The sequence below is a fragment of the Bufo gargarizans genome, chromosome 2 (assembly GCF_014858855.1).
Source record: "Bufo gargarizans isolate SCDJY-AF-19 chromosome 2, ASM1485885v1, whole genome shotgun sequence".
NCBI classification, from domain to species: Eukaryota; Metazoa; Chordata; class Amphibia; order Anura; family Bufonidae; genus Bufo; species Bufo gargarizans.
Window position 1 is genome coordinate 614,381,201 of NC_058081.1, and position 144,179 is coordinate 614,525,379.

General features: G+C 46.9%; 4 protein-coding genes across 8 annotated transcripts; 2 read left to right on the forward strand and 2 right to left on the reverse strand.

The window, feature by feature from the left end:
- Positions 1-9,699: 9,699 nt before the first annotated feature.
- Positions 9,700-30,276, forward strand: LOC122928827 (F-box only protein 44-like). 3 transcript variants are annotated; one of them, XM_044282088.1, is made up of 6 exons: positions 9,700-9,832; positions 11,314-11,573; positions 18,690-18,816; positions 19,412-19,507; positions 19,581-19,716; positions 29,328-30,276. In XM_044282088.1, the coding sequence occupies exons 1-6, from the start codon at positions 9,792-9,794 to the stop codon at positions 29,475-29,477; spliced, it is 810 nt and encodes a 269-aa protein (XP_044138023.1). In that variant the 5' UTR covers positions 9,700-9,791; the 3' UTR covers positions 29,478-30,276. The 3 variants fall into 3 exon arrangements, with proteins under 3 accessions (XP_044138023.1, XP_044138024.1, XP_044138025.1); XM_044282089.1 differs by having other exon boundaries at positions 9,808-9,937; XM_044282090.1 differs by lacking the exon at positions 9,700-9,832 and adding an exon at positions 10,671-11,049.
- Positions 22,577-25,953, reverse strand: LOC122928828. Its single transcript, XM_044282091.1, has 2 exons — positions 25,196-25,953; positions 22,577-22,840 (listed from the first exon to the last, which is right to left on the reverse strand). The coding sequence occupies exons 1-2, from the start codon at positions 25,946-25,948 to the stop codon at positions 22,823-22,825; spliced, it is 771 nt and encodes a 256-aa protein (XP_044138026.1). The 5' UTR covers positions 25,949-25,953; the 3' UTR covers positions 22,577-22,822.
- A 7,175-nt stretch (positions 30,277-37,451) lies between the features above and the next one.
- On the reverse strand, positions 37,452-53,984 carry LOC122928829 (F-box only protein 6-like). Its single transcript, XM_044282092.1, has 6 exons — positions 53,935-53,984; positions 43,774-44,040; positions 43,193-43,319; positions 41,272-41,367; positions 40,695-40,830; positions 37,452-38,857 (listed from the first exon to the last, which is right to left on the reverse strand). The coding sequence occupies exons 2-6, from the start codon at positions 44,030-44,032 to the stop codon at positions 38,708-38,710; spliced, it is 768 nt and encodes a 255-aa protein (XP_044138027.1). The 5' UTR covers positions 44,033-44,040; positions 53,935-53,984; the 3' UTR covers positions 37,452-38,707.
- Positions 53,985-56,220: 2,236 nt separating this feature from the next.
- LOC122928830 (F-box only protein 2-like) lies at positions 56,221-86,357 on the forward strand. Of its 3 annotated transcripts, none has more exons than XM_044282095.1 (6): positions 56,221-56,271; positions 79,010-79,082; positions 82,579-82,705; positions 84,471-84,563; positions 84,878-85,016; positions 86,147-86,357. In XM_044282095.1, the coding sequence occupies exons 2-6, from the start codon at positions 79,046-79,048 to the stop codon at positions 86,279-86,281; spliced, it is 531 nt and encodes a 176-aa protein (XP_044138030.1). In that variant the 5' UTR covers positions 56,221-56,271; positions 79,010-79,045; the 3' UTR covers positions 86,282-86,357. The 3 variants fall into 3 exon arrangements, with proteins under 3 accessions (XP_044138030.1, XP_044138028.1, XP_044138029.1); XM_044282093.1 differs by lacking the exon at positions 56,221-56,271 and adding an exon at positions 71,460-71,588; XM_044282094.1 differs by lacking the exon at positions 56,221-56,271 and adding an exon at positions 71,506-71,584.
- Positions 86,358-144,179: the final 57,822 nt, after the last annotated feature.

Genomic DNA, 144,179 nt, shown 5'->3' on the forward strand with positions numbered 1-144,179 from the left:
CTAATCGCTTTTAATAGATCGTTTATATCGTCGGATTAAAATAAGTAATTTTTAAAATCGCCATCAGAGTCAGAATTACTACTACTCTCATCGCTATCCGAAGAAACATCGGAAGAAGAAGATGTACGATTAAGGGCGATTTTTTCCTGGACCCCTGTTTTGATGTTGATGGTACGCTAGCGGCTGCTGAAAAATCTGAAAAAGCAAACTTTATTTGTTGCTTAAACAGACCCTGCTGATGATGAGAAAGGCCTATTAGCAGCATGTGCAAGCAGCATTCCATACTCACAACCTGGATGTCTCTCACTGCTACAGGTTGTTCCATAGCTTCCTCCGGATCCATGTGTGTGGATGGCCGAGGCTGCAGTAATGCTTGCAACTTCTTTGGTCAGAGGGCGACATACGTCTTGACCAGGGCGCCAGTTTTTAAATCCGTATGGCCGGAAGTCTCCCCAGGACCTCCGACGTCATCCAGGCCGGCATCCTCAAGCCACCCCTTTTAGGCCCCGGGATGACTTCACCCACCGGAGCCGAGAATCTCGGGCAGAGGACGGCCTAGAACCCGGAAGTGCTTGAGTTTCCAGGTGCCGCAGCCTGCCACTACTCGCTGACGCTAGCGAGTTTTAACAAAAAGACCGCGGCAGGCACTCCATAGAACGGACTTACTTGCCCAAGGTAAGCCCGTAGCTGGCGCAATGCACCCACCATCATGCGCATAGCTCCCGATCGGAGCGCAGAGATAGCTCCTATCCTCCATCTGGCAGGGCCTTGAAGACACTGAAGATAAGTGAGGAGGTGGGCCCTTTTGAACCTTCCTGTCCCTGCCTGGCTGGAGGAGGAGGATAATCTCAAAGTAAGGTGCCGTCATGGAGGGGAGGGGAAAAGTAGTCTTTAACACATAATACAGGAGGCGGGTGCCGGCAGCAGAATTGCATTGCCAGCACCCTGCCCCTGACAGGGAGCTGCGATCAGCGGCAGTTAACCACTCAGGTGCGGCACCTGAGGGGTAACTGCCGCTGATCTGCCAGTACCCGCCTCCTGTATTAAGAGGTAGTTATCATTGGTGGCGCAGTGCGCCCCCCCCCCCCCCACCCTATTAAAATCATTGGTGGCACAGTGCACCGGCCCCTCTCAACCCCCCCAGTATTAAAATCATTGGTGGCAGTGGCCACAGGGTCCTCTCCCCTCCCCCTCATTGGTGGTGCAGTGGCAGCTTCTGAGGGGAGCCCCAGCTGTGTAATCCTGGGTCTCCGATCGGTTACCATGGCAGCCAGGACACTACTGAAGCCCTGGCACAGAGCACAGAGCAGCAGGGACAGTGTGAAGTACTTTTCACCCTGCTAGAGCTCTATCAGGCTGAATAGGACAAGGGATGAAAAAAATCCAGGTTCTAGCCCCTAAGGGGGGGGAAATAGTTATTAAATAAAAAGTGTAAAAAAAAAAAAAACCAAAATATTAAGTATAAATCACCCCCCTTTCCCAATTTCACATATAAAATGTATAAATAATAAACATATTACATATCGCCACGTCAGAAAAGTCCAAACTATGAAAATATAAAATAAATCTATGCGGTGAACGCCGGAACAGAAAAAATAAATAAAAACTGCATGATTCACAATTTTTTAAAACAGAAAAATAAAAACTGCATGATTCACAATTTTTTAAAATGCGGAATGCACGTGGCTTTTTTGGTTTATTTTTTTCGCATGGTATCGAATGGATTCGAGTATCGCAATACTATTTCATGGTATCGAAACCGAATCAAACATTTGCTATCACAACAACTCTAGACTGAAGACTACAGTGGTGATCGGCGGGGGAGGGAACTATGGGGGGGGGGTTGGGGCAAGAAATAACCTAGCGACACCTATGCTGTAGACACATCATCAATGACTTTGCCTCTGAGGTTGGTATTCTGTTCATTCTTCTGGACCTTGCGCTCTAGACATGATGTCAGCAATGATGTTGTGTCTTATGGTGGGGTTTTTCCAACAGGGGTTCAAGCAGGCTTGGATCTGTAACGTTCAAGCTGGGAGGGGAAGGAGAGACAGAGACCTGATGTTACAGGGTACAGATCAAAAGTACGCCGGAGGAGTCAAAATGCTCTCAGTGCTTAGCACTTCATCATCTGACGCAGTGAGTAACCTGAAAACCCCCTAGGCTGCGCCGCTTTGAGCCTTCTTTGTCTTCTTCACTATGAGGTATCGATGGCAATCTCTGGCGAACATTACTCCTGGAGAGGCCACGCTCAGCAGCAGTTGGCCCGGATATGGGTATAGAAGTCTATAGTCTTTGTTTGTGAAGCCAATTGCAGCGTGCGCAGGGTACTAACACAGGGCCCTTTAACCACCTCCGGACCGCCTAACGCACATGTGCGTTCCGGAGGTGGCAGGCTGGCGCACAGTCACGCATATACGCGTCATCTCGCGATACGCGAGATTTCCTGTGAACGCGCGCACACAGGCGCGCGCGCTCACAGGAACGGAAGGTAAGCGAGTGGATCTCCAGCATGCCAGCGGCGATCGTTCGCTGGCAGGCTGGAGATCCGAATTTTTTAACCCCTAACAGGTATATTAGACGCTGTTTTCATAACAGCGTCTAATATACCTCCTACCTGGTCCTCTGGTGGTCCCTTTTGTTAGGATCGACCACCAGAGGACTCAGGTAGGTCAGTACAGTCGCACCAAACACCACACTACACTACACCCCCCCCCGTCACTTATTAACCCCTTATAAACCCCTGATCACCCATGATCACCCCATATAAACTCCCTGATCACCCCCCTGTCATTGATCACCGCCCTGTCATTGATCACCCCCCTGTCATTGATCACCCCCCTGTCATTGATCACCCCCCTGTCAGGCTCCGTTCAGACGTCCGTATGATTTTTACGGATCCACGGATACATGGATCGGATCCGCAAAACGCATACGGACGTCTAAATGGAGCCTTACAGGGGGGTGATCAATGACAGGCGGGTGATCACCCATATACACTCCCTGATCACCCCCTGTCATTGATCACCCCCCTGTCATTGATCACCCCCCTGTAAGGCTCCATTCAGACGTCCGCATGATTTTTACGGATCCATGGATACATGGATCGGATCCGCAAAACACATGCGGACGTCTGAATGGAGCCTTACAGGGGGTGATCAATGACAGGCGGGTGATCACCCATATACACTCCCTGATCACCCCCCTGTCATTGATCACCCCCCTGTAAGGCTCCATTCAGACGTCCGCATGTTTTTTGTGGATCCGATCCATGTATCCATGGATCCGTAAAAAATCATGCGGATGTCTGAATGGAGCCTTACAGGGGGGGTGATCAGTGACAGGGGGGTGATCACCCCCTGTCATTGATAACCCCCCTGTAAGGCTCCATTCAGACGTCCGCATGTTTTTTGTGGATCCGATCCATGTATCCATGGATCCGTAAAAAATCATGCGGATGTCTGAATGGAGCCTTACAGGGGGGGTGATCAGTGACAGGGGGGTGATCACCCTGATCACCCTGATCACCCCCCTGTAAGGCTCCATTCAGACGTCCGCATGTTTTTTGTGGATCCGTTCCATGTATCCATGGATCCGTAAAAAATCATGCGGATGTCTGAATGGAGCCTTACAGGTGGGGTTCTCCGTGACCGGGGGGTGATCACCCTGATCACCCCCTGTCATTGATCACCCCCCTGTAAGGCTCAATTCAGACGTCCGCATGTTTTTTGTGGATCCGATCCATGTATCCATGGATCCGTAAAAAATCATGCGGATGTCTGAATGGAGCCTTACAGGGGGGGTGATCAGTGACAGGGGGGTGATCACCCTGATTACCCTGATCACCCCCTGTCATTGATAACCCCCCTGTAAGGCTCCATTCAGACGTCCGCATGTTTTTTGTGGATCCGATCCATGTATCCGTAAAAAATCATGCGGATGTCTGAATGGAACCTTACAGGGGGGGTGATCAGTGACAGGGGGGTGATCACCCCCTGTCATTGATCACCCCCCTGTAAGGCTCCATTCAGACGTCCGCATGTTTTTTGTGGATCCGATCCATGTATCCATGGATCCGTAAAAAATCATGCGGATGTCTGAATGGAGCCTTACAGGGGGGGTGATCAGTGACAGGGGGGTGATCACCCTGATCACCCTGATCACCCCCTGTCATTGATAACCCCCCTGTAAGGCTTCATTCAGACGTCCGCATGTTTTTTGTGGATCCGATCCATGTATCCATGGATCCGTAAAAAATCATGCGGATGTCTGAATGGAGCCTTACAGGGGGGGTGATCAGTGACAGGGGGGTGATCACCCCCTGTCATTGATAACCCCCCTGTAAGGCTCCATTCAGACGTCTGCATGTTTTTTGTGGATCCGATCCATGTATCCATGGATCCGTAAAAAATCATGCGGATGTCTGAATGGAACCTTACAGGGGGGGTGATCAGTGACAGGGGGGTGATCACCCCCTGTCATTGATCACCCCCCTGTAAGGCTCCATTCAGACGTCCGCATGTTTTTTGTGGATCCGATCCATGTATCCATGGATCCGTAAAAAATCATGCGGATGTCTGAATGGAGCCTTACAGGGGGGGTGATCAGTGACAGGGGGGTGATCACCCTGATCACCCCCTGTCATTGATAACCCCCCTGTAAGGCTCCATTCAGACGTCCGCATGTTTTTTGTGGATCCGATCCATGTATCCATGGATCCGTAAAAAATCATGCGGATGTCTGAATGGAGCCTTACAGGGGGGGTGATCAGTGACAGGGGGGTGATCACCCTGATCACCCCCTGTCATTGATAACCCCCCTGTAAGGCTCCATTCAGACGTCCGCATGTGTTTTGCGGATCCGATCCATGGATCCGTAAAAATTATACGGACGTCTGAATGGAGCCTTACCAGGGGGGTGATCAATGACAGGGGGGTGATCCGGGAGTCTATATGGGTGATTACCCCCCTGTCATTGATCACCCCCCTGTCATTGATCACCCCCCCTGTCATTGATCACCCCCCCCTGTAAGGCTCCATTCAGACATTTTTTTTGGCACAAGTTAGCGGAAATTTTTTTTTTGTTTTTGTTTTTTCTTACTAAGTCTCATATTCTACTAACTTGTGTCAAAAAATAAAATCTCACATGAACTCGCCATACCCCTCACGGAATCCAAATGCGTAAACATTTTTAGACATTTATATTCCAGACTTCTTCTCACGCTTTAGGGCCCCTAAAAAGCCAGGGCAGTATAAATACCCCACATGTGACCCCATTTCGGAAAGAAGACACCCCAAGGTATTCGCTGAGGGGCATATTGAGTCCATGAAAGATTGAAATTTTTGTCCTAAGTTAGCGGAAAGTGAGACTTTGTGAGAAAAAAAACAAAAAAATCAATTTCCGCTAACTTATGCAAAAAATAAAAAATTTCTAGGAACTCGCCAGGCCCCTCATTGAATACCTTGGGGTGTCTTCTTTCCAAAGTGGGGTCACATGTGGGGTATTTATACTGCCCTGGCTTTTTAGGGGCCCGAAAGTGTGAGAAGAAGTCTGGGATCCAAATGTCTAAAAATGCCCTCCTAAAAGGAATTTGGGCCCCTTTGCGCATCTAGGCTGCAAAAAAGTGTCACACATCTGGTATCGCCGTACTCAGGAGAAGCTGGGGAATGTGTTTTGGGGTGTCATTTTACATATACCCATGCTGGGTGAGAGAAATATCTTGGTCAAATGCCAACTTTGTATAAAAAAATAGGAAAAGTTGTCTTTTGCCAAGATATTTCTCTCACCCAGCATGGTTATATGTAAAATGGCACCCCAAAACACATTCCCCAACTTCTCCTGAGTACGGCGATACCAGATGTGTGACACTTTTTTGCAGCCAAGGTGGGCAAAGGGGCACACATTCCAAAGTGCACCTTTCGGATTTCACAGGCCATTTTTTACAGATTTTGATTGCAAGTTACTTCTTACACATTTGGGCCCCTAAATTGCCAGGGCAGTATAACTACGCCACAAGTGACCCCATTTTGAAAAGAAGACACCCCAAGGTATTCCGTGAGGGGCACGGCGAGTTCCTAGAATTTTTTATTTTTTGTCACAAGTTAGCGGAAAATGATGATTTTTCTTTTTTTTTCTTTTTTCCTTACAAAGTCTCATATTCCACTAACTTGCGACAAAAAAAAAAAATTCTAGGAACTCGCCATGCCCCTCACAGAATACCTTGGGGTGTCTTCTTTCCAAAATGGGGTCACTTGTGGCGTTGTTATACTGCCCTGGCAATTTAGGGTCCCAAATGTGTGAGAAGAACTTTGCAATCAAAATGTGTAAAAAATGGCCTGCGAAATCCGAAAGGTGCACTTTGGAATATGTGCCCCTTTGTCCACCTTGGCTGCAAAAAAGTGTCACACATCTGGTATCGCCGTACTCAGGAGAAGTTGGGGAATGTGTTTTGGGGTGTCATTTTACATATACCCATGCTGGGTGAGAAAAATATCTTGGTCAAATGCCAACTTTGTATAAAAAAATGGGAAAAGTTGTCTTTTGCCAAGATATTTCTCTCATCCAGCATGGGTATATGTAAAATGACACCCCAAAACACATTCCCCAACTTCTCCTGAGTACGGCGATACCAGATGTGTCACACTTTTTTGCTGCCAAGGTGGGCAAAGGGGCACATATTCCAAAGTGCACCTTTCAGATTTTGCAGGCCATTTTTTACAGATTTTGATTGCAAAGTTCTTCTCACACATTTGGGCCCCTAAATTGCCAGGGCAGTATAACTACGCCACAAGTGACCCCATTTTGGAAAGAAGACACCCCAAGGTATTCCGTGAGGGGCATGGCGAGTTCCTAGAATTTTTTATTTTTTGTCGCAAGTTAGTGAAATATGAGACTTTGTAAGGAAAAAAGAGAAAAAAAAAAAAATCATCATTTTCCGCTAACTTGTGACAAAAAATAAAAAATTCTAGGAACTCGCCATGCCCCTCACGGAATACCTTGGGGTGTCTTCTTTCCAAAATGGGGTCACTTGTGGCGTTGTTATACTGCCCTGGCAATTTAGGGTCCCAAATGTGTGAGAAGAACTTTGCAATCAAAATGTGTAAAAAATGGCCTGCGAAATCCGAAAGGTGCACTTTGGAATATGTGCCCCTTTGTCCACCTTGGCTGCAAAAAAGTGTCACACATCTGGTATCGCCGTACTCAGGAGAAGTTGGGGAATGTGTTTTGAGGTGTCATTTTACATATACCCATGCTGGGTGAGAAAAATATCTTGGCAAATGCCAACTTTGTATAAAAAAAATTGAAAAGTTGTCTTTTGCCAAGATATTTCTCTCATCCAGCATGGGTATATGTAAAATGACACCCCAAAACACATTCCCCAACTTCTCCTGAGTACGGCGATACCAGATGTGTGACACTTTTTCGCAGCCAAGGTGGGCAAAGGGGCACATATTCCAAAGAGCACCTTTCGGATTTCGCAGGCCATTTTTTACACATTTTGATTGCAAAGTTCTTCTCACACATTTGGGCCCCTAAATTGCCAGGGCAGTATAACTACGCCACAAGTGACCCCATTTTGGAAAGAAGACACCCCAAGGTATTCCGTGAGGGGCATGGCGAGTTCCTAGAATTTTTTATTTTTTGTCGCAAGTTAGTGGAATATGAGACTTTGTAAGAAAAATAAAAAAAATAAAAATCATCATCATTTTCCGCTAACTTGTGACAAAAAATAAAAAGTTCTATGAACTCACTATGCCCATCAGCGAATACCTTAGGGTGTCTACTTTCCGAAATGGGGTCATTTGTGGGGGTTTTCTACTGTTTGGGCATTGTAGAACCTCAGGAATCATGACAGGTGCTCAGAAAGTCAGAGCTGTTTCAAAAAGCGGAAATTCACATTTTTGTACCATAGTTTGTAAATGCTATAACTTTTACCCAAACCATTTTTTTTTTTTGCCCAAACATTTTTTTTTTATCAAAGACATGTAGAACAATAAATTTGGCGAAAAATTTATATATGGATGTCGTTTTTTTTGCAAAATTTTTACAGCTGAAAGTGAAAAATGTCATTTTTTTGCAAAAAAATCGTTACATTTTGATTAATAACAAAAAAAGTAAAAATGTCAGCAGCAATAAAATACCACCAAATGAAAGCTCCATTAGTGAGAAGAAAAGGAGGTAAAATTCATTTGGGTGGTAAGTTGCATGACCGAGCGATAAACGGTGAAAGGAGTGTAGTGCCGAAGTGTAAAAAGTGCTCTGGTCATGAAGGGGGTTTCACCTAGCGGGGCTGAAGTGGTTAAGATGTTGTAACTCACGTACCAGGTTAGGAATGCCAGAGTGGGGTAATGTCTCTTTATGGTAGTGGGTATAGTGTCAACGGTGTCTCCTACCTTAGTACGGCTGGACTCCTGGATTGTGGCTTACTTGCAATAAATAGAGTGTGTTGCTAGTAGGAGTAATTGAGGAATTTGGTAGCAGTAATAATTGAGATCCAGACTTGGAATACAGTTCAAACTGGTCTTTACTTGATGTAGCAGTAATCCACATGAGATACAGCAATAGTCTGAAGTCCCAGCAGGTACTGGCAATGTATGGCAGGAATCTATCTTCTGCTTCTACAGTATCATGTGAATGGAGCTCTCTTGCAGGATAAGTCGTCTGCTTGTGACTCTGTAATATGGCAGGAATTACTATCTTCTGCACTTACTATCTTCTGCTGTATTGGGGACTGACTAGCTGAGGAGGAATTTGGCTTCTCCTGGTCTCTGGATGGTACTCACAGTTGTGCTCACAGGGTATGCTTCTTCCTGGAATACTGGAGATGGTTGCTTGCTTGTCACCAGCTGAGGCTGAAGGACTCAGGCTGGGAATGATGATCTTTGGTCTCAGCCGAGACAAGATCCTGGCTTGGGATCCCTAGAACTGGGAGCTCCTACCAGCACAGCATTCCCCTAGCCGGGGTGGCTGGAACACTAACTCTAACTTCCTTCTCCACCCATGAGGCAGGATGTGGGAACATTCCACATCTCCTCACAGAGGGGGAGCTAAACTAGAATGTACTATTCCAGTCTAGATATACTAAACTGACTCTAAGTCCCTTCTAAACACATTGCTGCCACCTGCTGGTGAACATGAAAATTACAGCAAAATACATTTAACAAGGGTTTCAATGCCCATTTGTGAGAATGTGATGTTAAATTATACAGGATGACAATGCAGATACACTTCACAGGTTGTAGGTGGGTAAAAGAGTTTCGTAATATAACTCTTGGATGTTACACATTCTCCTCTGCTGAGTACCCCTTTGTCTTTTGGGGCACACCACTTGCTGTTTTAGTTTTGCACATTGTCTGTGCTCTAAAACTCGATTAACACATAAGGGAAAGCCTACATGATGGCCCACATATGCTCAGACCCTTTTTCTATTTCTGGACAACCTCTTGGGAAACCTAAGGTTTTCATTCTTTCCAATGCAGTTTCACAGAGAGGGATATGAATATTATATATAATGTGGACAATGATGTCTATGGAGGATACCAAAACATTCATGTCCTCTCTGAACTTCTAGTGCGGTCATGGGAGCATTATGGTATTCTCTCCTAAAAGCATTGTTCTGCTTCCTCCTATACGGTACCTCCTCTCTACACTGGGTGGACAGTCTTGTTTTGACTGACTGGAACACACCCCTCTAGTGGTGAAGTGCAGACCCAGCCTCTCTGTGCAGGAACTTCACACAGTCACATACTGCTGAGCATTAACCTCTTGTTTGCATGAACAAAAAAGCTTGAATGAGTGTGAACATGGGGACGCGCCACAGCAAGTTCCAGAGGTGAGTTCTGCATTGTGCCAGGCGTGCTTCCAAGCAGTGACATCATGGGGCAGGGGGGTCTGCTCTCATGTCAACATTATGGGGTCCTGAAAAACAGCCAGGGAGGTAAGTCTGAGTGTTGGGGCGAAGTAGTAGAGAGGCCGAGGAGAAGTAAATCAAGACCCTAAAACAGATCCCATGTATTAAAAGTTTACAGGCAGAGGAATAGTCTGTCAAAAAGTACCACAGCGTGCAGACAAGAAGTACCACCAGATACTGTATGTCTTCAGGAGGTTGGCAGAGGCCCAGGAGTTGTTATTTTTTTTTTTGTTCTTTTGCCCTACTATAATCCCACCGTGAAAGCCATCTCAGCTCCATGTTAAATGTACTGTACATCCTGATTCACAGCCAGCAGTGTTAGAAGAAGAGCGTTGTATCTGCAGGCCCTGCCACCGCAAGAATAATCTGTGCTAACTAAAGGGCTTGGGGGATGGGTTCTCTGAGGGTATCTGATCTCGGTTCTCTGTTTTCAGTTTTACTGGTGGGTGGTATCTGATAGCATTTACAGGAATACAGCTCCAGACTCTGACAGCGTTTACAGGAATACAGCTCCAGAATCTGACAGTGTTTGCAGAAATACAGCTCCAGAATCTGACAGTGTTTGCAGAAATACAGCTCCAGAATCTGACAGTGTTTGCAGAAATACAGCTCCAGAATCTGACAGTGTTTACAGGAATACAGCTCCAGAATCTGACAGTGTTTGCAGAAATACAGCTCCAGAATCTGACAGTGTTTACAGGAATACAGCTCCAGACTCTGACAGCGTTTACAGGAATACAGCTCCAGAATCTGACAGTGTTTGCAGAAATACAGCTCCAGAATCTGACAGTGTTTACAGGAATACAGCTCCAGACTCTGACAGTGTTTGCAGAAATACAGCTCCAGAATCTGACAGTGTTTACAGGAATACAGCTCCAGAATCTGACAGTGTTTACAGGAATACAACTCCAGACTCTGACAGCGTTTACAGGAATACAGCTCCAGAATCTGACAGTGTTTGCAGAAATACAGCTCCAGAATCTGACAGTGTTTACAGGAATACAGCTCCAGACTCTGACAGCGTTTACAGGAATACAACTCTGGAATCCAACAGAGTTTATAGGAATACAGCTCCAGAATACACAAAATCATCATGTGTGATACTGTTCACTGAGCTGCCCTGTCTGAGCCTATTAAGTGTAATACTGTCTGCTGAGTTCTGTATCTAAGCATATCATGTGTGATACTGTCTACTGAGCTATGTATCTAAGCATATCACATGTGATACTGTATGTTGAGCCAAGTGTCAAAGCTTGTGATGTGTGATAGTATCTTCTGGGCTTGTGTATCTAAGCCTGTCATGTGTGATTCTGTCTCATGAACTGATGTATTGAAGCTTATCATGTTTGATACTATCTGCTGGGCGGTGTATCTAAGCTCCACTATTTTTTTGTCTCACACAGTATGTCGGACTCTACCCTTCTTCCGGAGGAAGTTCTACTGCAGATCTTGTCCTTGGTGCCAGCTGCAGACTTGATCTGTCACTGCACATTGGTCTGTACCCTGTGGAGGGACATTATCAACTCACCAACACTGTGGAAAATAAAATGTCAGAATGTGGGGTACATCTCTAAGGAGTGCGTGAGAACCCCTAAAGACTGGAAGCAGTTTTACTATTTATCCAGCAAGAAACGGAATTTACTGAGGAATCCCTGTGCAATGGGTGAGAAATGCAGTTACAGCACCAGTCAAAGGAATGTCACTTGTCCAGAATATGGGCCGACTTACAGGGGTTACTATTATTGAAGCCCAGCAGCTTAGGGACCCCACTCCACCATGGGTGATAATGTATTCTGAGTGGGGCCCTATTTTACATTTAGCTTTGGGGCCCCAATGTTACTGTTTTCATCCCTGTCCTGGGATCCACAGGTAAGGCCTCTTTCACATGTCAATTAATCATGAAGGTACACAGTCCATGGTCTCCACGGGCGGCTCGCGTATCCATTGACTTTAATGTGTGCATTCATGCATCAGTGGTTTTCCATGGACTGCCCTATTTGATGGGGTTCTGTGCCTCAGTTCCGCACCGCACCTTCCAGATTGTGGACCCATTCAAGTGAATGGATGCGCATATTGCGGACCCACTGTTTGCGGAGCGCATTACGGGAATGGCTGGGCAACGGCCGTGTGCATGAACTCTATCCCTCACACACATTATAGTCTATGGGTTGGTGAAGACCACACACACAGCATGGATGTTATCTGTGTTTGGTCCCTGGTTTTCAAGTACCAGTGGTAGGAGATGCTCTGGAAATTAATTTTCAGCCTAGTAATGTCTGTAGGAAACGGATGACACATGGACGGAAAACAATAAAACCATGGACCAAACACGGATCCTTCACAAACATAAACCGCTGACCCTCTTGTCACGTGTGCCATCACAATGTGCGACGTGACAGAACCGCAGGGGCGACACGTGAGGTTCACGGTGGGCCGATGAGGGGGAGTAGTAATGCAATTCATCGGTTTACTCGCGGTTAGCAGAAAGCCTCCCTAGGCCAGCAGCACAGTGATGAGGAAGACAGCACAAAACCTTCTGGCGCACACTCTGTGGTAGGGGAGCACCAGCTTAGATGGAGGTTGAGGTGCCCTTGATGATGGCGGTGTTTAGGGTGCTTGTGGCGGCTGGGTCCCTTGGTGGTATTTGTCGTGACGCCAGTACCGTTTATGGTGGTACAACCAGTTGTAGTGGTAGTATTGAAGAATGAGGTAGACAGTGGTAGGATACAACTCACAACTTTTAGTTGCAGCATAAACATCCAGACAGAATACAGTCTCTGGGTATATAGAGGAATTCTGTTGATCCACTGTTAATAGGTTTTGGCTAGGTCCTGACTCAGGCTGTGGTTCAGTAGTGCTCTTTTCGGGTATGCTTAGTCCTATAATTTCTGTATCTTCCAAACTCTTGAACAGGTAGCTAATCTGTCCTTGAAGGTTCTCATTTATCCAGGTCATGGTATATATCTGTAAAGAATAAATCAAGGCAACTGGACGTACTGTAGATTTCTTGAAAACGTTTCACCTCAGAATTGAGAAAGCTCGTTGGAAGAACGAGTGAAACGTTTTCAAGAAATCTACAGTACGTCCAGTTGCCTTGATTTATTCTTTACAGATAGGTAGCTAATCTGTCTTCTATACTTTATGGTGAGGCTGCCTGTAGCTAGATTGTCCTCCACCATGTGCAAAGGTGCCCGTTAAGCCTTAGGTAGTGACTGTTATCACCAATGTCTCTCTGCTTGGATTTCTTCCAGGGACGAAACTCTATCCTCTGGTTGTAGGATGAAAAGAACTAAGAGGACCAAAGGAGGAAAACGCTCTCCTGCTCCTCATACCTTGGCACTACCACATAGTCGCTTCTGACTCCACTCACTACTCTGTGATGTGTAGTCTTAACTGAATTGAATAACTCCCACCAACAACAACCCACACTAGGCCTGACTAAGGTATTTATATAGACTGAGTGCTACCCCCATCTAGTGGTGGGATGTATAAAACACACCTAACCAGCCTATGAACAGGTATACAACAGGTGATGTAATGCAGAATGACATGCAACACAGTAATACAGTTTACAGTTATTTTGCAGTTCCCACGTGTCCTGAGTGGGACGCTACATATGTGTGAAAAAGGCCTAAGACTGGAGGCTTAGACCTCATGTCTACGACCGTAGTTTTGGTCTGCATTTTTTGTGGATTGGATGCTGACCCATTCATTTCTGTGGGACCCCAAAAGATGCGGACAGTGTGCTGTTCGCAACTATATTTCCATTATGTGGCCAAGCAAAAAAAACACATTTTACTGACAAGAATAAGCAATTCTGGAACGCACATGGCTGGTATCTGTGATTTGCAGACTTAAAAAACAGATACCGTCATGTGCAGCAGGCTTTAGAGTAGGGCTAAAGGGCGATCTTGGACCTAAGTATCGCAGTGCAGCAGGCCAACCATAGAAAATAATGGGGTTGCAACCAGTGTTCCCTCTAAGCCTTGGCAGCTGCTGAGCGGGGTCAGCTCAGAGCTGGGCACAGCGCCATCAAAGGTGGGCGATAGGAAAACCTAAGATAATTGTCACATTGAAGAGCATACAGTGTAACTCCTGCACCATCCCGAACAATACAGTATAATTTATAATAATAAAAGATAAAAATATACATACAATAACAATGCAGTAAAACAGATAAAATAAAAGGGGTAAAATACTGAATATTGGCTTACTGAGATGAAGCAGTTATATTCCGGCTGTGGGGACAGCTGAAGATGTGGGCAGACACTCCAAACGATGTGGATCCCCAAAATGGCTGACAATTACCTGTTCCCAAACACCCATTTTTATCCCCCCTCAGCCGAGGTGTGGGCTGTGAGGGAACCTCCCTCCTTTCCGTCCGGCCTTCTGGGACGTCTGATATTATTCAGGTTTCTGCCCCACCTTCCCAGAAGACTGAGGTGGCAATATGAATCATGGCGATTCCTCGCTGTATGACAGGGGCTGAGGGTACAGGTACGGTCCCCTAATCTGAGTCACTTCGTCCCGGTCATACAGACACCAAATATGATTGAGTTATTATTTCCAGAAGGCCAGATCCTGAATACCGAGAAATGAATTCTGTCCAGTATGGGGTGCATAGACTCTGCCCGAAGCCCATGTCAGGCTGAACACAATTTTTAGGGTTCTGAGGCTGTGGGTGCCATGAGGTCGGAGTTATGGCTTCTGATATTATTTCATTCATCTACTGAATGGGTTAGACCACACGCTGGTCTAGCAGCCAACATGTCTAGGGTGGCTGTGCATTTTAAGTATCCCCCTCCCAGGTCTTCATTAGGATGTCCAAATGGTTTGCAATTAGCCGGCCTGTGCTAAATGGGGCTTCCTCTAAGAATGTGGAGTTTCTCACCTAGTCTTCAGATGGGCTGGCATCTAGAGGTACCATGTGCATTTGCTTAATAGATCAATTAGCCACTGCTATACAATTAGCTATTGATAATGTAAGTTGAGGAGAATATGAGATCTATCTATCTGTCTATTCACCTCAGATTTTGTTACACCTCCCCCTTCAAGACATGGCATGGGATCATTGATTTAGCAATCAATATCACAAGCCATGCTCAGCCGCCTCTCCCTGACGTGATAACCCATCTGCGTTGCCATGCTCACTGCCTTTTTTGTGCTGGATAGTAAAGTCATAGTGTTGAAGTGGGCCACACTTCATCTCTTGTAAAGTCTGTCAAGGGTTTTGCTAGGGTGCTATAGTTGGGGACAAATTTCCTATAGTACCCCGCTGTCCCTAAGAAGGACATAACCTGCTTCTTAGTCTTAGGGGTAGGCCAAATGGAGATGGCATCTGCTTTCCCTGGCTCAGGCTTAAGCGTCCCTCCACCTACCTGGTGCCCCAGGTACTGCACATCAGACATGCCTATCTGGCACTTTACAGGCTTGATGGTCAGTCCTGCATCCTGGATTCGCTTGAGCACCTGTGACAGGTGGGTCAAGTGATCCTCCCAGGTCTGACCGAACACAGCGATGTCATCTAGGTAAGCAACGGCAAACCCTTCAAACTTGTCCAACAGCTGGTATATGGCAGGGGCATTCTTCATGCCAAAGGGCATTACCTTGAACTCATAGAGCCCAAAAGGAGTGATAAAGGCGGATCTCTACTGGGCCCCAGCGGACATGGGAATCTGCCAATACCCCCTACTCAAGTCTATAATGGTTATGTACTGGGCACGGGCTAGCTGGTCCAACAGCTCATCTATGCGGGGCATTGGGTACACATCAAAAACGGTGATGGTATTCGGCAGATGATCCCCAGTGTCCACGTGGTGAGTGGCCAGGGGAGTCCTTCCAGGTCTCCCTGTAAAAGTGTCAATAAAGGGGTTAAGAACCCCCCATAGCTGGGATCTCTGATACCTCCTGTGCTGCAGCCACTAAATCCAGCAGGGTGTCACTTTCCCCCTTCTCTGGTAAACTGCAGACAGGCAGGAGGGACATATCCCTGTCATAATGCGCCTTGATCATATTCACTTGAAAGACTTTGTGCTTCTTGCAAACATGATCGATCGTGACTACATAGTCCATGTCATTTAAGCGTTCATGAATGGGATACGGGTCCTCCAATGCCGCCTGGAGTTTGTTCGGGGTCATAGGGACCAGAACCCATATTTTCTTGTAAATTTTTTATTTTGTGAATATTTTTTTTCTTGTAAATTTTTTATTTTGTGAATATAGAACCCATATTTTCTGACCCACCTCGAACAACCTCTCCCTGGCATTTCTATCGTACCACCTCTTTTGATTCACCTGTGCCTGAACCATGTGCCATGTTCTCATGTACAATACCGGTCAATTCCTGCATTCTTTCCCAGAATTTTAGGACATATGGTAGTCGATTACAGAGACTTCAGGTGAAACCAATACTCCCTCCCATGATTGACCACCTACTAAGCATTCTGTATTCAGAATGCTATTATTTTCCCTTATAACCATGTTATAAGGGAAAATAATACAGTGAATAGACTTTCACCCTAGCAACCATGCATGAAAATTGCACCGCATCCGCACTTGCTTGCGGATGCTTGCGATTTTCACTCAGCCCCATTCACCTCTATGGGGCCTGTCCTGCGTTAAAAACGCACAATATAGAGCATGCTGCGATTTTCAAGCATTGCAGAAGTGATGCGTGAAAAAAAACGCTCATGTACACAGCCCCATTGAAATGAATGGTGCCGGATTCAGTGCGGGTGCTATGCGTTCACCTCCCGCATTGCACCCGTGCGAAAATCTCGCCCGTGTGAACTCTTAAAAATGCCTGATCAGTCAGAAAAATGCATTGAAGTGCTGGATCCGTCTTTCCAGTGTCATCCGGCAAAACGGATTCGGCATTTATTTTTTTTCACCTTTTTTTCTGTCTGAGCATGCGCAGACCGGAAGGACGGATCCGTCATTCTGGTGTTTTGAATGCCGGATCTGGCACTAATACATTTCTATGGAAAAAACAGCTGGATCCGGCATTCAGGCAAGTGTTCCGTTTTTCTGGCCAGAGATAAAACCGTAGCATTCTGCGGTTTTATCTTTGTCCTGATTAGTCAAAAAGACTGAACTTAAGACATCCTGATACATCCTGAATGGATTACTCTCCATTCAGAATGAGTGGGGATGAAACTGATCAGTTCTTTTCCGGCATTGAGCCCTTTTGACGGTACTCAGTGCCGGAAAAGAGAAACGCAAGTGTAAGAGTACCCTTAGAAGGGTTCCATGCTGGGGACCAAGAAAGATGGTGCCATCTTGAGCAGGGAAAGGGAACGATCACCATGGGGACTGAGAAAGAAAGACGCCACCTATGGTTATGTGTGTGGACTGGGGGGACCTGTGCAGAGTAGCACAGCTGTTTTATTAGCCTAGTCTGGGCCTGGTTCTGTGCGATAAGCACAAACAAAATGATGATTTTGGGGTCATTCATCATTATTTCTGTATATCTTTTTATAACAGCTAGCAACTGTGCAACGGGAAAGGAGAGCCCTGGTATGATAGTATGATAATATTATTTAATAAGGCCTAGCATACACTGAGTCTGGGAGATTGTATTAACCAGACCACCATGATTATCTTTAGGCCTCACAAAGTTTATATGAATGTGGAGTCACATGATTTAGTGGGGTAAGGTGATTGGTGCAGGATAATGGGGGACTGCCCCCCCCCCCCTTTTGGGGTATAAGTAGTCACAATGTCGGCTTGCAAGGTGGAGCCTCATCTTCTTTGCCCCCTGGAGCACCCCTGACTGCGGACCACTGCATGGAGAGATTCACAGGACCGGGGTGCTCCAGTAATTTAGTTTTTTTCATCTTTGGACCTAAACTATGAGTCCTTCTTTGAACCGTTGCTATGTAGCCGCTTGATCATAGCAGAAACATATGTGTCTCTTTTATGGTCTCCTGATGAACCACATCATTAAGGGGAAACGCGTCGAGACTGAGACTTTATTTACAGTATCATAATCATTCTTGTTAAACTGTGGGATTCAGATATTTTGCTGGATCTTTTTTTGAAGACGTTATATTTCCTTAATCAACATGGTTAGACCCGATTCACAGTATTATAATTATCTTTATTAACTGTGGCTTGTTGTGGATAGACCGAGAGATCTGTTCGGTTTTTCCATCAAGGTGTAATATTTTGTTTATTCATTGAGACTGACCTTATTCACAGTATCATAATTATCCTTGTTAAACTGTGGGATTCAGATATTTTGCTGGATCTTTTTTTTGAAGCCGTTATATTTCACTAATTTACATGGTTAGATCCGATTCACAGTATTATAATCATCTTCATTAACTGTGGCTTGTTGTGGATAGACCAAGAGATCTGTTCGGTTTTTCCATCAAGGTGTAATATTTTGTTTATTGATTGTTGTTGTATGACCCGGACATCCATATGGGTCTATGTGCTATAAGGGCTTTTTAAGGACAGACAGGCTAGGTACGGGGACGGAGTGCTCCCACCACCAGGGTGCATCTCTGGGCTGAGATAAGGTCAGGGACACCATAGGGACACAATAGGGACCCATATGGTTGTCTCCCGGATGTACCACCACTTTTAGACACCCTGTCTGTTCCTTTAAACTGGCTCTGAGCGTCTGTCTGTAATTGTCGTATGTCCATCAGTCCCCATGTGAGGGACCTCTGTGTGTAATTTTTAACAATTTCCAATAAAAGTTATATTTTAGGTAGTAGGCCTCAGTGACATTATATATCATAACTCGTCTGATTTTATGTTCCTCTGCTTTTAGAAGGGTTTAAATTCTGGAACATTGAGCAAAATGGAGGAGATCTGTGGGCAACAGAAGATTTACCAGGGACCCATGGACAAGACTTCCCAAATGACGAAGTTACCAAATATTTTGTTACTTCTTATGAGTAAGATCCCCAAGTTACCAAATTTATCCGACACTTCCTGGTTTTGTCTGTAAACAGTAAGGCAGAAATGTGTCAGGTGATGTGATCATATTGTCATTACGATCTAGCACCCAAGGGATCACAACATTCCCAGTTACAAGTCATCTCCCGAAAAAGAAATGTTAATCACACAGCAGCACAGAGTATTTCAGGGGAAAGGGTACTTATGTTGTGCAGTTAGTGAACTGTCTTCTTATGTGATTATGTTAGTGAAGACAGGGCTGAATATGACAGGGACACATAAATACATAGTGTAAGGAAGCAGCAGCACAAAGTATTTCAGGAGACAGTTGTTCTGATATTATAGGAGGCAGTGACCTCTCTACTCCAGTAATGTGAGTGAGGACAGGGCTGCATGTGACAGAATCAGCTTCAAAACATGAAGAGTCTGACAGAGATAAGTGGAAGGTTATTGGTTGGAAACTTCATGGACCTAAGCAGCACAGAGTATTTCAGGTGATCATTGCACTTATTCTGCTGTTGACAGTGACCTGTTCATTTATCAGAGGGACACAGAGCTCACATTCAATAGTAATAAGATTATTCCTCTTTCCAGGCCCTGCAAGAAATCTCAGCTCATCAACCTCAAGAAAATAGGATATGATGAGAAACTTATGGACCTTGTACAACCAGATATCGTGATCAGAGACTGGTCAGTAGGATTCCACATACACACTGTACGTGGTGATATATTCAGTCATGGAGCATTCCCTCCTTCTGTACAGGTATGCAGCTAGGCATGACTGCGGCTGTCAGTATGAAGTTCTCATTAAGCTACTGTCAGAAAAAAAGAAACCTGTGAAGGTGTTTAACCCCGACCCAGTGATGATCGAGCAGTGGAGTGACGCCCAGTGGCACCAGGTATTGTAACTAGACACAGCTATAGAACATGGATTCTTCTGTAACTGCTCTTTGCTGCTGGGGACCCCACCCATAACTATATACCTCACCCTATGTCATTAGAGGCATTCTTGTATTCATTCCGTCAGATTGGAAGTCTACGGGCTGCATAACGGATCCGTCCTGTTTCCGTTATGCAGGAGAGGATAGACTTCTATTATGACAGAATGAATAACGGAATGCCTCTAAAGGCATTCCGTTATGCATTCCATCATAGAATTGTGTTATGATCCGTGGTAACGGAATCCATAACGCAATTCACCTTTTACCACCAAATAAAGTGTGAACGAATTTCATAAGTGGAAATTCGCTCATCTCTAAATATAATTACTATAATACTGCCCTCCATGTACAAGACAATTATTACTATAATAGTGCCCTTTATGTACAAGTAAATACCTATTATAATACTGTCCTCTATTTCCTACACTATAACTATTGTGTAATACTGTCCACTATGTACAAGAATAGAACTACTGTAATACTGTCCACTGTGTACAAGAATATAACTACTATAATACTGCATCCTATGTACAAGACTATAGCTACTATAATATCACTCCTATGTACAAGATTATGACTACTATAATACTGTAATTTATGTACAAGAAAAAAACTGCCCTCTGTGGTAAAGAATATAACTATTATAATAGTGCCCCTTATGTACAGGAATATAACTACTATAATACTGTCCTCTATGTACAAGAATATAACTACTCTAATACTGCCCCCTATTTACAAGAATATAACTACTATAATACAGCCCCTATGTACAAGAATATAACTATTATAATACGGCCCTATGTGTACAAGTATATAACTAATGTAATGCTGCCCCGATATACAAGACTATAAATACTATAATACTGCTTCTATCTACAAGAATATAACTATAATACTGCCCCCTATGTACAATAATATAACTACTATAATACTGTCCTCTGTCTGCAAGAATATAACTACTATAATACTGCTCCTATATACAATATAATTACTATAATACTGCCTCCTGTGTACAAGAATATAACTACTGTAAGGGTGCCTTCACACATGGCAAATTTTGTTACAAAAATGTTCTGCCACAAAAAATCTGTTCACATGAATAAGGCTGGCAGAAATCCATATGCAGTTGAATGGAACTGATTTTCACTTGCTGAAAATTTCTGCAACAAAATCTGCCGCATGTGAAGGTACCCTAATACTGACCCCATGTATAAGAATATAACTACTATTGAGGCGGAGCCTGACCGCCATCCTGACCGGCCGCATGTGAGAGGGCTCTCCTCTCCACAACTCTGCAAAGTGGTTTATCTCGCACCCTAACTGCAGAAACATGGGGAAAATTGGCAAATATTTGCCTAAAGACAAACCTGAACCCCACAAACAAGACCGGGGAGCCTCCGATATGGAGAAATACTTCAACAAGAAAGCGGCAGCTCCGGCATATGAACAAACCAAGATGGCGCCGCTGGACCCTGATGAGTGGACAGAAGACACTGATAGAGCCGACAGCCCGCTGACTGAGGGCTCACTGGGATCGCAAAGTGATACCCTAGAACCTATTGTTAAGAGGTTCCTACAGCAAGCTTTGTCTTCAGCTTTGATTCCGGTTCTACAAGAGCTCACAGAGATAAAGAGTGACATTAAACAAATCAGACATAGAGTTGAGAGGCTTGAAAACACGCAAGGGGCCATATTGGACTACGCTCCCACAGTTGGTGATAATTGCTCCGCATACCTCTCCTCTTTGGACCATGCATACGCCCTGATTGAGGATCAGTAGAACCGGAGCAGGCGTAAGAACATTCGCCTCAGAGGCTTACCGGAAACCGTGCTCCATGAGGAGCTGCCTGAGGTGGCATCCACCATCTTCACCACCCTATTGGGAACGGACAGGGCATCGGCCATCACTATTGAGTGCATTCACCACTCCTTACACCCTAAACCAAAAGACGACGACCCCCGGCGAGACGTGGTTTTCCGGACTGCTAAGATATATCGATACTGCAGCACTCTTCAAAGTGGCTAGAAATCATGGGGACTTGCACCACGGCGGGGCAAAGATATTAATGTTCCAAGATTTGGCACCCTCAACAAGAGAAGGGTTTTACGTCCTCTCACGGAACTGTTGCGCCTAAACAAAACCCCTTTCAAGTGGCTGTTTCCATTCGGCCTCACGTTCACAAGAGAGGGCAAAAGATGCACGATCCGGACCCCCAACGACTTACCAGCTGCTTGGGAGCTCCTGAACGCAATCCCACAGGACATTCCATCATGGCTGCCCTCGGCTGAGACTGGCATCCTGCTCCCGGAACTCCCAGAGATCTCCAGATGGTTCCACCAAGAAAGAAGCATGTGTCTAAACCTAGAAACACCTGAACATTCTCCACAGGTTGTATGCACTTTCTTGAAAAATGGGCCCCCAATGGGACCTGCAACTAACTGGATCTTCAGAGGGATCTATTGTGGTCACCCACACTTTTCGGAAGGATACGGCAGGCAATACCACACTCTTTGCGACATCCTGCCATCCTCGCCATGTCATTCAGAACATACCTAAAGGTTAATTTATCCGAGCGAGACGTAATTGTTCCGATGATACAGCATGTCGCAGGGAGATGGATTTAATTGCCAACCGCCTATCTGAACGCAAATTCTCCGGCCATGTTTTAAAGTCAGCCAGAGAATTTGCCCTCAGTAAATCCCGTCCCGACTTAGTCTTCCCTGTAAACAATAAGGTAAAGGATCCCAGCAGACGTGTCTTGAGCTTATGCAGGTTTATTTGTCAAAATAACATTTGTCAAAGGACGCGTTTCGGCTATATTGCAGCCTTTTTCCAACAGAATATCCATCATGCAGCACAGGTTTATATACACCCAAAATGCCAGGGATAGGGTACCGCCCCGTGACATCAGCCCCAAAAGGGGGTGGTACATAGGAGGTAACCAAAGAGTAACAAAAAAATATACATTTTGTATTCAACAAAAGAAAACCATGTATAACGGCAACACTACGTGTTATTTTTACATACAAAACAATATAGATACCATCTTAGCTGAGAGATTCTTCAATGAGTAGATGATGTCTAAAATAATAATAATAATAATAATATATATTAGATCACCGGATTAGACAGTAAAAGTGTATTGATTAGCATGGGATCCTAAATATGTGTAATTTCATAATCCCTATTTAAACCTCTAGGATATAGGGTGTCAAGGGTATGGATCCAATAGGCCTCTCGGCGTAACAATAGCTTCTTCACATCACCTCCCCTTCGTGGTCTCACTACCCGTTCTATCACCTGAAATTTTAATTGAGCAACAGTGTGTTTACATTTTTCAAAGTGGGAGGGAATCGGAAGCAATAGGTTCTTGGTCCTAATAGTGGACTTGTGCTTCCCAATGCGGTCTCTAATAGTTTGCATGGTCTCACCAATATATAAAAGCCCACAGGGACATTTAATTAAGTACACTACATTAGTAGACTCACAAGTGAAAAATCCATTCACTGGGTATATACGTCCAGTATGTGGGTGGTAAATATTAGATCCCTTGATTATATTTGAGCACTGAAAACAGTGCAGACAGGGGAACGTGCCCTTCCGCTGTGTAGCTAGTACGCTCTGCTTGAGTATGCCTCTGGGGCTCCCCACATCAGCGCGCACTAACTTATCTTTATAGCTCGGGTTTTTCTTATTGCAAATAAGCGGGGGATTTTTGAATTCTTCAATCTGGGGGTATGCTCTCCCCAACAGAGACCAGTGCTTCCTCACAACATTGTCCAATTTATAATTAAAAGGGTGGTATTTATGGACCAGGGCCACTCGCGGGGTATCTGTTTTGTCAGGTCTAGGTTTGTCTAAATCACTCATAGTTTTTTTCAAGGTTAATGGGGGATAACCTCTCTCCTCAAACCTCCTAGTCATTTCCTCAAACCTGAGACCCCGTATAGAGGGGTCTGAGACAATACGTCTCACTCTCTGGTACTGGGACTTAGGGATTGCCCTTTTCAGGGAGTGAGGATGAGCACTGGAAAAGTGGAGGATACTGTTCCTGTCTGTCTCTTTTCTAAATATGTCTGTAGAGAGATTACCATTAGGATCCTTAATTACCCTTGTGTCTAGAAAACTCACAGTTTGGCTATCACACGTAAGTATGAATTGTAAACCAGCACATGCATGGTTCAGATGTGAAAGGAAGAGGTCAAGGGTCTCACGTGGCCCCGCCCATATGCAAAAAACATCGTCAATAAATCTTTTCCATAATAAAATGTGGTTATGATACCACTCAGTGTTGTATACAAATGTATCTTCGAATTTTGACATATATGCATTTGCATAGGGCGGAGCCACGTTCGACCCCATCGCGGTCCCCCGCCTCTGCAGATAATAGGTATCTTCAAACAAAAAATAATTTTCATACAGGACGAGATGAAGGAGTTGTACAAAAAAAATCACATTCGATAGGAGAGTAATTACTCTTTTCTAAGAACGACTGTACAGCCTGTATACCCCCACTGTGTTCAATAGAGGTATACAGGCTGACCACGTCAATGGTCACCAACAAACTCTCGGGTGGAATAGGTCCTAATTGTGCTATAGTGCTGAGAAAATGTTGTGTATCTGCCAAAAAGGATGGAATATCCTTTATTAAAGGTGTAAGAATCTTCTCCAGCACTATAGCCAATGGTGATAAGACAGATCCCACCGAGGCCACAATGGGGCGTCCAGGGGGGTCAATTAAAGTTTTGTGGACCTTTGGGAGCACATAGAAAACCGGTGTTATTGGTGTATGGTTGATCAAAAAGGTGTACATATTTTTATCAAAAATGCCCAATTTGGCAAAATGGTCAACAGTCCTCATGATTTTCTCTTTGATATGGAGAACCGGATCCCCATTCAAGGGTTCATATGTGTTAGAGTCCGCAAGCTGCCGCTTAATCTCTGCAACATATCTTGTTTTATCCATGAGGACAATAGCGCCCCCTTTGTCCGCTGGTTTCAAAATTAAGTTCTTATCATCCACCAAAGAGTTAATGGCTGCCCTTTCTTCAGATGTCACATTCTGTGTGAAATGTAAATTGCCCCTCTTCATCTCGTCCATATATTTATTAATGTCTCTAGTCACTAATTGGACATAGGTTTCAATAGGGTGGTAAAGTTTAGGAGGCATATATTTACTAACGTTCTTCAAACCTAAATCTGCCAAGCGTAAGCCGCATGATCCCTCCCCATCATCCGAACCTACAGTCCTATTTCCGGGATCACCAAAATGGGCTTTAAGTCGCAACTTGCGAAAAAATTGATTTATATCAATGTCATATTGAAATGAGTCAAAATTTGTAGATGGACTGAATGAAAGTCCTTTCTGGAGGGCAGACATTTGTGTGGGGCTCAGAATTTTAGAAGACAAGTTAATCACCAACGATGTGTTCTTACCTGCGAACGGGTCTGAATTGTTTGGCTCGATCCGGGCCTTGCTGTAAGGTTTGTGGTGCTTGCGTCCTGCACGCCTCCTCCACCGCCGCGTGGGCGCCTGCCTCTCCGTAAAAAAGGACGGGAATCTTGCGGTCCAGTGGATTCGTTTCCGGAACTGGAGGTAAAGGATCCGGGTCTTGGCGATCTTCTGTAACCTGGTTTCTGGCGCCATGTCGGGTCTTGCCATCTGTATACACGGTTCAGGTGGTAATCTTCGCTATCGCGCAAAAACTTGGACCTTTTCTTCTCCTCTGTGTCTCTTTTATAAGTAGCAATATAAGTGTCCACGGACTCTTTAAGTTTCCCAAATTCCTCAGAGGTTAGAGAATCTCTCAGCTGCTGTTCGGTTGCCAAGATCTGTGTCTGGAGTTCCGTCACCGCCGTTTGTATGCGATTGATCGTCAGTAAGATCAGGTCATAAGAGCATTTGTTTATAATCTTTTCAAAGTCTCTGCTATAATCAGGATCATTGGGAAAAAAGGTCGGGCGTAAATGTACCCTCAGACCTCTAGGGATCCTTTTGACCTTATAGTACTCAGCCAAAGTAATCGCATGTAATTCATATGCGGTGAGTCGTCTGCGTTCACGCTCCCAGTGCCGCTTCTGGAATTCGCTTGTTGGGATATTTAAGAAGTCGGATGTCGATGTCACTTGAGACAGTATCCTCTCGGCATCGGTGTCCGCAAAACTTAATGTAATAGTATCTGAAGTCATCTGGAAATAGCGGTGCACGTTCCTTCAGTCAATTAGTGGAAGTAGCTGGTCAGCACTCGCTTGTTTGCACGCCGCGCGGGATCTGGATCAATCTCCACATGCGATAAGGTAAAGGATCCCAGCAGACGTGTCTTGAGCTTATGCAGGTTTATTTGTCAAAATAACATTTGTCAAAGGACGCGTTTCGGCTATATTGCAGCCTTTTTCCAACAGAATATCCATCATGCAGCACAGGTTTATATACACCCAAAATGCCAGGGATAGGGTACCGCCCCGTGACATCAGCCCCAAAAGGGGGTGGTACATAGGAGGTAACCAAAGAGTAACAAAAAAATATACATTTTGTATTCAACAAAAGAAAACCATGTATAACGGCAACACTACGTGTTATTTTTACATACAAAACAATATAGATACCATCTTAGCTGAGAGATTCTTCAATGAGTAGATGATGTCTAAAAAAATAATAATAATAATATATATTAGATCACCGGATTAGACAGTAAAAGTATTATTATTATTTTTTTAGACATCATCTACTCATTGAAGAATCTCTCAGCTAAGATGGTATCTATATTGTTTTGTATGTAAAAATAACACGTAGTGTTGCCGTTATACATGGTTTTCTTTTGTTGAATACAAAATGTATATTTTTTTGTTACTCTTTGGTTACCTCCTATGTACCACCCCCTTTTGGGGCTGATGTCACGGGGCGGTACCCTATCCCTGGCATTTTGGGTGTATATAAACCTGTGCTGCATGATGGATATTCTGTTGGAAAAAGGCTGCAATATAGCCGAAACGCGTCCTTTGACAAATGTTATTTTGACAAATAAACCTGCATAAGCTCAAGACACGTCTGCTGGGATCCTTTACCTTATCGCATGTGGAGATTGATCCAGATCCCGCGCGGCGTGCAAACAAGCGAGTGCTGACCAGCTACTTCCACTAATTCCCTGTAAACAAGTCCCAGAGAAATACTAATTTATCAGTTCCGGTTTTCTCCACTAGCTACAGCCAGGAATACTCACGCATCTGTCAGTACCAGCGCATGGGTAAGTTAAAATTACAGTGAGCGTTGACTCATGGACACGCGCACGGACACCGTGCGTTCGCTCTCAGGGGTAAGGAGATCTGACGGCCTTTTGTCTTGTTAAATCTCCTTACCCTCACACTGGACACGCGCGGATTGTAAAATCTCCTTACCCTCACTGAACAGCGCGCTTCAGCTTCATTGCTGACTGGCTTCAATCTGCTTGTGTGCAGTGTGAGGGTAAGGAGATTTAACAAGACAAAAGACCGTCAGATCTCCTTACCCCCGAGAGCGCACGCGTGGTTGGGCGCGTCGCGCGTCCAAGAGTCAACGCTCACTGTAATTTTAACTTACCCACGCCCTGGTACTGCACTTGCGTTGAGGTGCCGTGCCGTGGTACTGTGCTTGCGCGGAGGCAAACAACCCCGGAAGTCACGTGGGGTAAGGGAATCTGCCGATTTAAGGTTTTCTGACAGAACACCGGCATTAAATGTGTAGCCCGTTGGGCACCTACATTGGCACAAATAGTGAGTCCTTCCCTTTTTTCTGATGTGAAATGGGATCAACCTACTTTCTTTAAAACATAAGGGCACCTTTAAATGTGGTCATCGTGTTTGCACTTGCTGCAAAACAATCAGCACAGGGTGTCACATTGCTTCTGTTGCCAACCAAAAGGTGTTTCTGTTAAAACAATACATTAAGGCCTCATGCACACGACCGTTCCATTTTTTGCAGTCCGCAAACCACGGATCCACAAAAAACGGAAGCTGTCCGTGTGCCTTCCGCAATTTGCATAAATTGCACTACTTTAAAGAGACGTTTGGGCCTATTATCTAGCTGTGCAGCCATAAAACCTGTAACATTCTGCCAAGAGCTCATGCACACGACTGTATGTATTTTACGGTCCTCAAAACAGATCCGCAAAAAATACAGATGGCGCCATTGTAGAAATGCCTTGTCTTGTTTGCAAAATGGACAAGAATAGGACATGTTCTATTTTTTTTTGCAGGGCCACGGAACGGAGCAACGGATGCGGACAGCACACGGAGTGCTGTCCGCATCTTTTGCGGCCCCATTGAAGTAAATGGGTCCGCATCCGAGCTGCCAAAACGACGGCTCGGATGCGGACCCAAACAACGGCTGTGGGCTGTGTGCATGAGGCCTAACTGCAACACTAGTTTTGTAGTTTATTGTATTACATGCTCTTTGTGTGGCCTCCAATACGTAGGTTGTACCACAAACAGCCTAAAAACCAGCCACATTTCTGACATTCCAAGGTGAGGAACGTGTCTGCGGTCAGTTTACATTATGTGGCTGTTCATGGAGGCGATATCACAGGCATGCATGTTCAGGGTCTGGAGAGAGTTAACCCTCCAGCAAGGGGAGGTGATCACAGAAGGAAATTCACAGGGAATCCTTCTGGATTCACATATCCCTAAAGGTCTCAATCGTAGGCATGATCTGATTTTACACTACTGACTCTATGCACTACAATGGTTTTAGATTTGTTTGCTTGTGGTTTTATCCAAACACTGAAACATGTATACGTGTATTTTATTTGCATGAAGGTGTGGCCTGGTTTTATTGTGATTACCTTTTTTTTTTATTTATTTTTTTATTATTATTTCTTTGGTGAGACACTATATAAATCTATGCCAGTGTACCTTTTCTCTGTTATGAGTAAGGATCAGCACTACAAGATCCGAAATGCATAGACATGAATACCCTGTTTGGTTTTTAATGCACTATTTCCAATAAAAGCTGCCCCTTTTTTTGTACTGGAAGCTGGATCTCTGTTTCTTTGGATGCTCGCAATATACAAGAATATAATTACTACAATACTGCCTCCAATGTACAAGAATGTAGCTGCTATAATACTTCCTTCTATATACAAAAATGTACCTACTATAATACTGCTCCTATGTACAGGAATATAGCTATTATAATACTGCCTTCTATGTACAAGAATACAACTATTATAATACTGCTCACAATGTACAAGAATATAAGTGTTATAATACTACTCCTTATGTACAACAAAATAACTACAGTACTATAATACTGCTCCCTATGTACAATAATATCACTACTATAATACTGCCTCCTATGTACAAGAATAAAACTGTTATAATACTGCACACAATATACAAAAATATAACTACTATAATACTATCCCCTATGTACAAGAATATAAATATTATAATATGTACTGCTCCCTATGTACAAGAATATAACTTATAATGCTGCTCCCCATGTTCAAGAATAGAACTACTATCATACTGCCCTTATACGATATGAATGTGTAGAACTGAGCTGTCCTGTAATTGACTTGCCCTCTGTTTGTAGATGACACACACCTTCAGTAACTATGGACCAGGGGTGCGGTACGTTTATTTCCAGCATGGTGGACAAGACACACAGTTCTGGGCCGGTTGGTATGGAGTCAGAGTGACCAACAGCAGCATCACCATCGAGCCTGAAAATCTCAGGGCCTGAATCCTGCTTTATACGTGATGTATACAAATGGACTTCTATATAATGACACCGAGACCATGATTGCAACAGCGTCCATGACAAATTAACTGGGTGCACTGTGTTAACCCCTGTTTGTCTGTGCAGGATGACAGTGCCTAGAAACACTTATGCTGTATCATGAATCTCATTAAGAAGGGTATTAATGTCTATGGCAGAGGTGGGCAAACTTTTTGACTCGTGTGCCACAATGGGTTCATATATTGGACCTGGGGGCCGGACCAAGAGTGGATGGATAAGGCGTTTGTCTGAATTAATATAAATTAAATTTCGTAACATTAAAGGTTTAGTTTAATTCAAGGTAGAAAAGCATAAAAAGAGTTATTGTACAAAACTATTATGCAATGTATTTCTTTCATAACATAATCTGTATAACTCACCTTCGATTTTAGTGGGAACAGTGTTGCTGGTCTCCCTTTTTTGCTAAGGCATCAAAGTCTGGAGTTAGACTTGTTGTTGCAATTTGCAGAATAGATACTGTGCCAGTATACAGGGCCCCCATAATGTGCCAGTATACAGGGCCCTCATAGTTCTTCCTCTTCTCCATAGTGCCCCCCATATTATGCCAGTATATAGGGCCCCCATAGTGCTTCCCCTCTTCTCCATAGTGCCCCCATACTGTACCAATATATAGGGCAACCCATAGTGCTTCCCCTTTTCTCCATAGTGCTTCCCCTTCTTCTCCATAGTGCCCCCCATATTTTGGCAGTTTATAGGGTCCCCATAGTGCTTCCCCTCTTCTCCATAGTGCCCCCCCCTCTTCTCCATAGTACCAATCCATATTGTGCCAATATATAGGGCCCCCACCCCCCTTCTTGTCACAGTATACTAGTAATAATAAAAACAATAAACACATATACTTACCTTATGCTGCTGTCAGTGATGCGATGCAGGCCTCTCTCCAGGCTGTAACTCCCCTGCCCTAACTCCGCCTCTATGCAGTCTAATTGACACCCGACTCAGTAGCCGGGACCGCGCTTGTACAGGCGGCGCATGCGCCGTCGGCCTCAGTAGCAGCGCGATCCCGTCTATCGCGCGGACTCAAGCGCTATCCTGTAACTGAATTACAGGATCACGCTTGAGTCCACGCCATAGAAGGGATCGCGCTGCTACTGAGGCCGACGGCGCATGCGCCGCCTGTACAAGCGCGGTCCCGGCGACTGAGCCGGGTGTCAATTAGACCGCATAGAGGCGGGGTTAGGGCAGGGGAGTTACAGCCTGGAGTGAGGGAAGGGCTACCCCCTTGACTTCTATCGTGACTTGTGGAGCTGGAGAAGAGTACTTTATAAGGCGATTATTTCATGCATATACATGGCAGAAAAGTGGGACAAGACTGTATGATAACACAATGAGGATGATCTATAAGGTACTTTAGATAGTTTATTAAGTGAAATGCAGGTGAAAGGTTCGCTTTAAGCACTTTCCAGGGATTGCACTCATTGGTCAACCCTTTAATGACCAGACCTGAAAAGTCCTTAAAGGATGGGGGGTGGGGGAGAGCGACATCCAGGACTTCCCCCCTCGCCAATCAGCTGTTAGAAGAGGTCGGGCACTCGGTGAGCTCTGTGGCCTCTTCCCAGGCCATATGCAACGTACATTGGTCACATTGCCTAGTTGCAGGTAATTGACATGGAAGTGAATGGGGCTGAGCTGCAATACCAAGCACAGCCACTATACTATGTACAGCACTGTGCTTGGTGAGCTGCTGGGAGTTCACATCACTCACCAGAGCTGCGGTGAGCACGGCAGCTCTCTAAAGCATGTTATGAGGATAGGTTATCATTAGAATTTCTTGAGTTTTAGAGTTTAGAGTTTTTGGGATTTAGCGTATATTATGGTTTAACGGTTGTAACTTTTTTTTTTTATAGTGGACTAGAAAATAATTTTGCAACTTTTTTTTTTTAAGTGACAACTAGGGCTTTAGGCTATATCTTTTTTTATATCCTTTTTTTTTCGTTTTATTTGGGGAAAGCTGTGCAAAACATTTTTTGAAAAGTCATATTTTTTCAAACTACTGCTCCTTATTCATTAAATATGTAAGCTGACACCAAAATAAATTATTACAATGAGTTCCCTATTTGTCTTTTTGATATAATAATATGTACATGTGAACTGGCAATAATGGCAACGGCTATGGTTGGGCGCTTAAATCAAGGCTAAGACCCAGCAGCTCTGCTCTACCCCCAAAACACCCACTGATAATGTGATCGCCTGGTTCAGTAGAGGAAGTGGTATAGCTGCTTCCTTTGGTCACTGCATAGCACGATGCATTTATCTGAGGAGAAGGACGAAGCGGTAATAAGCCACTTCTGTCTTGTCCTCGGGTCCTTGGCCGTTACTGACGGCAGGGGACCTGACCTGCTCCTGCTTGCAGGAGCAGGACCTTTAGCCTACTAGATTGCACAGGCAAGTGTGTTTCTGTCCAGCAGGATGGGGGCCGCGGGCTGTGCACCACTGGTCTATATTTCAGGAAAGCTGCACCAAAGGGAGTTGTAGTTGGTGGAATAAGTTGAGTCCAGACTTGGTGAAGCTTAAGGCTGGGTTCACACCTGAGCGTTTTACAGCGCGCTCCTACGCGCTGTAAAACGCTCAACAGGCAAAAACCAATGCTTCCCTATGGGCATGGTTCTCACCTGTCACCACCAGACATCTGAGAAGCTCTGACAGATGCCTTTCAGAACCTCCTCCTTGAGCTTCCTTTGTTTTGGTTTTCAGTTCCTCATCTCGTTAGCCTCTCTCAGCTGTCATGTAGTTGGACTGATTGCATCCCTTTAAATTCCTCCCCATAATGCATTAGTGTGCGGTTTATACAACTTCCTGGAGTGTGTGTGCATGCTGATCTTATTTCCCAGTCTTCTATAAGATAAGTGTTGTACATTCATTTTCTGTTTGCTGGATCCCAGGTGACCCTGACTCCCTCCGTGTCTAGTGTAGGGAGCCGGTGGTCGTGTCCCCTCACTATTATAGGGTGTTCAGGTGTTATACAGTCGAGGTACGAGGATATGCTTTCATCTACCATTGGGATTTTCGCATAGGCTGAGCAGTCAGGGAGAGTGCCAGGTCTGATGCAGGGGTCTCCCTTTTTGTTCCTTAGTTTTGGATCCAGTGAGTCATATGTTAATTTTGTGTTGTCTTGTTTCCTGTACACCTTCTGTGACATCACCTGAGCGTTTTACAGCGCGTACGAACGCGCTGTAAAACGCCCTACGCCCCAAGAAGTACAGGAGCTTTTTTGGGGCGTATTGTCGCGCATTCCCGCACATAGACCTAGCGGGAACGCGCGACAATGGCCGTTCGATTGTTTCCTCCGCACGTATGTAAACGCTTGATAAGCACGCTTGTAAACAGCGCTTATCGGGTACGCTTATGTGTGAACCCGGCCTAAAGGATAACTGTCACACTTTGACCCTAATTTCAATTTTCATATATGTAGTTACTAATAACATGATATTCCAGATTCAGTTACTATTAGACTGACTCACCCTATATTTAATAAGATTCAGCCCTTAGCAACCAGTCTGCATAAAACTGCAATTTCACTATTCAGTTAAGATGGCCACCACTGCCCTCACCCTGAGGCTAATCCCACCTGCCCTCACTAGCCAGTAACAATAGCCCCCCAAAAGTGTCAGTAACCAGAGCCCTCCCCCCTACAGGGTTAATCTCCTGCAGCACAAAGGGGTCCTCTTACCACATGTTGCTTTCATTTATACACTGAGCAGATGGCAGATCTCCCTTCCCTGGTCTGCGCTGCTTCCACTCTGCATTCTCCAGCTCTGCTGAGTAAGGGAGCGTCTGCCAAGCGCAGGGACAGGGAGAAGTGCACACAGCCCAGGCACTATTATCAGCTGCTGGGGAGGACCTGGCTTTAATCATTTACTTACAGTCCCTGGCTGTCGGTAATGTGACCTTGCACGCAGCGTGCTCCGTCCTTCAACAGATAGACGGACCATGCCTAGCAACCTGATTTTTAGCACAGGTAAAAGTAGGCAGTACAGGGAACAAAAATGTGGAATTAAGGGGTAATTGAATACACAGTGAAAAGTTGAAATAGGGTCACCAAGGTGATATTAAATCACCACAATCCAATACTCCCAAAAAATAAAAATACAACAGTTATACTTAAACAGTTTTTACTTGAGTAAACTTGCAATAACCTTGTGGCATCCAAACAATGCTTGATCTTTCTCTTGGCCCCAGCAGGCTAAGGGTAAACTGGCAGGTGAACTTGAATACTTTGCTTTCTCTTTCTCTGCTGTGCTAATCTCTGCTGTCAATCTGGTTACTGGACTTTCTAGCAGTTCTGGTATTTTTGACTGGGGTGCCTTTGGTCGTTGACCCAGTCTATGAACTGCAATGAGTTCTGGTGCTCTACAAGCTGCTACCTGGAGCTCCTGCAGAAGGAGTGGGGAACGCACCCCTCACTGCCCCATATCTCTTCTCCTTCCAACTCTCAACTCAACCCTAGCTTCAAGGCAACCTACCCCTTTGGTAGGAAGTAGGACTAGCCCACTTCTGCCCAAAAGGGGGAGAATGAAATAGTAAATTCCATTCTATCTAAAGATCTCTCTCTCTGCCAGATACACTGCCACCTGCTGGACAACCAGACACAGTGCATACTAATAAATAAGTTACATAGCAATATTGCTAAGGTACAGTATAAAAGGACCTGGAAATAAATACACAGATGACATTATTTGTTAGACATTAGAGACAGTAGCTAGGTGTAGAAATGGTAGTGCCCGCTCTGGGGTATTACATTTGCATCCTCTGATCCCATATAGTTGCATAACTAGGCAGATCTTCCACTTAAGATTCTGGGAAAACTGGGAATCAATCACAGCAGCTATGGTTCGGTCTAAAAGTATTTGGACAGCGACAGCCTCTGTACACCAGCACAACGGATCTGAAACAAAGCCATCAATGTAATATAACATTTTCAGGATTAATAAACAGGGTTTTCTGAAAAATATTTTCTTTATTTTACTTATATAGTGCAAACATATTCTGCAGCTCTTTACAGACATTATCATTGCTTGCTGTCCCCAATGGGGCTCATAATCTAAGTTCCCTATCAGTATGTCTTTGGAATGTGGAAGGAAACCGGAGGAAACCCACACAAACACGGGGAGAACATACAAACTCCATGCAGATTTTTTAAAGGATTTTTCCATTAACAACTTTTATCACCTCTCCACACTATAGATGATAATTTCATGATAGCTGGTGGTTTGACAGCTGGGTTAAAAATGTGCTTGCTTTAAAACGTATATTGTTTGTATTTGCACAAGGTACTAATAGGCCATATTCTCAGCCACCACTAGATGGAGCTTGTGTAGAATATATAGAATAGAACAGATGCAAAAATGTAGTGCTAACACAACAGCCCATCCTGGATTTAGATACCCACCAGGACAGGACCATGACAAGATGTAAGGAGGTGTAGTAAAAGCACAGTAGAGATAACCTGCCTAAAAGGATGTATTGGGTCTACAACACACGTGTCCAGCAGTTTGCCTCTTGTGCCCGATTAAGCATTCAAGCAGACTGATCACTTGCGTTAGAATCTCCACATACCACAGTGGATTTTGTGGATGTACTGTAAGTACATCAACCTGTTCAAAAAACAAACAGGTAGTTTGCCTGCCATTAGGAGGAACTGCCCTAGTGGTTGCATTGGATTGCCAAAAGTAAAGTGTTGCACCCCGTGCCTGGACACATATGTGTAAAAATCAGCAAGTGAAGTGCAGCATAAATTGCACTACTTTAAAGAGACGTTTGGGCCTATTATCTAGCTGTGCAGCCATAAAACCTGTAACATTCTGCCAAGAGCTCATGCACATGACTGTATGTATTTTACGGTCCTCAAAACAGATCCGCCAAAAATACAGATGATGTCAGTGTGCAGTCCGTATTTTGCGGAACGGAACAGCTGGCCCCTAATAGAACAGTCCTATCCTTGTCCGTAATGCGGACAATAATAGGAGATGTTCCATTTTTTTGCGGAATGGACATACGGAGATCCGAAAATGGAATGCATACGGAGTAACTTCCGTTTTTTTTGCGGACCCATTGAAATGAATGGTTCTGCATATGGTCCACAAAAAAAAACAAAAAAAAAACAGAATGGACACGGACATAAAATACATTCGTGTGCATGAGGCCTTTGCTAGCCCCACAGCACATTAGGGTGTATTTATTTATTATGAAGGCATTTTTTGAAGTCTTTAGGTTTTTTGGTGTCCCTGCCTTCTAGATCGCTATATACACAGCGCTCAACAAGCGGTGTGTATACAGATCAGGAAGCGCTTCCATTAACTCATTTATAGTCGGCATTGCACCACTTTTATTTAGAATGACCCCCATTTCTTAGCTCTATTGTTTGTATGTATAATGGTGTGCAGCCATCTTGTTTTTTATAAAAAATGCAACCGGCTGACATCACTGCTTCCCATGTGACTACAGCTAAGAACTCATCACAACCCAAAGAACTTATATACCTGGTAAACTGACCTTTTTGTTCAGCTTAAGCCTGTTTGTACATCGCCATCTGTATTTGTAACCTCAGACCACTGTATATTTTCTTTGTGTGCATTTTCTAGTGAGCCCTTAAAGGGACACTGACAGGCCCAATAACCATAATTAGCTGTACATATCCATGCACAGGTCTTCTAATGTGCATTAAAAACATATAAGTATCCCCCCTGTCCACATTATGAATACAGTTAACTCACGTTTTATAACCTGAACTAATTGCTTTTCTTTCTGCCCAAGGGGCGGGGTTTCAGCTCCACTGATGCTGGCTGGGCACAAGTGGAGCTGAAACCCCGCCCCTTGGGCAGAAAGAACAGCGATTACTTCAGGTTATAAAACGTGAGTTTACTGTATTCATAATGTGGGCAGGGGGGGATACTTATATGTTTTTAATGCACATTAGAAGACCTGTACATATGTACCGCTAATTATGGTTATTGGGCCTGTCAGTGTCCCTTTAAGGCGATTAAATATATAATTTAATCTTGTGTTGTCTTGTATCTCGATCAGGAATCCCTGCATCCGTGTTTCGACCTAGTAATACGCTACCGCGGGTTAGTTTCTTACCATATATAATGCTGTTAGCAGACCGGGCTTATATCAAACAAGAAACTGGTGGCAGTGAAAAGGCTCCCTCAGCTTGTTGTCTCTCTGTGCCCATGTGGATAGGAGGAGTCTGTGAACATTGTACCAAGCTGACCTTACCTGCTCCTCAAGGACAGCGTAACGTCACGCCTTGGTAACCAGTGACCATACCGTATCTCGCTGGCTCTACGTAGTTGACATCCGGCAGCAGCGAGGTGCAATATTCGTCACATGAATATTTTATCACTATCTGTCTTAAAAGACGAGAGATTCAAATTTAAAAATCAGTGAATTTTTTCAAATTTTCATAAACTTTTGGATTTTTTATAAATAAAGGTAACACCTATTGACTCAAATATTCCATTAACATGAAGTACAATGTGCCGCGAGAAAACAATCTCTGAATGGCTTGGATAAGTAAAAGCGTTCCAAAGGTATTACCACATAAATTGACACATATCAGATTAGCAAAATTAGGCCTGGTCAAGAAGGGGATAAATGGCCTGGTCTGGAAGTGGTTAAAATAGAGAAACCGCATAACCCCCCGCAGACACTTACATGTTTCAAGTTGCAAAAGGTATAAGCCCTGGACTGCGACTTGAAACATGTAGGCATCTGAAGGGGGGGGTGGGAGGGGAGGGTTTGTCGTGCGGTTTCTCTATTTTACCATGCTTCAATAAATAGTATTTTTTATATTTTTTACTGGAAGAGTGCTGGATAATTTTTTCCCCTTGTAAAGCTGATATGGCTTGCCAGCTTGACCAGCCATAGATATAAACAATAGCTGAATAGAATCTTTACCAATTTGACAGAAGACAGTTCATAATCACTGCAGATTTTTATTATATTTTAGGGAAAAAATTGGTCACAATACACCACTCACAAAAAGTTTGGGATATTTGGCTTTTGGGTGAAATTTCAGGATGAACCTAAAATGCACTCTAACCTTTACAGGTGAACTTAATGTGACCTTCTCTAAACCTTTGAATACAAATGTCCAACTGTTCAGTGTTTCCGTACTTGGCTCAAATTTATGATCCCTTAATAAAAAAAACTGGCGTAGAAAATGATGAATGAGATGGGCCTACCGGCCTCTTCCCTTCCCTGCCCACGCAACGCCCACTTTTTTAGACCTGTCGTGAGCAGAGAAAAGTCGCAGATTGCAGCGCAAATAACCTTTGCATCACAATTTGCACCAGAAATACGCCTAATATAGGCGTATTTCTGATAGTAACTGACCCCCTAAGACTTGTCTGATTTGCTTTTTTTTAAAAAAAATTGTTCAAATGACTAGAAAAAAAGCAGCAACTCTATCTCTTTCAATTCAAAAAATTGCGCAAGTTCCTCCTCAAAACTGTTGGGAAAATAAGCCTGGTCAGGAGGGAAGAAGAAATAAGACTGTTTATGCACATAATTTAGCTGTACAGAGATAAATACATGGGAAATAAGGCGCAAAACAAAGACAACTCCAAAATTAGACTTAAAATAAGAATTAGACGAACAAGGAGCAAATACCCCCTAAACAGGCGCAAAATCAGTTGGTAAGTGAGACTAGAAATATCAAGACAGTCCGAAACAGACACTATAGTAAATGTGCCCCTAAGTGCATAAAAAAACTAGGTAGAATATTTAAGCTACTACCCAGATTATTATTACAGACATGGTAATGTGGCTGAGCTGATGTACAGGTATAGAGGCAGGACAGACAGTGTCCTCCTTTCTGATAGACCTGCCTTCTCAAAGTAGCCACAGGGACCCCATAATCCATCATCTTGTAGTATCTTGCTGTTGTGTGAGCAGGTAATATTCTGATGTATTCATATGGTGGGCCCCCAAAATAAATTTTAATGGTGGGGCCTAGACAGCCCAGTCCGGCACTACTGGAGGGCCCTGAGCACTGTGCTGCCTGAAAGCTTATTCTGTTGGAGGATGTGACAACTCTTCAACATCAACATTTGGTGACAGATTCCCTTTAAGCCAGTTGTATCGTATTAGTCTGATTCAGGTAAGTGAAGCTGTATTTCTTTTCTGGAACTGGATGAAGAAACTGAAGCTTCCAGTAGATGTCCACAGACTTATGTGCTGAGGTCTCCGGGATCAATGGTCACGCTGCTGTTTGTCACCCGTATACCATACCATCCAGCCCAAAACTGGGTGTCTTTTCCACCATGTTCAAAATATATGTAGCGTACACCAGGGCCGTATTTTCTGAACGTGTGTTCAATCTGTGAGGAATAATGAGAGGAGAAACAATTTAAAGGGGTATTCCCATCTCAGAGATTAAGGACATAGACACAGGATGTGACATAAAGGTCTGATAGATGTGGGACCTGCGGCTGTGTCTAGAATGGGGTTGTGTCTGGTATGGATGTGGTGACAAGATGTAGTTGAAACTACGTAACAGACGGGTGGGTCGTGTTGTGCGGTTTCCATAATTCCTATACAAGTCATTGGCAGTTACAGATAATGACGTAAGCAGTGAGCTGAGCCATTTCTGAGATAGGAATACACCTTTAATGTCCCTTGAATCCCATCCATATCGAATCAATCCCTACATCCCATCACATTCAGCCCACATCACATCTGCTTCAAATCAATAGTCTCCCTTCATCGCAACCGTATCACATCCATCTGAATATCCCATCACACCCTACATCGCATTTGAATTTGCCATCACCACACGCATCCCCTCATCTATTTTTACTACATCCCATCACCACACATACATCCCATCACTTTTATCTCCAAACATCCATCCCTACAATCCCTCCCCATTATACTAATCTCTACATCTCATCACATCCATTCGCACATCACCATCCATCCAACCTATATCACATCACATCCATTCCCACATCACATTAGTTCCCACCTCCCATCCTATTGAAGCCTTTATCTCTAAGAACATAAGTGCGACTGTTCTTTCATGAGCAGTCACACTGCGAGAGTCACTTGCCAGGCTATCAGGAGCGCACTACGCCACTGGGTGACGTCGGGTCACAGTGTAGAGCATGCTGTATGAAGAGTGGAGGCGCCCGTAGGAGTAGAAGAGAGGGGAGTATCTTTTTTTTTTTGGTCTGGTCTAAGGTCCGCATTAAGGGGACCAAGATGGGGGAAGGAGGTCATTCAAAAATTTTCTGTGAGGCCCAGTCAGTTCTAGTTACACCAACGCTCAGTACCAGGCAGAGCCGCAGTGGTACATGTTGCACTACAACTGGATAGAGGATGAAGGGGGTGTATGTTGTTTGCTGCAATGCTGCTCAGCAGGGTGCTGAGAGTTGGACCTCCACACATTGATGGTCTATCTAATGGCCGGCTGAAGGTCACACAATTAGAACATATATTGTTCAGTTCCTTTTTTCTTGGAGCCAAAGAGGAAGGAAGGGGGGGGGGGGGGTTGATTAAAACTAGAGTGGAGGAAAAGCGTTGCAGTTGTCCATAACAACCAATCAGATTGCAGCTCTCATTTCCCAGAGGCTCCTTCAAAAAATAGATTTATTTAGAATGACCCCCATTTCTTAGCTCTATTGTTTGTATGTATAATAGTGTGCAGCCATTTGTTTTTTTTTTATAATTATGTTTGCCTCATGGATATGCACCTGTGATTCTGAAGGTTCTTGTCTAAATTCTCTTGCAGCATATATTGAGGGTAGCGCCTCTTTTAGACTGAACACGCCCATCTACCTGGGACTTCTGAGCAGAGTACGTATGTAGCTGGTCTCTACACTGCTCTGAATATTGTAGGCTTAGGTAAGTCCAAAGAGAGGCAGTATTAGTGTTAGGGACCCATCTGCGGAAGCCACCTTGACGCCTGGTAGATGGGCCCGACACATGTTTGAGCAAATATGTGCGCTAAGAGCCTCCATTAACTAATTTATAGTCGGTATTGTACCACTTTTATTTAAAATGACCCCCAGTTCTTAGCTCTATTGTTTGTATGTATAATGGTGTGCAGCCATCTTGTTTTTTATAAAAAAAATAGAAGCAGCAAGCTGATTGGTTGCTTTGGGCAACTGCTTCACTTTTTCATCTGCCCAGCTGTCTCCTACATAATATGAATACCTGGGACCACTCTGCATTACTCCACTGCTCTATAATAACAGGCTCCGGCTGAAACTCCGCCATTACAGTCTTGTCTTGTGACAGCAGTTGTACAAGGATCTGGTACTTGCACCCACAGTCATTTCTCGCTGCGTACCTGGGTGGACAAGGCGAGAGTCATTCATTAAAGTGCATTTCCTCACCAAACCCCAATAAATACAATTTGTTTAATTGCCTTATTCTTGATTATCATCTAGTCAAAAACTTTTCCAGATTCCTGAATGGCAACTTTGCTTATCCCCAATATTGTATTGCTGCATAACTAGACATATTTGTGGCCTGGGAAAGTATGTGACAACAAGGCAGCCATGATTAAAACTCCAAAAGGGTCTACCACCAAGTTTCCCAGACCCATGGAGGGCATATCTGTGCAGCCATTCAGGAATAGGTAGCTCGGCATGACCTCACAGCAGTTCAGGAGTCTGGGAAAGCTGAGTGACAGCTGGAATGGTAGCCATCAGTTGCCACCCAGCTTTCCCAGAAAACAGATGGACTGATTTTTTTTCAAGTTGAGGGAACTGAAAACCTATAGACTTGCCAGTCCTTGATGACTATATCGGGTTGAACTATATCCATGAACTCATTGGGATATCCTTCCTTCTTCAAGTTGATAGTCTGAGACTTCAAACACAACCTGGAAAACATAGATAAGATCCTATAGTCAAAGCAGCTAAAATGGGAGGAGCCAGAAAAAGATTGGGCGGAGCAAGAAGTAGGTATTTCTAGGAAGCCTGGGTGACTGGCTAAATGATAGCTTCATATCTGCAAAAGATGGCTTCTACCACTGCTTGGTCTGAGAAAAAAAGAAAACATATGCACACGACAGAAAAAAAAAACGTCCGTTAAAAATGGATAAACTGTCAATTTTTAATAGACTTTTTTTCGCTGATGCCTTTCTGAGAAATTCAGATTGTATGGGAGCAGTCGGTCATTGGAAAACGGACAAGCTCGGATATGTTCTATCTTTTGACATCCGTTATTCTCTGGACGTAAAAAAAACTGCTGTGTGAATAACTGCATAGACTACCATTGGTCTTAAAACGGACATGCGATGGCCGTTAAAAAAAAGTTTTGGGGAAAAAAGCTGTCATGTTTCTCTAATCCTAGACAATCCCTGGGTTAATACTGTATCCAGACCAGGCCGTGGGTGGGGAAATTACTTATGTATGCTAAAGGACGGAGGTGCCTTTGGCACTATATGATGCCCTATCAAGGCTTAAGACTTCTGGTCATTATCATTCCTGTTAATTAGCCCGGAAAAGTGCCAGCCAGGGGAGCCCCACCTGCTTGACTCTTTAGAATAAAGGTCTCTTCCTGCTTTACAGGAGTCAGAATCGCTAGTATGGTGACAGGGACTCTTCTTGACTTCTTAAAGGGGTTGGCTCATATCAGACATTGATGGCATATAGCTGGGATATGCTATCAATGTCAACTAGGGTCAGGTCCCTCTTATGAGACCTGTACAGTATCTCTTTGCAGGATGGTCCCCCGAAAGTAAAGCACTTTTTGCTATGGAAGTTTCGAAAGTAGCCAAGCTCAGCTATTTTCAGAAGTGGAGAATTGTTAGCGCTCCTTGCAACAGCTGCCACCTTTCCATTCATTGCTATGGGGCTGTTGAAAATAACAGAGCTCTGGCTCGGCTATCTCCATAACTCCCATATCGATGAATGAAGGGTGGTCGCATATGCGTTGCTGCTCTCCATTCAGTTTAGGGGCCTCATTCTGAAAATAGGAGTGGGTCCTGCACCTATCTGACATTGATGGCATATCAGGATTCTAGAAAGGTAATATTATAGAGCAAGAGATAGTAGGCGGAGATTTCAGTCACTAAGTTATGGTAGGCGGAGTCTGCCCATGTTCTGCTCTAGCGCTGGCCAATCGCAGCGCAGAGCTCACAGCCTGGGAGGTTATTTTCTCCCAGGCTGTGAGCTCTGCAATGCGATTGGCCAGCACTCGAGCAGAACATGGGCAGACTCCGCCTACTATAACTTAGTGAGCGGAGATACCGGAGGGCATAGCAGGAGAACAGAGCGGCGCCCAGGGATAATAGTAAGTGCAGTGAGATCCCCGGGCGCCGCTCTCCATGTCTGTATACTTAGTTCACAATGTCAGGATCGGTGAAAGGTCCTCTTTAAAACATAATTATTAATCATACATTTAATCTAATATAAAAGAAAACATTGCACACCATTTTTCAATATTTGTGTGGTTTTTTTTCTTATTTTTTTTACTAATGGATGTTTAAAACGTATGTTTTAATTGCTCCATGATACTACCTTTCTAGAATCTTTATTTGAAACATACCTAGGTAGTTTGTGCTGGGTGTGTTACCTTACACCCTTGTACGCTTTGCAGTACTTATTTATATTAGTTATTGATGGCATATCCTACTGTCTGAGATGGGGATAGCACTTTAATTAACAGGTCAAGACAGAACAAAGGTGGCCCTAGAAACATACCCAAAAGAGGTGACAAAGTATTCCTTTACTTTTTCATCTGGGAAAGGCCGGCCATGGTTTCCTGGGAGGGTCTCCACCTTCCACTGGTGTCCTCCATTTTCATTTTTATGCCAGTACTTGAATTGTTCTGCAAAAATGTAGCAATACCACATTTTTTTTTAAACAAAATAATACCGAAATACAGAATACAGAAATGTTGCCAAACTACTTCAATTCTTCAGTCTTTGTCACTGAAGAAGTTATTCAGGAAAACTACCTATAGGGGTTGTCATATAATAGTGATATGGAATCAAGAAATACCAGATCTTCAGATAGTGATATTGAATCAAGAAATACCAGATCTTCAGATAGTGATATTGAATCAAGAAATACCAGATCTTCAGATGACTGAAGGGAAATTAACTCTGCCCCGTTCCACCCAACTGTGAAACACGACGTAAAACCGGACTTGTCACTATTTTATTGACTAAATAAACAAGCCACGTTGTCTCTAAGGTGCAACCACTGAAAGGCAATTACTGTGATCTTTTACATGGAGACTGAAACCAACAACTTCCTTCCCCAGAAAAATAAAATCTAACCTGCAGCAATTGGGTTTTTTAGTAAATTCCTTTTCCGTAGATGCAGAAAATAGAACATCTTCCAGTCCGGTGGGTTCCGTTTGCAGCGATTTGATACAAATCCGTCCTGCTGACATTTTGTCTTCCATAAAGCGGGTGAGTCAACAATATCTCTCCAGAGGGTACAGACAGGTCGGCAGCGGTGGATTAGATCGGGCGCAGGAACAGCAGACAGGATTTCCAGCAGGACGCCTTCGGGAACTTTGTTCATGCGGCTCATCTCACATACTGGGAATGACAAAATATCACATCATGGGTGACTGTGGGAGTGGTAGATCCTCTTCTCTCCAGCTATTGAAAGGTTTACTCTTGGCTATGTCTGTTTCTGGATAAGTTTGGGGACTGCCATTAACATACCCTGCTCTGCCAAAAGATGCGCCTAATTTATTATGATGTGCACGCCTTATCATAAATTAGGCGCATCCTCCAGTCAGTGCGCCTATTGTGAAAAACCGCTCCATTCCCTGAGTAGAGTAGTTTTTCACCAAAATTTACTCCTGCTTCCAGGTGTAAATTTTTGTGAAATTGCTCAGCTCCTCCTGCCCTAAAACATGCTTCCTGCACATTAGGGCTCATTCACACGACAGTTTGTGCCCCGTGCCGCGGACTGCATATTGCATGGGCACAGGCCGTGTGAATCCCGTAATGCTGCACAAACCCACTGACCTGAATGGGTCCGCAATCCACAATATACGGCAAAACATAGAACATGCCTTATGCAATGCAGAGGTATGGACCTGAAAGGAAACGCTTCGTAGTGCTTCTGATCTGTGCGTCCGTTCTGCACCACGCCGTTTCTTCAAGCTGTTTGTCATCCTTCAATACCGGCCTGGGTGGCCTACGGTTATTTCCATCAGTGATTGTGAGACAAAACCAGTAGTGAAGCCTACTCAGAGATAAGGTGTAATGATGTGACTTTCACCTTTTCTGAGTTTTTGACCCACACCTGGTTTTGGCTCATTAACCAATTAAAATAACTGACCAAATAACTAAAGTGTGAACTCAGCCTAAGGCCTCATGCACACGACTGTTGTGTGCATCTATGGCCGTTGTTCCGTTTTCCGTGATTTTCTGCAGACCCATTGACTTTCAATGGGTCCGTTGAAAACTCGGAAAATGCACCGTTGTTCATCAGCGGCCATGATCAGTGTTTCCTGTCCGTCAAAAAAATTTGACCTGTCCTATTTTTTTGACGGACAATGGTTCACGGACCCATTCAAGTCAATGGGTCCGTGAAAAAACACGGATGCACACAAGATTGGTATCCGCGTCCGTGGCAGTAGGCTACTTTCATACAGACGGATCCGAAGATCCGTCTGCATAAAAGCTTTTTCAGATCTAAGTTTTCACTTACTCAGATCCGACAGTATATTCTAACACAGAGGCGTTCCCATAGTGATGGGGACGCCTCAAGTTAGAATATACTAAGAACTGTGTACATGACTGCAACCTGCTGCCTGGCAGCATCCGATCTCTTACAGGGGGCTGTGATCAGCACAATTAACCCCTCAGATGCCGCACCTGAGGGGTTAATTGTGCGTATCATAGCCCCTGTAAGAGATCAGGTGCTGGCAGGCAGCAGACCCCCCTCCCTCCCCAGTTTTAATTTCATTGGTGGCCAGTGCGGCCCCCCCTCCCTCCCTCTACTGTATAAATTTCATTGGTGGCCAGTGCGGCCCCCCCTCCCTCCCTCTACTGTATTAATTTAATTGGTGGCCAGTGCGGCCCCCCCCCTTCCCTCCCTCTACTGTATTAATTTCATTGGTGGCCAGTGCGGCCTCCCCTCTCCCCCCATCATTGGTGGCAGCGGAGAGTTCCGCAACTCAGAGAGCGGGTGAAGGGAGCGGAGGAGAGGATCTCAGAATTGGAGGATCTCACTCGTCCCATACCGGCCAAGATCCATGCCCTAGAAGATTCGGTCTCCTTATGGAGGCAAAAGTGTGATCATTTGGAAAACAGGGCCAGGAGGAATAATGTGCACATTTTGGGCCTACCGGAGCGAACAGAAGGGCCAGATCCTCCCACTTTCCTAGAAACCTGGTTCAAATCTACCTTTCCAGAGGCAGCCTTTTCCATGGCCTATGCAGTGGAGAGAGCCCACAGGGTTCCAGTTCGTCCACCGCCACCTGGAGCTCCACCTAGGCCGCTGCTAGAACGCATGTTAAATTGGAAGGATCGTGACCTTATCCTTACACAGGCGAGGAGGAAGCAGACCATCATGCACGAAAATGCCAAAGTGTCCTTGTTTCCTGATTTCTTCGCCGAGCTTCAGAAGAAAAGGGCGACCTTTGTTTATGTCAAGAGAAGGCTTCGGGACATGAACTTACCATATTCCATGGCATACCCCGCCAGGCTGCGGGTGGTAGATGGAGAAAAATCGCTCTTCTTCACTGACCCCAAGGAGGCAGATGATTGGGTCGTCAGGAAATAGCGCAGGGTAGCGCCATCTTGAGAAGCGGTATGGCATTAATACCTTGTTTTTTTTACTTGGGGACTCTATCAACGGGACTTACTGTTATCTGGTGGTGGAGAATAGCTACTTACACTATGCGAAAATGTTCCGTTTTTGACTTTGTAATGATTACGAACTGCCACCTCAGAGTGAGTTTCACTGTTATGTATGTACGCCATTAGTTATATGTCAGTATGCTATACAATATTCGTGGGAGCTGATCAGATACCTGCATAGTTTATCTACTACCTTGCAACATGCAGGTCCCTGATGCTGTAGCCACAGGGAAGTCACTTTCCCACATTGGGCAATATGCACTTTATTGCAGTATTCGTTTATGGCATGTTTTGTTTTGCCTCAAGCTTGTATACTCTGTTCGGGCATTATGTGGTAGATCATTAACTGCAGGCAGAACTGTGAATGTGTGGGGGCGATTCGATGGAAGGAAGCTATTCGATATTGCAGCAGAAGTGTCGATTTGCATTGAGATATGAGGTACGAATGCTATGGCCACCTTAGTTTTAATCTCCTGGAATGTGAGAGGGCTAGGAGACACGGGTAAAAGAATGTCTGTTTTTACACATGTCCGCAGGTATGCTCCTCACATACTCAGTTTGCAGGAGACTCACTCAACAACTGATACAGCCGGTAGACTCCAGAAGTCATGGGTTCAATGTGCATATCACTCGTACGGTACCTCACATTCCAGGGGAGTGTCTCTGCTAATCAACCGCTCTGTCAGATGGGAGCTACATACGATTGAGAGTGATCCAGAGGGAAGATACGGTACGTTTTTGTTTATGCACACGTGAATGGTACTCCGTTTGTGATCCTGAACATTTACTGCCCCCCTCCTGTTGATCTGACAATTCTGCAAACTGCAACCATATTTGCAGCTCAATACCCACACGCAAAACTTCTATGTGTAGGGGACATTAATATGGTCATGGACTCACAGCTTTTGTGCCCATCCGGCATCCCCGGCTCACAGCCCTCCTACTTTGTTGGCGGCTTGGGCTGGAGAGGTGGGATGGTTAGATTTCTGGAGGGAAAAACACCCAGATGTAATAGAATACTCTTGCAGCTTTGTCCAGGAATGACTACATATTTGGGTCCCCTGATGCTTACTTGGAACTGTCCACTGTCTCTCATGGCCCACAAAGTGTATCTGACCATGCACCCCTAATTGCACAGTTCAATGTCTTACAAGGGTTAAACCCTTGTTTGAAAACGAGAATCCATCCATTTTGGCTTACCCTATTAAAAGAACAAGATAGAGTCCCGGACCAATTACAGGTTTTTCTTGAGGTGCATGACGCCGACACGAATGCTCTCCTTATATGGGAAACGTCAGGATTGGGCCGACATCATACCTTTATGGGATAACCCTTTATTCCCCCATTTACAAGGGATAGAGGGAACACACGTTTGGGCTGCATCCGGGATTGTAACTCTGCGGGATTTATATAATGAAGGCGTCTTACGCTCCTTCTCTCAAATCCAAGAACGATATGGAATAGCACGCACCCAACTTTTAAAATACCTACAGATCAGGCATGCCCTTCAGGAACAATTTAGGGACGGAAATAAGGCCATCTCCTCTTATCCCATTATTAGAGTCATTAAATCACAGGGACCTAGAGGCATAGTATCTGTACTCTACACTCATCTTTTGGAGAATCACATGTCAGCACAGCCCATATTAGCTGAGGCCAGATGGAGAGGGAACATTCCACATCTCTCAGCGGAGGATTGGACAGAGGCGTTAGAAGCGGTCACTAATGTATCTCCCTCGATTAACAACAGGTTAATCCAGCTATTTATGTTACACCGCAGCTATTTAACCACTTCAGCCCCGCTAGGTGAAACCCCCTTCATGACCAGGCCACTTTTTACACTTCGGCACTACACTCCTTTCACCGTTTATCGCTCGGTCATGCAACTTACCACCCAAATGAATTTTACCTCCTTTTCTTCTCACTAATAGAGCTTTCATTTGGTGGTATTTTATTGCTGCTGACATTTTTACTTTTTTTGTTATTAATCAAAATGTAACGATTTTTTTGCAAAAAAATGACATTTTTCACTTTCAGCTGTGAAATTTTGCAAAAAAAACGACATCCATATATAAATTTTTCGCTAAATTTATAGTTCTACATGTCTTTGATAAAAAAAAATGTTTGGGCAAAAAAAAAATGGTTTGGGTAAAAGTTATAGCATTTACAAACTATGGTACAAAAATGTGAATTTCCGCTTTTTGAAACGGCTCTGATTTTCTGAGCACCTGTCATGTTTCCTGAGGTTCTACAATGCCCAGACAGTAGAAAACCCCCACAAATGACCCCATTTCGGAAAGTAGACACCCTAAGGTATTCGCTGATGGGCATAGTGAGTTCATAGAACTTTTTATTTTTTGTCACAAGTTAGCGGAAAATGATGATGATTTTTTTTTTTTTTTTTTTCTTACAAAGTCTCATATTCCACTAACTTGCGACAAAAAATAAAAAATTCTAGGAACTCACCATGCCCCTCACAGAATACCTTGGGGTGTCTTCTTTCCAAAATGGGGTCACTTGTGGGGTAGTTATACTGCCCTGGCAATTTAGGGGCCCAAATGTGTGAGAAGAACTTTGCAATCAAAATGTGTAAGAAATGACCGGTGAAATCCGAAAGGTGCACTTTGGAATATGTGCCCCTTTGCCCACCTTGGCAGCAAAAAAGTGTGACACATCTGGTATCGCCGTACTCAGGAGAAGTTGGGGAATGTGTTTTGGGGGGTCATTTTACATATACCCATGCTGGGTGAGAGAAATATCTTGGCAAACGACAACTTTTCAAATTTTTTTATACAAAGTTGGCATTTGACCAAGATATTTTTCTCACCCAGCATGGGTATATGTAAAATGACCCCCCAAAACACATTCCCCAACTTTTCCTGAGTACGGCGATACCAGATGTGTCACACTTTTTTGCTGCCAAGGTGGGCAAAGGGGCACATATTCCAAAGTGCACCTTTCGGATTTTGCAGGGCATTTTTTACACATTTTGATTGCAAGGTACTTCTCACACATTTGGGCCCCTAAATTGCCAGGGCAGTATAACTACGCCACAAGTGACCCCATTTTGGAAAGAAGACACCCCAAGGTATTCCGTGGGGGGCACGGCGAGTTCCTAGAATTTTTTATTTTTTGTCACAAGTTAGCGGAAAATGATGATTTTTCTTTTTTCTCTTTTTTCCTTACAAAGTCTCATATTCCACTAACTTGCGACAAAAAATAAAAAATTCTAGGAACTCGCCATGCCCCTCACGGAATACCTTGGGGTGTCTTCTTTCCAAAATGGGGTCACTTGTGGGGTAGTTATACTGCCCTGGCAATTTAGGGGCCCAAATGTGTGAGAAGAACTTTGCAATCAAAATCTGTAAAAAATGACCGGTGAAATCCGAAAGGTGCACTTTGGAATATGTGCCCCTTTGCCCACCTTGGCATCAAAAAAGCGTCACACATCTGGTATCGCCGTACTCAGGAGAAGTTGGGGAATGTGTTTTGGGCTGTCATTTTACATATACCCATGCTGGGTGAGAGAAATATCTTGGCAAAAGACAACTTTTCCAATTTTTTTATACAAAGTTGGCATTTGACCAAGATATTTTTCTCACCCAGCATGGGTATATGTAAAATGACACCCCAAAACACATTGCCCAACTTCTCCTGAGTACGGCGATACCAGATGTGTCACACTTTTTTGCTGCCAAGGTGGGCAAAGGGGCACATATTCCAAAGTGCACCTTTCGGATTTTGCAGGGCATTTTTTACACATTTTGATTGCAAAGTTCTTCTCACACATTTGGGCCCCTAAATTGCCAGGGCAGTATAACTACGCCACAAGTGACCCCATTTTGGAAAGAAGACACCCCAAGGTATTCCGTGAGGGGCATGGCGAGTTCCTAGAATTTTTTATTTTTTGTCGCAAGTTAGTGGAATATGAGACTTTGTAAGGAAAAAAGAAAAAAAAAGAAAAATCATAATTTTCCGCTAACTTGTGACAAAAAATAAAAAATTCTAGGAACTCGCCGTGCCCCCCACGGAATACCTTGGGGTGTCTTCTTTCCAAAATGGGGTCACTTGTGGCGTAGTTATACTGCCCTGGCAATTTAGGGGCCCAAATGTGTAAGAAGTACCTTGAAATCAAAATGTGTAAAAAATGGCCTGCGAAATCCGAAAGGTGCCCCTTTGCCCACCTTGGCTGCAAAAAAGTGTCACACATCTGGTATCACCGTACTCAGGAGAAGTTGGGGAATGTGTTTTGGGCTGTCATTTTACATATACCCATGCTGGGTGAGAGAAATATCTTGGCAAAAGACAACTTTTCCAATTTTTTTTATACAAAGTTGGCATTTGACCAAGATATTTTTCTCACCCAGCATGGGTATATGTAAAATGACCCCCCAAAACACATTGCCCAACTTCTCCTGAGTACGGCGATACCACATGTGTGACACTTTTTTGCAGCCTAGATGCGCAAAGGGGCCCAAATTCCTTTTAGGAGGGCATTTTTAGACATTTGGATCCCAGACTTCTTCTCACACTTTCGGGCCCCTAAAAAGCCAGGGCAGTATAAATACCCCACATGTGACCCCACTTTGGAAAGAAGACACCCCAAGGTATTCAATGAGGGGCATGGCGAGTTCCTAGAATTTTTTTTTTTTTTTGCATAAGTTAGCGGATATTGATTTTTTTAGTTTTTTTTCTCACAAAGTCTCACTTTCCGCTAACTTAGGACAAAAATTTCAATCTTTCATGGACTCAATATGCCCCTCACGGAATACCTTGGGGTGTCTTCTTTCCGAAATGGGGTCACATGTGGGGTATTTATACTGTCCTGGCTTTTTAGGGGCCCTAAAGCGTGAGAAGAAGTCTGGAATATAAATGTCTAAAAATGTTTACGCATTTGGATTCCGTGAGGGGTACGGCGAGTTCATGGGAGATTTTATTTTTTGACACAAGTTAGTGGAATATGAGACTTTGTAAGAAAAAACAAAAACAAAAACAAACAAAAAATGTCCGCTAACTTGTGCCAAAAAAATGGCTGAATGGAGCCTTACCAGGGGGGGGGTGATCAATGACAGGGGGGTGATCACCCATATAGACTCCCTGATCACCCCCCTGTCATTGATCACCCCCCCTGTAAGGCTTCATTCAGACATCCGCATGATTTTTTATGGATACATGGATCGGATCCACAAAACGCATGCGGACGTCTGAATGGAGCCTTACAGGGGGGTTATCAATGACAGGGGGTGATCAGGGTAATCAGGGTGATCACCCCCCTGTCACTGATCACCCCCTGTCATTGATAACCCCCCTGTAAGGCTCCATTCAGACGTCCGCATGCGTTCTGTGGATCCGATCCATGTATCCATGGATCCGTAAAAAATCATGCGGATGTCTGAATGGAGCCTTACAGGGGGGTTATCAATGACAGGGGGTGATCAGGGTAATCAGGGTGATCACCCCCCTGTCACTGATCACCCCCCCTGTAAGGCTCCATTCAGACATCCGCATGATTTTTTACGGATCCATGGATACATGGATCGGATCCACAGAACACATGCGGACGTCTGAATGGAGCCTTACAGGGGGGTTATCAATGACAGGGGGTGATCAGGGTGATCACCCCCCTGTCACTGATCACCCCCCCTGTAAGGCTCCATTCAGACGTCCGCATGATTTTTACGGATCCATGGATACATGGATCGGATCCGTAAAAATCATGCGGACGTCTGAATGGAGCCTGACAGGGGGGTGATCAATGACAGGGGGGTGATCAATGACAGGGGGGTGATCAGGGAGTGTATATGGGTGATCACCCGCCTGTCATTGATCACCCCCCTGTAAGGCTCCATTCAGACGTCCGCATGATTTTTACGGATCCATGGATCGGATCCGTAAAAATCATGCGGACGTCTGAATGGAGCCTGACAGGGCGGTGATCAATGACAGGGGGTGATCAGGGAGTGTATATGGGTGATCACCCGCCTGTCATTGATCACCCCCCTGTAAGGCTCCATTCAGACTTCCGCATGATTTTTACGGATCCATGGAGACATGGATCGGATCCGTAAAAATCATGCGGACGTCTGAACGGAGCCTGATAGGGGGGTGATCAATGACAGGGCGGTGATCAATGACAGGGGGGTGATCAGGGAGTTTATATGGGGTGATCAGGGGTTTATAAGGGGTTAATAAGTGACCGGGGGGGGGGGGGGGGTGTAGTGTAGTGTAGTGTTTGGTGGGACTGTACTGACCTACCTGAGTCCTCTGGTGGTCGATCCTAACAAAAGGGACCACCAGAGGACCAGGTAGGAGGTATATTAGACGCTGTTATGAAAACAGCGTCTAATATACCTGTTAGGGGTTAAAAAATTCGGATCTCCAGCCTGCCAGCGAGCGATCGCCGCTGGCAGGCTGGAGATCCACTCGCTTACCTTCTGTTCCTGTGAGCGCGCGCGCCTGTGCGCGTTCACAGGAAATCTCGCGTCTCGCGAGAGGATGCGTATATGCGTCCAGGAGGAGTAAAACAACCACCTCCCGGACGCATATACGCGTACGGCGGTCGGGAGGTGGTTAACCCCCACCAGGCTACACAAGATTGGGAGAATTCCCCAACCCAACTGTTTGAGATGCTCTCATAGTAATGCAGTACTTGGGGTACTTTCATCATTGGGCTTAGGCCCTATTCCATTATGCCCTGAAAAAAAACGGACAGCACAATGTCAGATTTTTTTCAGGACCCATTGAAAATGAATGGGTCCAGATCTGGTCAGCAAAAAACGGAACAGATCAGGAAAGTAACAACGGACGTGTGAATGGACCCTAACAAGATATTGCTAAGCAAAACTTTATTTTTAGCCCGCAAAGTTATTGCTCTCAAATGGATGCCGGAAGATCTACCAACATTGGGGTTATGGAAAAGGCTGGTCAACCAGGTAATTCCCTTTGAAAAGGTGATATATGTGAATAGAAAATGTCCTGATAAATTCCAGAAAGTATGGGGTCTATGGTGCGAATCACATTCAACAACTTCAGTGGGATCAGCAGTTTCTATTCGCACTTGATAGGATTGAAACATTTAAAGTCTCACGCAATACTTTTATACTACTCAGTTTATTGTATTTTCAATGTATATGCAGTGAAAATCATGTACCTTCTCTTCATTGAATTACTTGAGTATGTATTATCCTCATTCTATATGATCTGATCTGTAGTGTAACACTGTATTATGTTTACATGAATGTGCCACAAACATGCCTTGTTACTCTTTTTCAATAAAACAAGTAAAAAAAATAAGAATAGGACATGATCTATAATTTTTGCGGGGCCATGGAACGGAGCAACGAATGCGGAAAGCACACAGATTGCTGTCTGCATTTTTGCGGCCCCATTGGAGTGAATGGGTCCGCACCCGAGCAGCAAAAATATTATCTCCATCCTGAACAGTCAAAAAGACTGAACTGAAGACATCCTGAACAGATTGCTCTCCATTCAGAATGCATTAGGATAAAACTGATCAGTTCTTTTCCGGTATTGAGTCCCTAGGCCGGAACTCAATGCCGGAAAAGAATAATGCTAGTGTGAAAGTACCCTTACCCTCAACAACAACCTACTTACCGTGCACTAGACCCCTGCTCTGCACGGATTACTTCCTGCTTATACATGACATCATGTGGTCTCCTGAAAGCTCCAGCCACCCCCTCTTAAAGGGAAAGCGACACATTCCAAGCCGTTTGCAAAATTTCTGCTAACTGAATGAATGGAAACATTCTCCTTACATCCAGAGTATGAACACCCTCTATACATTTCACAGCTGAGGATTTGTTACATTTCTATCCAGTCTATTTTCTGTGACTGCAACAGCCTAGTGTCCAGATTAATACATTTTATCTGCTCTGATACATTGTAAGGTCGGCCATCCCCATGCTGCAGACCGCAAATTGCAAATTTGCAATACACGGGCACCGATAATGTGCCCATCGACTGCAGACGCCGACACATTCACTTGAATGGGCTCCGCAATCCGCATCCGACGGTCTGCACTGCAAAAAAGTTGTGCATGCACTATTTTTTTGCTGTGCGGAGGCACGGACAGAAAACCCATGGAAGCTCTCTGTAGTGCTTCCGTGGGATTCCAATCCGTGCCTGTGTTTTGCACCACACCGTATCTCCCGGATTGCGTACCCATTCAAGTGAATGGGTCATCATCCGTGATAGGGTGCGCACACGGCTGGTGGCCGTATATTGCGGACCCACTGTTTGCGGGCTGCAATATGGGTATGGCCGGCACATTGTCGTGTGCATGAGGCCTAACAGTACAGGAGAGAGATTTGTGCTACTGATGTGGTTAGCTCAAAGAGGATGGTTTAGACTGGGACTGCAAGGACTTCTCACACCTTTGACCATGTATAATCGCTCACCACACCAAATAAATAAAGACCCAACACCAACTTAGTGGCAGTAAAGGGAGAGGCCACAGCTCTATTTACATGATCATTTCTTTTAAACACACGATTCGCCAACTCTGAAAGGTTGCTTAGAGCTCATGACGTCTCAACATCTACCTATCCTGTATGCTGGAGACCCTGAACCAAGCACATATATAGGATACCACCGCATATTTCAGAGCCATCCCTGCCACGGAGAGCACCAGACCGCCTTACCGACCACTCCCAACCAAGACCTCCAAAGCCTTCTCCACCCAATCCTTCAAGTCCAACAAAAATATGTCTAAACCAATCGGGTTGAGATGGACTCCGTCTGCCAATAATAAATCCCCATTGTGTCCCTCAAGTGCAGCGCCTGGCGCCCTAGGGATGTGAGTGTAAGGCTACATGTGCACGACCGTGTGCCCCCCGTGGCCATTTTGCAGCCCGCATACAGCGGATCCACAATACATGGGCACCGGCCGTGTGCATTCTGCATCACGGATCTTGGACCCATTCACTTGAGTGGGTCACCAATCACGGAGATACGGAACGGAGGCACGGACCGGAACCCCACGGAAGCACTACAGAGTGCTTCCGTGGTGTTTCTGGCCGTGCCTCTGCACCGCAAAAAAGTAGCGCATGCACTACTTTTTTTGCGGTGCGGACTGTCGGATGCGGATGGCTGACCCCATTCAAGTGAATCGGTCCGCAAGATCCGCATTAGGCTGCCCCACAGTCTGTGCCTGTGCATTGCAGACCGCAATTAGGGCACGGAGCCCTAATGTTCATGTGCATGTAGCCTAAAGGTGGCGATGTGCTGAGTGAGGGTAATAGTACTAACAGTTCAGTTGTCCCCTGAGCCGGCCTGCAGTGGAGGGGAAGACAGCACTAAATCCTCCGGGGCACTCTCTATTGCAGGGAACACCAGCCTGATGGTGGTTGAGGCGCCCTTGATAGTAATGGATATTTAAAGTGTAACTGCCATTTTACTAATAAAAATAAAATTCCTAACATATGTGAAGCTAAAGGGAATATATTCATGAAGCTGCAGCTAATTTTACCTTTCTGATGTCTGTATTCAGCCCTTAGCAACCAGATTTCTCTGTGCCTCTATTTCAGCTACTTCCTAAAATGGCCTCTGCTGCACTTCCTGTGGTGATCTTTGCCGTTTCTTGAGGCCTTCCTGTACTTCCCTCACTTCCCATAACCCCCTGCTCTCCTCACATTCACTAGCACACAAGGATCATATTTTTGCAGCCAGGTGCTCCCTATACCTTAGTAACACAGCCAAATACTCACCTAGTTCCTCCTAGCAAGCTCCAACACAGCTCTCCCCTCCAGCAGCGCCATGTACACTTACACATTGCGCTGCTGTGAAAGAAGACAAGGGCAGCCCTGACTCCTTGCAGGCATGAAGGCTGGGAGGAGGAGCCTGTGAACGAGCTCCTCCTCCCAGAGCTGATCCCTCTTAGATAGAGAAGACAGACTGCACATGGCAACGCACTGAGGAGAGGGCTGCACAATGGTAAAGTGGCACACATTTGTGGGAGTTTTTATCATATAAAACAGAAAATGATTACATTTTAAAACACAAATGCACATATACCGTAGGGTACACTATACCATTACAGTGTAAAAAAATGAAACGGCAGTTACACTTTAAGGTGCTTTGGTGGCTGGGCCCCTGTGTTGTTCATGACGCCAGCACCGTGAGGTGCAATTAGGAGACGGAGTAGAATGATGAGAGAGGAAGTAGTTGAACAGGAATTTTACTTGTAAATTGAAGTCTTGCAATAAGTATCACCCATTAGCAGCACTTTGTCATAAATACAGATGGTAAAGCTGTAAATCCCGATAACAGGCTCAGTGAGGTGGTGTATGTAGGTTCCAGCTCCACTGTGTAGAACTGATGATCTTACTTGTACTTGGTTCCTATTCTTGCTCTGGTTACTCAGCCTTTCAATCAGGGGCGGACACAGACATTAGAAGGCCCCTGTGCAAAGAATGTGCCTGGGCCCCCAAACCTCCCCCCCACCCCTTCCCCAAGCCAAATTCTCAACCTAACCTGATCCGTCCTAAAATTACTTATAGCAATATAAAACATAAAACATACAGAATGCGGCAACTTTCACACCTGTGGCACTACGCTCTGGCCACCTGATCCGGCAGAGAATGCAAGGAATTGGCCGGACACAAACTCAGGCATGCAGCGGTTTGTGTCTGCGTTTTTGCCAGATTGTGGCTGGATCTCTGCCAGACGTCATTATAGTTAATGCTGGGGCATTCTGGCAGGCTGTTCTCTGCTGGAAGAGCCTGCCAGAATCACTAACTCAGATATGAAGGTAGCCTAATACAGGCCCACATACCTATTACATCAAGTGATGTTTCCACATGTAGATGTTCTCTGTCCTCATCTTCTACTTTCAGACCACACCGCCATGATGATTTCTTTCAGCCATCTCTTCTCTCTGCAGAGTTTGACAGACAGACATCTTAGTTTCCTAGTCTTCCATCATCCTTCCACCTTCTGAACACCCCATCCTGCCTCCACCAATACTGTTCCCGCTGTGCTTCCTATACTAGGGATAGTTCCCCTTCAATAATTATTGGCACACAGCAGGGGCGTACATAAAAAATCACTGGGCCCCATAGCAAGAATCTAAATTGGGCCCCCTAACCCCGCCCACCTCCTGGCCCATCCCACCTCCTGTCCTGGCTCCACCCCCATTTGCCAATAAAGAAATGTATACATACGTTCGTACGTATTCGTACTGACCCAGAGAATGAAGGGCACAGGTCAGTTTTGTCGCAAAGGGAATGCCGTAGGAACAAAACCCTGTGGTATCCGAATCTATGGGACTCCTGTGGATATTCCATACAAGTTTTATCTGCAGTCCTATGTAACATTGCAAATAACACAGTGATAACTCTCCGAGTACAGAAAATGTAGTAGATTTCACCTGTAGTCCTATGTAACACCACAAATAACACAGTGATAGCTCTCTGAATACAGATAACACAGTGATAACTCTCTGATTACCGAAAATGTAGTAGTGTTACCTGCAGTCCTATGTAAAACCACAGATAACACTAGTGCTGATAATGTGGTAGTGTTACCTGTGTCCTTAGTGTGCCTCCCTGTGTGTCTCTCCCATGGACTGTATGCTGGCGGCGCTGCCTCCTCTTCCATCTTCTTCTTCTTGCCCCACTCAGAACGTCCAGAAAGGAGTTAGAGGGGTTATCCAACCCCTAATGCCCCCAAAAATGCCCGGGAGGAGTAGAAGAGCACACTGTCCACTATGAGCCCCCCAAACCCTTAATGCCCCCCAAAATGCTCAGGACAGTGTGCTTTCCTTCTACTCCCCCCCCCCCCCCTGGACATTTTGGGGGGCATTAGGGGTTGGGGGCTCATAGAGGACTCGGGGGGGGGGGGGGGGGGGTTCATAGAGGACAGTGTGCTTGTCTCCTACTCCAGCCCCCCTCTGCATTTTGGGGTAATGGGGTAATGGGGGCATTAGAGGGGGTTCATAGAGGATTCAGAGGGGGAGGCTCATACAGGACAGAGTAGGAGGAAAGCAGACTGTCCTCTATGAGCCCCCCTCCCTGAGTTCTCTAGCTGCCTGGCAATCCCTTCCCTTACCATACACAACAAACCACAGTCCACACCAACCAATCAATAGACCACCGTCCTGGACTCCGTGTCCGGCGGTCAGTCCTTCAGTCTGGGGCTGGGTACAGGGTGCAGAAGGGTGCGCAGCCTACTTCACTCGCTCATGTCACGCTCTGGTATGAGTATGTATGAGCGACGCCCGCTGCCTGCAAACACTGGCCAATCAGCAGCTGCCTCTTTGTGCTGCTGACTTGCGCTGATTGGGATTGGCCAGTGTGAAGACTAGAAAACACCCTCAGCCTGGCCGGGAGAGTCAAGTTCCTAAAGTGACTAGTGAGGTTGGTGAATAGGGGGGCGGGCGCGAGGGGGGGTGTCCGCGCCCATCAAAGGCGCCACAGTGTGTACTGCCTAAAATAAATGGAGGGGGCAGGGCCTTCCGTGCACTCCGGGCCCCCCTGCGCTCCGGACCCCATAGCAACGGCGTGGTCTGCCTATATGGGCGGTACGCCACTGGCACACAATGTCATAAAAATACCTGTCCCTGACACCAATAGTGTAAACATAATGTTCCCCAAAAATAATTGTACTAAGCTGATGCCCCGCCAGATGCCCCGACAGTAATAGTGCTCCCCACAGTCCCACCAATAGAAATAATTATCTACCAGACAACATGTAGTAGTAATAGTGCCCCTACAGTAATAATGTCTCCACTGTGTCCCAGAAGTAATAATGCTCCCAAAGTGATCATACTAGTATTCATGAAATATCTCCTCTTAGTGCCCCCTGTAGAGCCAATGTCCCCATAGTGCCCTCATAATGTGTGCCAATGCCCCCTACTGTGTGCCCAAAAAACTCTTAGTGCCCCCAGTTGAGCCAAGGTCCCCATAGTGCCCTATAATTTGCGCCACTATAAAATACTTCTATATTGTGCCCCAATCGTGTGCCTCCCCTTTTCCCCATGGTGCCTGACAATGTGGCAGTATAAAATGCCCCCATAATGTGTGCTAGTATAATTCCTCTATATAATGACCCTAATAGTGCTCCTATCCCCCATTCTCCATAGTGGCCCCATGTGTGACAGTATATAAGATAAGGCCCCCATAGTGCCCCCCATGTGTGCCAGTATATAAGATAGGCTCCCCAGTAGATGCCCCTATAGTACTCCCCCCTTTCTCCATAGTGCCGCCCATTTGTGCTAGTATATAAGATAGGGCCCCATACTGCTCCTCTCCCTCCATTGTACCCTCCATGTCTGCCAGTATATAAGATAGGGCCCCAGAAGATGCCCCCATAGTGCTCCTCTTCTCCTTCTCCATAGTGCCCCCCATGTGTGTCAGTATATAAGATAGGGTCCCCATAGTGCTCCTCCCACTCCATAGTGCCCTGCATGTGTTCCAGTATATAAGATAGGGGCCCCATAGTGCTCCTCCCCCTCCATAGTGCCACTATATAAGATAGGGCCCCTATTGCTCCTCCCCCTCTATAATGCCCCCCATGTGTGCCAGTATACAAGATAGGGCCCCCTAAGTGCTCCTCCCCCTCTATGTGTGCCAGTATATAAGATAGGGCCCGCATAGTGCTCCTCCCCCTCCATAGTGCCCCCCATGTGTGTCAGTATACAAGATAGGGCCCCCTAAGTGCTCCTCCCCCTCTATGTGTGCCAGTATATAAGATAAGGCCCGCATAGTGCTCCTCCCCCTCCATAGTGCACCCCATGTGTGCCAGTATACAAGATAGGGCCCTCTAAGTGCTCCTCCCCTTCCATGTGTGCCAGTATATAAAATAGGGTGCCCCATAGTGCTCCTCCCCCTCCATTGTGCCCCCTATTCCTGCCAGTATATAAAATAGAGCCCCAATAGTACTCCTCCCCCTCCATAGTGCCCCCCATGTGTGTCAGTATTTAAAATAGGGCCCCCAGTAGATGCCCCCATGAGTGCCAGATAGGGCCCCTTGCAAAGCGTAAATAATAAAAAAAATAAACATATATACTTAACTCCTTGACGCTTTCAGCGATGCGGGCCTCTTCTGGCCTGTGTCCAGCGCTGTACAGCTCAGGCGGCACGATGATATCATCGCGCCGCCTGCACCGGCCTTTCATAGGCTACAGGCCTATGAGAGGACTGAGGAAGGGAGACGCCTCTCCCGTGCCCCGCCGCAGCATCCATCTGTATCGCTGTCCTGAGGACAGCGATACAGATGAATATAGAGAGATGAGCGCTTCCACAATGGAAACGCTCATCTCCCCCTGCCGTCGGTAAGGGCTTACCGTCTCCCCGGACTCTACTCTCTTCCTCACCGGCACCTTCATCTAGCTGTTTCTCCAAGCGGTTTGCTGTAAAGTATGGCTGACTAGAAGGTGATCAGCCATCTCTGCCAGGATTCAAGCTGAGGATCCAAGCTTCCTGACGCGATTGCTGGCTGGCCTGCAGGGGCCCCCTCCTGCTCCTCCAGCATCTCCCTCAGTGGGTGGCCGGCAGACACCCGCCCACCATGCCGCCTCAGCCCCAGCCAACCCCCTCCCTCCTCCCTGAAGAAAGTTGCCAGGTCTTCTAAGCTGTATAGCCCGGGACTCACATTGCCCTTCCGGCTGCGCATTATGTGGCTCTGCCCCCCGCTCCTGCTGCGTGTGCTTCTTTTCCTGCACGCTCTGCAGTGCCTGCGCTCACTTTACTGGGGCTTGGGGTTCGGCTTCTATGAGGCAGCAGTTAGTTTCTGCCCTTAAGGCCTTGCTATCTCAATTGGATCTTGCCCTCCCGTCTCTCACAGCAACATGGGCAACAACCCCAATGCCTCCTCCTCTGCTGAGGAGCCTCCTGTGCCCCAGCCTGCTTCTGTGCAGCCTGGGGATGCACTGGCCACCAATGTATTAAATAACCCCCCTCCCCCCTCCTTCTGCCCTCATTATTACAGCCCCTTTGCACCATGAGGATGCCCTGCACATGGTTGCAGGCTTGCAATAGCCCAATAGCCTGGACATGCACAGCTCCCAGGCTCAGCCCGGCCAGTCATCAAATCCCTGAGCGCCACTCCGACTGCCGAGCTAGGCGCAGGTCGGGATTTCATCGTCATGGCTGTTCCCGCCACCGGTCAAGGTCCTCCCGGCGATCCCAGAAATGTCTGCTCCAGGTCCGCATGCTGGCGGTCCCCATCCGGGTATCTACTCACTCGGCAAGAAGGTCGTCTTGAGGGCCAGTCGGGTCAGCACGGTCCAGGAGCCTCTGTCGACTTCTGCTAGTGGTGAGTTTAACTTTACTGGGGCTTGGGGTTCGGCTTCTATGGGGCAGCAGTTAGTTTCGGCCCTTAAGGCCTTGCTATCTCAATTGGATCTGGGTGCTTCCCTTCCACCTCCTAAGCCCACTGGTTCAGGAATCCTGCCGCCTAGGGCCAGCGATCATAAAGAGTCTCTATTTTGTGGCCTTTCCCCTCTGGGAGCACATTTAGATAATGACACAAAAGCAAAAATCTGGAACAACTAGTGTGTGGACATCTGGTCCTTGATTACCGTCAACCAGCACACGGTGGACAAAGAACACAGGCCCAACTAAGACAGATTTATTGATCGCAGGCAGAAGGTGGCTCACACCATGGGTAATTGGTTACAGGCTTTCTCAGTGTTGGGCTATATTATGGGACAGCAGCATCCAGAACGCTGTTCAGAGTTATTTGCTTATATGGACTCTATTTACAGCGCCTACAATCCCATGGGGTGTCTGCTTGGTGGCGGTATGATGAAGAATTTTGCAGACGCTTGGCTCTTAGCCCAGATATTGGTTGGGGGTGTTAAAGCTACAGACCTCTGGTTATGTCTAATGATGTCCCAGAGAAACCATCCCTTTCCTGCCGCAGCCCCTGCCTCCGCTAGCGGCCAAGGGCCAGCGGCCGTTCGCAGGCCGGGAGCTTGTTGGCTCTATAACGAGGGCCATTGCAAATTCTTTGCATAAATGCTCCGTATGTGGAGGAACACACGCGGCCATCCGCTGTTCCTGACAGACAGCCCCCAGCGTCCTTTAGTGGAAAAGACCCTAGTGAACGTACTCGTGATGTCCCTGTACCTCGACCTGTATCCCAATAAAAGTGCCGCCGCCCAACTTCGCAGCGGTTTTACTTTTAGTTTTTTCATCCCCTTTTAGTTTTCCAGTTCCCCCACTCGAGCTAAAAATTTACCCTCCGCCAAGCACCACCCAGAGGTTTTGCGTGCAAAAATTTGTAAGGAGGTTGAATTGGGCAGAATTGCTGGCCTGTTTAAGTTGCCCCCTTTTTCGAACATCCGGGTCTCCCCGTTGGGTATTGTTCCCAAACCGGAAACCAGGAAGTTTCGCCTAATTCACAATATCTCCTTCCCAAAGGGTGCCTCAGTAAACGACGGCATTTCAAAAGATAATGCATCCGTTTCCTATGTGTCTTTTGACAGGGCGGTCACTTTAGTCAGGGTAGCAGGCAAAGGGGCTTTGATGGCAAAGTCGGACATAGAATCTGCCCTCAGGCTCCTTCCGGTGCACCCAGATTGTTATCATCTACTGGGTTGCATTATGGACGGGTATTATTATTATGACACCTGCCTCCACATGGGTTGCTCCATTTCATGTAATTTTTTTTGTTATTTAGCTCCTTTTTGGAATGGGTAATTCGCTACGAAACCGGCTCCCTCTTCATCATTTGTTACCTAGATGATTTCCTGTTCGTCTCCCCTGGTGATTCTTCTCAGTGCCAATTCCTTTTGAACTCCTTTTGTTTTTTCATGTCCCATTTTGGCGCTCCCCTTTTTGCAGAGAAAACGTTAGGTCCGGCCACCTCCATTACCTTTCTAGGAATCGAGATCGACTCCTCCCTGATGGTTTTCCGACTTCCCCAGGATAAGCTATGAAAACTCCTAGGCCTTATTGGCGTTTTTTTGTGCAGTTAAATCCATTACACTAAAAGAGCTCCAGTCACTTCTGGGTTTATTGTTTTTTGCGTGTCGGGTAATGCCAATGGGCAGGTTTTTTTCCAGGCGTCTATCTTTGGCCACGCAAGGTGTTTCAAAACCCCATCACCACGTTCGTTTAACCCTGCAGTTAAAACGTGACCTTACGGTATGGTGTGATTTTCTGCAAAGTTATAACGGTTACACATGCTGGCAGCTTCCGGAGATTACTACTCCTGACCTCTCCCTTTTCACTGACGCTGCGGGATCCACGAGTTTTGGTGCAGAATGGTGTGCTGCTCCCTGGCCGTCCCAGTGGCACACAGCTGTTTTTTTTCCAACATTACCCTGTTAGAATTGTTTCCCATCATAGTCGCCATTGAATTGTGGGGTTCCCGGCTGAAAAACAGGCAGGTCTGTTTTTGGACGGACAATATGGCGGTGGTTTATTGTATCAACAAATTGACATCTTCCTCCCCTCCAGTTTTGTCCGTATTATGTCAGCTTGTTCTTCGCTGTCTGGAATTAAACATCTATTTCAGGGCTTCTCACGTCCCAGAGGTTATCAATGTGGCTGCTGATTCTCTCTTACGTTTTTGTTTGCAGGAATTTCGGGAACTTGTTCCGGACGCTGCGCTAGAGAGTCTTCCATGCCCTTCTCAGCTTTGGGAAATACCGTTGAAGGGCTGATGCTGAAAAAATAGGAAATCCGGCACTCAGAATTGCTGATGTCGTTGGTTCCTTTATTTGGTCATGTGATATATCAGGTACAGAGGTACATAACAATTCATAACCAGTGATTTTTTTCGTGACTTTTAGGATCTACAAACTTCTTCCCCAGTCCAGACACCGGTCGGGTGGCCTTGCTCCCTCTGACGTTTCTATTTCAGATACATCTGTCCGCATTTGTCTTCGGCGCTCAAAAACTGACGTTTTTGCCGTCGGGTCCTGGGTCCCTTTGTACTGCATTGACGGCCCGGTTTGCCCCTCTTTCTTATGCTATTGCTCCGGTTTCCCCCTTTCCGTTTTCAGTTTTACTCCCTTCATCGGCGATGCCTCGCTACCATCGGCCTACCTCCCTCTGACTACGGCTCTCATTAGTTTAGGATCGGGGCGGCCACGGAGGCTGCTAGAGCGGGGTTACCTGATTCTGAAGTACAGCGCATTGGCTGGTGGAAGTCTGCCTGTTTTGCTTCTTATGTTCGACCCGAGCTGTTTTTTTTCAGACCCCCCTCGCCCCACGGTGTGTTTTCTGGGACACTCGTATATTCTTTGGGCCGGCAGAGAGCAGAGTTCAGGCCGGGTGGTTGAAGCCTGGGTTTCAGTAACGTGGAGGTTGTGTGGCGTGGTATTCACAGACTCCGCTGGTCGCAGGCCCTCCCGGAGGCTGTCAAGCTCAGTAAGGTGGTACAACCCTGGTCATTCTTGTGGTACACGCTGGAGGGAATGATTTATGTATGTTCAAGGTCGCGGAGCTCATTACCCTCATCAGAGCCGACATGGAGAGGATCCTGTCCGTTTTTTCAGAGGTCGGAGATTGTTAATGCCAGAATTTCTCATTTTGTTCGCTCCAGGGGGGGCCTTGTGGTACGTCATCATCAACTTGAGGGGGGATAATCACTGCCTTATGGGTCGAGACGGGGTGCATTTAAATGAGATTGGCCTTGATATTTTTCTTTCTGGCCTTCAGGATGCGGTGGAACAGGCCTTGTTTTTGTTGGGTGGGGGTCGGAGCGCTATGTAGTTTTACACGGGCTCCTCTGTGGAGGTCGGTTCTAAGAATATACTAAGAAGGAGGAGAAGGTGGACTTGCCCACTGGGGTGCAGTGGTGGCATATCGCCTTCTCGCACTCCTGAAGTGGTTGTGGTTTTGGAGAAAAGTTTTGTAATTGCAGCGTCCTATTCAGGACACGTGGGAACTGCAAAATCACTATAAAACTGCATTATTGCATTGCATGTTATTTGCATTATATCACCTGTTGTATCCCTGTTCATAGGCTGGCTAGGTGTAATTTATACATCCCACCTCTAGATGGGGATAGCACTACTCTGGGATATCCAGCTCAGGTCTTATCAGTGGGCAATCTGTTGTTAAGTTTGAGAGAGTGCAGATCAAGCACCAAACTGCTCAGGTAAAAGTCTAGTCCAGGAAGGGACAAAGAAAGGAAAGACTAAAAACCAAAGGATAAAAGCCACTAACCAGGCATCAAATACCTTTGGGAATCCAGGTGAAGGATACTTTAGCCACAGGCAACCTCACCAAATTATACTGGTTTAAAAGGGACCTTGAACCTGAGTTAAAACCCAGCGAAACCTATTAACAGTGGATCAACAGAATTCCTCTAAAGAACAAAAGACTGTATTCTGTCTGGATGTACAGTCATGTGAAAAAATTAGGACACCCTTTGAAAGCATGTGGTTTTTTGTAACATTTTTAATAAAAGGTTATTTCATCTCCGTTTCAACAATACAGAGAGATTAAAGTAATCCGACTAAACAAAGAAAACTGAAGAAAAGTCTTTTCAAGATCTTCTGTAAATGTCATTCTACAAAAATGCCTATTCTAACTGAGGAAAAAGATAGGACACCCTTGCCCCTAATAGCGAGTGTTACCTCCTTTGGCTGAAATAACTGCAGTGAGACGGTTCTTGTAGCCATCTACCAGTCTTCGACATCGGTCTGAGGAAATTTTACCCCACTCCTCAATGCAGAACTTTTTCAGCTGTGAGATGTTTGAGGGGTTTCTTGCACGTACAGCCCTTTTCAAGTCACCCCACAGCATCTCAATGGGATTCAAATCTGGACTTTGACTTGGCCATTCCAGGACTCTCCATTTCTTCTTTTTCAGCCAATCTTTGGTTGATTTACTAGTATGTTTTGGGTCATTGTCATGTTGCATGGTCCAGTTCCGCTTCAGCTTTAATTTTCTAACTGATGGTCTCACATGTTCTTCAAGCACCTTATGATACACAGTAGAATTCATCGTGGATTCTATGATGGTGAGCTGACCAGGTCCTGCTGCAGCAAAGCAGCCCCAAACCATGACACTTCCACCTCCATGCTTCACAGTTGGTATGAGGTTCTTTTCTTGGAATGCTGTGTTTGGTTTACGCCAAACATGTCCTCTGCTGTTGTGTCCAAATAATTCAATTTTGGACTCATCTGTCCAAAGAACATTATTCCAGAAGTCCTGGTCTTTGTCAACTTTATCTCTGGCAAATGTCAGTCTGGCCTCGATGTTTCTCTTGGAAAGCAAAGTTTCCTCCTTGCACACCTCCCATGCAAGTTAAACTTGTACAGTCTCTTTCTGATTGTAGAGGCATGTACTTCTACATCAACAGTAGCCAGAGCCTGCTGTAGTTCTCGAGATGACACTTTAGGGTTTTTGGAGACCTCTTTTAGCATCTTGCGGTCTGCTCTTGGGGTGAACTTGCTGGGGCGACCAGTCCTGGGCATGTTGGCAGTTGTTTTGAAAGCCCTCCACTTGTAGACTATCTTCCGGACAGTGGAATGGCTGATTTCAAAATCTTTTGAGATCTTTTTAAATCCCTTCCCAGACTCATAGGCTGCTACAATCTTTTTTCTGAAGTCCTCTGACAGCTCTTTTGCTCTCACCATGGTGCTCACTCTCACTTCAACAGTCAGGAGCACACCAAACTAAATGTCTGAGGTTTAAATAGGGCAAGCCTCATTCAACATGCAGAGTAACGATCTACTAATTATGTGCACCTGGTGTGATATACCTGTGTGAGATCTGAGCCAATTTAAGAGGGAATACATGTGAGGGTGTCCTATCTTTTTCCTCAGTTAGAATAGGCATTTTTGTAGAATGACATTTACAGAAGATCTTCAAAAGACTTTTCTTCAGTTTTCTTTGTTTAGTTGGATTACTTTAATCTCTCTGTATTGTTGAAACGGAGATGAAATAACCTTTTATTAAAAATGTTACAAAAAACCACATGCTTTCAAAGGGTGTCCTAATTTTTTCACATGACTGTATATGCCGCAACTGGAACCAACTTCAGTAAAAGTTGTGAGTTGTATCCTACCACTGTCTACTTCATTCTTCAATTTAATCACAACTGGTTGTACCACCATTAACGGTACTGGTGTCACGACAAAGACCACCAAGGGACCCATCCGCCACAAGCACCCTAAACACCACTGCCATCAAGGGCACCTCAACCTCCATCTAGGCTGGTGCTTCCCTACCACAGAGTGTGCCCCGGAGGATTTCGTGCTGTCTTCCTCATCACTGTGCTGCCGGCCCAGGGAGGCTTTCTGCTAACCGTGAGTAAACCGATGAACTGTATTATTGTCGGCCCCTCATCGGCCCCCCGTGCACTTCACGTGTAGCCCCTGCGGTTCTGGCACGCTACATAATTAGCAAAATTGAAGAAGGAAAATATAATAAGAATTTTAATAAAGCTGTGACCGACCCTCATTCCAACAAAAAATTGTTGTTCTGGTGTGGTTATTTGTTTGTGGGGGAAGACATGTGGTTAGGTGGTTGGGTGCAGTTCTTGGCAGTCTAGTTAACGCCACAGCGCATAGCGAGGGTGTTTTTGACTACAGAGACTGGGAGTTAGAGTCCTAGGGGTTAATTTCCATTTTTTCTGCCTGCAGCTCGTGGTTCGTTCCGCAAAGGGAGGTGTTTGTCTATGGTTGCTCCCCCTGGCTGGTTATGTCACTCCCTTTTCTCTCCCCTCCCCCCCTTGGGATATTCATTATTGTCCTGGTCGTCCCTCCCCTAGAGTTATTAAATAGGAGGGCTTACCTTCTCCCCGGTCTCTTCCTCCCCGGCACCTTCATCTAGCTGTTAACCACCCTCCCGCCCTGGTTGTGCTGTTTGCTTACATATTTGTCTTTTGCAGTTACCGTTTAAGTCACAGCTAGAGGTCGGTTCTAAGAATATACTAAGAGGGAGGAGAAGGCGGACTTGCACACTGGAGTGCAGTGGTGGCATATCGCTTCTCACACTCCTGAAGTGGTTGTGGTTTTGGAGAAAAGTTTTGTCATTTGCAAAATTAAAGAAGTAAAATATAATAGGAAGTTAAATAAAGCTGTGACCGACCCTCATTCCAACAAAAAAACGTTGTTCTGGTGTGGTTATTTGTTTGCGGGGGAAGACATGTGGATGGGTCCCTAAGGGGGGTATTACAGTAAAGGATCAATAAGTCCTAGTCCTGACTACAAAGGTTGAAGTAGCTTCACTCCCTGGGCAAGGCCCAGGAGGACAGAGCCAAGTCTGGTTCCTCTCCTCCTCCCTCTAACTTCCTGTAGCTGACCTATAAAATGGTGTGAAAGTGACACCTAGTGTTGGATGTATGTAATGCATCCACCAGCCTTAAATATAAATTTATACAATAAATACAATATTTATACAATAAATGGAGCAAAATGACATAGGATGGCACAGACAATTTTAGAGTGTTCCCATCCATCTGGAGTGGGACACTACACAAGCATATGAGGGAGACACCTTGCAATGCGTGAACATAGGCAGAAATTTGAATGTTTGAATGTTCAGCAGCTTTTAAGACCTTTCCAACTAGGGTGGCCACTTGCAGAACATCAAAAAGGAGGACATCGTACCGGGAACAGTGGCGCACAATAGTTCAATACTACAGCATGCAAGATAATACATAATACATACATATACAGATACTATTATGCACAGAATGGAAACATTAAATAAAACAAGAAATCCACTTTCGATATTTTAGTCCTTTTCTCGTAGCCTCCAAAAGTTTGCCATTGGCCAAGAATTTCTTATACATTTCTGTACATTCTCTTACAAGGTTCACGCAGATCTGAAGCTCTGCATCATAGAAAACACACGCTCTGTGTGAGTATTACTGGTATAACCTGGGTATCTCCTGTATATGATTCTATATGTACAGCTGGTATATGTTATACATCCCCTTGTATATAGTGATATGGACCATGCTGGTATAGACTGGGTATCTCCTGTATATGATTCTATAAGTACAGCTGGTATATGTTATACATCTTCTTGTATATAGTGATATGGACCATGCTGGTATAACCTGGGCATCTCCTGTATAGAATTATACTGTATATGTACAGCTGGTATACGTTATACATCTTCTGATATATTATACATATACAATTATATACATGAGATGCCCAGGTTATACCAGCATATACAGAAAGATAACTGTATGTATATACCAGAAGAATCCAGATGGTAAATAGTAAGTACCTGTGCCTAATGCGTAGTGGACTGTCTCAGGCTGACTAGTAGGGTGGCCAGACGTCCGGTTTTAGACCGGACAGTCCGTCCTGTTTTTAGACTCTTGGTCCTCCGTCTGGCGCAAGGCTAGGACGGCCGGCCAGAAGTCCTCCTTTTTTGTAGTAATGGGTGATGGGTCAGGCAATCCAGTCATAGTCCCTTTAAGTATCCCCATGGCAGGGGGCAGGACCAAACAGTGCACTGTATGACGTGACTTCACACCGTCATCAGCGCTGCGGCGTGATGTGCCGGCCCAATTTCTGAACCGTTGTGGCGGGAACGGAGCACGGGTGCCACTGCCCACTCTACTCCCTGGTCATCCACGATCCCACCACCACGACGTTCCAGACAGCACTTAAAACCACCTCGCCCTCGCTTTCTCTCTCTGACTGTCAGGCATAGTCACTGTCATCAGCCATCGTTCAGCACTAGTCAGTAGGGTGACCACTTGCAGAACCCCAAAGAGGAGGACATCACACCCCGAAAGGGAGGGCATCGTATCGGGGATTATACCAACTGTACATATATAAATATATATAGATACCCAGGTTATACCAGCATGGTCCATGTCATTATATACAAGAAGATGTATAACTTATACCAGGCCAACTCATATGTAACAATGTACAGAAGATACCAAGATGGTAACTAGTACATGGGCCTAGGCCCTAGTGGGCTAGCTGGCTCAGGCTTAAAGCTGCTGAATCGACTTGATGAAAGTGGCAAGCCTGAACGCTGAAGGCTGGCTGGGCTCAGTGTGGGCTCTGGCTGGCGGAACTGTCCGGCAGAGAGAGAGAGCGAGGGCGGGAGGTGGGGCGAGTGACTGTAGCGTAGAGTCAGACTACTGGGCACTAGGCAAGTTGGCAGTGGCAGACTAGCAGTGGCACCCATGGTCCTATACTCCTCTGTTCCCGACTTCCTGCCTGCACAAACCAGAATTGGCCAGTGCAGGTGCAGCGCTGAGAACGTTGTGACGTCACATAAGTGCGCAGTGTGATCCAGACGTGCTGCCAGACCCTGCCTCCTGCCATTGGTACTCAAAGTGTCCATGCCTAAATCGGATCCGCCGTCACTTCACCCATAACAACAAAAAAGGTGGACTTCTGGCCTTTCGGCGGATGGAGCACCAGGAGTCTAAAAAAAGGACGTCTGGTCACCCTAACGACACCACTGCCTCCACCCAATTCCGGCTTGGAGCTCTATAGGATAGCAATACTTGCAATATGGAGCAGGGTTAGCACTCCAGCTCTAAACTCAAATTTCTTAACTCATCACGTTATCTTGAGACAAAAGCCATTGAAAAGCAATTGAAGGTGTTTGCTTAGATTAAATAACACAACTCAGAAATCTCAGAAAACAGGAGCGTTAACTCTTGCATTGTGCATGAAGACAGATAATAAAAAGCTTTTGACCAGAAAAGAAATGATGATCATGTAAATAAAGCAGTGGTCACCCCCTTGACTACCACGTCGTTTTATTTATTGGACTGAGCGACTTGCAGTTTCTTACAGATCTTACATGTTAGTCACTGGAGCCCCGCGGCCACTGACTGCCCCTATTTTTTGCTATCTCATAGATGTAATCCATACCTCCCAACTTTTTGAACAGTCTAAGAGGGACACCTATGGTTCATTGTGTGAAAGATCCATTTCTCCTGCATGATTAGGCACTTTTTCTCGATACAGAAATTTCTAAAATCATTGAATCAAATAATGAAATAATATACAATGCGGGCTCTAATATACAGAGAGGAGCCAGAAAAACACTTTCTGGATCAATATGGTAAATGTATTAATGGAAACCTATACCTCAGATCAAAAAGAGGGACAGAGGGGCATGGGTTAAAAGTAGGGACTGTCCCTCCAAAAGAGGGACAATTAGGAGGTCTGGTAATCCATAGTATGCAGTCCAGGGCCTCGCCCATGCAGATGTATTGCTGCAGGGCAAAGCAGGGAGGAGATTTTCAGTGTCACATTAAGGTTGTGCTGCCAGACGGTGCAGTATAAAGTAACAGTTCTGTGTAGACAGCGCAGGGAGCGAGTCCTAACATCCTTCGTCTCGACCCTTGAGTGAGTGAGTATACCTTGCAGCTTGGATAAGATTGCCAATTGTGATGACTGCTAATTCATTGTATGCACTGATATACAGTATCAGAGATGAGTTTGGTATTGCATTTTTTTTCTGTGTGTCATATGCAGTAAGTCTACCTGCAGTCCTATGTAAAGCCACAGCTCATAAGCCTCACATTATATTCTGGCATCTTGTCTGAAGTGACATACTCATCACAGCTGTGTTTACCTCGACTACATCTGCTGTAATGAGCAGTTTGTCCTCCGGTACATCTGATGTGTCATCAGGAGTGGATCATAAAAGGAGAGAAAATATAAAGAACAGATATGACTTCTTCTTTTTTTCAATTCACTCCTGGTTTTGGTTTCTAAAACTATCAGGAAACCTGACCATGTGGCCGTACCCTTACATGGGACTGCGGGTTGCTTAACTGAACTTTACCAGAAAGTTATTTATCAGAATGCACAATCTACAGAAAAGTTTTAAGACAATTTCAGCTCTGTTTACTACCTTTCATGGCTTAATTCTGGAGGTGTGGCAATTCTTCATTTGAAGAATGCTGGGACAGAGATACATGTACAGGTGAAACTCGAAAAATTAGAATATTGTGCAAAGTTCATTTATTTCAGTAATGCAACTTAAAAGGTGAAACTAATATATGAGATAGACTCATTACATGCAAAGTGAGATATTTCAAGCCTTTATTTGTTGATTATGGCTCACAGCTTATGAAACCCCAAAGTCACAATTGTGAGGTACCCTTTGCTCAGGGGGTATGGATTAATTAGCTGACTAGAGTGTGACACTTTGAGCCTAGAATATTGAACCTTTTCACCAAATTCAAATTTTAAGCTGCATTAATGCAATTCCTTTCAATTTGCATTACTGAAATAAATGAACTTTTGCACGATATTCTAATTTTTCGAGTTTTACCTGTATATATGCGCTTAGTGTTAAAGCAGATGTTGGGACGGGTATGTTGCTTATCATCCCAGCTGTTGTTTGCTGTCAGGGAATGGAAACATCCTTGTTCATATCCAAATATAAAAACCTGGCTTCTAAGATCGAGTTCACACTTCAGTTACCAGATGTGGGTCAAAAATATTGAATAGCAGAAGATCTTTCCATTCTACCTTATCTCTCAGTAGGCTTCACTACAGGTTTTGGCTCACAATAACTGATGGAAATAACTGACCAAATAACTGAAGAGTAAATCAGGCCTATGGTCCCTTTCAGACGAGCGAGTTCCATGCAGCAGCTCCTGTCCTAACCCCTCAGCACTGACAGGGTCTCATAGCATTGTATTGATTTATTATGCTATGTAACCCTTACAGTTCTGGAATGTACTGGATAACACTGACAAAATGTCAGTGTCCTCCAATACATTTCAGAACTCTAAGGGTTAGGCTACTTTCACATTAGCGTTTTTTGCGTATCCGGCATGGATCTGCAAAAACGCTTCCGTTTCTTCTGTAATATATTTACCCCATTCCCTGCGTCGCTCCCGATCCCTGCACCGCTGCTGATGCTTCTCCCTGTACACGGATGAAAACATCCGGTGTGGGTGGGAAGCAGCCAATGGCAGACGGGGACGAGGATGAGCCTCCCTACCATCACCAACGATGCTAGGGAGGCTCGTCCCCATCTGCCATTGGTTGCTCTCCCCCAACACCGGATGTTTTCATCCTTGTACAGGGAGAAGCAGCAGTGCAGGGACCAGGAGCAGCATGGGGAGCGAGGTAAGTATATTACCTGTGAGGGGCCCCGGCACATGGGGGGGGGGGCTTTTTGAGATATTGGATAACCCTTTAAGATTCCTGAAGGGGTGTGTTAGTGTGTGGACCAGCTGCAGAGACCAGTGAAGAGAGAGTTAGTAGGTTGTGATGGTGGTGGGGGAAAAGCGATAGGGAGCAGAGGCGGGTAAAGATAAGATCCAGAGCGTGACCACCTCTGTGGGTGGGAGTGGAGGACCACTGCAAGAGGCTGAAGGAGGAAGAGAGTGCTGGAAGCTTAGAGGTGGCTGAGTGGCAAGAGTAAATAGGGATGTTGAAGTCACCCATGATGATAGTGGGGATGTCAGAAGAAAGAAAGTGTAGGAGCTAGGTGTTGAAGTGGTCAATAAAGATGGTGGTTGGGCCTGGGTGTTGGTAAATGACAACTACTTGGAGGCTGGAGGAGGGTAGATGCGAATAGAGTGTACTTCAAATGAAGGGAGCATAATTAAAGGTGGTAGTGCAGTTGGGCTATAGGAGCAGTTGTCTGATAGGAGAAGACCAACTCCTCCATCATGTTTTCTGCCAGGGCGGCGGGTGTGAGTGAAATGAAATCTGCTATAAGAGAGTGCAGCAGGTGAGCAGGTGTCAGAGTGTGTCAGCCATGTTTCTGTTAGACCCAGAAAGGAAAATTTGCGAGAAATAAAGAGGTCATGAATATAGGAGAGTTTATTGCAGACAGAGTGAGCGTTCCATAATGCTCCTGCAAGAGGGTCCAAGGGAGCAGGGGTCAGAGGAATGGTTATCAGGTGTAACCGGGGGTTGCAGAAATTTGTAAAAGGAGATCGGTAGTGGGAGGTAGATGTGATAGTGGGGATTTGCTCAGGGGGACCTGAATTTTGAGAGATATCACCAGCAATAAGCAGAAGCAGAGAAACTGTTGGTAGGAGTAGGAGAGGGCATGAAGTATCTCTGTGTTTCTGGAAAGGAAGTGTTTTATGTTGCCAAACAGGTTTGTGTAACCGGTCAGATGAGTAGGTAGCATGGAGGGAACGATAAAAAGGTCCTTGCATCATAATTAAAGGGCTTCTGTCACCCCACTAAATTTTTTTTTTTGTGTACTTATAATCCCTATGCTGCGATATTGCCATACATTATGTTATTAATAATTTTCGTTCAGTAGATTTAGCAAAAAACGTACTTTAATGATATGCTAATTACCTGTCTACCAGCAAGTCGGACGTCTACTTGCTGGTAGCAGCCGCAGAAAACCGACCCCTCCTTCTGTTGATTGACAGGGCCAGCCGCGATCTCCTCCTCCGGCCGGCCCTGTCAGCATTTCAAAAATTGCACGCCTGTGTTGATTCGGCACAGGCGCTCTGAGATAAGGAGGCTCGCCGCCTCATCACTCCCTCAGTGCGCCTGCGCCGATGACATCTTCTCTTTCGGTGACATCATCGGCGCAGGCGCACTGAGGGAGTGCTGGGGAGGCGAGCCTCCTTATCTCAGAGCGCCTGCGCCGAATCAACACAGGCGCGCGATTTTTGAAATGCTGACAGGGCCGGCCGGAGGAGGAGATCGCGGCTGGCCTGTCAATCAACAGAGGGAGGGGGCGGTTTTCTGCGGCTGCTACCAGCAAGTAGACGCCCTACTTGCTGGTAGACAGGTAATTAGCATATCATAAAAGTAAGTTTTTTGCTAAATCTACTGAACGAAAATTATTAATAACATAATGTATGGCAATATGGCAGGATAGGGATTATAAGTACACAAAAAAAATAAAAATGAGTTTAGTGGGGTGACAATATATCAATATAATGCTATGTGACCCCGTCAGTGCTGGAAGGTCAGGACGGGAGCTGCTTCATACTCACGATGTGAGTCTGATGTGTGGAACCCTCTCATCTGAAAGGGGCTTTACAGTTGATTGTGTGCTACAATGTATCTAGTCTATCAAATCCTCTGTGAGCAAACTATATCACCAGCACATATCTCTCTACTGCCCCAGACTTCGGACTGATAGCTCTTAGGGCTCAAGCACACAACACATCTACCATGGAGGCTTCATTCAGAGCTTCTGTTGCAGATTCCGTCAAAAAGACAAGATGAAAAAGTGCTGCATGGACTTTCTTGTCCGGTAAAAAAAAAAACACGATTCCGAAAGGAAACTGGACAGACTCCATTGTAGTCAGTGGAGTGTGTTCAGCAATGTCCGGGTGAGTAATGTGCATGATCCAGCACTTCTGCTATGTCCGTTGTTCTGTTTTCGCACCTGAATGGAACAACGGAAAAAATAGCAGTGATGTGAACACAGCAGTGAGATTTGTGAGCTGTATTAGTTTTGTACAGATTTGTAACCACTGGTTGTAAACAAGAATCTTCCTAGTATGACAGCAAGCAGAGATGCGGCAAATTATTAAGATCAAAACATTTGATGCAACTATTTGGTAACAGAAAAGGAAATCTATGCCATCTATATAATGTGAACACACCATTGCTTGATTTGGCTCTTAAGAATTATGCTGCCACATGTGGAGTGATGTCATGTGACCCATCGGCATCTCTTTATATGGGGTTGTCCTACCATATATATTGGTGACCTCCCCCCGCCGATCAGCTGTTTGAAGAGGAGGCAACTCTCCATGTAGATTTGCCATCTATAAGGATGCCTTCACGCGCCACAGATTTTGTTGCAGGAATTTCTGTGACTGAAAATCTGTTCTGTTCACCTAAATGGGGCTTGCTGAAATCTATGTGCTTGCCGCCCCATTGAAATGAATAGAACTGATTTTCAGTCGCGGATGTTTTTGCAACAAAATCTGCAGCGTGTGAAGGCACCCTAAGGTGGGGTACATTTATATTATAATTCATATTCATGTGCCAGTACGTTCACTCATTAAACCTTCCCCAGCCAAAGGCTGAGGGTCCCTGGATTATGTCTAGCTTCGGGGGGCAATTTTTAAAAATTATTTTATTGTACTCATTTTGGGCTAGAAATCGTTTTCTCTGTTAGAATTTATTTAAAATATTCAGCGTTCTGTTAGAATAGTTTAACTAATTGTCTATCTGTGTGAATCGTACTTTCACTTTGTGCCAGCCATCTAATACCCATTTTCATTAAATTACCAAAAGGTCATAAACATTTATCTTAGGCTACCTTCACATCTGGGTATTTAATTCTCGCAGGCTGTTTCATCAGATAACGTGCCCCCCCCCCCCCCCCCCCCCCGCAGACATCTGTCCTGCCCATAGGCTCTCCTAGTGTCTCCAGTTCTGTGTTGCCATTATCTGCAGTTCCATTATTAGAGACTGTCCAGACTGCTGGATTGTGATTGTGGTGTTGTTTGCCTAGATCCTGGATCCCAGCCATCTGGTCAAGTTTCCTATGCTAGAGTTCTGCCCAAAAAAACATAATCAGTATAAGGCCTCATGCACACGACCGTTGTGTGCATCCGTGGCCGTTGTGCCGTTTTCCTTTTTTTTTCGCGGACCCATTGACTTTCAATGGGTCCGTGGAAAAATCGAAAAATGCACCGTTTTGCAGCCGAGACCGTGATCCGTGGTGTATCCTGTCCGTCAAAAAAATATGACCTGTCCTATTTTTTTGACGGACAACGGTTCACGGACCCATTCAAGTCAATGGGTCCGTGAAAGAACACGGATGCACACAAGATTGGCATCCGTGATCCGTGGCCGTAGGTTACTTTCATACAGACGGATCCGAAGATCCGTCTGCATAAAAGCTTTTTCAGAGCTGAGTCAGATCCGACAGTATATTCTAACACAGAGGCGTTCCCATGGTGATGGGGACGCTTCTAGTTAGAATATACAACGAACTGTGTACATGACTGCCCCCTGCTAGCACCCGATCTCTTACAGGGGGCCGTGATCTGTACAATTAACCCCTCAGGTGCTGCACCTGAAGGGGTTAATTGTGTGTATTATGTGTATTATAGCCCCCTGTAAGAGATCCGGGGCTGCCAGGCAGCAGGGGGCAGACCCCCCTCCCTCCCCAGTTTAAATTTCATTGGTGGCCAGTGCCGCACTGGCCACCAATGATATTCAAACTGGGGAGGGGGGGTCTTCCCCCTGCTGCCTGGCAGCCCCGGATCTCTTACAGGGGGCTATAATTTATTTGTCTTGCATTGCTGAACAAAAGTATTTGAACACCTGAGAAAATCAGTGTTAATATTTGGTACAGAAGCCTTTGTTTGCAATTACAGAGGTTAAATGTTTCCTGTAGTTCTTGACCAGGTTTGCACACACTGCAACAGGGATTTTGGCCCACTCCTCCACACAGATCTCCTCTAGATCTGTCAGGTTTTGGGGCTGTCGCTGAGCAACATGGAGTTTCAGCTCCCTCCAAAGATATTCTATTAGATTTTGGGTCTGGAGACTGGCTAGGCCACTCCAGAACTTTGATATGCTTCTTACGGAGCCACTCCTTGGTTATCCTGGCTGTGTGCTTCGGGTCGTTGTCATGTTGGAAGACCCAGCCACGGCCCATCTTCAATGCTCTGACTGAGGGAAGGAGGTTATTGCTCAAAATCTCACAATAAATGGTCCCATTCATCCTCTCCTTAATATAGTGCAGTCGTCCTGTCCCCTTCACAGAAAAGCACCCCCAAAGCATGATGTTACCACCCTCATGCTTCACTGTAGGGATGGTTTTCTTGGGATGCAACTTATCCTTCTTTTTCCTCCAAACACGACGAGTGAAGTTTAGACCAAAAAGTTCTACTTTGGTCTCATCTGACCACATAACTTTCTCCCATGCCTCCTCTGGATCATCCAGATGGTTATGGGCAAACTTCAGACGGGCCTGGACATGTAATGACTTGAGCAGGGGAACCTTCTGTGCAATGCATGATTTGAAACCATAACGGCGTAGTCTTCTACCGACAGTGACCTTTGAAACTGTGGTCCCAGCTCTCTTCAGGTCATTGACCAGCTCCTCCCTTGTAGTTCTGGGATGATTCCTCACCTTTCTTATCATCAGTGATACACCACGAGGTGAGATCTTGCAAGGAGCCCCAGTCTGAGAGAGACTGACAGTCGTCTTTAGCATCTTCCATTTTCTAACAATTGTTCCAACAGTTGATCTATTTTCACCAAGCTGCTTGGCAATTGCCCCATAGCCCTTTCCAGCCTTGTGGAGGTCCACAATTTTGTCTCAGGTGTCTTTTGACATCTCTTTGGTCTTGCCCATGGTAGTAGTTGGCTACTGACTGACTGTGGGGTTGACAGGACTTTGAGAGCCAGAATACTTGCTATTTCTCAGGTGTTCAAATACTTATGTTCAGCAGTGCAAGACAAATAAATTCTTTAAAAATCATACAATTTGATTTCCTGATTTTTATTTTTAATTTTGTCTCTCAGAGTGGGAATGCACCTAACGATGTGAATTTCAGACCCCTTCATGATTTCTAAGTGGGAGAACTTGCAAAACCGCAGGGTGTTCAAATACTTCTGTTCCTCACTGTATGGCCATTATAGCCTATGGGAGTGCATGAAAAATGGAGATATAAATCCTGATGAAATATGGAAGCATGATGTTAGTGATGGTATATCATCTGGAATCAGCGCCTATTCTGGAGCCAGAATATGGATGGAGTTTAATTTGCTTGAGTAAAAGAGGCCTAAAGGACGAACTTCTTCTATCCCACCCCTCAGATGTTACGTCACTAACTGTTTCCTCTTCCCTTCTGACAGAGTGTTAGCAGACGTTGTACCTACGAATATTGAAAGATGGCGAGAAATCTCATCAAAAACCCCTGTGGAGAAGGTAAATACAGAACAAAAGTGAAATTACCGGTATATACAAACAAAACATCTTCATAACCTGAAAATCCAGCTGGTACTTTCAGTTTCCCATCCCCAACTCCTGTGCCACACTAAGGCCTCAAGCACATGACCGTATGTATTTTGCAGTCCGGATGATGTGATGTTCGTATTGCATCCAATTTTTTTGCGGATCCATTGTCTTCAATGAGCTTGTGGTTTGCATTTTGCGGCCAAGAATAGGACATGTTCTATCTTTTTTGAGGAAGGGACATACGGATGCAGAAAGCACACGGATCATCATGGGGTCTTGCGACTTTTTTATGACAAAAAGTGGCATGGCGCTCCTAGTAAATGACCCCCAATATATGAACTAAGTATCCTGACATATACAGCAGCGCCCAGGGATCTCACTGCACTTACTATTATCCCTGGGCGCCGCTCTGTTCTCCCGCTATGTCCTCTGGTATCTTCGCTCAGTAGGTTATAGTAGGCGGAGACTTCGGACTCTTGGTTATAGTAGGCGGAGTCTGCCCTTGTTCTGCTGGGCGTCTCCTCCTCCTAGGCTGTAGCGCTGGCCAATCGCAGCGCAGAGCTTACAGCCTGGGAGGTTTTTTTCTCCCAGGCTGTGAGCTTTGTGCTGCGATTGGCCAGCGCTGCAGCCTAGGAGGAGGAGACGCCCAGCAGAACAAGGGCAGTCTCCTCCTACTATAACCAAGTCCCTGAACATACCGGAGGGCATAACGTTGTTCTACCTCATCCAAGTTCTTCATCCTAGGGTGGGGCAAATAGGAGCGCTGCACAGAAACTTCCTGACACTGGGTAATGTCAGGACGCTGTGGGCAGTATGGTGGGTGCCTGTTCTGAGCCCACCACAACAATCCACACAGTGAAAATGGTGTGCATTGCCAGGATGGGCTTTATGAAACAGGCACACACCATTACATGAAGTCCATGCTGCGGCAGTGAGTGAGCCTGCAGAGGCCCTGAGTGGAGGCAGTAAGTAAGCTACGCATCCTTGCCCCCGCGCAGCTTACAGGGAACACTGCCCCCCGGCCCCCCCCCACACTATGTCACGGCCAGCAGAGGGGCAATGAATAACCTAGGGTGGGCAATTGCCCCCCCTTGCCCCCCTGTAGCGACGCCTATGGGGATACCCCAGGCCCTGGCCCCAGCCGTTGCACTTCTTCCTCCTCCTCACAGGAGTTCAGGAGGCGTTCCCACCATAGTTCACATAGACGCCAGTACTGTCACTGGTCCAGGGATTCCAGGAGAAGTTGGCGCTCCAGATCCTCCAGATGGCGCTCACCGTCGTCTTCTCGGGTCGTTGGGCTTAACGGAGGAGTCCAGTCTATCCAAACGCAAGAGGCTGGTGCCTGGTCATTCCTCCAGGGCCCCCAGCCTGGTTTCTGCTACCACGACCCAGTTTTGAATACCTTGAGGGGTGTAGTTTCTAAAATGGGGCTATTTATGGGTGGCTTCTATTATGTAAACCCCACAAAGTGACTTCAGAACTGAACTGGTCCTTACAAATTGAGTTTTGGAAATGTTCTTAAAAATTTTAAGATTTGCTTCTAAACTTCAAAGCCTTCTAACGTCTCAAAAAAAAGAAAATGTAATTTACAAAATGATTCAAACATGAAGGAGACATTTGGGAAATGTAAAGTAATAACTATTTTATGAGGTATCACTATCTGTGTAAAAGCAGAGAAATAGAAACTTTGAAAATTACAAATTTTCCAAATTCTTGGTAAATTTGGTATTTTTTATAAATAAAAATTTTATATTTTGACTCAAATTTACCACTGTCATGAAGTACAATATGTGACGAGAAAAAATCTCAGAATAGCTTGGATAAGTAAAAGCGTTTTAAAGTTATCACCACATAAATTTGCAAAAAATGGCCTAGTCCTTAAGGTGAAAAATGGCAGGGTCCTGAAGGGGTTAATATAGAAGCTGTGGCCGATTACCACCCAGCAATGAAGAGAAAAAATGTGTCTGTGTCCTTCTTTGTAGTGGTTTATAAGGGGTTGGTGGCTGAAGGGGGGCTAAGAGGTTCCCCTACTCTCTACTAGCAGTCTACAAAATATGCGGATCGGACATGGACCAAAAATATGGTCAATTGGTCATGTGTATGAGGCCTTACCCATATCTCTTAATGAGCAGATGAAGCTTCCTTTCAACTGGGACTGTTATCTTCCTGCTAACAATGGGTTTTTAAGTGCTCATTTACACAACCGTATGAATGAGCCCACATCCGTTCCACCAGAGTACCAGAAGATCCTCTGGTGGGCCTAGGTTCTGATGCAATAGTGGTCCCCAAAGGTCCATGAGAAAAAAAACATCTGGAGCTGCCTTTGGAGTCACTTGACACTAGGGTCTATTCATTTCATTCAAAACTTATTGATGATAAGGGGGCTGAGCCCTGAATAATAACTTTCTCTGGTAGGCCCAAGGACACTGGACTTAAAGGGGCTATCCTAGACTAACCTTTTTTAAAATACCTATTTTAAAAGACCTATTCAGAGCGGCTGGACCTGCGGTGAGGTTCATCCTTACCTGGTCACATGTCGCACGGGTAACAAGTCACCGCTACGGTGCTCACGTGACACCCGTCAACAGGATGTTGATTCCCAAAGACCTGGGACCTGCAGAGGCTTGGATAAACCCTTTAAAGGGGACGTGCAGCAAAATATATTGATGATCTATCCCCGGGATAGGTCATCAATAGCTGATTGGCGGGGGTCCAACACCAGGCATCAGCTGTCTGAAGAGGAGGCAGCGCTCCATGCGAGTACTGTTTTTTCTTAATTACACTGCTCATCGTCTCAGAAGTGCAATATAATTACAAGTACTCACTCCATTGACTTGAATGGAGAGAGTGCTTGTAATTACACTGCATCACCACTACAGGGGAGACGAAGCGTAGTGGAAAGAAGAGGAAGTAGCGCATGCATAGAGCACTGCCGCCTCTTCAGACAGCTGATTGGCAGGGGTGCCAGGTGTCAAACTCCACCGTTATGCCACATCATAATATAAAATACTACCTGGATAAGAAGATGCTCACTCAAGCTCCACCTCTACCAAATCTACATTCATCAAGGTCCACCGAGCTTAACTTAACTGCCTGCTCCCGGTGACTGCATTTGTTTCAGACGGGCTTGTGCACAGGCACAGGTAAGGACTTACCTGTGCATCGCCGGACTTGTGAGTTAGGATGGTAGCCCGCATGTGTTCGCGGGCGAACACGGCAAACTGGCCATCACTGGTGAGGAGCTGCTTGGTGGAAAGATCACATTGTTGAGCTGCTTTAGCTGTGACACAGGGACAGGAAACCTTTTAGCAGTTTCAGCTGGAGTGCGGAGTCGTAATCATAGTCAGCAATCGTATCTCAGCTTCCTGGGCCCTGTGAGTGTGGCCCTTGATTTTGAGGTACTGGGTGGAATTATCCTTGACATGTTGTAATCACTGTACTGTATGTTGTGTATCTTTTGGTATAGAGGAGCTAGAATATTGGGAAGATATTCTGAATGGAGGAGACGGGTGGAAAGTAGAGGCAATCCCAGGAGACTGTGGAGCTGATATTCCCTGTGACGGGGTCTCCAAGTATTTTGCTTCATCTTTTGAGTAAGTGTCTGTATTATCATGACATCACAAGTTTGGGAAAAAACTGACTTAACACGAGAGTTTACTAAACTATGATGAAAGATATAGACGCACAAATATATATAAAGATAAGTAACAGTCATCAGAAGTCATGGGACGGATGGGCGGGCTCCAGGTCGACCAGCGAACAACATGGCACTCAGCTGATGCCCATATGATACAAAGAGAGGTGATGGTAGCAAGACATCTTAGGCCTCATGCACACAACAGTAGTTATAGTCCGCATCCGAACTCGGATGCGGACCCATTCACTTCAATGGGGACGCAAAAGATGCGGACAGCACTCCGTGTGCTGTCCACATCCATTGCTCCGTTCCGAAGTCCCACCCCAAAAATATAGCATGTCCTATTCTTGTCCGTTTGGCGGACAAGAATAGGCATGTCTACAATGGGCCGCCCGTTCTGTAAATTGCGGTAGGCACACGGATGGCTTCCGTTTTTATGCGGATCCACGGTTTTCGGACCGCAAAAAACGGCACGGTCGTGTGCATGAGGCCTTACCCTGATGATGTCTTGAGTGGAGCTGAGCTCTCTGTTCCAACACTCAGGCTGGGTTCACACCTGAGCGTTTTACAGCGCGTTCCTACGCGCTGTAAAACGCTCAACAAGGAGAAACCAATGCTTCCCTATCGGCATGGTTCTCACCTGGGTGTTTTACAGCGCGTACGATCGCACTGTAAAACGCCCGACGCCCCAAGAAGTACATGAGCTTCTTTGGGGCGTCTTGTCGAGCGTTTCCGTACATAGACTTTCGGGAACACGCGACAATGGGCGTTCACTTGTCTCTGTATGCGCGATTGCAAACGCCGGTACAATCTCGCATACAGAGCGCTCCTTTCAGAACGCTCAGGTCTGAACCCAGCGTAAGGGAAGGGGGGGGGGGGGGATTTATCAAAACTGGTGTAAAGCAAAACTGACTTAGTTGCCCACAGCAACCAATCAGATTCCACCTTTCATTTTTCAGAGCTCTTTTGGAAAATAAAAAATGGAATCTGATTAATTGCTATGGGCAACTAAGTCAGTTTTCCTTCGCACCAGTTTTGATAAATTTCCCCCAGTGTTTTCTACCCTCCTAGCCCCTCCTAAATGTTAGTACGCATGAATAGTTACCTCTTATTGCAGAAATGCGGCCAGGTATAGACATCACTAAATAACTTCATTATTTTAAAGGGAAAGACCCAATTAAAAACCTTTCTTTACAGTGTCTTAACGAGAAATAGAATAGATCATGATTATCATGACTGAGGCAGATCACAGTGCAGTGCATTAGTAGTCACTAGTAATAAGCCTAGGGTATCATGAAACAGCAGACACATACTATTACAAATTACCCCTATAAGGTAAGACTAGCAGCGATGCAGTCATCACAAAGTGCAACAATCACAACATTGCAAATCACTATAGAGGTCAGGTCTCGTTCAAGAATTAAAGGCGTTGTAGAGAAACAGGTTCCAAGAACACTTCCACACATACATGATCTTCTCGTTGTAGAGGAAAAGGCTCCAAGAACACTGCCACACCTGTCCACAGGTCGTGTCTGGTATTGCAGCTGCATGGAACTAATTAGCACTGAGCTGCAATGCCACACACAGCCTGTGGAGAGGTGTGGCGCTGTTTCTAAAAGAAAGCTGCTATGTTTTTTTAATCCTGGCCAACCACTTTGATCGAGGTGGGCAGAGGAACAATAGTGCACAGAAAATTCACAAACATGATCTTCTCTTCTCAGATGCTGCAGTAAAACCCAAGTGATTGATCTCCTTAATGAAGGATATACTGAGGAAGTGCTGGATGCCCAACCCAGCATCGTGGTCAGCGACTGGTGAGATGAAATGTGTCAATATTGTATCCATCAAAGGGGTTTTCTGAAAATACTCCGGTCATGAACGGAAGATAGGCGCAATAAAGGTAGAAGAAATAGATTACAAACTTACAGCTACCTTCATAAATTGTTATGGTGCAAACTGGAAACCCCCTTTAAGCTCTTACAGGCAGTTGTCACGCAGTGGAATGTATCAGCCTAGCTATTTGTGAGGAACATTTTGCTGTATTTACCATTCAACAGTTGGGGGAAATCTGGTGCTTTTTGGGTGGTCATGGTAGACATATACTGTATCTGTGCACTTTTGGTTGCAGGTATTCAGCTCGGACTGACAGTAAGGGTGGTATATATGAGCTTAAAGTGCAGCTGTTATCTGGTAGCCGTGATGTCATCAAGGAGTACAACAGCGAGAGCATCACCATTCCTGAAGATACAGACGGCGCCTGGACCCAGGTGAGAACAGCGCTGACTGTACTGGAGGAGTAGGAGAGGCTGACGTGTTATGTTCTGTTTGGATCTCAGCTTTTGTGGAATCTTGTCATTTAGAAAGGGTTGTGCCATCAAACAATTACCTTAAATACACAGATTTAGCAGCACAAGATGGGGAGCGTAGTACTCTCTTGTTCTGTAAGACCATATCAGACATGAGCTTAGATACTTTAGGATTAGATACACTATATACTATGCACACCTGAAGTCTTGGACATGTTGCTCTTTGCCCACTTGCAGGGCACTCAGACCTGGACTGCTACAGCCAAATAATTAATGGCGGGCTATCAGGAACTGAGGAGGGATGGAGCAGAAGAGACGAGCTTGGACAGGAGGATCTGGAGCAGCATCCTGCATAGATTAATACAATATTCATGCCCTGTTCATTATTTATGGTGGTGTTCCATGACTGTGGAGTCTTTGCTATATCAGAAGAGCAGTTCCCAGCAAATCAAATAGTAGAGCCTTCGGTAGTCTTGATGGCAGCACCGGCAGTCTTCATACAACCCACTAAATACTGTCAGCAAGTGGAGATTTTGAAAATGTTAAGGAATTGAAACACAAAGTATATTAGAAATGTTTTATTATAATAATGCTTAAAGGGGGTGTACAGGATTAGAAAACCACGACTGCTTTCTTCCACAAACTGCACCACACATGTCCATGGGTTGTGTCTGCAATAACAATACCTCTCAACACTTGTGGTCAGATATGGCGCTGTTTTTGCAATAGGGATGCCATGTTTTTCTAATTCCAGTATAACCTCAGTAGAGCTTTACTATATGAAACTTTGTGATACATGTTTTAGGGGACAGTGGCATCTTCTTCACCTTTCCATTTAGTCAGGATCTCTCTGTTCACAAATCTCCAAACGTAAATTAATCTAGAGTAAAATAGTAAATTCCATACACTGAATATAATGAGAGGAAAGGGGTGCAAATGCAGTTTCCTTGTCTGTGAAATGCATGCTGTGGGAGGGGAGCAGCAGCTGCAGGAAGGAGACATCTATTTGATGGGGTCCTTATATTCTAGGGCTGCTTTCACTCTCTCTGAACATGTACTAACAATGTGGTTATTGATTGATTATCCTGCAGCTTACTTATACCTTCTCGGAATATGGTCCAGGAGTGCGTTTCATCCAGTTCACACACTGCGGACAAGACTCAGTTTACTGGAAGGGCTGGTATGGAGTTCGGGTGACCAACAGCAGCGTGATAGTCGAAGCCTAGAAATAACAGACGTGTTATGCTTATGTCACATGATTGCCTTCTGTTTCATTGCTGATCAATAAACTGAATAGTATGATGCTGGGACTACGTGAGTGATTTATTGGCTTAAAGATGCTATATATGTGCCTTGTGCCAGAACCCCAAGTTTCAAATTATCCTTATTCTATGACTCCACTGTAGTTTCCATTGGTTTTGGGCCTTGAACTTCTTGTCATTGACAAAAGCATCAAGGTTTGGTCCAAAAAGTCGGAGACCTCGAAGTATCATCCTGAAAACCGTGTGTTTGTCAATATACAATTGTTTTAGAACTCAAATTATCAAGATGTGACTGTAATGTACCACTGCACCATTTTTCTAGCACCCCTAAGGCCTCTTTCACACGGACGTCATGTTTTTGAGCTGGATAAGATGCGGGTGCGTTGCGGGAAAATGTGCGATTTTTTCCGTGCAAGTGCAAAACATTTTAATGTGTTTTGCATGCGCGTGAGAAAAATCGGCATGTTTGGTAGCCAAACCCGAACTTTTTCACAAAAGTTCAGTTTTGGGTTAGGTGTTGTGTAGATTATATTATTTTCCCTTAAAACATGGTTATAAGGGAAAATAATAGCATTCTTAATACAGAATGCATAGTACAACAGGGCCGGAGGGGTTAAAAGATAAAAATAAAAATTTAACTCGCCTTAATCCACTTGTTCGCGCAGAATGCATAGTACAATAGGGCTGGAGGGGTATTCATCTTTGCTGTGCAGTAGGAATAGGACCTTTGATAATGTCACCACAGGTCCTTTTCCTACTGCACAGCAAAGATGAAGACCCCTCCAGCCCTATTGTACTATGCATTCTGTATTAAGAATGCTATTTTCCCTTATAACCATGTTATATGAAAATAATAATTATTGGGTTCCCATCCCGATCGTCTCCAAGCACTTGCTTGCAATTTTCACGCAGCCCCATTCACTTCTATGGGACCTGCGTTGCGTGAAAAACGCGCAAAATAGAGCATGCTGCGATTTTCACGCAACGCACAAGTGATATGTGCACAGCCCCATAGAAATGAATGGGTCTGGATTCAGTGCGGGTTCAATGCTTGAGGTGAACGTGCAGAAATCTCGCGTGAAAGGGGCCTAAGTGTCACAATTCTGCAGCCTCATACACTATTCTTCTGGATTTTGTCTTTTGGGCAATAATAGTAATTTTTCTGACTGTCCTTCTTGGTGTTCTGAGACTCCGTGTAAAGGTTCTTGACGGAGATACTGGTTAATACCACTCGACCCCCATATTCATACCTCCACCCCACCTCAAACAATCTGCCTCCCTCAACCCTCTCTACCCCAATAAAGACACTGACACTGCTTCTTTGGATTAATTTGGCCACAGCAGCCGATTTATTACAAACATACATATAATATTATAACACTGGTAACCTCATAAATGCCAACCAAAAACACATTAACCTGTATGTCCCTTTTTTCCGAGGGCGAGGTCCTTGAAGCCCTAAAACCCAAAACAACCGTGCCAAGGTAAGCCGACTTACCCCCAGCCGTTGACCACTAGCTCGGAGGCACCCCTGATGGCTCACCCTGACAGTTCCGCCACATCCACCCAACAATCCTGGGAGTCCAGCCCCACCTGTAGGGCCCTCCCATCCTCATTACCCTCAAATCACACCGACTCCAAGGAGCTCCCACCGCCGTACTGCCGTGACAATCTTCCCCTGCCCACTGGCTTCCCCCACTTCTCAACGTCCCCCTTTAACCACCCCTGTTATACCTCCTCAACAGGGCGGGTGGGCGCTTGCTTAACAAAATGGCCCCTGACCGGCTGCTGCTCACCTCATTTAACTCCTTAGCCACCCCCACTAAATTAAACCCACCAATCCCTACACCGGGGGGGTCTCGCTAACCCCCCCCCCCCCGTGATGGTCGCCTCTCCTAAAGGCTCCAGCCCCCCCAGTCCGGCTCTACTTGATGGAGGTACTGGTTAATACCACTCGACCCCCATATTCATACCTCCACCCCACCTCAAACAATATGCCTCCCTCAACCCTCTCTACCCCAATGAAGACACTGACACTGCTTCTTTGGATTAATTTGGCCACAGCAGCCGATTTATTACAAACCTACTGTTACAATCCTACAGGCTCACCTGAGTCAGGGGACAGCTGGCTGGAGGTGGGAGCCCAGTGGCAAGGACCACAGGCAGGTTGTAGTTGCAGTTAGTCAGGCAGAGGCGTAATCGGTTGGCAGGCGGTGGGTCAGGGGTGAGCGTGGTCAGACAATCCGGATCGGGTACGGTAGTAACAGTTCAGTTGGTAGGGACAAGCAGAAGAGTAGTCGGGACAATTCCGAGGTCGGCAGCAGTCGAGTTGGTAGCAGTAGCAACAGAGGAACAGCAGTAGATGCAGCAGGATCAAGTCCAGAAGAACAATAACCAGCAGGGATCTGGTGCAAGAGGCTGGGCTTATAAAGAGGAAGTAGCAGGTGCAAGGAATCACAGAGATTAACAAGGCAAGGCTGGAACAAGGTAGAAAGAGTTCAGTAGAAGGAAAAGTTCAGAAGGGTTGGTAGTCTAGTGGCTAGAGCTACCGCCTGGGACATGGCTGGTCATGGGTTCAAATCCCCCCCCTCCAAGGTGACCTCTGGGCACCGCAGATGATGGTTTATCGGGATGTCTTTGGTGGAAAGCTTTTACCAGTCTGCGGGCATGGACATTTTCCTCCGGCTCCCAGGAGTTATCCTCGGGGGAATAGCCCTTCCACCCAACTAGATATTGCAGCCTTCCATGGTGGAGTCTGGAGTCAAGGATCTTGGCCACAATGTATTCCTCCTGGTCTTGTACTCTTACCGGAGGAGGAGGAGGAGGAGGAGGGGGGTGGCGGCCTGGGAAAGTGTTCTCAACATGTGGTTTCAGGAGAGAGCAGTAGAAAACCGGGTGCACTCGGATGGAGTCGGAAAGGTCGAGTCGGAAGGTGACTTCGTTGATTCAAGCCGTGATCTGGAAAGGACCCATGTATTTTTGGCCCAACTTCCGGGAGGGAACCTTTGGGCTTAGGTTTCTGGTGGAGAGCCACACCTTGTCTCCTACCTGGAATTCCGGAGCGGGTTTGCGGTGTTTATCCGTTGCCTGCTTGAAGCGGCTCTGGGCTCGTTGTAAATTGTCCCGAATATTTTCCTGTGCCTGTTGTAGACTTGCAAGACGTTCAGCCACAGCTGGGACTGTGGTGGAAATGGGCAAATGAGGGATGAAGGTTGGGTGTAGGCCGGTGTTAGCGTAGAACGGGCTGTATTGGGTAGAACTGTGCTCCGCATTGTTATAGGCGAACTCGGCCGTGGAGAGGTGGTCCAGCCAGTCGTCCTGCAGATGGGTGACAAAACAGCGCAAATACTGCTCGAGGATTTGATTTGTTCTCTCGGTCTGCCCATTGGATTGGGGGTGGAACGCAGAAGACAGGTTCACCTTGATCCCAAGGGCTTGACAGAAGTTTCTCCAGAACCTGGAAGTGAACTGTACTCCCCGATCCGAAACTACATCGGCCGAGGCCCCATGTAGCCTAAAAACCTCTCGGAGTACCAGATCGGCCGTCTGTTTGGCGGTAGGTAGGCCCTTGCAGGGGATGAAGTGGGCCATTTTGGTGAGACGGTCGACGACGACCAGAACGGTGTTCATACCCTTGGAGGGAAGAAGGTCCACAATAAAGTCCATGGAGATTGAACCCCAGGGGTGGGAGGGAACAGGGAGTGGACATAGCAAGCCCACGGGGGAGGAGTGCGGGGCCTTGTTGCGGGCACACGTCGTGCATGAGGAGACAAACCTCTCGGTATCTTTTCTGTAAGTTGGCCACCAGAAGAAACGGGAGAGGAGCTCCTGGGTCCTTCTGATACCCAGATGGCCGGCCGGTTTGGAATCGTGGTTGAGTTTAAGTACGTCAAGTCGTGCAGATTCTGGTACGTACAACTGCTGATCCCGGTACAACCAGTAGCCACCCTTGAGAGTAAGGTTTACAGCTCCAGGTGGGTAGGTGAGGAGGTGATCATTCTCATACCCTTCCTTGAGGGAACCCAGGAGTTCCCTCAAGTAGGTGGCTCCTAGGATGCTTCTGTCAGGAAGGATACCGGCCGGAGCCTCATTAATCTGAGAGGGTTCAGAGAACATCCTTGAGAGAGCATCCGCTTTGCCGTTCTTCGACCCAGGGCGATAGGAGATAATAAAATTGAATCTGGAGAAAAACAGACTCCACCTGGCCTGTCTGGCGGTGAGTCTCTTGGCGCTGCGGATAAACTCTAGGTTCCGGTGGTCGGTGTATACAGAGATGGGATTTTGGGCCCCCTCCAGCAAGTGTCTCCACTCTGTGAAAGCGTCCTTGATTGCCAGCAGTTCCTTATTCCCGATGTCGTAATTCCGTTCAGCGGGGGACATCTGGCGGGAGAAGAAAGCGCAAGGGTGTAGGAGCATCTTTTCCCCTGAACGTTGAGACAGAATTGCGCCCACCACAGTGTCTGAGGCGTCCACCTCAACCGTAAATGGTAACTCAGGGTTTGGGGCAGAGGTGAAGAGGGACTTCAGTTTAGCAAAGGCCTCCTGTGCCTCCGGAGTCCACATGAAGGGGACAGTCTTTTTTGTTAGTTGAGTGATTGGGGCGATGATTTTCGAAAAGTTCCTGATGAATTTCCGATAAAAGTTTGCGAAACCTATAAATCTCTGGACCTCCTTTTCGTTCTTCGGGGCGGGCCACTCAGTCACGGCCTGGATCTTCCGGGGATCCATACTTAAGCCCTCCGGGGAAATAATATAGCCGAGGAATTGGGTGGAAGTCTGTTCAAACTCACACTTCTCCAGTTTAATATAGAGAGACTGTTCACGGAGTTTCTTTAGAACCCTGCGGACATGCCCACCATGTTGTTCAGGGTCTTCTGAGAAAATCAAAACATCGTCCAGATATGCTACCACAAATTGGTCAAGCATGTCCCTGAGGACGTCGTTGATAAAATGTTGGAAGGTAGCAGGGGCATTGCAGAGGCCAAAAGGCATGACCAGATACTCGAAGTGACCGTAGCGGGTTCGGAAGGCGGTTTTCCACTCGTCCCCCGGGCGAATTCGGACCAGGTTGTAGGCTCCTCGGAGATCGAGCTTAGTAAGGACTTTTGCCGCCTGAAGTCTCTCAAGGAGTTCAGAAATCAGGGGGAGAGGGTACCGGTTCTTCACAGTAACGTTGTTGAGCTTTCGATAATCTATGCAAGGGCATAGAGAAGAGTCATTTTTCTCCACGAAGAAGAAAGGGGCCCCTGCAGGAGATGTGGAAGGTCGGATAAAACCTTTTTTTAGATTTTCGTCAAGGTACTCCTTCAGGGCCTTGAGTTCCGGCTCGGAGAGGGAGTATATACTGCCGAAGGGTATTTCGGCTCCAGGTAGCAGCTCAATCGGGCAGTCATAAGGCCGATGCGGGGGCAGTTTGTCTGCATTTCTTTTGTCACAGACATCCTGGAACTCCCGATATTGAGGGGGTAAAAGCTCCTTGGTGGATAGTCCGAATATGGTAGGTTCTTCGAGCGGAGGAGGGACGGATTCACGTAAACAGTTCTGAGAACAAAAGTCAGAGCGAAACCGTATGCAGCGGGCGTCCCAGTCCACCAAGGGGTTGTGGGTTTCCAACCAAGGGATGCCTAGGATCACCGGAAACTTAGGGGAGGTGATCAGGGAGAAGTGAATGGTTTCCTGATGATCGGGTTTGACGAGGAGTTGAAGATCAGCGGTATGGTGCGTAACCGGCCCAGAAGAGAGCGGGGTCCCATCAACGGTTTCCAGATCGATGGGGGCTGCCCTGGTTACCAGTGGTATGTTGTTCTCATGGGCGAAGGTCAGGTCCATGAAATTTCCGCCGGCCCCCTAGTCAAGCATTGCAGAGCAGGGAAGCTGTCGTTCCCCAATGGTGATAAGGATAGGTACAATGAAGTGGGACCCGGTACCTGTAATGTCCATGGTTTCCGAGGCCAAGGGTGAGATTGTGGCTTGTTGTAATTCCCGTAATTTAGTGACAGCGATGGTTCGGCGAGTCTTATTGGGGCACTTAATAGCGAAGTGCCCTGGCTCGCCACAGTAAAGGCAGAGGCCTGCGGCCAGTCGTCTCTCCTTTTCAGCAGCCGATAGAGTCTTGCACAGTGTGTCAACCTGCATCGGTTCGGTGGAGGGTTGGTGAGCCGGCTGAGTCGTTGGAGTGAAAGGCTACGCGGGCCTGTTATCTAAGGACCAGAGTCTTTCTCTCCTTCTTTCCGCAAGTCTCCGGTTAATTCGGATGCACAGTTGGACGAAGTCATCCAGATCGTCTGGGGCGTCTACCCTGGCGAGCTCATCCTTTATAAGTTCGGAGAGTCTGCGGCGAAATTGACTTTTCTGAGCAGCGGGGTTCCAGGTGGTATCCGTGACCCAGCGGCGGAACTCGGAGGTATACTCGGCTACAGAGCGTCTTCCCTGCCGTAGACTGTGCAGCCTAGCCTCGGCAGTCGCGCAGCGGTTAGGGTCGTCGAAGACTTGGCTCATGGCTGCGGTGAAGTTGTCTAGGTTATTTAATAAGGGACTGTGGGATTCCACATATGGGGATGCCCATGCCAGGGCCTCGTCAGTTAGAAGGTTAATGATGAACAGGATCTGAAAGTAGATACTGTACTGGTTGAGGAACCCCCAAACTGGCGCGATCGCCGTTAAACTTTGACGGGAGAGGCATGCGGGTGTCTGTGACCGCGCCGCGTACGTCCAGTAGTTGACGCTGCAAGTCAATAATTTCCCTCTGTTGGCTCTGGATTGCGCCTTGAAGTTGAGCCATTTCCTTTTAGGCAGAGGTGCCAAACTCCTGAAGTTCGGAGACTTGTTTGCGCAGGGTGGCCATCGCGGATTCCATTTTTAGGCTGGTTATTCTGTTACAATCTTACAGGCTCACCTGAGTCAGAGGACAGCTGGCTGGAGGTGGGAGCCCAGTGCCAAAGACCGCAGGCAGGTTGTAGTTGCAGGAAGTCAGGCAGAGGCGTAATCGGTTGGCAGGCGGTGGGTCAGGGCAGTTGGCAGTGAGCGTGGTCAGACAATCCGGATCGGGTACGGTAGTAACAGTTCAGTTGGTAGGGACAAGCAGAAGAGTAGTCGGGGACAATTCCGAGGTCAGCAGCAGTCGAGTTGGTAGCAGTACCAACAGAGGAACAGCAGTAGATGCAGCAGGATCAAGTCCAGAAGAACAATAACCAGCAGGGATCTGGTGCAAGAGGCTGGGCTTATAAAGAGGAAGTAGCAGGTGCAAGGAATCACAGAGATTAACAAGGCAAGGCTGGAACAAGGTAGATCAAAGAGTTCAGTAGAAGGAAAAGTCCAGAAGGGTTGGTAGTCTAGTGGCTAGAGCTACCGCCTGGGACATGGCTGGTCATGGGTTTGAATCCTGACACATATAATATTATAACACTGGTAACCTCATAAATGCCAACCCAAAACACATTAACCTGTATGTCCCTTTTTTCCGAGGGGGAGGTCCTTGAAGCCCTAAAACCCAAAACAACCGTGCCGAGATGAGCCGACTTACCCCCAGCCGTTGACCACTAGCTCGGAGGCACCCCTGATGGCTCACCCTGACAGTTCCGCCACATCCACCCAACAATCCTAGGAGTCCAGCCCCATCCTCATTACCCTCAAATCACACCGACTCCAAGGACCTCCCACCGCCACAAACGCACAGGCTTGATTTCCCTCAAGCCTGTGCGTTCCTCCACACCTGTACCGCAATCTTCATGCCCTCCTGTATTGCCAAGCTCCACATATCCAAACCCAGGAAGTTGAGGTGCACCCCGTCACTACGCCAGAACCCCCCAACACCCCCTCCAGATCCCTATGCCTCACCGCTAACCCCCCATTCCTCACCATAAACCTCCCAATAGCCCTATTAACCTTTACCCGGGCCTTGTTCAAACTCTCCACCGACCGAGCTCCCCGCCAAACCATTCGCAGCACAATGTCTGACCATACCATTATCATTCCCGGATATAACGCCCATAACCTCAACAAATCGAATTTTACATCTCTCACCAACTCCCTAAAGGGCCTAGCCCCCAAATCATTCCCCCCTACATGTAGCACCAAAACATCAGGTGCCCTGTCCTGCCTAACAAATCTGTTAAACTCCGGAAGAACCCCACTCCACATCATCCCCCGCCTGCCAATCCACCTTACCACCACCACTTCACGAGCCAACCCGAGCTGTAAACCGTCTGGCCTAACCGCATCCCTGGCAGCTCCCCACCACACATACGAGTGACCCAACAGCCAAACCAACGCTGGGTCCGAACCTGCAACGACAAAGGAAACAAAAGAAAACAAGAAGCAACCATGCCACCACTACAGAACACCTTTTCCCCCTTTCCCTCACCCAATCACACCCTCTGGTCTTACATATGACCTAAACCATATCGATTCCCACCTACCTATCCTCTTTATGACGTCGTCACCTAACCCCCATCTAGCTGCCTCCGTCGCCGCCCTCATTCTAAACGAGTGGCTGGAAAAACCTAACTCCCCCACACCCAACCTAGCCAAACACCGCCGCAAACTGGAATCGAGAAAGAAAAGAACCATCATCGTGAACCAATAACGGATTGCACCCGTCTCCCACCCTGTCCCCCATGAAATTCTGCGCGCAACGCACCGGGCACATCAAACAACCCGGGATTGCAAAAAAAACAACCCGCCGCCCTTTTCCTTCCATGTCAGTCTTAGATCGCCTAATCACGAATTACACCCTATCAGGCCACATATCAACGTCATCTCTAAACAACTATCCACAGTCGGGGTAACCAATTCACCGAGCTGCAATGCCCCAAAAAACACCAAACGAAAACGCCATCCTAAATAACTTCACTTCCCCCACTGACCTGCACACCTTCCCTAACTGCTCCCCCAGCTTATTCAGCAACGTAAACGACACGGGCCGCCGAGAGTCTACCCCTGCCTTCTCCCGCCGCCAACCCTTTATGGCCCGCGCCACCAAAAACGATTTAGTCACGTCCCTTAAATTCCTGAGCCTAAAACCAAAAACCAGCCCTGCCAAGCAACTATTCATCCTAGAAACCGACCAACCTTCATCCCTGCAATGCCCAATAAACAACAATATTGGTATCTCCAAATCCTCGTCGCCCACCCCCAAACTCCCCTTCCACTGTTCCCAACACTCCCAGGCCCTCGAATACCTTTCCCATGTACCAGGTGCCAAAGATAATCGGATAAGGCCCGCCACTGCTACTCCAGAACGTTCCACAGCGAGGCTGGACATTCTACCCCCACCTCCGCCGCGCCCGGAGCTAGCTAACGAAAACAGTCCCACTGTGAACGAGAGAGAGAGCATCAGCAATACAGTTGTAAACCCCAGGCACATGCACAGCCACCACCCAAGTATTAAGTACCAGGCACTCCAGTACCAACTTCTGCAACAACCGAATCACCAATGGCGATGAGGCCGATAAACCGTTAATCGCCTGAACTACCCCCAAGTTGTCACAATGAAAGCAAACCTTCTTGTCCAGGAAACACTCGCCCCACAACGTTACCGCCACCACAATCGGGAAAAGTTCCAATAGGGCCAGATTGAGTACACAACCCCTCTGAACCCAGCTATCCGGCCACACTCTCGCGCACCATTGCCCACCACAGTACACGCCGAACCTGCAACCCCCAGCCGCATCTGAAAACAACTCAAAATCCACTGCATCAACCACCTCCCCCATAAACACTGACCTACCGTTATACCTATCCAAAAACAAACCCCAAACCGCTAGATCCGCCCTCAACTCCCGGCCCAACCTAATGAAATAATGCGGGGCCCGCACCCCGGATGTCGCCCCCGCCAATCGCCTACAAAAGATCCTGCCCATAGGCATGATCCTGCATGCAAAGTTCAGCTTACCAAGGAGCGACTAAAGTTCCCTAAGCTTTATTTTTTCCAACCGCCCCTCCCTGGCCACCTCCTTCCTCAAATCCTCCAATTTATCCGATGGCAGCCTACACTCCATCCGCTCCGAATCAATTACAATCCCCCAAAAACTCAATTCAGTTGTAGGCCCCACCGTCTTTTCCTCCGCCAACGGAACTCCAAACCGCTCAAACACCCCACACAACGTATTTAGCAAAACTGAACAAACCCTCGAACTTGCTGGGCCCACGCAAAGGAAGTCATCCAAGTAATGGATGATGGAGTTACAACCTGACACATCCCTAACCACCCATTCCCGGAATGAACTAAAGGTCTCGAAATACGCACACTATAGGGAGCAACCCATCGGCAAACAACGGTCTACAAAAAAAAATCCCAAAACACCCCAACAAATGCAAACTATCCAGATGCACCGGCAGCAGACGGAACGCTGCTTCAATATCCGTCTTTGCCATAAGCGCCCCTTTACCAAACCGCTTCACCCATGCCACTGCCGCGTCAAATGACGTATAAACCACGGAACACAAAGCCGGGTCTATGCCATCATTGACCGACGTTCCCCTAGGGAAGGACAGGTGGTGAATCAGCCGGAATTTATTGGGCTCCTTCTTCAGGACCACCCCCAGCGGAGACAGATGCAGGTCCGCTAGAGACGGCACTAAAAAAGGGCCGGCCCTTCTTTCCTAACTTAACCTCCTTACCCAACTTATCCGTAACAACCCCCGGGTGCTCCAACGCCGAACGCAAATTATTTTTAACTAAACGAGCGCCGGACTGAACAAACGGTATCCGAAAACCTGACGCAAACCCTGCTTCCAACAAAACCACCGCCTGCCTATCTGGGTGCCTATCGAGGTAAGGCCGCATCCTTTCCAGCCGCACTGGCGTCTCCCCCTTTTCCACAACCGTCCGCTCCTCTCTGCTTACCTCCCCGGAAACAACGCGAGGCTCCGTGTGACCCGCCACAAGTGGAACATTCGTGCTTAAACTTGCACTTTGCCCCAAACTTGCAACTCCCCTTGTTAAAAAGGAAGCACAGCCCCTTTGCGGATGCCACTGCAAATCTGGACTGCCCCCCACCACTAGATTCCCGAAAGGACTGCCCAGCCCTGGCTGGCGCTGTCACCTTTAACGACAAGGCAATATCTTTGTGGTCCCATTTTATCCCCGGACGCACTGCCTTCCGCTGCCTGAACTGCTTGTCGTACCGCAGCCACGCAACCTCCCCCATAACACCCTATACGCCTCCCCTATCGCATCAAGATAACAAAAAAGCGCGGAGCAGCACTCCGGCTCTTTTTCCCCGACGACACTAGCCAAAATCGCGAACGCCTGCAACCAGTTGGCAAACGTCCGCGGAATTAACCGGTGTCTCCGTCTCTCTTTCTCCTCCTTCTTGCCCTCATCCCGCTTCGCCCTATCCAAATTAAATTTTTCTAAGGGAAGCAGGGAAAAAATAGCCACATACTCCTCTTTCCATATTTTTTCCCTCAACTCCTGTTTTAAATGGGCGCCCAACAGTCCCTCAAAACAGACATACACCTCACCCCTTCCTCCCCGGCCCCCCCCGCCTGCGTTTGCACCGAGACTGTACTCGCATGCGCCTCTGGAGCCCCCACCCCAACGTCCCCCACTCTGCCAAGGCCCCCAACACCCCAAGCCGGAAACGGGGACAGCCCCCCCCCCACCCAAGCCTGTAACCAAACCTGCCAAGCCTCCCAGCAACTGACCTAAACCCCTACCTAGGTCCAACTGGGACCCCCTACCTAGATCTGACTGGGACCCCCCATCCCTGCCTGCTAAATCAACCCCCAACTGTACTAAAGAACCCCAAGGTGCCTCACCTGGCTGCGTGGGTGCTGTGACCCCACCAGCCACAGATCCTGAATCCTGATGTCCCGACCTCCTTGAATCCTCTTCAGCCAGATGTCCCCTGACCGCACTGGAGCCAGGGACGTAGCTTCCAGAGCGCATCTGTCCATCTTCAGAGGAGGCGGAGCCTCCCTCCTCCTCTCTGCCTGTTCACGCCGAGTGCCTGCTGGAGGCGGTCCCTTCCCCCGCAGCAGCCCCGTTCAGACCTCCATCTTTTTTATGCCGTGGGCCCCCAGCCACAGATCCATGGGCTGGGGCCGCCATTCCCGGTCCGGAGTCCAAACGCCGGGTCAACCGCCGGGCAGACCTGGCACGGCCTGCAGGTGGGCTCCGCCAAATCCTCGGATTCCTTCCACGCCCGGGGGTGCAGGGAGGAACTGTGTCAGCTGTCCCCCGGCGTGAAGGGTCCCTGGTGGGGCTCCATTTCCGGTGCTGAGCCTGAGGGGACGCCATGTCTGGGCTGGGGCGCGCCGGCGGCCTGGCCCGCCGTGGCCGCGATGCCACAGGTGGAGGCACAGCTGGAACCTCCGCCTCCCCTCGCAGCAGCTCCTGTACCCGCTCCTGCAGCCACCCTTCTCCAGTTCTTGAATGAACTCCTCCATGCCGGTGAGTCAGGACGGTGAGTCTGGCGCTCGTCTGCTTGCTTCACAAAATGGCCCCTGACCGGCTGCTGCTCACCTCATTTAACCCCTCAGCCACCCCCACTAAATTAAACCCACCAATCCCTACACCGGGGGGGTCTCGCTAACTACCACCCCGTCATGGTCGCCTCCCCTAAAGGCTCCCGCCCCCCAGTCCGGCTCTACTAGCCATAAACATAATTTTATAATATCTTAAAATATTCATGTCCATTTGGATTATAGACCTCATATCACTGGTTCCATCATTACTATAAATCATGTCTATGGTCAACTTTAGTTTTCTAAGGCCTAAAAATTTTATTCCAAGATGTCCAATGATCCAGGTGTGGGTCCTAAGTGTCACTGTTATTGTTCTAAGACTCAAGGTCATGATTCTGGAACCCTATAACTGACAAATACATTTTTTTCTACATACTAATTTGTATGTGCCACAGACCTTGGGGTCATTGGCTGGTTCTATCTATCATGTCTTTAGTCAGTGTTTGCCTTCTGAAAGCCATGTTGAATCTTAAGTGTTATTCCAGCATTGTAATGTGGTTATAACTAGGGATCGACCGATATAGATTTTTTAGGGCTGATACTGATAATTTGTGTACTTTCAGGCCGATAGCCAATAATTTATACCGATATTTTGGGAATTTTCATTTTTTTTTTAATTCCTACACAAATCTGCAGAAAATTAATTGTTAACGTGTAGGTTTTTTTTGTAAATCTTTCTTTTTCATTCATACTTAATATATATATATATTTTTTACTAACTTTTAGCTCCCTTAGGGACTAGAACCCTTGTCCTATTCACCCTGATAGATCTCTATCAGGGTGAATAGGACCTCACACTGTCCCCGCTGCTCTGTGCTTTTGTTTTCAATAACACACTGCCGGGCAGTAACTTCCGCCCGACAGTGTGTTCGGTGATGTCACCGACTCTGAGGGGCGGGCTTTAGCTCTGCTCTAGCCGTTTTACTGGCTAGGGCAGAGCTAAATACCACCCATCAGTGCCGGTGACGTCACCGGGGTTTCTGTCAGCCCCATGGAGAGCCCCGGTACGTCACCGGTACTCCTAAAAATGCCTTTGCCCTGTGCAATTTAGCGCAGGGCAAAGGAGAGCATCGGAGCATGAACTGCTCCGATACTCCTGTCAGGGGGGCTGCCAGGGTGAAAATGGAGGGATGAACCCGGACAACCCCTTTAAGAAACCCAATCTGAAACTTTCAGTTGTACAGTACAAATGACAATATTTTACCCTGTATTTATATTTCTGTAATATATTTACCAAGGTTCTGTGAAGTGGATGGTCTATCAAAATGAAGCATTTCTATGATCTAATCTGAGCGTTATAATACAGTAGAAATAATAGGACACAATACACAATTTATTTACCCCCTGTCACGCTTCGGTGTGGGAGGGAAACACCACACCGAGCATAAGAGGGGAGGGGGGAACAGGGAATCAGGCCTGAGAAGGAAGATGGACACCTCCTAGTAAAACCCTAACCCAAATCCTGACTGACTACCAGTACGAACAGACCCCAGAGGTAGGTGTGTTCATATGCATATGGAATACCTAGAGTCCTATCTAGCCCTGTAGGACCCTGGTACTAACGGCAGGGACGAGACAACCTGTTCCTCCAAAAGGAAGGACGAACAGGAGTCTCCTTCAGGCCTAATACAAACAATAGTGTAATGGGACACACAGAACCCAAACAAAATGCAAAAGGGGCTATGGAAGCACCAGGAACTCCGCCGAGATCCACACACCAGCAATCGACAACTGAAACTAAAGCTATAAACCGCACAGCACTGTAGGAGAAGCAACAATAAATATGGAAGGTTAAATGACCACATTAGCAACACCTGAGGAAAGGGGTGTGGCCTTTACCAGAAACAACACAGATGCCTATTGATCCCCAAGGAAAACCTTTCAGATCAAACCATGTGTTGCCAGTCTAACCGGTCTCTTGTCACCTGTCATGTGAACGTCCGTGACACCCACACCATCTGGGTTACAGAGCCTAGTATTCCCGGTTTTAGATTAGTTTTAGAAGTAAAGCTCATTTTTCCCCAGTACTGAGTTAATATAATCACATGATGGTGCAACAGAACAGTGGCGTCAGTACCGCGTCCTCAAGGACATGACTACACATTTCCAACAGATTTTAGCCCATCTTTGGTTCCTGCTAGGCTGATGTTGTTTTCCAGCAGACTCCCAGAGCTGACCTCACCCAGGTTAACTGCAGTCAGTACTACTTCATCTTCGACACAAAGAACACTGTAAACCATCCTTATGTGTAGTCAGGCATCCGTAGCTCTAGACTACCAAGCAGTCATCCCGTTAGCTCACCATCAGCTCCATATGACTGACACTTCCTCTATACCCGCTCGGTAAAAAAGCTTCACTTGAATAGAAGGAGCCGTCCCACTGAAGTGAATGGATGGTGAAGTTGTAATTATAACCGCCAGCTACTGGAGTTGCGACAGGTAAACAGTGAACAGAAGGCAGCGCTTGCACGAATGCTGATTTTCCTTAAAACTGATTGGCGGGAAGTCTGGAGTCGGATCCTCACTGGTCTGATATTGATGACCTATCCTGAGAATAGGTCATCGATAGAGATAAGCGAAATTTCACAAAATTTGATTTGGATGCTTTCGCAGAATTTCTCTTGAGATTGAAACTGAGCCTTCATCATCAGAAGAGGAAAGGAACTCACAGAATTAACAGCATAGCACTGCCTTTAAACAGTTCCCCTCTAGGGACCGACAACCAACTCAACGGGGTCGATCAAGAGGTGCCACGAGGGGTAAGGTTTTTTTAGGCAGTGGTCCCCTTCTATCGGACTACCTCCTACGGAATCGGCGAAACAGGAATTACTGTCAGACGACTGTGAATATTCCTCAGATGACATGCAGGTTTTAAACTTATCTCAGAGACAGTTATCCAAAGCTGAATGCATCCTGCTAAGCAAAAGGCTCTCCTTTGTGTCGACCCACAGATTTGACCTTTTTGGGTGGGTAAAAGATCTACATCTCTTCTGTAGAAAATTAAAGTTGAAAAAATTCTTTGCTACCCACGACCACATACAGCCCACAGCACTAGGGATTGACATAGGTGAATTTGGTAACGTCAGGTTACTAGCAGACCTTCTAGAGGAAGGTGAAAGGGAGGCTGGTTCAGGCCCATTTACAAACTTACGACTGCCATCGACCAAACTCCCTCCAATGAAGGACAATACTCCCAGAGACACATTCCTCAAAGTAGTGACAGACCAGCTTGCCAAAATAGGAATGGATGGTAGCCACAAGGGCAATCTTACATCAAATGAAATTAGGGGACTGGTCGCTCTGGAGTCAGATGACTCCATTGTGATCAAACCCTCTGACAAAGGGGGCAATGTTGTAATACTTGACACATCTGAATACATAAAAATGTGCTGCTCGATTCTTGAGGATAAAGTCTGTTATGAGGTACTCAGCTCTAACCCCATGTTGGGATATAGTAGAGAGTTTAAAGTACTCCTCAATGATGCTTTACAACAGGGACTGATCGACAGCACAGAGTACAATTTCTTGTTTCCACAATATCCCCAAATGGCATGCTTTTATGGCTTACCAAAGATCTACAAGGGTCTGTCACCGTTAAAAGAAAGACCAATAGTATCTGGCACTAACAGTTTGACACAAAACCTGGGTATATATGTGGAAAAAAAATTAAAACCCTTTGTAACTGCTCTACCATCCTATACATGAGACTCAATGGATGTCATTAACAAACTAGAGGGCATCCAAGTGGATTCCGATACCTGGAAAGTCTGGATGTGAAAGCGCTTTATAGCAGCATCCCACAAACTTGGGTTGCGATAAAATTAGTTTATTTCTTCAGGAAAGAGGAGAACACCTTCATAGTCATAACCAATTTGTACTCCCCATCTTGAGCTTCATATGGACACACAACATCTTCCTCTTTGATAGGAAAATCTACCACCAACTTAGAGGTGTGGCAATGGGGAGCTCCTGTGCCCCCAGTTTCGACAACCTATATCTAGGCTGGTGGGAGAGGTGCGTGGTTTTTAATGATGCTTTTAGCCAGCGGACTCAATTCATCATACTCTGGTTAAGATTCATCGATGACGTGTTCATCCTCTAGAAGGAGGATGAACAGCAATTCTACACATTTATGGAAGCTTTAAATGTCAATGACCTTGGGCTATTTTTTACATCTGATATCCAGAAACATCAAATTACTGTACCTTCCTGGATCTCACTATCCAGAAAGAAAGTTATGGACACATCATAACAAGTTTGTTCAGGAAACCTACATCAACAAATACACTTCTACACTGGAGTAACTGGCATCCTCATGTCACCGCCAGTTCTGTGAGAAGGTCTAACAGACGTCCTTCTCTACCTCTTGCATGATGTTCTTTGTTTTGGTTTCACTTTCTCATCTCATTTCCTTCTCCCATGTGTCACATATTTAGACTAATCATCTTTCCTTTATATTCCCTCCCATACTGCCTCACTTTGTGGTTTATACTACTTCCTGGATGAAGTGTTCATTGCTGGAGGCTTCTGCTGCTGCTTGTTCAGATAAGTCCTTTCATGTATTGTGTTTCCTTGCTGGCTTGATTCTAGGTGACCCTGACTCCCTCCATATGAAGTGCAGGGAGCGTGTGGTCGGGTCCCCTCACTATTATAGGTTTTTCAGGTGTCACACTGTCTTAGGTACTTGGGCATACAATCGTCTACCTTTGAGACCCTTGTATGTGCTTAGCAGTCAGGGTGAGCTCTTAGGGTTTTATAGGGGTCACCTATATGCTCCTTAGTTTGGGATCAAGCCAGTCGGACGTTTATTCATAACTTCCAGCTATCTGCAACATCATCCGTGACACCTCATCCTTTGAAAAAGGGTATAACAAAAAGGTCAATATTTAAGGCTACGCCGCAATTGCTCCACACTGGAGCGATATCAGACAGCAGCAAAAGACCTAGAGCAGCGATTCCTGAGACGTGGATATCCAGCAAAAGTCCTCCATGCTGCAAATCAGCATTCTTTGGGTAGCAATAGGGATGACCTGAGTCCCAAAAACAGATTGGAGGATGAAAATGTCCCACGGATTGTGGCGAATTATGACAATGCACACTATCAAGGGAGAGATATTCTAAGTACCTACTGGAGTATCCTCAAATTGGATCCAGATATAGGGGATATGATAAGTAATACCCCTGCTATCACATATCACCGGGGATGAAATTTGAAGGAGTAAGTCTGAGTTTAGCCATTAGACTTACTCAGACTAGCAGGTGACGTGCGATTAGGGGAAAGATCCATTCTGTGGAACCTTGGTGTGGCGCTGATCCGCAGTGTTGCCACATTATTGCATTATTTATCATATTTATCATTGTCTATTGTCCTTTATGTGACTAATTAATAAAATAAATAATTTGTTATTTACGTACATGTGTAAAACCTTTAGAATCGTATACCTCATTTCATAAATATGTGGTGTACAGTACGTCGGTAAAACCACCCATGAATTCAGGCGCCGGATAGGTGAGCACTTGGGGGACATATGTAACGACAACGATACCCCCGTTGCTAAACATGTGAAAAGTGCTCATCAGGCCAATCTTAATGTTCTTAAATTTCAGGGCATCGAGGCAGTACGACGATCAACACAGGGGGTGGGGTGGTTTGGGGTCAATTTTAATAACCTACTACTGCAAAAGGAAGCACAATGGATTTTTAGATAAAAAACTGAATGACCAAAGGTTGAAAACTTGAATGACCAAATATCCTTTGTCTGCTTCATCTGATGAGTCACATTTAGGGGAGCTCTAAGTTAGGTTCAATCTTGGGAGACAAACTGGCCTTCTAAGAGTGTATGTGCCCTTTATATCATGATGACTACTTTAATCCCCCCCCCCCCCCCCTCTTTTCAGGCTTTCGGTATATGGACCATAAATATAATGACCACCTCTGGATAAATGATAATTATACCACCCTTTGAGGTCATTTATTGAATTCATTATTGATAGTGTTAGTCGAGCACCAAAGAACACCTCGGGATGCTCGGGTGCTCTACCGAGCACCTGAGCACAATGAAGTCAATGGGAGAACCAGAGCATTAAACCAGGCACCCCCTGCGCTGAAGAGGGAAGGGTGTCTGGTTCATAGTAAAAGATCAGAAATTGATGGAAACACCACTGAAATGGTTCGGGAACAGCATGGGGAGGATGTCTGGATGCATCTTGGTCTCCCAGGTTGCTGTTGGGAACGATGTTGTCCGAGTAGTACGCCAATTTTACAGTCTGACAATAATACGCACTAAACCGAAGCATTGCTAGACCGGCAGAAGCTGTCGATGACATGCAGAAATGGGCACACACGCGTGCACCTTCACCAGTAGCTCAGGCAAATTAAGGTAGGTTTTGAGAAACCGCTGAACCACTAGGTTGAACACGTGGGCTAGGCATGGCATATGTGTGAGTATGCCAAGCTCCAATGCCACCACCAAGTTACAGCCATTATGAGACACAACCATGCCTGGTTGTAGGTTGAGGGGCGAGAGCCACAGCTCAGTCTAGTCCCTTATCCCCTGCCACAGTTCTGCAGCGGTGTGCTGTTTGTCACCTAAGCAGATCAGTTTAAGCTTGGCCTGTTGCCGTTTCCCCACTGCAGTGCTACACTGCTTCCAGCTACTGACTAATGGCTGACTGGTGCTGCAAGATGATAATTCAGAGGTGGAAGTGGAGGCGGAGGAGGAGAAGAGGGGTTGCAACCACTAGCGTAGGTGGTGGCGGAAAACCTGATGGAAGTAGGGCCTGCAATCCTTGGCGTCGGTAGCACCTGTGCCATCCCAGTGTATGACTCGCTCCCGACCTCCACAACGTTCACCCAGTGTGCTGTCAGGGAAATATAGCGTCCCTGGCCAAAAGCATTTGTGCATGTGTTAGTTGTTAAACAGACCTTCCCAATAACTGCGCTGGGCAGGGCACAGGTGATGTTACAGGACACATGCTGGTGTAAGGCTGGGACTGCACACTGTGAAAAATATTGGCGGCTGGGGACACCACGGGATAGCCGCCTCCGTAAGGCTGTAAAAAGCCTCAGTGTCCACAAACTTAAATGACAACATTTCAAGGGCCATCAATTTGTAAAGGTGCACATATAGTGCTATGGTCTGTGGGTGGGTGGCTGGGTATTTACGCTTTAGTTCAAAGGCCCGGGGTATAGACATCTGTATGCTGCGCTGGGACACAGAAGTGGATGTGCTACTGTAGCTGATGGTGCTTGCGACGGTCCAGGTGCATGGCGGGAGGCAACCGTGCCTGCGTCTTGGATATGGGATTGGCCAGCACGTAACACAGGGTAAGAGGAGGCAGTGGTGTGACCCGCAGACACTGGTTGTGGACCCAGGCGTTCGGCCCACCTATTAGGGTGCTTTGATGCCATGTAGCGGATCATGCTTGTGATGGTGAAGTTGCTAGTGTTCATGCCCCTGCTTATTTTGGTACGGCACAGGTTGCAAATGACAATTCTTTTATCGTCCGCACTTTCCTAAAAAAAGCGCCAGGCTGCGGAACACCTACCCCTTGGCAAGGGAGATTGTCGCAAGGGGGTGCTCTGGGGAACAGTTGCGGGCCTTTTTGGTGTGGCCCGCCTTCTCCCTTTTGCCACACCACTGCCTCTTCCAGCCTGTTGCAGTGCTGCAGATCCCTCCCCCTCTGTACTGCTGTCCTTGCTCAGCTTCCCAGGTTGGGTCAGTGACTTTATCGTCCAGCACCTCCTCTTCCACTTCCTCACTCTGGTCATCCTCCTGACTTGTTGACCTAACAACAACCTCAGTTATTGACAACTGTGTCTCATCCTCATCATGAACCTCTTGAGACACTAATTGCGGTTGACCTTTTGGCAACTGTGTCTCATCATCATCATCCACATAGTAAAACACTAATTGCCGTTTCCCACCATCATCTTATTCTGACTGTGGATGCTCCAGAGTTTGGGAATCAGGGCACAAGATCTCCTCATGTCCCTCTTCAAGCGAGCTTGGCGAGAGGCCCAAATTAAGGAATGGCGATGAAAACAACTCCTCGGAATATCTGAGTGCGGCATCACTTGTTTGCCAAGACCCTCCATGGTGGGTGGAAGGAGTATCAGGGTGAGGAATCTGTTGACCAGACTCTTGGCTACTGAGACTGGACATTGTGGAAGACAGGGTGGTGCTTAACCGACTGGAAGCATTATCTGCTTCCCCCCCCGACCCCCTGGTCTCACTGGTCTGACTTCGAGAGTGGTGTCCTGCGCCGCCCTGCAAACTGACACATGAAGCTAGGTATCGTGGATGAGTGTGTTTCTCATGCTCTGGCAGCAGGCACAGTTTCACCGCGCACAGGGCCACGGCCTCTGCATGCACCATCAGCAGCACGGCCACTTCCCCATCCCTTACTGCTCGCCTTGCGCATATTAAATGGTATAAATGCTTGCAAGTATGTCACACGTACAGTAGCGCAGGTTTTGTAAGTGTATGTGCAAATAAAGTACAGAATGTCACAGATATTTTTAGGATGCGCACACGTTAAACGGGAAGCATAGCTCAAGTACACAGGAGGCACACGCAAGTACACACGTTAAACAGGAGGCATAGCACCCCTTACACAGCTCAAAGCCTGTCCCCCCCCCCCCCAGGCGAAAGCTAATTTTGCCGCCCCCTTGACTTAGCCCATTGACCACACCCTTTAACCCGCCCCTTTTTGTCGGCCACCTATTTAATGATTGTTTCATGCAACATTTTACTTAACCAGCTAATTTTAGATATTTTTGGTGGTCATCTGTGCCATTTTGGCCTCAAAACATTACATGGCCCCCTACACTACATTATTGATTACTGTAAGTTTTTACCTTGACTGGTGGTGGCCTAGGTGTGTTTATCAGCAGGTCTGCTCCAGTCACTGTTATGTGGGGATCTCTGTATGGCACTGTTATGGGGGGATCTGTAGATGACACTGTTATGGGGGATCTGTGGATGACACACTGTTATGGGGGATCTGTGGATGACACACTGTTATGGGGGATCTGTGGATGACGTGGAAGCAGCATTTTCAGGGGTGTGGGCTAGAAGATGGGGTTTTGTTGCTGATGTTTGTGGGGCATAGCGGGGAGGAAGTATGGTCAGTATCCAGAATGAACAAGTTTATGGCTGGGGTGGCAATTGGTTGTAGGAGCCAGGACAGGCAAGATGTTACAAAATCATTTTGGGTGGTACAGGCGCTGAAGGGTTGGAGGAGGTCGTTGGCTGGCGTAGATCTGCGCCGGCCGGTCTCCTTTGAGTTGTTAGGGGAGCTGTTTGTACAGTTGGTAAACCAAAACGAACAAGTGGAAAATGGTATAAAAAGGTATAAATTTATTAATAAAATACAAAGGATGGAGCTACTACAGAATTGCAAGAATACGGAGAAGCGCAGGGTCACAGACACCACAACACACCTAAGTGTCTATGAGTAATGACACACGGACAGGTACAATGAATGTATACTGATATGCGTTCAAAAATGACCTGAATGGCCAAATATGATATCTCTACACAATTCCTGTGGATGAATTATGTCGATAACCATGCTAGGTACAGGGAAAAACACAGTGAATCTACACATAGTACTGAAACCATGAAAACAGACCATGGGAGCAATGATACTCAAGTAAGGATGACAATAAAGACAATAGATACCATGGATATGTAAGGAGACTCACTATGGATGCGTGCAGGGGTCCCTAGTAACAATGTGGAAAGGGAGATACCGGCTTAGAACGTACCTGAAGACATGGTAGTGAATGGGCGTAAGGACCCTGGGCGCACAACCTCAGGGGTCCTTACGCCCATTCACTACCATGTCTTCAGGTACGTTCTAAGCCGGTATCTCCCTTTCCACATTGTTACTAGGGACCCCTGCACGCATCCATAGTGAGTCTCCTTACATATCCATGGTATCTATTGTCTTTATTGTCATCCTTACTTGAGTATCATTGCTCCCATGGTCTGTTTTCATGGTTTCAGTACTATGTGTAGATTCACTGTGTTTTTCCCTGTACATAGCACGGTTATCGACATAATTCATCCACAGGAATTGTGTGGAGATATCATATTTGGCCATTCAGGTCATTTTTGAACGCATATCAGTATACATTCATTGTACCTGTCCGTGTGTCATTACTCATAGACACTTAGGTGTGTTGTGGTGTCTGTGACCCTGCGCTTCTCCGTATTCTTGCAATTCTGTAGTAGCTCCATCCTTTGTATTTTATTAATAAATTTATACCTTTTTATACCATTTTCCACTTGTTCGTTTTGGTTTACCTTAGATGTTATACAAGTGGTATTTGTAGCTGTCTAGTTGACAGGCGGCCTTTTGTAGGTTAATAGTTTGTACAGTTGGGGCAGGTTTTTGGGTCGGTAGGAGATGAGAAGTTGTTTAGGTTGGCTTTTTCTCTAGCATTTTTTGGTGCATTGCGTATTGGGGAATTGGTTAGCCCAAGTAGGTGTCGCGCTGGGGGTTTACGGAGGGAAGACGTGGTCTTGTTTCACGATAGGATTGAGTTTTGTATCAGGAGGTTGAAAACTGGCTGTAACGGATCTCCTGGCACCCCGACCGGGTACCTCCGTTGATGGATACTACTAGTTCTTCCCGAGGACTCCAAGCACTCCGCTCTACACCAAAACCACCACAGGTACCAGGAACAGGAACCGCTTGGTTGGGGTCTCACCGTCCTCCACCCACGCTGAAACCAAGACCGGGCTTCCGCTTCCAGTGGGTGAACCTCTCCTAAATCCAGAGAGCAGGAACAGCTCTTAAAAGAGCTAGTAGTTATAGCCAGGGGAGTATAGCAAATCGTCAGCGTATAGCAATCCCCAGTGTCGATCAGTTACCCAAACACCAGCCTCAATATGATGAAGGGTAAAACAGGAACTCTTTATTGAAGATCAACTCAGTATATATACAGTTCAAGAAGTCTAATAACTAATCAACCATGAACAACATGCAAACCGACATCTTCACCCCCTCCATAATGAATGAATGAGGGCCAGCCTCCTTCCTACAGAATATGGACCCAGAACTATGGAGACCCCCTGAGACCTTTTGGGGTTACAAGGAACTATGAACCCTGATTTATGTGTGGAATTTATATGCCACATATTTCCTATTGCCCATTAAAAAGGCATGGTGTGGATTCAGCAACACAAAAAGGGTTAACTCTGCACTGATACTCCCACTGATTGTGTTAGTGATGGGATTAAGATAGCTGATTATAAGAGCAGCCGACTCCTAGATTAGTAGATCACCCCATGATACACTCAGGAGATAATCCCATCACATGTGTCTCCTCTCTTCCTATTCATTCATTATGGAGGGGGTGAAGATGTCTGTTTGCATGTTGTTCATGGTTGATTAGTTATTAGACTTCTTGAACTGTATATATACTGAATAATAGTATATTAGTAGGATGCACAAGGTGGTTGATACACCCAAAAAAGGGTGCTCTCAGTTTCGCAGCGTCACCCCACTGCTGAAATAAAAATGAAGAGTGTAAATGGAAAAACTGGGCACACCTAGGATACTTGGTAACTAGTTTTTATTATTAAAATGGATACAAGTAAATAGAATCAATGAAGCATATTAAAAAAGCATTGCAGCCGCAATACTACTAGCAGCAATCAAGGACATAAAGTCTTGGCATATTGTAGCTAATGTTTTGGCGGAGAGCAGTCACTCAATCAAAAGATGTTGTAATACGGGACATCTGTCACTTGCCGCCTTCACCTTAGGTACAATGACCATACAATAATATTATAACAGTGCGTCCGTAGTGCCTGGCAGTTGATATTGCACTGACAACAATATAGAGAAAAGAGGATGATAATTAAAAAACAGAATATCGCGATTTAAAAATATATCTCCAATGTGATGGTGGGGGGTAATGAATAAAAGTTCCCTAGCCTAGATAGTTAGGAGAAAACTCTGGTGTTAAGGTGTAACAGGGTAACAGTTCTTCTGATGCGGTTTCCAATATACAGTAGCAATATAGCGCTGTTAAGCAATTTTCGGATAATTTCCAGATTTGTAGGGAATGTGAAGTGGTCATAAGCAGTGACCTGCTTTGTAGCTGGCCCAGCGGCGTCCCGCTTTAGGTCAGAAATAGCTCGTGAAATATATCGATTTGTGGATAAGTAACACTCTTATCGGTGTTGGAGGCTTATCACACCCAGGTGAAAGCCTCTGCCGTCTGTCGGAACTTGCTCCCAGTACTCTCACTGCGGTCGGGTGGATCCCTTGTTTGCAGTTGTGGATCACCTGTTAGCAGCTTGATTACTGCATGCGATCCCGCTTGTTTCGGATCCAGGTAAAATACTCCAACCTTCCGGGCAGAAGTTTCAGACCGCCTGACAGTTTCAAGTCGGCTCAGAGTGTGTTATATTTCCCAATGTTTTAGGGTGTACCCTGATGAATTAAGGTAACAGGTCCATTTTATAGCTTATTGAACACTATAGAACAATAGCTAAGTTGTAGCTGTGGTAAAAATATAGATGATTCTGTAGGAGTCACCAGCCAGCGTGAGAGTTCCTGTTTTACCCTTCATCATGTTGAGGCTGGTGTTTGGGTAACTGATCGACACTGGGGATTGCTATACGCTGAAGCTATACTCCCCTGGCTATAACTACTAGCTCTTTTAAGAGCTGTTCCTGCTCTCTGGATTTAGGAGAGGTTCACCCACTGGAAGCGGAAGCCCGGTCTTGGTTCCATCGTGCGTGGAGGACGGTGAGACCCCAAGCAAGCGGTTCCTGTTCCTGGTACCTGTGGTGGTTTTGGTGTAGAGCGGAGTGCTTGGAGTCCTCGGGAAGAACTAGGTCGGGGTGCCAGGAGATCCGTTACAGCCAGTTTTCAACCTCCCGATACAAAACTCAATCCTATCGTGAAACAAGACCACGTCTTCCCTCCGTAAACCCCCAGCGCGACACCTACTTGGGCTAACCAATTCCCCAATACACAATGCCCCAAAAAATGCTAGAGAAAAAGCCAACCTAAACAACTTCTCATCTCCTACCGACCCACAAACCTGCCCCAACTGTACAAACAGCTCCCCTAACAACTTAAAGGAGACCGGTCGGCGCAGATCTACGCCAGCCAACGACCTCCTCCAACCCTTCAGCGCCTGTACCACCCAAAATGATTTTGTAACATCCTGCGTGTCCTGGCTCCTACAACCAAATGCCACCCCAGCCATAAACTTGTTCATTCTGGATACTGACCATACTTCCTCCCTGCAATGCCCCACAAACATCAGCAACAAAACCCCATCTTCTAGCCCACACCCCTGAAAATGCTGCTTCCACGTACCCCGAAGATTCTATGCCTTCTCGTACGCCGCCCACTTTTTTATTCCGTAAAAAATCCCCCCAAGTAACCACCGCCACCACAATGGGGAAGAGCTCTAACAACACCAGATTCTTCACCCAACCCTCATCTCTCCATTGCGCTGGCCAGTCCCCCACGCACCACCGACACTGCAAATAAGCCCCGAAACCATACCCCCCGCCGCGTCCGTAAACAAGTCGAAGTCCACTGCCCCATCACATCTGCCATCCTCAACGAACGCCCATTATACGACTCCAAAAAGGATGCCCACACCCCCAAATCATCCCGCAGCTCCCGATGTAGCCGCACAAAATAATGAGGGGCCTGGACTCCCACTGTTGCCCTAGCCAACCTTCTACAAAAAATCTGCCCCATGGGCATGATAAGGCACGTGAAATTGATCTTTCCTAACAATGACTGAACTTCCCGCAGCCGCATCTTTTTCGCCCGCATGCCGCTGTGACCACCTGCCGTAATTCCTCCACCTTATCCTCAGGCAACCTACACTCCATTGACACCGTGTCAATAACTATCCTCAAAAAACTCAGCGCGGTAGTAGGGCCCTCCATTTTAGTAGATGCCAAGGGAACCCCAAAACTGTGCATCATAACCTCAAAGGAGCGTAACATAACCGAACAACTCTTCGATTTCGGCGGCTCGATGAACAAAAAATCATCCAAATAATGGACGAGGGAACACCAGCCTGACCACTCCCGAGCCACCCATTCCCAAAATGTACTAAACGACTCAAAATAGGCACACGAAACCGAACAACCCATGGGTAAATCAACAAAAAACGCCCCATCCCAAAAACAACCCAACAAATGCTGACACTCAGGGTGCACAGGCAAAAGATGAAATGCGCCTCAATGTCAACCTTGGCTAAAAGAGCACCCTGCCCATACTCCTTAACCCAATGAACCGCTTCGTCAAATGATGTGTAACCACTGAACACAACTCCGGCGCAATCCCGTCATTAACCAAACCTCCCTTTGGAAAAGAAAGGTGATGAATAAGACGAAATTTGTTAGGCTCCCTCTTTGGTACCACACCCAATGGCGACACCCGTAACTCCGGCATCGGCAGCTCCCTAAAGGGACCTGCCATGCGACCCAACTCCACTTCTTTCTGCAACTTCTCAGACACCACCCCCAAAAACTCTGCCGCCGACCTCAGATTCCTCCCCCCTTTCCAAACCCTGCCCTCCACAAACGGAATACGAAAACCCTCCCTAAAACCCGCCAAAAGGAACTCAGCCTCCGCATTTGGATACCTATTTAGAAATGGCACCATCTCGGCCACCCGAATTGGCGTCCGCCCCTTTTCCTGCCTTCCCCCAGGCTTTCAGCCCCAGGTCCGGCCAGCACTGGAGATGTAGCGCAGATAATGTCAATGTCTGCAGCAACCAAACAATTGCAAGCTATTTAGCGCAGGTTGCGCTAAAAATATATATTGCTGCCACACACAATAGTCCTTAAAATGACTTTTGGGACTATAACAAGTATAAAAGCTAAAATGTTCCTATTTCACTCATTACACTATCTCTACCTTCTGCTCTCCAGTTCTCCCTGACTAAGACTGAGCCGAACGCGTGTCATCGGGTACTATATAGCCCCCAATGACGCGTTCCGGCCAGGCAACCACTGTAATGCCAGTAGCCAACATGGCTATGGCATTACAGTGAATGGCAGTACTTACCTGCATGTTTATTGGCTGCATAGCAGACAACAAATGTGCGGGGAGTAACTAATTATTGACCATAATGTTGACGTTATCCATACTAATAGGTTGGGTCTTGTATAGGTAGATGGAAATAATAACCTCACTGCTTTATTTCCATCTGCAATAGAACTATCACTACTCTATATGTATATCTCAGGCTCCTGCCTGGAGATTTATGTCCTCTTCCTGACCCCCATTTCCTTTAAGGGTCCCCCGTTTTTTATCAATATATTGCCCCCCCCCCACCAATATATTTAATCACCATTCGGTCCCCTTATGTAATGCCCTGGAGTAGGGAGTGCTTTGACATTTGGAAATTTGCCTATTTTCCCTATGCAAAGTTAAAACCTGTTACGATGCGCTCTGTGCGTGGTTCCAGGAGGCGGGGACGGCTCAGGTGTGCTCATGTCATCAGCGTGCCCGGTGTCGCTCCATGGTAACCACTCTGGGGCTGAGGGCCGAGCTGATCACTCGGCGCTCGGCTGTATTGGAACTTAGGAGTCATGTGACGCTGGCCACGTCACGTGACTCCACTGGCGCTCTATTTAAACAGGCAATCTGCAATACTGAGAGACTGTTAGGACTTTGATTGAGAAGCTGGTAATTTTCCACAGCTGCCATAAAGTTTAAAGAAGACCATGTTTTGGAGGGGAAAACCCAGACTTGTTTAACACCAAAAGCAGATAGTCTGACCTTTTAAATGTCTGGCTTTAGCTATGTTGTTGTTAGCCCAGAGGTCCGTACCGGCGCCTCTGACCCTATCCACGGGCACGGGCGCTGGGCTCCCTCTTTTTCCTCCTGCAGCCATGCTGACAAACGCGGGCTGCAGGTAGCTTAACTATGCTATCTGTGTTCCATGCCAGAGTTTTCTTCCTGCTGGAGACTTGCACTGGTGTTTGAGCTTGAGCAGGTGTGTCTCTCTTCACCTATGAGGCAACACATACACGCCCAAGGGCGGACTGACCATTCGGGCAGTAGGGTGCCCACTGACTCCTGCAACCAGAGGTTGCAATAACTTTTACTCAGTGGCGTACTAAGGGGGCTGGCGTGGGGGGCGGTCTGCCCCGGGTGTCGGCTCTCACAGGGGTGAAAGAAGCAATAAGCGCTTCAATGAATACAGATGGAAGCGCTCATTGCTGCAGCGCAGGGAGCTGTGTCCTGTCACTCACCACTCAGTTCCTTGCGCTCCTCCGCTCCTTTAGGCCGGCGGCGCTCTGAATGGTAGAGCATTATTGGAAGACTTCTCCCCGCTCCACCATTCAGCCTGCAGACACAGATTGTGCTGCCAGCCTGTGTGGTTGGAGCCTGCAGCCCGGGAGTCTGCATAAGCTCCGCCCACATGGTGCTGCAGAGCGATCTGTGCCTGCAAGGGAGAGAGGACTGTGAGCTTCAGTACCCGGACAAGGTGAGTAGTTACTATGTTTTTTGTTTTGTTTTTTTAACACAGAGGGGGCACAATGGTCATTGCTAATGTGAAGGGGCACAGTAGGAATTTCTACTCTGGAGGGGATACAATGGACATTGCTAATGTGAAGGGGGCACAATGGGCATTTCTACTCTGGAGGGGGCACAATGGGCATTTCTTCTCTGGAAGGGGGAACAATGGCATTGCTAATGTGAAGGGGGCACAATGGGCATTTCTGCTATAGAGTGGGCACAATGGACATTTCTACTCTGGAGGGGGCACAGAGGGCATTTCTAATGTGAAGGGGACACAATGTGCATTATTACTGTGAAGGGGACACAATGGGCATTATTACTGTGAAGGGGGCACAATGGGCATTATTACTGTGAAGGGGCACAATGGGCATTATTACTGTGAAGGGGACAGAATGGCCATTATTACTATGAAGGGGGCACAATGGGCATTATTACTTTTAAGGGGCACAATGGGCATTATTACTGTGAAGGGGCACAATGGGCATTATTACTATGAAGGGGGCACAATGGGCATTATTACTGTGAAGGGGCACAATGGGCATTATTACTGTGAAGGGGCACAATGGGCATTATTACTGTGAAGGGGACACAATGGGCATTATTACTGTGAAGGGGGCACAATGGGCATTATTACTTTTAAGGGGGAACAATGGGCATTATTACTATTAAGGGGCACAATGGGCATTATTACTGTGAAGAGGGACAATGGGCATTAATACTATTAAGGGGCATTATTACTGTCAAGGAGGCACAATGGGGATTAATACTGTGAGGGGGCACAAGGAGGGCGTTACAACTGTGAAGGGGCACAAATAGGGCATTACTACTGTGAAAGGGACACCGAGCGGGCATAACTACTGCAAGAGGGGCACAATGAGGGCATAACTACTATGAAGGGGGCACAATGAAGGGATAAGTGCTATAACCCCTTAAGGACCCATGATGTAGCTGTACATCATGGGTCTGATTCCTAAACATGGCGCCCGCTCGCGCGTACAGGGGGCGCCTTACTCACGGGGTCTCACGACACATGTATGTGATCAGCCATAAGGCTGATCGCATACATCTTACATTTAAGATGCCGTGGTCAAATGTGACCACAGCATCTGTGCAGACCGGAACCGGAAGCCGGGTGCTTCCGGTCCGGTAACAGCGTTCCCCGTCTGAGATTGGGGGACCTGTTACTATGATCTAATTGACCGAAGCCCAAGACTGCTTCCGAGTCAATTAGATGTATATATCAATACAAGCCACTAGGTGGCAGCCTTGTATTGATATAGTGCAATTGAAGTCTTCAATGATGGCTATTTAGCCATCACTGAATACTATGGGCAACCAAATGATTGCCAGTTATTGTCACCCAAGGTGACTTAAAAAAAGTTTTAAAAAAAAGTACTAAAGTTTTTACAAATATAAAAAAAAAAAGTTCAAAAATACTAAACCAATAAAAAAATAAACATCATGTGCATCGCCGCGTGCGAAAATGCCCATACTATTAAATATAACAATATTAATGTCATACGGCAAATGGCGAAGCGGGAAAAATAAATAAAAAAACAGCCAATTTGCCATTTTTGTCACTTCAACTACCCAATAATTTTTTTTATAAAAAGTGATCAAAAAGTTGCACACACTTAAAATTGGTATCACTGAAAATAACAGATCGTCCCGCAGAAAAAAATGCCCTTACACAGCCCCGTATACATAGCTCCAAAAAAGTTATAGGGGGCAGAATATGGTTATGAAAAAAAAAAATATATATTTTCCTCAAAGGTTTTAATTTTTTTTTCTAAATTATTCAAGTGTGCTATCGTTGGAATCGTACTGACCTGGAGAATGAAGATAACAGGTCAATTTTACCATATAGTGTACAGTGTAAAAAATAAAAACCTTTATCAGAATTGTGTTTTTTCCCAATTCTACCCCATTTGAAAAAAAATTCCTGCTCTGTACCAAATGGTATGCAACCGTAAATGGTGCCATTAGAAAAGCTATGTGAATGGAAAAATAAAAAAGTTACAGGGGGCACACTGTGGGCATAACGACTCTTAGGGGGCACAATGTGGGTATAACTACTGTTAGGGGGCACACATCTGTACAAAACTACTGTGAAGGTTGTACAATGAGGGAAATTCTACTGTGAGGGGGTACGATTTTTTTTTAAAGAATTGGTGGGGGGGGGGGGTGCCAAACAACCTAGGCACGCCACTGATTTTACTAAATAATACATTTTACTCCGTGGAAAAAGTCCCCCACATTAATCAGCGCAGTGAGCGCTGTGAACGGCACGGGCAGCGCAGCGATGCTGTCTGTGCCTGAAATAATCCAATAACAAAGCTCCTTACAGCAAGGAGCTTTGTTATTGGTTGGGTATTGACGATACAGGTCGGGTCAGGCTGTGGTTTTACATAAGACTGCAGGTAACACTACTACATTTTCTGTACTCAGATAGTTATTACTGTGTTATCTGTGTTGTTACATAGGACTGCAGGGGACATCTACTATATTATCTGCACTCAGAGAGTTATCACTGTATAGGGGGGCCCACTGAGACTTTATCGCCCAATGGCCCACATTAGCCTGGAGCCGATGTGGCGTGATATGTGGGTGGGGCTGTGTGTGGGTGTGGCTTGAGATTGGGCTCTGACACAGGGGCCCCATAAGTTGTCAGTCCACCCCTGTACATGTCCTCTGTCTCACCAGCCTATGGCTGGATTGCAGGAGATATTTAAAGTCGCTTCCTACTACAGGAAGATGCCTGAGCAACCTCATGGTTTTAGCTTGTCTATCTCCAAGTGCTAAGGTGTCTCTCTTGTCTGCTTCGCTGTATACTGGACCCTTCTTGTTGAACTCCTGGACTTTGCCTGTTTGCCGCCTACCTCTGACCTCGTTTATGAACTTTGCCTGTTTGCCGCCTGCCCCTGACCTTGTTTATGGACTTTTTTTGTTTACCGCCTGCCTCTGACCTCGCTTACTGACTCCAACTGATTGCCACTTGTCCAGACCCGGAACCTCCTGGCCAAGCAAGTCCCTGCCACTGACTCGGGGACTGCTCTGGAGTAGCTCCTGGCAACTACCCTAATGGCCCAAGCCTGTCCTCACCATCAGAGGCTCTAGTGAAGACCAGGTAGTGGCTAGGATACACCCCTACAGAGTATACCCAGTCAGTGACGCAATGGGTCCAGACCCGCTTGCATAACAGTTGTTATGTCTGGAAACTTGTTTTTGTCTGGAAAAACTGCTCTGTCATTGAAGCTGTAATGTAAGCCTATACCAGACGGAAAGTGTTAAAAAGTATCTGTGCTGTGTTTCTCCACTTCACCACTCCCACTAAAAAGTGCCAGTCTAGCTAGAAACTGTATATAAGGAAAACAGTCAGAGCCCCTAGTGTGTTGCAGTTAGGGACCAGTGCTTTAAGGGGAGACTCATGACAGCCTGCATGAGTGACCAGAAGAAGACGCTGAGCCACAGACCATGGGTCACTAGCCCTGTTATGAAGGAGCTACCCGGACTACTGAGATACAGACTGTGGGCCCTTGACCAGGATACCAGCCTTCTGAGAGAGAGAGAGGGATAGCTAGCTCAGGCCTTTTCTCAGCATCAAATCATTCTTCTGCCAGGGAGGAGACTCTGCCAGACTACTGAGTGACCAGAAGAAGACACTGAGACAGGGATACGCTGCCATAGACCCTGGATCACCAGCATCACGGCCTTTGGTGTGCACCGTGACATGGTTGCCGTGCATGCTGTTGCCAGCGGCAACTTGTGGTTACAACATGTAGGTGCCTCCTCCTTATTCCTTGGGGATTCTCTGTCTGGTGCCAGAGGGGTTAATTATCGAGCTGGTGGGGATTTAGGTGTGTCCTGGGTGTGGCCATGAGGTTTATATTACCTGTGGCTTCCAGGCTGGAGTCAGTTTTACTCCAGCCTTGTTTGGCGATGGAGCTCTGCTCCTTTCCTAGGTGATCCTGCCCAGTCCTTGAGGACCTCTTTGTTGGGCATAAATTGTCTTCCCATTCTATCCTCCATGTTCCCCTTTCTTACCTATGTGGGTTTATTTTCAGGGTGAGGTGTCTTGTCTTGTTGTTGTTACATGTCTGGTCAGTTGGTGTTTTATGTCCGGCAAGTATGCAAGTCGTAACCTGTTTGTTGTGCCTCCGGAAGGGGGCTCCATGTTTTCCCAGAGGGGTGAACCAAAAGTCAAGTCTGTGAGCTTTTGATGGTGAGCTGGTTCTTGTGTGTCAGTACGTACTGCATCCGTTTGGTGTTTGGCTTGCAGTACATGTGTATAGGTTCCAGTTTTCCTTGGTGTGGTCTTCTGTTGTGCTGTCCAGCAGCTGTGGCAGGTAAGTTACTATGCTTTCCTGGGTTCTTGGTTCAGTGGTTATCCCCGCCACTGGATACTTACCTGCCATTCCACTTGGTGTTTCTCTGCAAATAGGCTGGTTGAGACTCCTGTTCATCCGTGTCTTGGAAGAATAGGTCATCTCTCCCCTGCTCCTATGTGAGGGATTATCACGGCAACTCAGGGTCCTAGGTATCCTGGGTATGAGCCGTCCTACTATCCAGGTCCGCTCTAACAGTGACAAATTAGGGCGAGGATTAGGGACGCTTTAGGAGGTGACCTGTTCCCGGCATTCTGGCCTAGCTGCTTACCTAATATCGTACGGTGGGGAGTTTCCCCCACTCTCCACCGTGACACCAGTCTTGGTACCAGCCTTCTGAAGAGAAAGAGGGACAGCTAGCTCAGGCCTTTCCTTAGTATCAAACCCTTCTTCTGCCAGGGAGGAGACTGGAGAGCCAGCCCTATGTCTCACCTGTATTGTTTTGTACCTGAATTCCTCCAATAAAGAAGCACCCTGGTTTACTGCAGACCCTGACTCTCTGGACTTATTTCCCATTGTGGTGCACCACGCCTTACCATCCCTTCCGGAGAGCAGCAACACGTGGTGACACCTCGACAGTGTCCAGGGGCACTTGCGGACAAGAATAGGCATTTTCTATTAAGTGCCGGTGATGTGCGGTCCGCAAAATGCAGAGCGCACAACGCCGATGTCTGTGTTTTGCGGATCCACGGATTTGTGGATCCGCAAAACACACACAGACGTGTTAATGGACCCTTAGGGCAAACCATAGGGCTAACATAGAAACTAAATGTACTAATGATATAGCAGAGTGATGACTGAGGGAATGATCAGTGCCATTGAATATTTACTGGCATCGGAAACTACGTATGTATCATTGGGCTCTTTACCAGTAATTTCAACAAGATACATTTGTAACAATACCACCAGGAAGGCTTACATACCAGGTTTAGCACGTCCCTGGGCTCTAGGGATTGGCATATTTCTTGCCTCCTGATCCACAGTGACTTATTATTCAGTGGCGTACACACAATCCATGGGGCCCCGGTGCGAAATTGATCCATGGCCCCCCCCAACCCGCCGCCGCACCTACCCCCACTACCGCCCCTCAGATGATCAGATCAGCCCAGGCCCCAATCTGGCAATCCCATCAAAGCAAGGCAGATGGCCCCTGGCAGTTGACCCGGAAGGGGGGGGGGGGGTAGGGTTTACAGTCACTGGCACTCGTCTCTGGCAGGAAAAGCCCGCAGCAACAGGGCACACTGAGGCCCTCAGCCCCGCAGGCTTCCCCCCTGGAAGATGACTGGGGGGGGGGGGGTTTGCAGACTACAGTCACTGGCACTCATTTCTGGCAGGAAAAGCCAGCAACAGGGCACACTGAGGCCCCCAGGCATCCCCCCTGGCAGATGACCGGGGGCAGGGAGAGGGTAATTACAGACTACAGTCACTGCCACTCGTCTCTGGCAGGAAAAGCCCGCAACAGGGCACACTGAGGCCCCCAGCCCCCCAGGCATCCCCCCTGGCAGATGACTGGGGGAGGGTTTACAGTCAGACTCAGTGTGCCCTGTTGCAGGCTTTTCCTGCCAGAGATGAGTGCCAGTGACTGTAACCCCCCCCCCCCCAGTCATCTGCCAGGGGGGATGCCTGGGGGGCTGGGGGCCTCAGTGTGCCCTGTTGCAGGCTTTTCCTGCCAGAGACTAGTGGCAGTGACTGTAGTCTGTAATTACCCTCCCCCTGCCCCCGGTCATCTGCCAGGGGTAATACCTGGGGGGCTGGGGGCCTCAGTGTGCGGGCTTTTCCTGCTGCCAGAGACGAGATGGGGGCCCCCCCCGGTCATCTGCCAGGGGTAATGCCTGGGGGGCTGGGGGCCTCAGTGTGTGGGCTTTTCCTGCTGCCAGAGACGAGTTGTGGCCCCCCCCGGTCATCTGCCAGGGGTAATGCCTGGGGGGCCTCAGTGTGCGGGCTTTTCCTGCTGCCAGAGATGAGTTGTGCCCCCCCCGGTCATCTGCCAGGGGCTAATGCCTGGGGGGCTGGGGGCCTCAGTGTGCACTGTTGCGGGCTGCCAGGGTCCGCTCCTCCTCCTCCCTCCCCCCTTTTACTTACTTACCGTCTGCAGTTCTTCTAATCCTCTTTCAGTCCTTCCGGATCCCGGTCTGACTTCAGGCGCGCGCCGCGCGTGCATGTTCTCGCGAGACCTGCACGGGAGTTCGCACAGGTCTCGCGGGAGTTCACGGGCCCGGCGCCGGCCGCAAGGAGGAGGGCGGGGGGCGGGGGCAACTTAACTGGTATTGGGATGGGAATCAGATGCCAGACGCAGCTGCAGCAGGGGCCAGGGGTCCGCAGGCGGCCGGGCCCCCTGGGGTGCCGGGCCCGTTCGCAACTGCGACCCCTGCGACCCCTATATGTACGCCACTGCTATTATTGTATGGGTGAGATATTTGCTGTTAACCCATTGTCAACTGTGGTTCGGCTATACCCTGGGTGGAAAAAGCAAAAGGGCTGGTTGCATATTAGTACTGTTTTATCCCATGCTCCATTCCCAGGAGAAGTACTATTGAGGCTGTGCCTGAAGTACACACGGCAAGTGCCCCTTCTCTTTTGAGTTGTTTTTCTTTTATCAACCAATAAAATTATTATTATTTTATTTTAGTATCCTCTGGGTTTCGGAGCGGCCTGTTTGCCAGCCTCTTGCCGCAGGATTATGGCCCATACTAACTTTGGTGGAGAAGACAGACCGGCTGCACAGCTTAAATCTGTGGAACAGTTTTGGGCAGGAAAGCCATGCTTGCGGCCGGCCAAATGTGACTTCCATGGAATTCGGGAACCCCTGCTCGGATCTGGGTGATTTTTGGATATGTTGTTCAGCCAGATCAGAGCTATCCATGGATGTATACATTATGGGGATATGTGGGGTTTTGAGGTGTTTTCTGTGTTTTGGGAAAAACATGTGTGTTCTGTCTCAGAGTGATTAAGTTAGCCCATTACGTTTGGTAATTGTATTTTGTTGATTGCGTCTGTCATGGTCTTACCTTCTTGCTGTTCTCCTTCGTTTGACATGTGCTGGCGGCCATCTTGGTTTCTGGGTTTCTTGTAGCCTCCCACCCTGCGGCTTCTCCTTCCCACTGGGAGGAGCTGGATGCCTAGCTCATATATATAGGAGGTCTGTGGCTTCAGTTCCTTGCTTGGTCCTCCTGTGTTCACATGCTTCCAAGACTGCTGCTGCTTCTGGTTCCTGATCCTGGCTTCGTCTGACTACCCTGCTGGTTCCTGATCTAGGCTTCGTCTGACTACCCTGCTGGTTCCTGATCCAGGCTTCGTCTGACTACCCTTCTGGTTCCTGACCTCTGGCTTCGCAAGACCCTGCTTCGGTTTAGCCATCCGTTTGGACTTTTGCCCTACAGCTTGGTTTTCAATAAAGCCTTCTTATTTCCACTTATCTCTTGTTGTACGTCTGGTTCATGGTTCCATGACATTAGGACCAAGCCATGAATTCTGACGGTACAGGGCCATCCTCGCTACCTACGCTGGTTGCCAGACTTGATCAGCAGGATCACCTGTTGGGTCGGTTCGCTGTGGCGTTGCAAACCCTGCTTGAACGCACGGCTCACTTAGCTTCCGTTGCCGATGGGTCGGTTGTCGCTCCTGGGCCCGCTCCTACTGCCGCTCCGGTTGTTGCGCCAGAGTCTACCCCGACACCTGTTGCTGCGCCTGCGGTATTTCGGGGTATGATCGGTTCTGCCCCCCTTCCACAGCGCTTTGGGGGAGAGCCAACTCAGTGCCGAGGTTTCCTTAACCAGGTGGGCATTTATTTCGAGTTGCTGCCACATGCCTTTCCTACTGAGAGATCAAAGGTGGGCTTCTTGATCTCGCTGCTCTCGGACAAGGCCTTGGCCTGGGCCAGCCCTTTATGGGAGAACAACAATCCGGTGGTTGCCGAGTTTTCCGGTTTTGTTGCTTCTCTTCGGAAGGTATTCGATGTGCCGGCTCGTGCCGCCTCTGCTGCGAAGCTCCTTATGTCCATCAGACAGGGTTCACGATCCGTAGCTGAATACGCCATTGAGTTTCGTACCCTGGCAGCAGAGGTGGGCTGGAATAATGAGGCTCTGGTCGCTGCTTTCTCTCATGGTCTCTCGGATGCCTTGAAGGATGAGGTTGCAGCTAAGGACCTACCAGTGGAGCTCGAGTCTCTTATTTCTTTCCTGATTTTGATTGACACCAGACTCAGGGAGAGACCTTCCTTTAAGGAGAGCCTGCGGAGGTCTTCTAACAGATTGGCGCCTACGTTTGCTGTCCCACCCGTGCCTCCCTCTCCTCCCACGCCTCCTGGGGATGACTTGTCTGGGGGAGAACCCATGCAGCTGGGGTTTGCTCGCCTGTCCGAGGGGGAGAGGGTACTCCGGAGACGCGAGGGCCGATGCATGTACTGTGGTCTCGGTGGGCATTTTCGGTTGGCATGCCCGAACCGTCCGGGAAACGCTCGCACCTGAGATCCTGTCGGGGGCAGATCTTGGGTGGAGTCTCCTCGTCCCCGGTTTCCCGTGTTGACAAACCACTGATTACTGTTGTCCTCTCCTGGGTCGGGGGCTCGGTGACGACCCAGGCGTTGGTGGACTCTGGTGCTGGTGGTTTGTTCATTGATAGTGTGTTCGCTGCCGCCAATTCCATTCCTCTGCAGCCTCGAGGTTCCCCACTGGCTCTTGAGGCGATAGACGGCAGACCCCTTCTGCCGCCACACGTGACTCAGGAGACCCTTCCAGTGGGGATGGCCATTGGTGCCGTTCACAGAGAGTCGGTCTGTCTCCAGGTTATTTCGTCTCTACACTACTCGGTGGTCTTGGGGTACCCCTGGCTCCAAAAGCATAATCCGACTTTCGATTGGAGATCGGCCGAGATCCTCTCGTGGTCACCGCAGTGTGGGGCTAGTTGCATCCATGGGCCTGTCAAGTTGCTGTGTACTTCCTCGGACTCTCTGTTGCCTCCTGAATACGAGGAGTACCGGGATGTATTCGATAAGGTGCGTGCGGTTGCCCTACCTCCGCACCACCCATACGATTGTGCCATAGAGTTACAATCTGGTGCCGTTCCTCCTCGTGGCAAAGTCTATCCACTGTCGGTAGCGGAGAATGAGGCCATGGAGGAGTACGTGAGGGAGGCGCTTTCACGCGGACACATTCGCAAATCCTCGTCCCCGGCAGGGGCTGGATTTTTCTTTGTGAAAAAGAAGGGCGGTGAGTTGAGGCCTTGCATCGATTACAGGGGTCTCAATCGCATCACGATCAAGAACGCTTACCCGATACCCTTGATTTCCGAGCTGTTCGATCGCCTCAAAGGGGCCACGGTTTTTACCAAACTCGACCTGAGGGCGGCATATAACCTGGTAAGGATCAAGGCGGGCGATGAGTGGAAGACCGCGTTTAACACCAGGACCGGTCATTATGAATCCTTGGTTATGCCCTTTGGGTTGTGCAATGCGCCCGCAGTCTTCCAGGAATTCATCAACGATGTTTTCCGTGACCTGTTGCAGCAGTGTGTGGTGGTCTATTTGGATGACATCTTGGTATATTCTGAATCCATGGAGGCCCACATTCTGGATGTCAGACGAGTGTTGCAACGGTTACGAGGGAACAAGCTGTTCGGTAAGCTTGAGAAATGCGAATTTCACCGATCCCAGGTAACCTTCTTAGGTTACATCATTTCCGCTGAGGGGTTCTCCATGGATCCTGAGAAGGTTTCGGCTGTCTTACAGTGGCCCCAGCCCAGTGGTCTTCGTGCCCTGCAGCGCTTTTTGGGCTTCGCCAATTATTATCGGAAGTTCATCAGGGACTTTTCCATGCTAGCCAAGCCTCTCACGGATCTGACCAGGAAGGGCAGTAATCCCCACGTCTGGCCGCTCGAGGCCATCCGAGCTTTTGAGGCTCTAAAGTCCGCCTTTGTGTCGGCTCCGATTCTGTCACATCCCAACCCTGGGTTGCCGTTTGTCCTCGAGGTGGACGCGTCTGAGACGGGAGTAGGCGCCCTTCTGTCTCAGCGTAGAACACCAGAGGGTCCTCTGCTTCCTTGTGGGTTTTACTCCCGGAAACTGTCTTCCGCGGAGTGCAACTATCAGATTGGTGACAGGGAGTTATTGGCCATCGTGCAGGCCCTTAAAGAATGGAGGCACTTGCTCGAGGGCTCGGTGGTTCCGGTTCTCATCCTGACGGACCACAAGAATCTGACCTACCTCTCTGAGGCCAAGAGATTGACACCACGTCAGGCCAGATGGGCTCTGTTCTTGTCACGTTTTAATTACGTGGTCTCCTACCTACCCGGTTCCAAGAACATCAGAGCGGATGCCTTATCACGGCAGTACTCCGAGCTGTCCGGGGAGGAGTCGATTCTGACTTCGGTCATACCTCCGAATCAGATCCTGGCCGCCATTCGCACCAGCCTGACCTCTCCTCTGGGTGAGCAGATTTTGGCGGCTCAATCTGGTGCTCCCTCTGGGAGACCCAACGGCAGATGTTTTGTGCCTGAGGAGTTGCGCACTCGGTTGTTGCGAACCTACCATAACTCCAAGGCCGCGGGGCATCCTGGAAAGAATCAGCTGTCCTGGGCTGTTTCACGTCTGTTCTGGTGGCCTTCTCTACGTTCCGACATCGCCGCATATGTAGCGGCATGCTCCGTTTGTGCCCAGAGTAAGTCCCCTCGGCACCTTCCGTTGGGCCTTTTGCAACCCATAGCCACCGGGGAGCGTCCATGGTCACACCTGGGGATGGATTTCATTGTGGACCTCCCTGCATCCCGAGGCCATACGGTCATTCTCATGATTGTGGATCGGTTTTCCAAAATGTGCCACTGTGTTCCTCTCAAGAAGTTACCCTCTGCACAAGAGTTGGCCACGATTTTTGCCAGGGAGGTTTTCCGGTTGCACGGTTTGCCCAAGGAGATTGTGTCGGATCGGGGGAGTCAGTTTGTGTCCAGGTTCTGGCGCGCCTTTTGCTCCCAGTTGGGGATTCATCTCTCTTTCTCCTCGGCCTACCACCCTCAGTCCAATGGGGCCGCAGAACGATCCAATCAGGCCTTGGAGCAATTCCTTCGTTGCTATGTCTCCGATCACCAAGACAATTGGGTTGACCTCCTGCCTTGGGCTGAGTTTGCCAGGAACACGGCGGTGAACTCTTCCTCTGGGACGTCTCCCTTCATGGCCAATTATGGGTTCCAACCTGCCGTGTTACCGGAGGTATTCTCTCCCCAGGATATTCCGGCTGTGGAGGATCACCTTTCCGTCCTACGTGCTTCTTGGGTACAGATCCAGAGGTCCCTTGAGGTCTCTGCGCAGCGCCAGAAACTCCAGGCTGATCGCAGACGAGCGCCCGCTCCTTCCTACCAGGTCGGAGACCGCGTATGGTTGTCCACCCGCAACCTCAATCTTCGAGTGCCCACTCCCAAGCTGGCGCCTCGTTTTGTTGGTCCCTTCCGAGTGCTTCGCAGGGTAAACCCGGTAGCCTATGCCCTTGCGCTTCCTCCTGGCATGCGGATCTCCAACGTGTTTCATGTCTCCCTGTTGAAGCCACTGGGGTGTAATCGTTTCACTTCCTCGGTTCCTCGGCCTCGTCCGGTCCAAGTGGGCAATCATGAGGAGTATGAGGTGAGCAATATCCTGGACTCACGCCTGGTCCGCGGTCGGGTGCAGTTTTTGGTCCATTGGCGTGGTTATGGTCCAGAGGAGCGTTCCTGGGTTCCCTCCGCAGATGTCCATGCTCCTGCCTTGCTCCGAGCCTTCCACGCACGCTTCCCTCAGAAACCGTTCTTTACTCCGCGGAGGAGGGGCCCTTGAGGGGGAGGTACTGTCATGGTCTTACCTTCTTGCTGTTCTCCTTCGTTTGACATGTGCTGGCGGCCATCTTGGTTTCTGGGTTTCTTGTAGCCTCCCACCCTGCGGCTTCTCCTTCCCACTGGGAGGAGCTGGATGCCTAGCTCATATATATAGGAGGTCTGTGGCTTCAGTTCCTTGCTTGGTCCTCCTGTGTTCACATGCTTCCAAGACTGCTGCTGCTTCTTGTTCCTGATCCTGGCTTCGTCTGACTACCCTGCTGGTTCCTGATCTAGGCTTCGTCTGACTACCCTGCTGGCTCCTGATCCAGGCTTCGTCTGACTACCCTTCTGGTTCCTGACCTCTGGCTTCGCAAGACCCTGCTTCGGTTTAGCCATCCATTTGGACTTTTGCCCTACAGCTTGGTTTTCAATAAAGCCTTCTTATTTCCACTTATCTCTTGTTGTACGTCTGGTTCATGGTTCCATGACAGCGTCTCAGACAATGCCAGTGTGTTAGTTAATTGCGTCACAGACAATGCTCATTGTATTTTGTTGATTGCGTTACAGACAGAGGGAAGGGGATTTTGTGTACAATTGCTGGGAAGGTTTCAATACTGTGAATGCATGTGATTGGCTGTTTTTAAAAAACCCTGTGGGTGGTAACCTTGTTGGGAGATGTGCATAAATCCATGCTTGTGTGTTCAAATAAAGAGTTCCTGTTTTACCCTTTACCAAGTTGAGGCTGGTGTTTGGGTAACTGATCGACACTGGGGGATTGCTATACGCTGAAGATTTGCTATACTCCCCTGGCATAACTACTAGCTCTTGTAAGAACTGTTACTGCTCTCTGGTTTTAGGAGAGGTTCACCCACTGGAGCCTGGAGCCTTGTCGTAGGTCCAGGGTGGGTAGGAGACAGTGAGACCTCAACCAAGCTTCGGCGGTTCGTGGGGTCTGCAGTGCGTACGGTGTCAAGTGGAGTGCTTGGAGTCCTCGGAAACCACTAGGAGCATCTATCGCCGGAGGTACCCGGTCGGGGTGCCAAGAGATCCGTTACACTGTGCATCAGTATGACAGAAAGGTGACAGAAATAATGTAACATTACTGCCTAGTCTGATGCATCAGTCACCGGTGTGTGAAAATCCTGGCTCTGATGCCACATTACTGGCTGGTCAGTAAAGCTTTCCCAGGGCAAACTGCCAGTTGCGGCCACAATTCAAGTTTGGCTGCCCAGTAGTCCAGGGGATCACAGTATGCCATTACCTGCTGTTTTAGGTTCTGCTCCATGTCCTGCTGCTGACTGGATTCTTCAGTTCGCGGGTGAAGAAATGTGCTCATTAGAGACTCGAGACTCATGTTACTGCTGACGAAGCTGATGCTGCTCCTGCCCCCCCACTCCCCTCCAGCAGTCATGGCAGTGGAGCGTGAGCGCAGAGGTTCCCCCCAGTCAAACCTTTGTGAGGATGGGCAATGGCGCACATGGGCAGTGACCAACCAATTACACAGGATGTCTCGATAGTAGTTGAGTTTATCATCCCTCTCAGCGGGTGTAAAAAAAAAAGGCCCCCATTTTGGCCTGGAAGTGAAGGACTAACATTGTGGAAAGTCAATAGTCATCACTGTGCCGAATGGTAATAATCTGGCTGTCACTATGCAAGCAACTCAGCATGCATCTGGCCATTTGCGCAAGGGAATCCATCTCCACTGCATACTGCCACGGTCTGTCGGGTTTATCTCCCTGGTCTTTCTCAGTGCCCTCCAACTCCTGTCCTGTTGCTTGTGCAGGTAAACTACCTATTTCTCTATACATTTCCTGTGCGTTAATGTCCTCCTCCTCCTCCACCAGTTCAGCCCCCACAGGGCTCAGGTGGCCGTGAGATTTGGCAACATGCCCATTGTTCCCCTGGCCAGTGGGATATATCAGCATCTGCTCCAGGACGTGAAGGAGTGGAATGACATCATTCATCCCGTAGTCCTGGTGACCGACAAATAAAGTGGCCTTCTCAAAGGGCCTGAGTAAATGGTACGTGTCAGGCATGAGCTGCCACTGGCTAACATCGAACTACTGTCCTCCAGCATCATCAACATGTGGAGGGTGGAGTTTCAAAGTGTGGAAATGTTGCATATAAGGCAATGTTGGGGAACATTATTCTGCTTTTGCAGCTCAAGAAGGGCCTGTTTTGCACAGTAAGCGTGGCTGAATTGCATGCACAGTTTCCTGGCCATTTTCAAGACATCTTGCAGTTGGGTAGAAGACTTCAGGAACCGAGTTACAACCAGAATAAATATGTGCGCCATGCAGCCCTCCTTTTACGCAGTGCCGACAGAATGTTCTTCCCGTTATCGTGACCATGGTTCTGATCTTCAGTTGATGAAGATACATCCAGGATTAGATTTCTTGGTTGATGATGCAGACCAGTTCCTCCCCACTGTGACTGTTCGCCCAGACTGGGTAGGTGTAGAACAGCGTGACATAGGTGGTATGCTGGAGAACCACTCAGAACTGTGCCTACAGTGGAGGCTGAAGACAAGGTGGAGGATGAGGAGGCAGAAGAGGACATTGGCGCCAGAAACAAAGCATGAGAACATGGAGGCGGCATTGCCATCATCTAGCCAAGTTGCTGGTAAGCCTGGGCAGGAACCACATTTGCCCAGTGGGCTGTATAGAACATATATTGTCCTTGACCATAGTTACAGCTCCACATGTTGGTGTTGCCATGAACTGTACCAGACACCGACAGGCTCAAGGACTGGCCCACCTTCTGCTCAACATCCGTGTGCAGGGCTTATACAGCTTTTTTAGAAAAGTAATAATGGCTTGGGACTCTCCACCTTGGCTCGGCACAAGCCATCAGTTATCTGAAATAGGCAGAATCAACCACATGGAAAGGACTGTAGTACCAGCAACTTGGCCAGGAGCACGTTCAGCTTCTGCACCGTTGGATGAGTGCACACATACTGTTGTTTCTTTGTAATTACCTTGGTGGTCGATTGCTGGAGGAACATTAGGACCAGTAGATGATGGGAAGGAAACACAGCTCCCTTCTTCTAAAGTAGTGGAGCCCTAAATGCTGGATAAGTGTTGTGGGCCACTGGGAGATGCATCTGGCTGTACCACTACATTAGCGCCAAGGTGGGCATCCCAATGACAGTAAAAATAGCTTATTCATCCCAATTTTTGAGAATCAAGGCCTAATAGAATTACTTATCTATGAAACTGTCATGGTCTTACCTTCTTGCTGTTCTCCTTCGTTTGACATGTGCTGGCGGCCATCTTGGTTTCTGGGTTTCTTGTAGCCTCCCACCCTGCGGCTTCTCCTTCCCACTGGGAGGAGCTGGATGCCTAGCTCATATATATAGGAGGTCTGTGGCTTCAGTTCCTTGCTTGGTCCTCCTGTGTTCACATGCTTCTAAGACTGCTGCTGCTTCTGGTTCCTGATCCTGGCTTCGTCTGACTACCCTGCTGGTTCCTGATCCAGGCTTCGTCTGACTACCCTGCTGGTTCCTGATCCAGGCTTCGTCTGACTACCCTTCTGGTTCCTGACCTCTGGCTTTGCAAGACCCTGCTTCGGTTTAGCCATCCGTTTGGACTTTTGCCTCACAGCTTGATTTTCAATAAAGCCTTCCTATTTCCACTCATCGCTTGTTGTACGTCTGGTTCATGGTTCCATGACATTAGGACCAAGCCCTGAATTCTGACGGTACAGGGCCATCCTCGCTACCTACGCTGGTTGCCAGACTTGATCAGCAGGATCACCTGTTGGGTCAGTTCGCTGTGGCGTTGCAAACCCTGCTTGAACGCACGGCTCATTTAGCTTCCGTTGCCGATGGGTCGGTTGTCGCTCCTGGGCCCGCTCCTACTGCCACTCCGGTTGTTGCGCCAGAGTCTACCCCGACACCTGTTGCTGCGCCTGCGGTGTTTCGGGGTATGACCGGTTCTGCCCCCCTTCCACAGCGCTTTGGGGGAGAGCCAACTCAGTGCCGAGGTTTCCTTAACCAGGTGGGCATTTATTTCGAGTTGCTGCCACATGCCTTTCCTACTGAGAGATCAAAGGTGGGCTTCTTGATCTCGCTGCTCTCGGACAAGGCCTTGGCCTGGGCCAGCCCTTTATGGGAGAACAACAATCCGGTGGTTGCCGAGTTTTCCGGTTTTGTTGCTTCTCTTCGGAAGGTATTCGATGTGCCGGCTCGTGCTGCCTCTGCTGCGAAGCTCCTTATGTCCATCAGACAGGGTTCACGATCCGTAGCTGAATACGCCATTGAGTTTCGTACCCTGGCAGCAGAGGTGGGCTGGAATAATGAGGCTCTGGTCGCTGCTTTCTCTCATGGTCTCTCGGATGCCTTGAAGGATGAGGTTGCAGCTAAGGACCTACCAGTGGAGCTCGAGTCTCTTATTTCTTTCCTGATTTTGATTGACACCAGACTCAGGGAGAGACCTTCCTTTAAGGAGAGCCTGCGGAGGTCTTCTAACAGATTGGCGCCTACGTTTGCTGTCACACCCGTGCCTCCCTCTCCTCCCACGCCTCCTGGGGATGACTTGTCTGGGGGTGAACCCATGCAGCTGGGGTTTGCTCGCCTGTCCGAGGGGGAGAGGGCACTCCGGAGACGCGAGGGCCGATGCATGTACTGTGGTCTCGGTGGGCATTTTCGGTTGGCATGCCCGAACCGTCCGGGAAACGCTCGCACCTGAGATCCTGTCGGGGGCAGATCTTGGGTGGAGTCTCCTCGTCCCCGGTTTCCCGTGTTGACAAACCACTGATTACTGTTGTCCTCTCCTGGGTCGGGGGCTCGGTGACGACCCAGGCGTTGGTGGACTCTGGTGCTGGTGGTTTGTTCATTGATAGTGTGTTCGCTGCCGCCAATTCCATTCCTCTGCAGCCTCGAGGTTCCCCACTGGCTCTTGAGGCGATAGACGGCAGACCCCTTCTGCCGCCACACGTGACTCAGGAGACCCTTCCAGTGGGGATGGCCATTGGTGCCGTTCACAGAGAGTCGGTCTGTCTCCAGGTTATTTCGTCTCCACACTACTCGGTGGTCTTGGGGTACCCCTGGCTCCAGAAGCATAATCCGACTTTCGATTGGAGATCGGCCGAGATCCTCTCGTGGTCACCGCAGTGTGGGGCTAGTTGCATCCATGGGTCTGTCAAGTTGCTGTGTACTTCCTCGGACTCTCTGTTGCCTCCTGAATACGAGGAGTACCGGGATGTATTCGATAAGGTGCGTGCGGTTGCCCTACCTCCGCACCGCCCATACGATTGTGCCATAGAGTTACAATCTGGTGCCGTTCCTCCTCGTGGCAAAGTCTATCCACTGTCGGTAGCGGAGAATGAGGCCATGGAGGAGTAGGTGAGGAAGGCGCTTTCACGCGGATACATTCGCAAATCCTCGTCCCCGGCAGGGGCTGGATTTTTCTTTGTGAAAAAGAAGGGCGGTGAGTTGAGGCCTTGCATCGATTACAGGGGTCTCAATCGCATCACAATCAAGAACGCTTACCCGATACCCTTGATTTCCGAGCTGTTCGATCGCCTCAAAGGGGCCACGGTCTTTACCAAACTCGACCTGAGGGCGGCATATAACCTGGTAAGGATCAAGGCGGGCGATGAGTGGAAAACCGCGTTTAACACCAGGACCGGTCATTATGAATCCTTGGTTATGCCCTTTGGGTTGTGCAATGCGCCCGCAGTCTTCCAGGAATTCATCAACGATGTTTTCCGTGACCTGTTGCAGCAGTGTGTGGTGGTCTATTTGGATGACATCTTGGTATATTCTGAATCCATGGAGGCCCACATTCTGGATGTCAGACGAGTGTTGCAACGGTTACGAGAGAACAAGCTGTTCGGTAAGCTTGAGAAATGCGAATTTCACCGATCCCAGGTAACCTTCTTAGGTTACATCATTTCCGCTGAGGGGTTCTCCATGGATCCTGAGAAGGTTTCGGCTGTCTTACAGTGGCCCCAGCCCAGTGGTCTTCGTGCCCTGCAGCGCTTTTTGGGCTTCGCCAATTATTATCGGAAGTTCATCAGGGACTTTTCCATGCTAGCCAAGCCTCTCACGGATCTGACCAGGAAGGGCAGTAATCCCCAGGTCTGGCCGCTCGAGGCCATCCGAGCTTTTGAGGCTCTAAAGTCCGCCTTTGTGTCGGCTCCGATTCTGTCGCATCCCAACCCTGGGTTGCCTTTTGTCCTCGAGGTGGACGCGTCTGAGACGGGAGTAGGCGCCCTTCTGTCTCAGCGTAGAACACCAGAGGGTCCTCTGCTTCCTTGTGGGTTTTACTCCCGGAAACTGTCTTCCGCGGAGTGCAACTATCAGATTGGTGACAGGGAGTTATTGGCCATCGTGCAGGCCCTTAAAGAATGGAGGCACTTGCTCGAGGGCTCGGTGGTTCCGGTTCTCATCCTGACGGACCACAAGAACCTGACCTACCTCTCTGAGGCCAAGAGATTGACACCACGTCAGGCCAGATGGGCTCTGTTCTTGTCACGTTTTAATTACGTGGTCTCCTACCTACCCGGTTCCAAGAACATCAGAGCGGATGCCATTATCACGGCAGTACTCCGAGCTGTCCGGGGAGGAGTCGATTCTGACTTCGGTCATACCTCCGAATCAGATCCTGGCCGCCATTCGCACCAGCCTGACCTCTCCCCTGGGTGAGCAGATTTTGGCGGCTCAATCTGGTGCTCCCTCTGGGAGACCCAACGGCAGATGTTTTGTGCCTGAGGAGTTGCGCACTCGGTTGTTGCGAACCTACCATAACTCCAAGGCCGCGGGGCATCCTGGAAAGAATCAGCTGTCATGGGCTGTTTCACGTCTGTTCTGGTGGCCTTCTCTACGTTCCGACATCGCCGCATATGTAGTGGCATGCTCCGTTTGTGCCCAGAGTAAATCCCCTCGGCACCGTCCGTTGGGCCTTTTGCAACCCATAGCCACCGGGGAGCGTCCATGGTCACACCTGGGGATGGATTTCATTGTGGACCTCCCTGCATCCCGAGGCCATACGGTCATTCTCATGATTGTGGATCGGTTTTCCAAAATGTGCCACTGTGTTCCTCTCAAGAAGTTACCCTCTGCACGAGAGTTGGCCACGATTTTTGCCAGGGAGGTCTTCCGGTTGCACGGTTTGCCCAAGGAGATTGTGTCGGATCGGGGGAGTCAGTTTGTGTCCAGGTTCTGGCGCTCCTTTTGCTCCCAGTTGGGGATCCATCTCTCTTTCTCCTCGGCCTACCACCCTCAGTCCAATGGGGCCGCAGAACGATCCAATCAGGCCTTGGAGCAATTCCTTCGTTGCTATGTCTCCGATCACCAAGACAATTGGGTTGACCTCCTGCCTTGGGCTGAGTTTGCCAGAAACACGGCGGTGAACTCTTCCTCTGGGACGTCTCCCTTCATGGCCAATTATGGGTTCCAACCTGCCGTGTTACCGGAGGTATTCTCTCCCCAGGATATCCCGGCTGTGGAGGATCACCTTTCCGTCCTACGTGCTTCTTGGGTACAGATCCAGAGGTCCCTTGAGGTCTCTGCGCAGCGCCAGAGACTCCAGGCTGATCGCAGACGAGCGCCCGCTCCTTCCTACCAGGTCGGAGACCGCGTATGGTTGTCCACCCGCAACCTCAACCTTCGAGTGCCCACTCCCAAGCTGGCGCCTCGCTTTGTTGGTCCCTTCCGAGTGCTTCGCAGGGTAAACCCGGTAGCCTATGCCCTTGCGCTTCCTCCTGGCATGCGGATCTCCAACGTGTTCCATGTCTCCCTGTTGAAGCCACTGGTGTGTAATCGTTTCACTTCCTCGGTTCCTCGGCCTCGTCCGGTCCAAGTGGGCAATCGTGAGGAGTATGAGGTGAGCAATATCCTGGACTCACGCCTGGTCCGCGGTCGGGTGCAGTTTTTGGTCCATTGGCGTGGTTATGGTCCAGAGGAGCATTCCTGGGTTCCCTCCGCAGATGCCCATGCTCCTGCCTTGCTCCGAGCCTTCCACGCACGCTTCCCTCAGAAACCGTTCTTTACTCCGCGGAGGAGGGGCCCTTGAGGGGGAGGTACTGTCATGGTCTTACCTTCTTGCTGTTCTCCTTCGTTTGACATGTGCTGGCGGCCATCTTGGTTTCTGGGTTTCTTGTAGCCTCCCACCCTGCGGCTTCTCCTTCCCACTGGGAGGAGCTGGATGCCTAGCTCATATATATAGGAGGTCTGTGGCTTCAGTTCCTTGCTTGGTCCTCCTGTGTTCACATGCTTCTAAGACTGCTGCTGCTTCTGGTTCCTGATCCTGGCTTCGTCTGACTACCCTGCTGGTTCCTGATCCAGGCTTCGTCTGACTACCCTGCTGGTTCCTGATCCAGGCTTCGTCTGACTACCCTTCTGGTTCCTGACCTCTGGCTTCGCAAGACCCTGCTTCGGTTTAGCCATCCGTTTGGACTTTTGCCTCACAGCTTGATTTTCAATAAAGCCTTCCTATTTCCACTCATCTCTTGTTGTACGTCTGGTTCATGGTTCCATGACAGAAACAAGGTGGGCGCTCCTAATGACAGTAAAATAGCTTATTTACCCGAATTGGAGAATCAAGGCCTAATAGAATTGCTTATCTATTCCAATGTGGAAAATGTTCAGTTAGATAGCTCTGTGTCCTACACAGGGATTGATGCAAATTGGGCTGTATCCTATAGATCCCTTCAGCTTCAGATTACAGATCAAGCACTGTCCCTGCAGTCTCCCTATGTTCTCCCTACAGTGTGTGAAAACCCTCCCTACAATCTCCCTACACTGTCCCTGCAGTCTCCCTATCCAATATTTCACAGTTAAAGGCTTCTTGAACATTGTCCCTAGCACTTGTCACGTCTCTCCCTATGCTTAGATCACTGTGAAAAGGCAGGAACCAGGCGGGATTAGGCTTTCTATAGGGTGGGAATAGGCTTTTAGGGGCGGGCTGCATAGCATTATGGTTCACTTTGTAACACGTGTAGCCGTCATTTTAGGGGAAAAAAAAGGCTTGTTTTTTGTGGGACAAAATGCACTTTCTAATGACACTATTTACAGTTGCATACAATGTGTGGGGAAACGGGAAAAAATTATAAATGGGATGAAATTGGAAGAAAAAAAAAAGCAATTTCGCAACAGTTTTTTGGGTTTTGTTTTTACAACATTCTGTATATGGTAAAACTGACCAGTTTTACTTTCATTCTCCAAGTCAGTACGAATTTGACAATACCACATATGTATATTTTTTCTTACATTTTTATACTGAAAAAACTTAAAAAATAATAATTTTATTATTTTAGTCGCCGTATTCTGACACCTATGACTTTTTTGTACTTACATATACGGAGCTGTGTGAGGGCTCATTTTTTGCAGGGCGATCTGTACTTTACAATTGATACCCTTTTGGGGTTGTGTATGAATTTTTGATCACTTTTTAATTTTTTTGCGGAAGGAGAAGTGACCAAAAAACTGTGAATTAGCCATTTTGACAGTTTTTCCGTTTCTGTATGGGATAAATATTTTTATATTTTAATAGTACGGGCGTTTTTGCATGCGTCAATACCCATGATGTATTTTCTATGAAGCCCAGGTACAGAAAGGCGCTCCATAAAAATTACTATGCAACAGCCTCCTGTCAGACAGGAGGACAGGGGCTGCTGCAAACACGGTCCAGCAATCCTGATCTCTGCTGGGTGGAGCCGGAGCATACCCGGAATGGGTTTTCACGTGCTCTGATGCTGTGGTCATGTTTGACCACAGCATCTGAAGAGTTAAATGTCCGCGACTGGCATTACTGCTGGTTGAGGACATTAGCCTCGGTGCCTGTTGTAGGAAACAGCAGATACAGTTGAAGTTGAAACATGCGGCAGCACTCAGGACAACAGGACAGACATCATAATTTGGGACTGTCGTGCTGGATTTAGGAGGGTTGGAAAGCATGACATTTATTATAAACTAAAGAAAGATCCAATGGAGGAAGATAAAAATCTATGGAAATGTTATTTTGTTTAGTATTAAACCAGCAGGTGGTGCTATAGTATAAAGCATGGTTCCCTTATACAGAGTACCTTTATATAGAGTATGATATATATTTTGTTTGCGCAAGTCTGTAAGAAACACACGCAAAAGAGTTAAGTGAAGTCCCCTAGGTACAACCAAAAGAGAGAAATTTAATAAAGGTAGTCAATTAAGTTAATCATCAACAGGGCAACAGGCCGTAGCAATATTGTGCTACCTACGGACTCATTTCAGTGAGTAAATTTTTGTTTCCCTGATCGTCCTTGGCAACACAGATAAAAGGGATCTGACAAGCAGTACTCCATGGGAGGGAGCACTGGCCTGCAACTGTAGCACTCATTTGCCAAAGCTCCTTCTGCTGCCAGGATGTCAAGCCTGTGAGTGGCCTCATGAATGTGGATGAAGATGATCAGGTTGCAGCCTTGCAGATCTGGTTCAACAGTAATTGTGCTAGTTTCATTCATGAAGAGAATTCAGTAGAAATACTAGGTATTCTGTTATGAAGGCTGCAGATGAGATTTTCTTTGGTTTATGAGAAAAACATGAGCCAGCAGTAATTGTATAGTTACTTTTAGAAGTGAAGAGCAATGACTTTTCAACTTGAAACCAGATACAGAATGCAACAGATCCCTTTTAGTCAAAGCACTGCCGTTAATCAACTGTAATCTTTGTGAACACTCTTGGGGCCAACATGATGCTAAATGAAAGGCACGTGAACTGCAGGTAAGAGATACCTTGCGAAATTTAAACAGCTACTCTCAAAGGCTCCCTTGTGATTGGGCAGAATCGGGACATTCATATGTGCGTCTTGAAGATCATAAAATTCCCTTTTGTCAGAACAACCTGTATGATCACCGACCGTATGGATTCCATTTTGAACTTCTTCTTCAGAAGGAATTTGTTTAGATACAGTGCCTTGCAAAAGTATTCACCTCCTTGACTTTTTCCGTGTTTTGTTAAATTACAGCCTTAAGTTCAATGTTTTGTTCATCTGAATATTATGTGATGGACAAGAACACAATAGTCTGGTGAAGTGAAAGGAGAACAATATATAATTAAAGCTATTGTTTAGAAATAGAAAACAGAAAATTTTCATGTACGCATGTATTCACCCCCTTTGTTAGGAAGCCCATAAAAAGCTCTGGTGCAACAAATTACCTTCAGAAGTCACATAATTAGTGAAATGATGTCCAACGTTGTGCAATCTAAGTGTCACATGATCTGTCTTTACAGATACACAACTTTTTTTTAAAGGCCCCAGAGGCTGCAACACCTAAGCAAGAGGCATCACTAACCAAACACTGTCATGAAGACCAAGGAACTCTCCAAACAAGTAAGGGACAATGTTGTTGAGAAGTACAAGTCAGGGTTAGGTCATACAAAAATATCCAAATCTTTAATGATCCCCAGGAGCACCATCAAATCTATCATTCATAACCAAATTGAAAGAACATGGCACAACAGCAAACCTGCCAAGAGACGTCCGCCTACCAAAACTCACGGACCAGGCAGGGAAGGCATTAATCAGAAAGGCAGCACAGAGACCTAAGGTATCCCTGGAGGAGCTGCAGAGTTCCATAGCAGAGACTGGAGTATCTGTACATAGAACGACAATAAGCCGTATGCTCCATAGAGTTGGGCTTTATGGCAGAGTGGCCAGAAGAAAGCGATTACTTTCAGCAAAAAAACAAAAAGGCACGTTGTGAGTTTGCAAAAAGGCATGTGGGAGACTCCCAAAATGTATGGAGGAAGCTGCTCTGGTCTGATGAGACTAAAATTTAACTTTTCGGCCATCAAAGAAAACTCTATGTCTGGTGCAAACCCAACACATCACATCACCCAAAGAACACCATCCCCACAGTGAGACATGGTGGTGGCAGCATCAGTGCGGTGGGATGTTTTTCAGCAGCCAGGACTGGGAAACTGTTCAGAGTTGAGGGACAGATGGATGGTGCTAAATACAGGGATATTATTGAGCAAAAAAACTGTACCACTCTGTGCGTGATTTGAGGCTAGGATGGAGGATCACTTTCCAGCAGGACAATGACCCCAAACACTCTGCTAAAGCAACACTTGAGTAGTTTAAGGGGAAACATGTAAATGTATTGGAATGGCCTAGTCAAAGCCCAGATCTCAATCCCATAGAATATCTGTGGTCAGACTTAAAGATTGCTGTTCACAAGCACAAACCACCCAACTCGAAGGAGCTGGAGGAATGGCCAAAAACCCCAGTGGTAAGATGTGGCAAGCTCATAGAGACTTATCCAAAGCGACTTGGAGCTGTGATTGCCACAAAAGGTGGCTCTACAAAGTATTGACTTTAGGGGAGTGAACAGTTATGCACATTGACTTTTTCAGTTATTTTGTCCTATTTGTTGTTTGCTTCACAATATATATAAAAAAAACATCTACAAAGTTGCGGGCATGTTCTGTAAATTAAATGATGCAAATCCTCAAACAATCCACGTTAATTCCAGGTTGTGAGGCACCAAAACACAAAAAAAGTCAAGGGGGGTGAATACTTTTGCAAGGCACTGTATATTAAATCTATCACCAGTCTCCATTTGTTAGGCTACTTTCACACTGGCATTTCTGGTTCAGCTTGTGAGATCTGTTTCCGGGATCTTACAAGCGGCCCAAAACGGATCAGTTAAGCCCCAATGCGTTCTGAATGGATAAGGATCAGTTCAGAATGCATTAATTTGGCTGCGTTTGGCCGCCGTTGCGTTTTTTAGACGGTCACTAAAACGCAGCTTGGAGCGTTTTTGTGACCATCTGACCATGCGGAGCCTAACTGATCCGTCTAGACTTACAATTTAAGTCAATGGGGACGGATCCGTTTTTCACTGACACAATATGGTGCAATTAAAAACGGATCTGTCCCCCATTGACTTTCAATGTAAGTCAAGACGGCTCAGTTTTTACTTAGACTTTTTTTGAATGAATAATGTAAATGGATCCGTTTTTAACAGATACAAGCGTTTGCATTATTCTTGCGGATCCGTCTGTGCAGATACAAGACAGATTCGCACAAAGCGCGAGTGTGAAAGTAGCCTTACCAGGGTTGGGGACTGGAAACATTCTGGAATGAACGCGTGGCGTAGTTGATGAACTATGTTTTGATTTAGAAAAAAATTATCTGGAGGATATTTTGAAAATTACAGAACATAGCCTTTTTCGGAATGTAGAATTCACCCATACATTGGTTGAAGTAGAGGTTTTCTACTATTATTTTTTCTGAAGTCAGGCTTGTCTTGTTTGCTGTGAAATCTCCTCTGCCTGTCAAACTTTTGCCTGTTTCTGAACCTCGGCGATCCTTTTCTTTGCGCATTAAAAGTTTTGAAGGAAGGCTTTTTCTTTGTTGCAGGAAATTTAGCCACTTGTTATCATTTAATGACTTCAAGGTCTTCTCAAACTGGGACACGAACAATGAAGTTGGCTGGAAGGGAAGATTGCAGAAATGATATTTAGACAACAGGTCACCAGACGATTGTATGATCTATAGGGCCCTTCTAGAGGCATTATTAAGGGCTAGGGACCAAGAGGAAAACTTCAGTGTCCAGAGGGGCATCATAAAGAAACTTAGACGCATGTTTTAATACAGACATATATTTTATATACACACAATTTCATCTCTCGAAACCCCTTGCTCCAAATCATGTGTCAACTGAGAAAGCCAAATCTAGAGTGTCCTTGCTACAGTGACATATACCAGAGCTGGTATACAGGCAGCAGAGGTAGAAGCGTGAGGCCTCTAAAGGTGGGACTCCTATTTTTTGTCTAATGGATCTTGTCCTGTTCTCACAACATGTACCCCCGGGGTCTATATGCAGTTCAACAGGCAGATATCACCATTCTACTAGTTAATAAGATGAGACTTCTTTCTGTAATCTGTGGCTTTATTAACCGGCAGTAGATAAGGTAAACTATAGGAAAATGAACATACAAGAACTGAGTATACAGCACAATGTACACAAAACCAATACAAAAACATAAATAAATCCCTTACCGACGATGATTTAGTAAGAGACACACAATGTGCAGCTGCTCCTTCCATGAGGTGAGGAGAAAAGGAAGCAGGAGCTTGTCTCTTTCCCAGAAAGCACTGTGAGCAGGAAGTCAGGTGACCTAATGAATATGCATAACCTAAAAAAGGCAGAAGATGCACTTACAGCTAAAGGTCACTAGATGGTGCTGAAGACACACACATGAGCACTGACATTAACAAACTATGCATAGAAGACAGTACACTCCCCGCTTGACATCAGCCGATGTCACTATTAGAGTCCTCAACAGATAACAGTAGGATCAGTTCGGAAGTAGGTCTGATAAACAGTTTGGTCTCATTTTGTTTGAAAATCTTGACCTCTACTTTACGGACATGTCCGTCTTTACTTGGGAACACTTTAGTGATGAGGCCCAAAGGCCAATGATTTCTTTGAGCCTGAGAGTCTTTAACAAGAACAATGTCATCAGGTTTTAGGTTGGGCTTAACTGTGTGCCATTTGGTTCTTGTTTGTAAGGTGGGAAGATATTGCCTCTTCCACCTATTCCAGAAGGTATCGGCAAGACCTTGCACTTGTCTCCATTGGCGTTTGTAGAGATCTTTGGTGCCAAACTCTCCAGAAGGAGCACTCACTATACCAGTCTTTTGGGTAAGTAGAGAGGCAGGCGTAAGCAGTACTGGATCTCCTGGGTCATTTGATATCGGAGCCAAGGGTCTGGCATTGATAATGGCTGAGACTTCGGCCATAAAGGTTGTAAGGCATTCATGAGAGAGTCTAGCATTACCCACTTGTAGGAAAATAGAGTTCAAGATTCTGCGGGCTATGCCAATCATTCTTTCCCAGGCTCCTCCCATGTGAGAAGAATGAGGGGAATTGAAAATCCAAGTGCATCCTTGCTCACTAAGGAATCTTTTTACACTGTTATTATCCAAGTTGGAGAGAATCTTTAGCTCGTTAGCAGCTCCAACGAAGTTTGTGCCCCTGTCAGAGCGGATTTGTTTTACAGGACCTCTGATTGCAATAAAGCGCCTGAGGGCATTTATGAAGCTAGAAGTATCCATAAACTCAATAACTTCAATGTGAACGGCTCGAATTGACATACAACTGAAAATAACTGCCCATCGCTTGGAGCTAGCGTGGCTACTTCTAGTTTGACGTGTGATAACGGACCAGGGACTAAACACGTCAAGACCCACATTAGTAAATGGAGGGTCCATGTTAACCCTGTCGGGTGGGAGATTGGCCATTTTTTGCGTTTGTAAACCCCCACGTAGTTTGCGGCAAATGATGCATTTGAATATACATTTGTTAATACACCTTTTTACACCAACGACCCACAGCCCAGCAGCACGTAAAGCCCCTTCGGTGAATAGTCGGCCCTGGTGTTTTATCTTACTGTGGTAGTGCTCTACAAGCAAGGAAGCTAAATGGTGATGACCAGGTATTATGATAGGATGTTTCTCATTAAACCCTAATTTGGCCTCTTTAAGCCGCCCTCCCACTCTTAGCAGACCATTCTCATCAAGGACTGGATCGAGCTTCACTAACACACTGTCTTTTGACACAGGTTTTTTGTTGTTGACGCAGTAGAGTTCCTTAGCGAATGTCTCTTGTTGCATGGAACAAATAATTCGATTTTTCGATTGTTCTAGCTCACTTACTGAGTATCCATTCTTACAATGGTGCCAACCTTTGCAGTTACATTCCATAACAAATGGGGCATGCTTGAAGGAACGGGCTACGTGTGCTAAGCAGGTGATAGCTCGCACAAGTGACTTCCAGGTGGAAAACCTGATGAAACGGTGACTACCGAGCTGATTGTACGAATTTACAGTGAGTAGTACAGATACCTGGGGGCGGATTTCTTTGTCAGAATCTGCATCTAACAGCTCATATGAGTCACAAGCAGAAGAATGTTCTGAGTTGTATAGAAAAGCAGGACCCGTGAACCAGACTGTGTTCTTAAGGTGACTGGCAGCAACTGACCTGGTTGCTAAGTCTGCTGGGTTATGGTCAGTAGGTACAAAGTGCCATTGCTTTGGGATAGTGGACCTCCTGATTCTTAACACTCGGTTGTTAACGTAAACGTAAAAACGCCTAGTTTGGTTGTAAATGTAGCCCAGGACCACTTTACTGTCTGTATAAAACTCGGTGTCTCGAATCTCTAGGTTTATCTCTGTTGTAATTAATTCCGCTAGTTCAACGGCTAGTACAGCGGCACAGAGTTCTAGCCTGGGTATTGTATGTTCGAGAAGTGGTGCGAGTTTTGCTTTGCCCATGACAAACCCTGTGTGGTACTGACCTTTGTTATCGATAGTTTTAAGATACGCTACAGCGGCAATTGCTTTGACGGACGCATCAGAGAATACATAGAGTTTTTGTGTTTTTACTTCTGTGGATGGCACAGGAGCGTAAGAACGTGGAACATGCAGGCTAGATAAAGTCTTTAGGGAGTTTCTCCACTCTATCCATAGGTTTCTTTTTTCAGGGGATAGTGGGTGATCCCAATCCAATGTTTCCTGAGTTAAGTCTCTAAGTAGTGATTTGCCCTGGATTGTAACAGGGGCAGTGAATCCTAAGGGATCATAAAGACTGTTTATGGAAGACAGGACACCTCTACGGGTAAAGGGCTTCTCTTCCTGGCTGACTTGGAAGGTAAACGTATCAGATTTTAGATCCCAGAGGAGACCAAGGCTACGTTGTATAGGAAGGGAGTCA

Bases quoted from the DNA above. Each gene is read 5' to 3' on its own strand.
- LOC122928828 (XM_044282091.1), bottom strand. From the start codon at position 25,948: ATGACTTCAGATACTATTACATTAAGTTTTGCGGACACCGATGCCGAG.
- LOC122928829 (XM_044282092.1), bottom strand. From the start codon at position 44,032: ATGAGCCGCATGAACAAAGTTCCCGAAGGCGTCCTGCTGGAAATCCTG. The intron at 41,368-43,192 runs GTATGTTTCTAG...TATGTTTTCCAG, and splicing joins TACTTTGTCACCTCTTTTGG to GTTGTGTTTGAAGTCTCAGA. The intron at 38,858-40,694 runs GTATTCATATTA...TATTCCTCACAG, and splicing joins GTAATGCAGAGTGGTCCCAG to ATTGAACACACGTTCAGAAA.
- LOC122928827 (XM_044282088.1), top strand. From the start codon at position 9,792: ATGAGTGTGAACATGGGGACGCGCCACAGCAAGTTCCAGAG. The intron at 11,574-18,689 runs GTGAGAAATGCA...CTCTGCTTTTAG, and splicing joins GAGGAATCCCTGTGCAATGG to AAGGGTTTAAATTCTGGAAC. The intron at 19,717-29,327 runs GTATTGTAACTA...CTCTGTTTGTAG, and splicing joins GTGACGCCCAGTGGCACCAG to ATGACACACACCTTCAGTAA.
- LOC122928830 (XM_044282095.1), top strand. From the start codon at position 79,046: ATGGCGAGAAATCTCATCAAAAACCCCTGTGGAGAAG. The intron at 79,083-82,578 runs GTAAATACAGAA...CTTTTGGTATAG, and splicing joins CAAAAACCCCTGTGGAGAAG to AGGAGCTAGAATATTGGGAA. The intron at 82,706-84,470 runs GTAAGTGTCTGT...TTCTCTTCTCAG, and splicing joins TATTTTGCTTCATCTTTTGA to ATGCTGCAGTAAAACCCAAG.